Here is a 144,179-nt window from a genome sequence, read left to right on the forward strand (position 1 = left end):
TTGTGATTATTTAGAATATAGCGCTATATATTCATAATCGCGAATATTCAAGATTTTTTAACCAGCACACATGATCCTTCACTGCTTCTAGCTGGTGGGCCAATGAGAACGCTGCAATATCTTTGTCAGAGCTTAGCAACATCCCTAGCAACCAATAGGAAAGGTGCCTACTCCATCACTATATAAGAACCTCCCCAGCAGCCGTTTCCTACTGATTTTTGCAGTTGTGAGAGAGAGAGGAGTGTTGTGATTTGCTGTGTCAGACTCATTACATTAGATAGCTCATATATATTATATAATACAGATAGTTAGTTAGTGGGAGATGCTCAGTGTAGCTTAGTTAGTGAACAGTGAGTAGCTGATGCTGTCCCAGTGCAGGGTGTTAGGTACATTATAAAGATAGTTAGTTAGCTCAAATACATAATACAGATAGTCAGTGTAGCTGATGAAAAGTCTTTTCCTTGCTGTTTTACTGCCATTGTCTTAGTGTTTCGTGTGCTAGAGAGGGATCATCGTTGTTCGTCTTTGAATTTTTTTAAAATAAAACTATTATTTTGCTTGCTGTTTTAGTGTCACTGTCTTAGGGTTTAGCGTGCTAGGGAGGGATTAGCGTCAGCGTCGTTCGTCTTTGAAAAAAAAAAAAAAAAGTCTTTTGCTTGCTGTTTTAGTATCATTGTCTTAGTGATTTGTGTGCCACGGAGGGATTATTGTCAGAGTAGTTCGTCTTTGAAAACAACAAAACAAATAAATAAAATCTTTTGCTGTCTGGTTTTCTGTCATTGTGTTAGGGTTTCTTGTCTATTTTAGTGCATTTCCATTTTTGCCCCATTGTCCCAAACCAAATAAAGTTAGCCCAAATTCCCTCTTCATTTTCTTTATATATTTTTTGGCGTGTTTAAAAATATTGTGTGCCGATCATGAGTGGTCATGGTAGGGGAGTTGGTTCCAATTCAGGACCGCTGGGGGCGCTACTCTACCCATGGATGGGCGGGCGCAGCTTGCAGAGGCGTCCGCCTCATCAGAATTTTTTTTCTGGGCGTGGCAGACTCCCCATCTAGTCTCAGGATGCCGAGGCAGTAGTGTCTTTTGTGACACAAGCCAGTGGCACTGAGTCCTCTGCCCTAGCTCTGAGCAGCAGCAGTTCTCTGTCTCCTGAAGGACCAGCCCCCAGCACCCAAGACTCGTCCCTGCTGATGTTTAACAAGGACAGTGAGAGAGACATCTTGGGGGAGGTAATGCAGGAGAGTGAGCTGCAGCTAGGTCTGGATCCTCAGGACCTTTTGGAAGGGATGGAGGAGGAGAAGGAGGAGGGGTTATCACCCGTCAGTAACCCAGTGACATCCCTTAAAACTTGTGCGGGTGGTCTCAATCACAGAACCCCTGCACCTAGTCAGACCCAGGCGTCAGCTGGGGTACAGCAGAGCCAGGTCAGAGGCTCCACGTCTGCTGTTCCCTGAATAGGTTCAAGCCAGCACCTCCCCATCTGACAGGAGGTCGGAGCGTAAGGTGCCTGTTTGGGCTTACTTCACCCTGGCAGAAGACGATCAGACAATTGCCATTGTCAGCTGTTTCATGCCAGGGTAAGGAGACGGAGGTCTATTGCTTGGCTGGGTACCATACCCAGCACCTGAGAGTCAACCACTGGCAGGAGTGGGACCAGATGCAGGGTGGTCGCAGCAGCGCCAGCAGCTTTGCGCAGGGGACAGCAGCTCCTGCCACTGTCCTGAAGCCACCCACCCCCTTCCAACAATGCATTCCCACTCCCCCAATCCTTCTCCTAGAGTTACTGGTACCGGCAGCCAGACCTCTGCCTCCTCTGCACCCTCCTCTGTTGCCTGCACTGCCATCCGGCGCCAGCCGTCGGCCGCTGAGGCATTTGAACGCTCCAAGGCCTACGCACCGGGGAACTGACGGCGCTATATCAGCTTCACAGCCCATTGGGTGTCCCTCCAAGGCACCTGGGAGGGATCATCAAATGTGGTGGGGTGTCCAGGGGAGAACTGCTTCTCTCCCTCAAGCCACTATCTCCACCGCTGCTGAGCCACCCGGCAAGTGTCCCCGTAGCTACATAAGTGTGGGGCATATCCACTGCCAGGCTGTGCTCCGGCTTTTCAGCTTTTCAGCTTAGGGGAACGAAGACTCACTGGACTGGATGTTCTGGCCGCCCTCCAGGCTCAGGTCCACAAGTGGCTGACACCACAAAGGCTCCAGGCAGGTATGGTTGTCTGTGACAATGGCAGCAACCTCCTTGCAGCCCTCCATTCTGGCAGTCTAACACACGTGCCCTGCATGACACATGTCCTCAACCTTGTGGTACAGAAGTTCCTATACACATACCCAAGGTTGAGCAACATCGTGCAAAAGGTACGGAGGATTACCAGCCACTTACGACACTCCCCAACCGCCACCGCATTCCTGTCCAAACTGCAGCTGGACAACAGCCTGCCATCTCACAGGTTAATTGAGGACAGTGTGACGCGGTGGAACTCCACCCTCCCCCTGTTGGAGAGGTTGTGGGAGCAGCGACGAGTGGTGAAAGAGTATCTGCTGGACCGAGGCACTTCCAGGCCATCACACCCACTAACTCTACATCACCAATGCGGAGTGAGGTCATATACTCCAGGTCGGCCATGTGTTGGCCCCATTTGAGCAGGCAACCAAGATGGTCAGTGGGGAGCATGTCGACCTCAATGACGTGCTCGCCATAGTGTTCCTGCTGGACAGGACACTAGAACGCCTGCTTGATGCTGGAGGGAGTGCCTTGGTGGAGCAAGAAGAGGCAACACTGCTCCACCAAGACCAGGCCCAGGACGAGGAGGAGGAAGAATTTTTTGAGGAGGTTGTTGACGTCCAGGAGTCTGGGCCTGGTCAGGAGGGAGAGCCAGTCCGGGGTGGGGCGACTCCCAGAGGGAGCAGCAGCAGGAGGACCAAGACTTACTGGTCTCGGGTAGCCAAGAAGAGTCACAGCGGGCTGTCCTTTTCCCCATTGCTGCCCACATGCTGTGCTGCCTCTGGAGGGACCCCCGGCATGATTTTTGTTTTGCCACCCTTTTAGACCCTCGCTGCAAGGAAAAACTTGAGCAGTTTATCCCAGCCAGCCGGCCGGATGCCGTTATGCAAAACTTGCGGGCCTTTCAGCTCCGCTGGCTAGAGCAGCCCAACCCTCTGCTTCACGCTCCAATTTTCCCCGCTTATGTCATGCCAGGCTGGACACCTGCCATGCGCTCGCTCAGTATGCGATGGAGGTACTACTATCTGAGCAGACATTTAGCGCGGCAGGTGGGGTGGTCACCAACAAGCGGACCCGTCTGTCCACAGACTCCGTGGATAGACTGACATTTATCAAAATGAATAAGTCCTGGATTGGCGGCGACTTCTTGGCCCCACCGTCAGTTCAGGGCAGTGAATAGTCCCTTGTCAATCCCTCTTCTTGGCTCTCCCTCCAAAACATTGTTGTTTTTTAACTTCTGTAAATATTTCTGGATGAATTCATTAATTTTTTTTAGGGATTAATTTATTTATATATTTATTGATGACTTTATTTATATATTTCTGTATTGACAAATTTATTATGTATTTATTTGACAAACAATTGATTTATATATTTCACTATCAATGAATTTATTGGTCTATTTCTCTATCATTATTTATGTATTTATTTATTGATGAATTTATTTTTCTTATCAATCGATGAGTTTATTTATCAATTTTTTTAATTAATTTACTGAACCTCCTATTTATATATTCATTCAATTAACTTATTATTGAACTATAGTGTTCTTTGGACACTGCCCTCCATACATAAACCATACTGGAAAATAGACCATTCAGATACCAATTGTCACACAGCGCTCCATTTACCGCCCACACCGGTCTGCTCTCCGTTTCCATATCGGGCACATCTATTCTGGTTCCTCCATATGCTGATTCCTCCAAGCAAGAGGGCAGCAGGACTGGCGGGTTTTAGTAGCGGCTCTTATCCTCCTATTTTCTCTAAAGAGGCATAGATGATCAGTGCCACACACATGCTGGGCTGTGGCCATCGGCAGCACCCAGCCGTCCTCTGCCCATCTGAGCACAGAAGCCAGTGAGGAGCCAGCTTGCCTTGGCCGGGGTCTGGAAGTGTCCCCAGCTCTGCCGCCGGGAATAGGTCCCCTCCCCTCTGTGATGACTCAGTCACAGTCCCTGGCTGTTGGCGGGGTGCTCGGCGGCTGCCTCCAGTACGCAGCCTGGATCATCGATCGCAGTGCAGGTGTCACTACCAGAGCTTTGAGACGTTCTCACAGCTCTGTGTCTCCACCCCTGTGATGATGTCACTTAGAGTTTGGAGGTGTTCTCACTGTTCTGTCTCTCCGCCCCTGTGAGGAGGTCTTTACTCTCAGCTGTTCCTCCTGCGTTTGATTTCCCTGCCTTTAAATCACCCCTCCTCCTATTGCAGGGCGTGGATTATATTTCTCTTTTCAGTTGTAGCTCTGCCTTGAGTATCTTCACTTCTTAAGCTATTAGTTCTCTGGACCTGTGTTCTGTTGCTGCAAGCACTCCGGATATTGCCAGCGGCCCTTGGATCCGTCTTCTCTGCGGCTGCAGCTCCATCAGCTAAGTGTGCAGACATTGTTGTGTACCTGCTGATTTTCTGACTGGATTTTTTTTTTTGGAGGGGCCACGGTTCCCTCCATATTCTGAGCAGGGCATCGGTGGCCGTGCCCCTTCCACTATTGTAGGGGTTACAGGGCTCATCAGTCTTAGGCACGCGGGCATGCCTCGTTCCACCACATGGATCCGGGCATGTGCTTTAGCAGCATAGGGAGAGTGTTGAGGATCTGACAGGGGTCACCCTTTCTCTTCCCTAGTTTGGGTCCGGTCAGTAGCTCTTTTTACTGTGTATGCTCTTGTTACCCTTAAACAGCCGTGACAGCAGGCTGCTGAATAAGCCTTTAGCTGTGATGCTTGGCTACACATGGGGGGGGGGGGAGTGTCACACAGCCCGGTCCAGATATCACCAGGAAGGGGCTGACAGGCAACGGGGAGCACCTACACTGTCATCCAGCAGACAGGATTTTGTAGTCTGTTTTGAAGGCACCATGTGTTCTCGAGTTACATAGAACTGCAGGAAAACTTACCCCACAAAACAAATGCAGCTCTGCTTCATCTTTGTGGACTTGACATAGAAATTCATATCCTCTAGGTTCGTGAAAAACGTACAGTAATCTGATCCTATACAATGCAGATGTCTGGAGGGGGAGAACATTTCAGGGCTTCCAGGGAGAAATGGGGTGGATAGATCTACCCCATCTCTCCCTAAAAGCCCTGAAATGTTCTCAACCTCCATCTGCATTGTATAGGACCGGATTAATGTATGTTTTTCATGAACCTACAGGATATGATTTTCTATGTCAAGTCCACAAAGATGAAGCAGCGTTTACCTCCAGTTCTATCTAACTCGATACCACATGGTTGCTTCAGAACAGAATACACACTCTGCTCTGCTGGATGACAGCCCCTTCCTGGTGATGTCTGGCCGGGGGGGGGGGGGGGGGGTGTAGCCAAGAATCACAGCTAAAGGTTTATTCAGCAGCCTGACCTGCGATCGATGATCCTGGCTGCCCAGCCGGGGACCGTGACTGAGTCATCACCGAGGGGAGGGAAACTGATCACTTCAGCAGAGCCTGGGACACTTCCAGACCTGGGTCGAGGCTAGCTGGCTCTTCACTGGATTCTCTGCTCAGACAGGCAGAGGACAGCTGGGTGCTGCCGTTGGCTGGAGCCCAGCGTGTGTGCGGCGCTGATCATGTATGGGTGGGGTGAGCGGCGGTACCAATGCCTCACAGACAAAAGGAGGATGAGAGAGCCACTGCTAAACCCCACCAGTCTTGCTGACCTCTGGCTTGGAGCTGGAGGAATCAGCACACTGCGTGGCAGGCTGCATTACCGCAGTATTCTTCTCCAGACTCAATGTTCCGATATGGAAACTGAGAGCAGACCAGTGCAGGCGGCGTGTGGGGCTAATTTTGTACTAATTTATTGTGGGCTTTACAAACTTAAAATACCTTTTGAAAAAAAATTGTTATAGGAAACTATTGCATTTTGTATGCATGGGAGCACATTCCTGCTTTAGACAAAGAAACTGCTGCTGTCAGAGGTGTCTAAGTTTATTTTTGTTGTTGCCCAGTCTGGTGGGGGCCCATTCCTGGGAACACATTCCTGCTGCAAATAAAGAACCTTCTGCTGTCTGTTTCTGCTAAGTTAGGCTGAGCTATGTGTAGGCCTTATACTCCACCGTTACCTTTACCTGCTGCTGTCTGTCCTGATCATGATGAGTTATGTGTCGGGCTTATACTAGAGCATTACCATTACCTGCTGCTGCTGTCTGTCCTGATCCTGCTGAGTTTGGTTGAGCTATGTGTAGGCCTTATACTATAGCATTACCATTTATCTGCTGCTGTCTGTCCTGATCCTGCTGAGTTTAGTCGAGCTAGGTGTAGGCCTTATACTATAGCGTTAACAATTACCTGCTGCTGCTTTCTGTCCTGATGCTGCTGAGGACAACCAGAATGGACCACTTATTCGCCCTAGGACTTTGTCAACTTTGTCAAAAGTCTCTTAAACTGGTGTGCATGCTTCATTTTTGCGCATATGCTCTGTTCATCATATATTGTCAATATTTATATATATGTATATACTGTTTAAATAAAATACAATCATGCGGTATTGAGCTTTATTCACAAAAATAATGTTTTTTTTTAAACTTTATTTCATTGTAAATGTTATAATTTTGTTTTACTAAAGCTAGGTGGGGACCGCATGTGGGCTTCCCTTGTCAAAAGGTCTTGTGCAGTTAACATTGTACAGGACTGACTTCAATGTTGACCTCTCTACATGGTTAGGTGTGACTGGCGTTATACTCATCCGTGTGGCAATCCAGTTTTGGGAATGGAGCTCTATTGACATATATATATATATATATATACAGTACAGACCAAAAGTTTGGACACACCTTCTCATTCAAAGAGTTTTCTTTGTTTTCATGACTATGAAAATTGTAGATTCACACTGAAGGCATCAAAACTATGAATTAACACATGTAGAAATATATACATAACAAAAAAGTGTGAAAATATGTCATATTCTAGGTTCTTCAAAGTAGCCTTTTGCTTTGATTACTGCTTTGCACACTCTTGGTATTCTCTTGAGGAGCTTCAAGAGGTAGTCACCTGAAATGGTTTTCACTTCACAGGTGTGCCCTGTCAGGTTCAATAAGTGGGATTTCTTGCCTTATAAATGGGGTTGGGACCATCAGTTGCGTTGAGGAGAAGGCAGGTGGATACACAGCTGATAGTCCTACTGAATAGACTGTTAGAATTTGTATTATGGCAAAAAAAAAATCAGCTAAGTAAAGAAAAACAAGTGGCCATCATTACTTTAAGAAATGAAGGTCAGTCAGTACGAAAAATTGGGAAAACTTTGAAAGTGTCCCCAAGTGCAGTCACAAAAACCATCAAGCGCTACAAAGAAACTGTCTCACATGCGGACCGCCCCAGGAAAGGAAGACCAAGAGTCACCTCTGCTGTGGAGGATAAGTTCATCCAATTCACCAGCCTCAGAAATAGCAGGTTAACAGCAGCTCAGATTAGAGACCAGGTCAATGCCACACAGAGTTCTAGCAGCAGACACATCTCTAGAACAACTGTTAAGAGGAGACTGTGTGAATCAGGCCTTCATGGTAGAATATCTGCTAGGAAACCACTGCTAAGGACAGGCAACAAGCAGAAGAGACTTGTTTGGGCTAAAGAACACAAGGAATGGACATTAGACCAGTGGAAATCTGTGCTTTGGTCTGATGAGTCCAAATTTGAGATCTTTGGTTCCAACCACCGTGTCTTTGTGCGACGTGAAAATTGAAGGCATACTGAACCAGCATGGCTACCACAGCATCTTGCAGCGGCATGCTATTCCATCTGGTTTGCGTTTAGTTGGATCATCATTTATTTTGCAACAGGACAATGACCCCAAACACACCTCCAGGCTGTGTAAGGGCTATTTGACCATTAAGGAGAGTGATGGGGTGCTGCGCCAGATGACCTGGCCTCCACAGTCACCGGACCTGAACCCAATCGAGATGGTTTGGGGTGAGCTGGACCGCAGAGTGATGGGAAAAGGGCCAACAAGTGCTAAGCATCTCTGGGAACTCCTTCAGGACTGTTGGAAGACCATTTCAGGGGACTACCTCTTGAAGCTCATCAAGAAAATGCAAGAGTGTGCAAAGCAGTAATCAAAGCAATAGGTGGCTACTTTGAAGAACCTATAATATGACATATTTTCAGTTGTTTCACACTTTTTTGTTATGTATATAATTACACATGTGTTATTTCCTAGTTTTGATGCCTTCAGTGGGAATCTACCATTTTTATAGTCATGAAAATAAAGAAAAGTCTTTGAATAAGAAGGTGTGTCCAAACTTTTGGTCTGTACTGTATATATATATATATATATATATATATATAAAATGAAAAAAGAAAAACCACAGGCGGCACCACCCTTCGTATATATGGGTGCAAAATCCAAGGACGGCAGCAGGTGCTTACCCAGTATTGTAGATACAAAAATTGGACTGCACTCCCAGCAATTCGTGAAGAAAATCTTTGTTTATTCACCCATCTATGGCAAAGCGACGTTTCGGCTCCAACTGAGCCTTTCTCAAGTGAGAAGCCTTTCTCAGTTGGAGCCGAAACGTCGCTTTGCCATAGATGGGTGAATAAACAAAGATTTTCTTCACGAATTGCTGGGAGTGCAGTCCAATTTTTGTATCTATCTATATATATATATATATATATATATATATATATGAGTTTCTGTCTGTCTGTCTGTCTGTCTAGACGTCTGTCTGGATGTTCTTTATGCGCGAACAAACGACTGGACCGATCTTTACCAAATTTGGCACACAGGAACATCAGGTGTCCAGGGAGGTTTAAGACTGGGTCTCAACTCTCTAGGATGTACCGTTCCTGAGATATTCGCTCTCTAGGACGTACTGTTCCTGAGATGTTCCCAAAAAATTACCCACATTAGCCAATACAAGCCTACAAGTCTTTCTCTTCAAATCCCAACTGCAATAAACATAGTTTTACTCCAGGTTTCAATAACAACCAAGCCATTTTTCTTTACTGCTTAAAGGGGCAGGGACTGTGGAGGTCACTGTTATTAAAGGGGCGGGCGCTATGAAGGTCCCTGTTAAAGGGGCCGGCACTGTAAAAGTCACTGTTAAAGGGGAGGTCACTGAAAGTCACTGTTAAAGGGTAGGTCACTGTAAAAGTCACTCTTAAAGGGGCGGTCACTGTAAAAGTCACTGTTAAAGGGGTGGTGACTGTGTAAGTCACTGTTAAAGGGGCGGCCACTGTGAAAGTCACTATTAAAGGGGTGGTCACTGCGAAAGTCACTGTTAAAGGGGCAGTCACTGTGAAAGTCACTGTTAAAGGGGTGGTCCCTGTGAAAGTCACTGTCAAAGGGGCGGTCAGTGTTAAAGGGGCGGTCACTGTGAAAGTCATTGTTAAAGGGGTGGCCACTGTGAAAGTCACTATTAAAGTGGCAGTCAATGTGAAAGTCACTGACAAAGGGGTGGTAACTGTTAAAGGCGCGGTCACTGTGAAAGTCACTGTTAAAGTGGCAGTCACTATGAAAGTCACTGTAAAAGGGGCGGTCACCGTTAAAGGGGTGGCCACTGTGAAAGTCACTGTTAAAGGGGCAGTCACTTTTAAAGTGAAATTCACTGTTAAGGGGCGGTCACTGTGAAAGTCACTGTTAAAGGGGCGGCCACTGTGAAAGTCACTGTTAAAGGAGCGGTCACTGTGAAAGTGACTGTCAAAAAGGCGGTCACTGTTAAAGTGGCAGTCACTGTGAAAGTCACTGTCAAAGGGGCGGTCGCTGTGAAAGTCACTGTTAAAGGGGCAGTCACTATGAAAGTCAGTGTTAAAGGGGCTGTCACCGTCAAAAAAGTGCCACTGTGAAAGTCACTGTTAAAGGGGCAGTCAATGTCAAATGGGTGGCCACTGTGAAAGTCACTGTTAAACGGGAAGTCACTGTTAAAGGGAAGGTCACTGTTAAAGGGGAGGTCACTGTGAAAGTCACTGTTAAAGGGAAGGTCACTGTGAAAGTCACTATAAAAGAGGCGGTCACTGTGAAAGTCACTGTTAAAGGGGAGGTCACTGTGAAGGTAACTGTTAAAGGGACGGGCTCTATGAAAGTCACTGTTAAAAGAGCGGTCACTGTGAAAGTCACTGTTAAAGGGGAGGTCACTGTGACAGTTACTGTTAAAGGGGCGGTCACTGTGAAAGTCACTGTTAAAGGGGTGGTCCCTGTGAAAGTCACTGTCAAAGGGGCGGTCAGTGTTAAAGGGGCGGTCACTGTGAAAGTCATTGTTAAAGGGGTGGCCACTGTGAAAGTCACTATTAAAGTGGCAGTCAATGTGAAAGTCACTGACAAAGGGGTGGTAACTGTTAAAGGCGCGGTCACTGTGAAAGTCACTGTTAAAGTGGCAGTCACTATGAAAGTCACTGTAAAAGGGGCGGTCACCGTTAAAGGGGTGGCCACTGTGAAAGTCACTGTTAAAGGGGCAGTCACTTTTAAAGTGAAAGTCACTGTTAAGGGGCGGTCACTGTGAAAGTCACTGTTAAAGGGGCAGTCACTGTGAAAGTCACTGTTAAAGGGGTGGTCCCTGTGAAAGTCACTGTCAAAGGGGCGGTCAGTGTTAAAGGGGCGGTCACTGTGAAAGTCATTGTTAAAGGGGTGGCCACTGTGAAAGTCACTATTAAAGTGGCAGTCAATGTGAAAGTCACTGACAAAGGGGTGGTAACTGTTAAAGGCGCGGTCACTGTGAAAGTCACTGTTAAAGTGGCAGTCACTATGAAAGTCACTGTAAAAGGGGCGGTCACCGTTAAAGGGGTGGCCACTGTGAAAGTCACTGTTAAAGGGGCAGTCACTTTTAAAGTGAAAGTCACTGTTAAGGGGCGGTCACTGTGAAAGTCACTGTTAAAGGGGCGGCCACTGTGAAAGTCACTGTTAAAGGGGCGGTCACTGTGAAAGTGACTGTCAAAAAGGCGGTCACTGTTAAAGTGGCAGTCACTGTGAAAGTCACTGTCAAAGGGGCGGTCGCTGTGAAAGTCACTGTTAAAGGGGCAGTCACTATGAAAGTCACTGTTAAAGGGGCTGTCACCGTCAAAAAAGTGCCACTGTGAAAGTCACTGTTAAAGGGGCAGTCAATGTCAAATGGGTGGCCACTGTGAAAGTCACTGTTAAACGGGAAGTCACTGTTAAAGGGAAGGTCACTGTTAAAGGGGAGGTCACTGTGAAAGTCACTGTTAAAGGGAAGGTCACTGTGAAAGTCACTATAAAAGAGGCGGTCACTGTGAAAGTCACTGTTAAAGGGGAGGTCACTGTGAAGGTAACTGTTAAAGGGGCGGGCACTATGAAAGTCACTGTTAAAGGAGCGGTCACTGTGAAAGTCACTGTTAAAGGGGAGGTCACTGCGACAGTTACTGTTAAAGGGGCGGTCATTGTTGAAGGGGCGGCCACTTTGCAAGTCACTGTTAAAGGAGCGGCCACTGTGAAAGTCACTGTTAAAGGGGCAGTCACTGTGAAAGTCACTGTTAAAGGGGCGGTCACTGTGAAAGTCACTGTTAAAGGGGTAATCACTGTTAAAGGGGAGGTCACTGTAAAAGGGGCAGTCACTGTAAAAGTCACTGTTAAAAGGGCGTTCACTGTGAAAGTCACTGCTAAAGGGGCGGCCACTGTTAAAGGGGGGCGGTCACTGTGAAAGTCACTGTTAAAGGGGTGGTCAATGCTAAAGGGGTGGTCACTGTTAAAGAGGCAGGCACTGTGGAGGTTACTGTTAATGGGGCAGGCACTGTTAAAGTGGTGGGCACTGTGAAGGTCATTGTTAAAGGGTTGGGCTCTGTGGAGGTCTCTGTTAAAGGGGCGGGCACTGTGGAAGTCACTGTTAAAGGGGCGGACACTGTGAACGTTACTGCTAAAGGGGCGGTCATTGATGAAGGTGTGGTCACTATGCAAGTTATTGTTAAAGGGGCGGCCACTGTGAAAGTCACTGTTAAATAGGCAGCCACTGTGAAATGGGCGGCCACTGTGAAAGTCACTGTTAAAGGGGCAGTCACTGTGAAAGTCACTGTTAAATGGGTAATCACTGTTAAAGGGGCGGTCACTGAAAAAGTCACTGTTAAAAGGGCGTTCACTGTGAAAGTCACTGCTAAAGGGGCGGCCACTGTTAAAGGGGGCGGTCACTGTGAAAGTCGCTGTTAAAATGGCAAGCAATGCTAAAGGGGTGGTCACTGTTAAAGAGGCGGGCACTGTGGAGGTCACTGTTAATGAGGCAGGCACTGTTAAAGTCGAGGGCACTGTTAAGGTCATTGTTAAAGGGTTAAGCACTGTGGAGGTCTCTGTTAAAGGGGCGGGCACTGTGGAAGTCACTGTTAAAGGGGCGGCGACTATGAAGGTCACTGTTAAAGGGGTGGTCAATGCTAAAGGGGTGGTTATTGTTAAATGGGTGGGCATTGTGGAGGTCACTGTTAAAGGGGCAGACCCTGTTAAAGTGGCGGGCACTGTGGAGGTCATTGTTAAAGGGGCGGCCATTGTGGAAATCAATGTTAAAGGGGCGGGCACTGTGGAGGTTATTGTTAAAAGGGCGAGTACTGTAGAGGTCACTGTTATGGAGGAAACTTTCGATATCTTTTTACAACACACGGAAACATAAAATGAAATAGATGAAATATACCCATGTGAAGCCGGGGTCTTCTGCTAGTATATATATATATATATATATATATATATATACAGTACAGACCAAAAGTTTGGACACACCTTCTCATTCAAAGAGTTTTCTTTATTTTCCTGACTATGAAAATTGTAGATTCACACTGAAAGCATCAAAACTATGAATTGACACATGTGGAATTATATACATAACAAAAAAGTGTGAAACAACTGAAAATATGTCATATTCTAGGTTCTTCAAAGTAGCCACCTTTTGCTTTGATTACTGCTTTGCACACTCTTGGCATTCTCTTGATGAGCTTCAAGAGGTAGACACCTGAAATGGTCTTTCAACAGTTTTGAAGGAGTTCCCAGAGATGCTTAGCACTTGTTGGCCCTTTTGCCTTCACACTGCGGTCCAGCTCACCCCAAACCATCTCGATTGGGTTCAGGTCCGGTGACTGTGGAGTCCAGGTCATCTGCCGCAGCACCCCATGAATCTCCTTCATGGTCAAATAGCCCTTACACAGCCTGGAGGTGTGCTTGGGGTCATTGTCCTGTTGAAAAATAAATGATGATCCAACTAAACGCAAACCGGATGAAATAGCATGCCGCTGCACGATGCTGTGGTAGCCATGCTGGTTCAGTATGCCTTTAATTTTGAATAAATCCCCAACAGTGTCACCAGCAAAGCACCCCCACACCATCACACCTCCTCCTCCATGCTTCACGGTGGGAACCAGGCATGTAGAGTCCATCTGTTCACCTTTTCTGCGTTGCACAAAGACACAGTGGTTGGAACGAAAGATCTCAAATTTGGACTCATCAGACCAAAGCACAGATTTCCACTGGTCTAATGTCCATTCCTTGTGTTCTTTAGCCCAAACAAGTCTCTTCTGCTTGTTGCCTGTCCTTAGCAGTGGTTTCCTAGCAGATATTCTACCATGAAGGCCTGATTCACACAGTCTCCTCTTAACAGTTGTTCTAGAGATGTGTCTGCTGCTAGAACTCTGTGTGGCATTGACCTGGTCTCTAATCTGAGCTGCTGTTAACCTGCTATTTCTGAGGCTGGTGACTCGGATGAACTTATCCTCCGCAGCAGAGGTGACTCTTGGTCTTCCTTTCCTGGGCCGGTCCGCATGTGAGCCAGTTTCTTTGTAGCACTTGATGGTTTTTGTGACTGCACTTGGGGACACTTTTAAAGTTTTCCCAATTTTTCGTACTGACTGACCTTCATTTCTTAAAGTAATGATGGCCACTCGTTTTTCTTTACTTAGCTGCTTTTTTCTTGCCATAATACAAATTCTAACTGTCTATTCAGTAGGACTATCAGCTGTGTATCCACCTGCCTTCTCCACAACGCAACTGATGGTCCCAACCCCATTTATAAGGCAAGAAATCCCACTTATTAAACCTTACAGGGCACACCTGTGAAGTGAAATCCATGTCAGGTAACTACCTCTTGAAGCTCATCAAGAGAATACCAAGAGTGTGCAAAGCAGTAATAAAAGCAAAAGGTGGCTACTTTGAAGAACCTAGAATATGACATATTTTCAGTTGTTTTACACTTTTTTGTTATGTATGTATATAATTCCACATGTGTTAATTCATAGTTTTGATGCCTTCAGTGTGAATCTACAGTCGTGGCCAAAAGTTTTGAGAATTACATAAATATTGGAAATTGGAAAAGTTGCTGCTTAAGTTTTTATAATAGCAATTTGCATATACTCCCGAATGTTATGAAGAGTGATCAGATGGATTGCATAGTCCTTAGTTGCCATGAAAATGAACTTAATCCCCAAAAAAACTTTCCACTGTATTTCATTGCTGTCATTAAAGGACCTGCTGAGATCATTTCAGTAATCGTCTTGTTAACTCAGGTGAGAATGTTGACGAGCACAAGGCTGGAGATCATTATGTCAGGCTGATTGTGTTAAAATGGCAGACTTGACCTGTTAAAAGGAGGGTGATGCTTGAAATCATTGTTCTTCCATTGTTAACCATGGTGACCTGCAAAGAAACACGTGCAGCCATCATTGCGTTGCATAAAAATGGCTTCACAGGCAAGATTATTGTGGCTACTAAGATTGCACCTCAATCAACAATTTATAGGATCATTAAGAACTTCAAGGAAAGAGGTTCATATCTTGTTAAGAAGGCTTCAGGGCGTCCTAGAAAGTCCAGCAAGCGCCAGGATAGTCTCCTAAAGAGGATTCAGCTGCGGGATCGGAGTGCCACCAGTGCAGAGCTTGCTCAGGAATGGCAGCAGGCATGTGTGAGCGCATCTGCACATACAGTGAGGCGAAGACTTTTGGAAGAGCCTGGTGTCAAGAAGGGCAGAAAAAAAGCCTCTACTCTCCAAAAAAAACATCAGGGCAGGGGCATCAGGAAAAAGGCTTGTCCTGAGAAGAAAAGGTGAGCGCTACCATCAGTCCTGTGTCATGCCAACAGTAAAGCATCCTGAGACCATTCATGTGTGGGGTTGCTTCTCATCCAAGGGAGTGGGCTCACTCACAATTTTGCCCAAAAACACAGCCATGAATAAAGAATGGTACCAAAACACCCTCCAACAGCAACTTCTTCCAACAATCCAACAACAGTTTGATGAAGAACAATGCATTTTCCAGCACGATGGAGGCAAAAGGAAAAAGTGATAACTAAGTGGCTCAGGGACCAAAACGTTAACATTTTGAGTCCATGGCCTGGAAACTCCCCAGATCTTAATCTCATTGAGAACTTGTCGTCAATCCTCAAGAGGCGGGTGGACAAACAAAAACCCACTAATTCTGACAAACTCCAAAAAGTGATTATGAAAGAATGGGTTGCTATCAGTCAGGAAATTGGCCCAGAAGTTGATTGAGAGCATGCTCAGTCGAATTGCTGAGGTCCTGAAAAAGAAGGGCCAACACTGCAAATACTGACTCTTTGCATAAATGTCATGAAATTGTCGGTAAAAGCCTTTGAAACGTATGAAGTGTGTGTAATTATATTTCACTACATCACAGAAACAACTGAAACAAAGATCTAAAAGCAGTTTAGCAGCAAACTTTGTGAAAACTAATATTTGTGTCATTCTCAAAACTTTTGGCCACGACTGTACAATTTTCATAGTCATGAAAATAAAGAAAACGAGAAGGTGTGTCCAAACTTTTGGTCTGTACTGTATATATATATATATATATATATATATATACACATTTATATATTTTGCTAATTATTGACAACTATGTAATGATGATTTGCACATGGTATTTTTATATAATCACAGCTTTTCACTTTGCAATATAATCTGTGGAATATATAATGTACTTGAAGCCATGTCACCATTTTGGGAGTTATTCTACTCATTTCTAGTGTTGAGCGCGAATATTCGAATTGCGAATTTTTTTCTCAAATATCGCGATTTTGAGATTTTGCGAATATTTAGAATATAGTGCTATATATTCGCGAAATCGAATATTCTTTTATTTATTTTTTATGCTCCAGTCAGTGCATGTTGCCGCTTCTGCCGACTTCCGTGCTCATGGAGCGTCCCCATCACCATGGGAACGTCTCCATATACTAGAATGTACTGTCGGATTTGAGAATTACGTTGAAATCGCAATTTGATTATTTCAAGTTATAATAATCGAATTGCGATTTAAACTTAACACTGCTATATTCCATATTCGTTAATTCTAGCCTAATATGGAATATAGCAGTGCTAAGTTGAAATCGCAATTCGATTATTTTAACTTGAAATAATCGAATTGCGATTTCAACGTAATTCTCAAATCCGACAGTAGTATATGGAGACGTTCCCATGGTGATGGGGACGCTCCACGAGCATGGACTATAGCATTACTAAGTTGAAATCGCCATGCGATTACTTCGAGTTATATTAATCGCATTGCGATTTCAACTTGGACCTGGTTTACTATAGTTGGCTTCAATGGCTTGGTAGAATTAGCGAATACGACGAATGTATTCGTCATATTCCACAAAACTAATATACGAATGTATTTGTCTTATTCCACAAAACGAAGATATTCTCCATCTTCGTTTTAGCTACCTATTCATCAACTTCGCGAATTCTAGCAATCTTATAGGAAAGTTGACTATAGAGACAGCTAAGTTTAATTCGCTATGCGATTATATTACTTAGCTTTTTTTTTATAAATAGAATAATTATAATAGTTATCAGGTATTATAATTATTCTATTTATTTTTAAAAAAAGCTAAGTAATATAATCGCATAGCGAATTAAACTTAGCTGTCTCTATAGTCAACTTTCCTATAAGATTGCTAGAATTCGCGAAGTTGATGAATAGGTAGCTAAAACGAAGATGGAGAATATCTTCGTTTTGTGGAATAAGACAAATACATTCGTATATTAGTTTTGTGGAATATGACGAATACATTCGTCGTATTCGCTAATTCTACCAAGCCATTGAAGCCAACTATAGTAAACCAGGTCCAAGTTGAAATCGCAATGCGATTAATATAACTCGAAGTAATCGCATGGCGATTTCAACTTAGTAATGCTATAGTCCATGCTCGTGGAGCGTCCCCATCACCATGGGAACGTCTCCATATACTACTGTCGGATTTGAGAATTACGTTGAAATCGCAATTCGATTATTTCAAGTTAAAATAATCGAATTGCGATTTCAACTTAGCACTGCTATATTCCATATTAGGCTAGAATTAACGAATATGGAATATAGCAGCAACCATAGTAAAACAGGTCCAAGTTGAAATCGCAATTCGATTAATTCAAGTTATAATATTCGAATTGTGATTTCAACTTTTTACGTATATTCTTAATATTGCTATAACTTCGTCTTTTAGAATATTCGTAATATTGCTCTAACTTCGTCTTTTAGAATATGACGAAGTTTCGTAAAATACACATATAGACTGTAATTTAGCTAATATACTGCTATAATAATTTTTTTAACAGTGTACATATTTTACAAAACTTAAGTTCAGAAGAGGCAAAAATAATTAGAGAAAAAGAAATGATTATAGTACTATATTAGCTAAATTACAATCTATATGTGTATTTTACGAAATTTCGTAATATTGCTCTAACTTCGTCTTTTAGAATATTCGTCATATTCTAAAAGACGAAGTTAGAGCAATATTACGAAATTTCGTAAAATACCGTTGCCTTATACTATTAAAAGAAAAAATCGCAATACGCGATTAATTAAATCGTATATTATTCGCGATAATTGGAAAAATACGAATATTCGATTTCGACGAATATAACACGAATATTCAATCGAATATTCGCAAAATATCGCAAAATCTAATATGGCACCTCCCGCTCATCACTACTCATTTCTAGTGATGAGCGGCAGGGGTCATATTCGAATTTGCGATATTTAACCAATATTTTGTAGATTATTTGTTGAATATTTTCGAATTTGAATATTCGTTAGGAATAGTATTGAATTGATTGCAAATTTTCGTAATGAGAATCGATGAGATCGTGAAAACTCAGATCTCATGGTATATTTTAATCCACAGGCGTTCCCATGGTGACGGAGACGCTTGTCGGGGAGGAGTATGCCAAAGTGGAACAACTGTACAGATAAAAAAGAAAAAAGACGAATATTCTAGAAAACAAATATATTTGCTTTTTAGAATATTCATAATATTCAAAAACAAGAATCTATAGCAATATAGCGAATATTCAAAAAAAATATAGAGCATATTTAGCTAATATAGTGCTATAATGTTCTTTGCCTAATATTTGTAACTTTTTTTTATCTGAAGTTCAGATTGGAAAAAAATTACAACTATTAAAAAAAAGATTATAGCACTATATTAGCTAAAATGTTCTACATTAGTTTTTTTCAAATACTCGCTATATTGTTATATATTATTGTTTTAGAATATTACGAATATTCGAAAAAACAAATATATAGCACTATATCGAATTTAATAGTTTTTTCGAATATTCGTCTTTTTTTTCTTTAAATCTGTACAGTTGTTCCACTTTGGCATACACCTCCCCGACAAGAATCCCCGTCACCATGGGGGTTAGAATATACCATCGGATTTGAGTTTTCATGATCTCATTGATCGTCATTACGAAAATTCTTATTACGAAAATTCTCATTACTAAAATTCTCATTACGAAAATTCGCAATCAATACTACTCCTATAGTCAAAGATATTGCAGCCTTCTCATTTGCCTACAAGCTAGAAGCAGGGAGGGATTTGTACTGATTTAAAAAAAATCTTGAATATTCAAAATTACGAATATATATCACTATATTCTAAATATTTGCGAATTCTAGTAATGCGGATATTCGCGATAAAAATTTGCAATTCCAATATTCGTGATCAACACTACTCATTTCCATGGTTGCTATCATGTGACCGCATAGACATGATGCGTTTGTGGTACAGCTTCCATTCAATTTCAGGTGAAAAACACGTGATCATTTATCATGTGAATGCCCTGTCTATGGAGACTCTCGGCCTGTGTGTGTTCCTCCTTCGATGCGATCACGTAATTGCATCACGTTTCTTTATGTAATGTGGAAGCTATGCACTGATATGTGCAGTTAACAAAATGGGACGCTTTATCTGATCCATGCTGATTAGTTCTTGGCCCCCTCCATTATGTTTTTAATCGGTACATCTGATTTTTTAATGACACAATTGGTTTAAGACTATTTTTTTTTTTAAATCTGTCACTATGATGAATTAAGCACATATTATGAATCCACATAGTTTTATTGAAGTTATTAATCTATTCACAGTATGGATATATATATATATATATATATATATATATTTTTTTATTTTTTTTTTGTATATTTTTAGACACAATACTAATAAGGCACATTTATTGTGATGCACTTATTAATAATTTTATTTGAATAATCATCTGATTTTGTATTTAGATTTGTACTTGGAACCATTCACTTTTGTCAGTGCTTGAGAAAGGTCACATTGTGTGGACCGAAACGTTGCTTTTTGTTGAATAAACGCACATTTTCTGGAGTAAGTGGCATGGCATTCGTTGATATATATATATATGTTATAGTAAGGTAAACAGAAAAGTGTATGGTAAAGTCCTGGAAAGGGTCTATATCCCACCTAGCTTCCTCAACTGGGTGAGGTAAATAAAATCCAGAAGGTTAAAATGGTCTCAGCAATGTGTAGGTTGCTGAAACAGTTTTGTTTAGTTTATGGGCTGGATTTTATTGGACTGGGAAAAGGTAGGCTTGGTACAGTGACCTCCCCAGTACACGCCATTCCGGGGCAGGTTTTCCCCTAGCCTGAGGGATCCCCAGCTGAAGCCAGCTGGGGTCGTTAAGGGGAAATAAAACACAGTCCAGGCTGTCAGTCTGGGGATAGTGATGCCTGGGAAAAGTCTAGGAAACTGGCTGCCCTGTGGGCTAGAGAAGCCGATTTCTCTGTGTGACCTGTGTTCAGTAGGCAAACTAGGATCTTCACTGTATTAGCCAGAGCCCAGACGGTCAGGTGTTTATTTTGGTTTGGTTTATGTTTTTTAATTGGTGCTGGACCTTCACCTTACCCAGTGAGCTATAACTGGGGTTTGCCTGTATTACCGGAGTTTAACCCCTTTAACCCCGGGCCTGTTTTCACCTTCCTGCCCAGGCCATTTTTTGCAAATCTGACTAGTGTCACTTTATGTGGTAATAACTTTAAAAAGCTTTTACTTATGCAGGCCATTCTGAGATTGTTTTCTCATCACATATCGTAGTTCATGACTGTGGTAAAAAAAAACAAATTTTAAAAAATTTGGAAAAATTAGCAAATTTCCAAATTTCAATTTCTCTACTTTTATAATAGATAGTAATACCTCCAAATATAGTAATTACTTTACATTCCACATATGTCTACTTCATGTTTGGATCATTTTGAAAATTACATTTTATTTTTTGGGGAAGTTAGAAGTAATAAAGTTCGGGTTCGTACCGCACTTTATGATTTTTGGAACCCGAACCCGGACATTTCAGTAAAAGTTTGGGTTTGGGGTTCGGTGATTTCTCTGCGCTTTTTAAAAGGGTGCAGAGCAGCCAGTCAACAAGCGTTTAACTCTGTGCCCTTAGAAGCCATCACAGCCATGCCTACTAATGGCATGGCTGTGAATGGCCAGTGTAGCATGTGACCCAGCCTCTATATAAGCTGGAGTCACGTAGCGCTGCACGTCACTCTGCTGTGCTTAGTGTAGGGAGAGGATGCTGCTGCTGATTTCAGGGAGAGAATAGGAGAGAATCTTTGCTCAAAACGTGTATCTAACTCAGGGCACATTTTTTTTATCCTGCACTGAGCCCAGTGATGGAAAAAAATTCCAGTTAGGTGGGCGGCGGCGGCGGACATTTTATGCAAGCTCAGTGCACCAGCTTTTGGGACATTAAAATCCAAGCTTTAAAAACAGCACAAATAATCTTTTTTTTTTTTTTCATCACCATTTTTTTCTGGTGCGTTTGCAGGCTTAGTCAGTGTGCAATTGAAGCTAGAAATACAGCCATAATTTTCTGGGTTTTTAAAAACACACTTTTTTGCCCCAAAAAATTATTTTCCAGATCTGCAAGTGTTAAATTCAAGTTTAATATATACAGCCTTCATATTCTGTTAAAAAGAAAAAAATACTTTTTGGCAATATACAACATCTGGATTAGTCAGTGTGCAATTTAAGCTAGAAATACATTTTCTGGGTTTTTAAAAACACACTTTTTTGCCAAAAGACACTATTTTCCTGATCTGCAAGTGTTAAATTCAAGTTTAATATAAACAGATTTCATATTCTGTTACAAAAAAAAACACTTTTTTGGCAATATACAACATCTGGATTAGTCAGTGTGCAATTTAAGCTAGAAATACAGCCATCATTTTCTTGATTTTTAAAAACACACTTTTTTGCCAGATTCCACTATTTTTCTGGCCTTGCAGCATCAGCACGTGTGAAATTCCAGGGTTATATACTGCTGTCAAATTCAGTTAGTAAACAAAGGCCCATTTGGGCAAAAAAAAATTAGTTGGCAGCCTTTGCTGCATATGTCATTGTGAGATACACCCTTTATATATTTGGGTTATATTCAGATATTTGAAATGTCGCCATTTTGTGCACAAATCTTTAATTGAGGACTAGTCTGGTTCAGGGCATGTGAGATACACCCTTTAAATACAGGGCTTCTATTCATGAATTTGAAATATATCCATTTTGGGCAAACAAATTTAATTGAGGCATAGTGTGGGTCAGGCCATGTGAGATACACCCTGCATATATTCTTCTGCAGGCCAGAACAAGTACAGGCGATAGTAGATTGGGTTGCTGACAGTGGATCCAGTTCCTTTACATTGTCTCCCACCCAGTCTCCTGCTGAAAGACCACAGTTGGCACCTGCAGCCGATGTCCATCAGTCTTTCACCTCAGCCCCTTGCAAATCAACCAAGCAGTCTGAGCCCCAAGTCATGCAGCAGTCTCTTCTGCTTTTTGATGACTCTGTTAGCAGGGTTTCCCAGGGCCATCCACATAGCCCTGCTCCAAAAGTGGAAGAGATTGAGTGCACCAATGCCCAACCACTTATCTTTCAAGGTAAGTACATGGGAGGACCATCGCAGCATATCTCGGATGATGACGAAACACAGGTGCCAACTGCTGGGGCTTTCGAAAGTGTGCAGACCGACAAGGAAGGCAGGGGTGAAGACTGGGTGGAAGATGATGTGGAGGACGATGAGGACCTCAACCCCACATGGAATCAAGGTCATGCGAGTGACCGATGTAGTTCGGAGGAGGAGGCGGTGGTCGCACAGAGCCACCAGCACAGCAGAAGAGGGAGCAGGGTGCAAAAGCGGAGCGGCTGGTCTCTAGACAGTTTGCCTGCTACTTCCCATCGCAGCAAGGGACCGAGCCCACCAAAGCCAGCTCCAAGGAGTTCCCTGACGTGGCAGTTCTTCAAACAATGTGCTGACGACAAGACACGAGTGGTTTGCACGCTGTGCAATCAGAGCCTGAAGTGAGGCATAAACGTTCTCAACCTATCACGATCGGCGTGACTATCACATACGTGACACAGAGGGAGGGAAAGAGGAAGGCCCTGCCCAAGTGAGAGGGAAGGTGGTGACCCCTGACTCACCTTGCGGCTGGCACCTGGCTGCCCTGACGTCCCTAGACGGGTTCCTCACCCATACGCCGATCACGTGCCTAAAACCCTGGCTTTCCCTAAGATGAGCCCTAGATAGTGAACAGGGCGGTGGGAACACTAGTCCGCACCACTAGCTCTAAAGGAAAACACCAAGGGGAGGACAGACAATACAGACTCAACATATAATCCCAGGTGGGCGACAACAGGAGACAACAAAAAGCCCAACAGGGATCCGGAGGGTAGCACTCTGGAACAACAACCAGGATTCACAGCTCCAGTGGGTCAGTATAGAAGTCCAGGCAGGAAGCTCTATAACTGGCAACTAGAGAAGTGTGAGAGGAGAATATAAGGAGGTTGGGAGTGGCAGACAAGAAACAGCTGAGGAGGAGAAGCTACGGATCCCTGAGTGAGACAAAAAGGATAGCAAGGCAAACACAGAAAACAATCACTAAGAAACAACGTGATCTCTAGACATAGAGCGCGCAGCCACCCGCTGCGACTTCCTGACCCCGGGTATAACGGAGTCAGACGTGGCTCTTGACACCCTCGTGACAGTACCCCCCCTTTCACGAGGGGCCTCCGGACACTCAGGACCAGGTCTCTCAGGATGAGAGGCATGGAAAGCCTGAATTAACCTGTTGGCGTTTACCTCTGACGCTGGAACCCACATTCTTTCCTCGGGACCGTAACCCCTCCAATGCACCAGATACTGAAGAGAGCGGCGGACCCGACGAGAATCAACAATTCTGGATATTTGAAACTCTAGATTACCATCCACAATAACAGGAGGAGGTGGCAGCGGTGATGGTTCTAGAGGTGGAACATACTTCTTGAGTAACGACTTATGGAAGACGTTATGGATCTTAAAAGTCTGAGGTAGCTTCAGGCGAAAAGCCACAGGGTTAATGACGGCTACTATTTTATAAGGACCAATGAACCTAGGGCCCAGTTTCCAAGAGGGAACCTTCAACTTAATATTCCTAGTAGACAACCACACATAGTCATTCACTCCTAGGTCCGGACCTGGCGACCGTTTCTTATCGGCCATGCATTTATATTTACCACTCATATTTTTCAAGTTAGCTTGCACCTTCTGCCATACCGATGAAAGAGATGAAGAAAACCGTTCCTCTTCGGGAACCCCAGAAGACCCCCCCTCTTTGAAAGTACAAAATTGGGGATGAAAACCGTATGCACCAAGAAATGGTGACTTGCCAGTGGATTCCTGACAACGATTATTTATGGCAAACTCGGCTAACGGTAAATATGATGACCACACCTCTTGGTTTTCAGACACAAAACACCTTAAATATGTTTCTAGGTTTTGGTTGGTACGCTCAGTCTGTCCATTCGACTGAGGATGGAAAGCTGAGGAAAAGGACAAGTGTACCCCCAAACGGGAACAAAAAGTTTCCAAAACTTAGAAATAAACTGGGTTCCCCGATCCAAAACCACATCGGAAGGGACCCCGTGAAGCTTCACGATTTCACTGATAAACACCTGAGCAAGAGTCTTAGCATTAGGAAGTGCGGGTAGTGCAATAAAGTGTACCATTTTGCTAAACCTGTCTACTACTACCAAGATAACTGTTTTACCCGCAGACAACGGTAAGTCAGTGATGAAATCCATTGACAGATGTGTCCATGGCCTATTGGGGATGAAAAGTGGCAATAAAGACCCTGCTGGACGTGTATGAGAGACTTTCACGCGTGCACAAGTAGAACAAGTAGACACGAAATCCATTACATCCTGACGCAACCTTGGCCACCAAAAACGACGAGACAATAGCTCCAAGGTTGCTTTACTACCCGGGTGCCCAGCAAGTGCCGAATTATGATGTTCCTTTAATAATTCAAGACGCAGGTTTAACGGTACAAACAATTTCTCTGAGGGGCAAGAGGCTGGGGCGTCCCCCTGGGCCTCTAACACCTTTCCCTCTAGAACAGAGTGTACAGCAGAGACAACCACTCCTCTTTGTAAAATAGGTACCGGATCACTAACATTACCCCCTCCAGGGAAACTACGAGATAATGCGTCTGCCTTGGTATTTTTTGCCCCAGGACGATAGGTGATTACAAAGTTAAATCTGGTAAAGAATAGCGACCACCTAGCTTGTCTAGGGGTGAGACGCTTAGCCGATTCTAGGTACAGAAGGTTTTTGTGATCCGTAATCACCGTGACGGGGTGGATTGCTCCCTCTAAGAAGTGACGCCACTCTTCAAACGCCAGTTTAATCGCAAACAGTTCCCTATTTCCAATATCATAGTTCTTTTCTGCTGTAGATAACTTTTTGGAAAAGAAAGCGCAAGGACGCCATTTGCCAGGAGACGGACCCTGAGACAATACAGCCCCCACTCCCACCTCTGACGCATCTACTTCAACAATAAAAGGCTGGGAGACATCAGGTTGAATTAGAACAGGTGCCGAGGTAAATCTCTCTTTTAGAGAGGAAAATGCAATTTTAGCGGCGTCAGACCATTTAGAAAAACCAGTCCCCTTCCTAGTCATGTCAGTAAGGGGTTTAACGATCACTGAATAATTTTTAATGAACTTTCTATAGAAATTTGCGAAACCCAAAAACCGTTGTAGAGCTTTAAGGTTCTCAGGAAGATCCCAATCTAAAATTGCCTGGACCTTCCTAGGATCCATACGGAAACCTGAAGCAGATAATAGATATCCCAGGAACTGTATTTCCTGAACGGCGAAGACACATTTTTCAATTTTCGCATATAATGTATTCGTCCGTAGGACCTGCAGTACTTGCCTGACATGTACTTCATGTGTTTTCAGATCAGCCGAATAAATTAAGATATCATCTAGGTATATGACTACAAACCTGCCGATGAGATGACTAAAAATATCATTAACGAAATGTTGGAAGACAGCAGGGGCATTGGTCAGACCGAAAGGCATGACTAAATTTTCATAATGCCCCTCAGGGGTGTTAAAAGCTGTCTTCCACTCATCCCCTTCCTTGATACGAATCAGATTGTAGGCCCCCCTAAGATCAAGTTTGGAGAACCACCTAGCACCCGCAATCTGATTAAAAAGGTCAGGAATGAGAGGAAGAGGGTATGGGTCTCGGATGGTTATCCGGTTTAGCTCACGGAAATCTAGGCAAGGACGCAGGCCCCCATCTTTCTTTTTAACAAAGAAAAACCCTGGTGAAGAAGAGGGTCTGATGTGTCCCTTAGCCAGACTCTCGGAGATATAATCTTTCATGGCTTGTCCCTCGGGACCCGAAAGATTATAACAACCCTTTTCAGAAAAAACGTCCTCAAAGTCCGAAATAAATGTAGGTAGGGAAGCTATGGAGGCGATTAAGCAATTGTTATTTAAGCAATTCTCTCTGCAATGCTCACTCCACTCCAATATCTCCCTGGCCTGCCAATCCACCACTGGATTGTGCGCTACCAACCAGGGAAGACCCAATACCACAGGAGAGGGAAGGCCCTCCAGAACGTAACATGAAAGACACTCATTATGGTGGTCCCCTACCCGAAGGTGTAAGTTATGGACAATGTGAGTGAGGTTTCTCTGAGACAGAGGAGCAGAATCAATAGCGAATATGGGAATAGGTCTCTGCAGCGTACAGAGAGACAAACCCATAGTGCGGGCAAAATGGGCATCTATCAAATTTACCCCTGCTCCACTGTCTAGAAAAAAAGAAATAGACTCCGTCTTAACACCAAAAACAATAACCGCTGGCAACACAAATTGAGATGTTCGTATGGAGGAAACGTATACCCCCCGGCTGACATCCTCCGCACAGCCTGGGGTTAGTAGTTTTCCGACGGTCTTTTGTTTTTGAGAAAGGAGGGACAGACATTAATGAAATGACCCCTCCCCCCACAGAAAAAACAAGCCCCCCACCTACGGCGAACCTCAGGAGGACGGACCTGACGAGAAGTTCCTCCTAGCTGCATAGGCTCATCTAAGTCAGTACAGACTAACTGCTGCTTGGGAGAGGTTACCAATTGCTCAGGAATTTTCGATCTCTCCCTAAGACGTCTATCTATTCTGATAGAGAGGGACATAACAGCATCAAGGGAAAGGGGGGTCTCATACAGCGCCAGCGCATCCTTAACCCTTTCAGATAACCCAGAGCAGAACTGACTCCTGAGAGCCGGGTCGTTCCACTGAGTATCCGTAGCCCACCTACGGAACTCTGAGCAATATTCCTCTGCTGGCCGATCTCCCTGTAGGAGTCTCCGTAACTTCGACTCAGCCAGGGCGACTCGGTCAGGGTCATCATATATGAGACCCAAAGCCCCAAAAAATCCCTCCACTGACCGGAGAGCCTGGGAACCAGGGGGTAACGAGAACGCCCATGATTGCGGGTCCCCCTGAAGCAGGGAAATAACAATCCCCACCCGCTGTTCTTCATTACCTGAGGAGTAAGGGTGCAGCTTAAAATATAATTTGCAGGCCTCACGGAACGTCACAAATTTGTCCCTTCCCCCAGAAAATCTGTCAGGAAGAACAACCTTGGGTTCTGTACCAACCTGGTTACCCATAGCAACCGCTGGGCTTGCGGTCTGCTGCATTTGCTGCTGTTGTTGGAGGACAGACGCCTTCAATCCTGCCACCTCCAAAGACAGGCCTTGAAGCTGTTTTGCCAAAGCAGCAATAGGATCCATATTGGATTCTAAGTAGAGAGAAATTTTTTATTTTTTATTTTTTTCTCCCAAAAAATAAGGGCCAGTTATAATATCCCGATCGGCATGACTATCACATACGTGACACAGAGGGAGGGAAAGAGGAAGGCCCTGCCCAAGTGAGAGGGAAGGTGGTGACCCCTGACTCACCTTGCGGCTGGCACCTGGCTGCCCTGACGTCCCTAGACGGGTTCCTCACCCGTACGCCGATCACGTGCCTAAAACCCTGGCTTTCCCTAAGATGAGCCCTAGATAGTGAACAGGGCGGTGGGAACACTAGTCCGCACCACTAGCTCTAAAGGAAAACACCAAGGGGAGGACAGACAATACAGACTCAACATATAATCCCAGGTGGGCGACAACAGGAGACAACAAAAAGCCCAACAGGGATCCGGAGGGTAGCACTCTGGAACAACAACCAGGATTCACAGCTCCAGTGGGTCAGTATAGAAGTCCAGGCAGGAAGCTCTATAACTGGCAGCTAGAGAAGTGTGAGAGGAGAATATAAGGAGGTTGGGAGTGGCAGACAAGAAACAGCTGAGGAGGAGAAGCTACGGATCCCTGAGTGAGACAAAAAGGATAGCAAGGCAAACACAGAAAACAATCACTAAGAAACAACGTGATCTCTAGACATAGAGCGCGCAGCCACCCGCTGCGACTTCCTGACCCCGGGTATAACGAGTCAGACGTGGCTCTTGACACCCTCGTGACACAACCTGAGCACAACCTGCATGACCAGGCATTTAAGAGTAAAGCACGAGCTGCAGTGGAGTAGACACCTCAAAAACCAAGAAAGGTCTCTGGATCCCCCTGCTTTCTCTTCTGCTGCAGTCCCAGCCTCTTCATCCACCTCTGGAGTGACAGTGCCACCTGCCACCCTGCAAAAAGAGGCTCTGCCAGCAACACCAACACCTGGGTCATCTCCACAATGTCCCACGGAAGCGTTCAGCTCTCCATCTCCCAAATGCTGAAGAGGAAGAGGAAGTACCCCACTACCCACCCATGATCCCTAACCCTGAATGCCAGCATTTCTAAATTACTGGCCTTTGAAATGCTGTCATTCCGTCTGGTGGAGATTGATAGTTTTAATGGCCTTATGGCAGTAGCTGTCCCACAGTACGTCGTGTCCAGCCACCACTACTATTCCAGGCGAGCTATCCCTTCCCTGCACAACCAAGTAGGGGACAAAATCAAGTGTGCACTGTGCAACACCATCTTTGGCAAGGTGCACCTCATTACGGATACATGGACCAGCAAGCACGGTCAGGGACGTTATATCTCCATAACAGCACACTGGGTAAATGCAGTGGCGGCTGGGCCTGAGGCGGATAGCAGTTTGGCGCATGTCCTTCCACCACCAAGGATTGCAGGGCACTTCAGTTTGCCTCCTGGTGTTTCCTCCTCCTACTCCGCTTCCTCATCCTCTACCGGCTCTTCATCCGGTCAGCGTAACACCTTCACTACCAACTTCAGCACAGCCAGGGGTAAACAACAGTAGGCTGTTTTAAAACTTATCTGTTTGGGGGACTATTGGGGGACAAGTGGCTCCGAGGGTGAGTTCCTGCACCCACAAATGCTAGGTACACAATTGTCCAGCCAGGGCACAGTTCTGGAGGATGACAAGGTGGAGGATGAGGAGGAGGAGATGGAGGAGGAGGAACCATGTTCACAGCAGGGTGGCACCCAGACCAGCTTATGTCATGGCCATGACTGGTGCTTGGCTGGGGGGATACAGAGGACACAGACGATACACTTCCCACAGAGGACAGCTTTTTGTTGCCTCTGGGCAGCCTGGCACACATGAGCGATTACATGCTGCAGTGTCTCCGCAACGACCGCCGAGTTGCCCACATTTTAACTTGTGCTGATTACTGGGTGGCCACGCTGCTGTATCCACGTTACAATGACAACGTACCGTGCTTAATTCCCTCACAGGAGCGTGATTGTAAGATACGCGAGTACAAGTGCACGCTTGTAGACACGCTGCTGGTGGTATTCCCACCTGACAGCGGGGGTACAGTGGAAGCACAAGGCCAAGGCAGAGGAGAAGGAAGAGGTCACTAACGTAGCTGGGGCACTAGCATGGCCGAAATGTGGAAAAGCTTTGTCAGCACGCCACAACAACCAGCACCACCAGCTGATATGGAATATCTTAGCAGGAGGCAGCATTTCGCCAACATGGTGGAGCAGTATGTGTGCACACGCCTACACGTACTGAATGACGGGTCTGCCCCCTTCAACTTCTGAGTCTCCAAATTGGGCACATGGCCTGAACTTGCCCTTTACGCCTTGGAGGTGCTGACCTGCCCTGCAGCCAGTGTATTATCTGAACGTGTGTTTAGCACGGCAGGGGGCGTCATCACAACCAATCACAGCCGCCTGTCCACAACCAATGTGTACAAGCTCACGTTCATTAAAATAAACCAGGCATGGATCCCTCAGGACTTGTCCGTACCTTGTGCAGAATAGACATGTATACCAGCACTAACCAGCCATTGTTATACTGCAGCGCTATTGCTCATGCTTGTATTTTGGATATTTCACACTCTTTTAGAGTATTTTCTAATTTATTTATTTTTAAATTAAAACCAAATACCAGTGTAGGCTACCTCCTCCTCTACCGCCGCTTCCACCTACACTCTCATATCCACCGCCTCCTCAACCTCCTACTCCATATGGACCTCGTCCTCCTAGATCAAGATTAATTTATTTTATTTTTTTATGTATTTTATGTTATTTAAAGTCATTTCCCTATTCACATTTGTTTGCAGAGCACTTGCCATGCTCTTAACCACATTTTGATGCCATTTGCAGCCCTCAAGCCCTTTCCATGACATTTTTACAGCTATTTTAGTGCTCAAAAGTTCGGGTCCCCATTGACTTCAATGGGGTTCGGGGTCAAGTTCGAACTCAAACTTTTTTCCAAATTTCGGCTGAACCCGTTGAACTCGAACTTCCAGGTGTCCGCTCAACTTCTAAGCCGTTAGAAGGCTTAGAAGTTTGGAAGCAAATCTTGAAATTTCCAAAACCCACTTTTTAAGGACCAGTTCAGGTCTGAAGTCACTTTGTGAGGCTTACAAATAGAAACCAGCCAAAAATGACCCCACTTTACAAACTACACCCTTCAAGGTATACAAAACTGATTTTACAAACTTTGTTAACCCTTTAGGTGTTCCACAAGAATTAATGGAAAATGGAGATGAAATTTCAGAATTTTATTTATTTGCAATATTTTTCATTTAAATCCATTTTTTTTCCAGTAGCAAAGCAAGGGTTAACAGCCAAATAAAACAATATTTATTACCCTTATTCTGCGGTTTACAGAAACGCCCCACATGTGATCGTATACTGATGTATGGGCACACAGCAGGGCGCAGTAGGAAAGGAACGCCATATGGTTTTTGTAAGGCAGATTTAGCTGCACTGGTTTTTAGATGCCATGTCCCATTTGAAGCCCCCCTGATGCACCCCTACAGTAGAAACTCAAAAAAGTTAACACATTTTGGAAACTACGGGATAAGGTGCCAGTTTTATTGGTACTATTTTGGGGTACTTATGATTTTTAATTGCTCTATATTACGTTTTTTGTGAGGCAAGGTAACAAAAAAATGGACGTTTTGGCACCGTTTTTAATTTTTTTATTTTATTTTTTGCTTTAACATTTGTCTTTATTTTGATTTTTATAAAAACATTTACATTTATACCAAAAACACTTCAATTCAACAATATAATAAATATTATAATGACCTTTTTCTCTTTCCTTTTCCCTTCCCTTCTATTTTATCCCAAATACCCACCCACCACCCTTAGGGAGAGGGACGAGGAGAAAAAAAAAACACACATGTCCAGCCCTAATATAACCATTTTTTCCATATTTCATCAAGTTTCTCTGATTTTTTGATATAGCACTTAGTCACCCATTCCATTTTAATCAAATTGACGACGGCTTCTCGCCACTGTACCACGGTCGGAGGATCTTCCTTTCCATTTCCTGAGTATAAGGAGCCTAGCTTGAAAAAGTACTTTTCTCAAGACCAATTGTGTCTTTCTCTTTAACTTCAGATGTTCAATTGCCCCTAATATACAGACTACTGGATCTTCAGATATTTGAACCTTCAAAAGTACTAATACTGTCTCTGCTATTTATGTCCAATATCTAAACAGTCTGGGGCATCTCCAAAAACAGTGCATTAAATCAGCTTTCTCTCCCCTGCAATTTTTTCTATTTTTAGCAACATTCATCTGACAGATTAGATCATGCTCTATTTTTCTAGATCAGGTTGTTATGGACGCAATTATATCAAATATGTCTACTTTCTATGATGTTTGTTTCAGTTTTACATAATAAATCATTTTTGAAAACAAAAATTAGGTTTTTGTATCTCCATTTTCTGAACGCCCTATTTTATTTTATTTTTCTGCCAATCGTCTTGTGCAGGGGCTCGTTTTTTGCAGGAAGAGTTAACGTTTTTATTGGTACCAATTACGGGTACATATGATTTTTTTGATCATTTATTATTACACTTTATGGGGCAAGGTAACCAAAAAATTGGTTGTTTTGTTGCAGTTTTTATTTATTTATTTGTACAACATTTACCTGAGGGATTAGAGCAGATCATTACAGACGTGGCAATACTTAATATGTTTACTTTTTCTTATTTATTTAAGTTTTACACTATAATAGCATTTTTGAAACTGAAATAATGATATTTTAGTGTATCTATAATCTAAAAGCCATAACTTTTTTATTTTTGGACCGATTCTCTTAGGTAGGGTCTAATTTTTTGTGGGATGAGGTGATGGTCTGATTGATACTATTTGGGGTGAATGCGCATTTTTGTTATAGAGCTGGTTGTTACGGACGTGGCAATACCTTATATATATATATTTTTATTTTATGTATTTCACTTTAACACAATAATAGCAGTTTTTAAATTTAAAAAAAATATATTTTAGTGTCTCCATGTTCTGAGAGCTATATTTTTTTTTACTTTTTGGGCGATTGTCTTAGGTAGGGGCTCATTTTTTGCAGGATGAGGTGACAGTTTTATTGATACCATTTTGTGGGAGATACGCTTTTTTCAAACTTTTTTTTAAGGTTATCAGACAGGGTGGATAATGTGATATATTTATAGATTCGGTCATTACGGACGTGGCGATACCTAATATGTGTGTTTTTTTCAGTTTTTTATTATAAAATAAGGGGAAAGGGGTGTTTTTTTTTTCTTTTTTACTTTGTGAATTTTATTACTTTATTCATTTTATTTAAAACTTTTTTTAAACTTTTTTATTTACTTTATTTCTGATGTTCACTTTTGGGGGTCTGATACCCTCTGCAATAATGCATTGCTTGTTAGTGTATGACACTGAGTCATACACTAACAGGTTGCCTAGGAGACCCAGCCTGAGGCTGGATCTCCTCGGCACCCATAGAAGGCAGTTCCCAATGCCATGCAAGAAATTGGGCAGCCTCTGCACTGCATCGGGCTGCCTTGTCATGCATCGGGTCCCCACCACAGCAGCTCGGGGACTTGATGCAATCACTCACGCGACACAAACCCCTTCTATGTCATGGTCAGTGCAGACCACGGCATAGAAGGGGCTACCAGGGACAGCAGGGGACCGCGCAATCACCATGACATGCTGTTACGTCAAATTTCGGGAACACAGTGGTTCTCATGACGTAGTAGTACGTCATAGGTCAGGAAGGGGTTAATGGGAAAAATAAAGAATCATTTGGACTTTGACCCTGTGGTCTGCAAGAGAATCTGCCACCGCCACCCTGCTTGAGAGGGCAATCCCTTGCAATTGGTGGAGGATGCGTGCAATAGCAAGTTGCTAAGGGCAACGGTGTGAAAGTTGGTGATTTAATGTCCTGGGTGAAAGCTGCTGCAGCGTTAGGAGGGCGGTGCAGCGGGCCTTGCAAAAACAGACACCCGATGATGATATCGAGGCCTACCTGACTGTATTTGAGAGAGTGGCTGAGGGAGAAAGGCTGCCAGTAGCAGAGTGGGCAGAGGTCTTTGCGCCCTTTTTGTCCGGCGAACCACAAAAGGCCTACTATGACCTCAGGGAGCAAGATGTCCAGGACTATGTCAAATAAAAAATGGAGATCCTGGCTCGTTTGGGCATTACACCGGCTGTTCATGCGCGGAGGGCCCACATGTGGATCTACACCATGAACAAGCCAGCCCGATCCCAGATGTTTGATCTCTTCCATCTTGTACAGAAGTGGATGGAACCTGAGTCTTCTACACCAGACCAGATCGTGGAGAAAGTAGAGGTGGATCACTACTTCAGAGCCCTCCCTGTACAGTTGCAACGGTGGGTCGAACATGGAGACCCCAAAACTGTGGATCAGCTCGTAAACCTGGTTGAAAGGTGCCTGGCGACTGAGGACTACCTCCATGATGTCACTGCCGCACCAACCCCTCCCTGGAGTACCTGATCTGCGTCATCTGTGGGTAAGAGAACTCCGGCTGTTATGGGTGTATGGAAGGGTTCAAGAGGGAGTAAGGCTCTAGAGGTTAGGTGTGGGCATAAGTCTGAGTCTCCCGGGCAGTTTGTACCACAAAAGACAACTTTTCCCATTTTTTTATACAAAGTTGGCATTTGATCAAGATATTTTTCTCACCCAGCATGGGTATATGTAAAATGACACCCCAAAACACATCCCCTAGCTTCTCCTGAGTACGGCGATACCACACGTGTGACACTTTTTTGCAGCCTAGATGCGCAAAGGTGCCCAAATTCCTTTTAGGAGGGCATTTTTAGACATTTGGATCCCAGACTTCTTCTCACGCTTTAGGGCCCCTAAAAAGCCAGGGCAGTATAAATACCCCACATGTGACCCCACTTTGGAAAGAAGACACCCCAAGGTATTCAATGAGGGGCCTGGCGAGTTCATAGAATTTTTTATTTTTTTTTGCATAAGTTAGCGGAAATTTATTTATTTTTTGTTTTTTTTCTCACAAAGTCTCACTTTCCGCTAACTTAGGACAGAAATTTCAATCTTTCATGGACTCAATATGCCCCTCACGGAATATTTTGGGGTGTCTTCTTTCCGAAATGGGGTCACATGTGGGGTATTTATACTGCCCTGGCTTTTTAGGGGCCCTAAAGCGTGAGAAGAAGTCTGGAATATAAATGTCTAAAAAATTTTACTCATTCAGATTCCGTGAGGGGTATGGTGAGTTCATGTGAGATTTTATTTTTTGACACAAGTTAGTGGAATATGAGACTTTGTAAGAAAAAACAAACAAAAAAATATATATATATTTCCGCTAACTTGGGCCAAAAAAATGTCTGAATGGAGCCTTACAGGGGGGGGGGGGGGGGGTGATCAATGACAGGGGGGTGATCACCCATATAGACTCCCTGATCACCCCCTGTCATTGATCACCCCCCTGGTAAGGCTCCATTCAGACATCCGTATGATTTTTACGGATCCACGGATACATGGATCGGATCTGCAAAAGACATACGGACGTCTGAATGGAGCCTTACAGGGGGGTGATCAATGACAGGGGGTGATCAGGGACTGTATATGGGTGATCACCCCCCTGTCATTGATCACCCCCCTGTAAGGCTCCATTCAGACGTCCATATGATTTTTACGGATCCATGGATACATGGATCGGATCCGCAAAACACATGCGGACGTCTGAATGGAGCCTTACAGGGGGGTGATCAATGACAGGGGGTGATCAGGGAGTGTATATGGGTGATCACCCCTCTGTCATTGATCACCCCCCTGTAAGGCTCCATTCAGACGTCCGCATGTGTTTTGCGGATCCGATCCATGTATCCATGGATCCGTAAAAATCATACGGACGTCTGAATGGAGCCTTACAGGGGGGTGATCAATGACAGGGGGTGATCAGGGAGTGTATATGGGTGATCACCCCCCTGTCATTGATCACCCCCCTGTAAGGCTCCATTCAGACGTCCGTATGATTTTTACGGATCCATGGATACATGGATCGGATCCGCAAAACACATGCGGACGTCTGAATGGAGCCTTACAGGGGGGTGATCAATAACAGGGGGGTGATCAATAACAGGGGGGTGATCAATGACAGGGGGTGATCAGGGAGTGTATATGGGTGATCACCCCTCTGTCATTGATCACCCCCCTGTAAGGCTCCATTCAGACGTCCGCATGTGTTTTGCGGATCCGATCCATGTATCCGTGGATCCGTAAAAATCATACGGAAGTCTAAATGGAGCCTTACAGGGGGGTGATCAATGACAGGGGGGTGATCAATGACAGTGAAGTGATCATGAAGTCTATATGCGTGATCACCCCCTTGTCATTGATCACCCCCCTGTAAGGCTCCATTCAGACGTCCGCATGTGTTTTGCGGATCCAATCCATGTATCCGTGGATCCGTAAAAATCATACGGATGTCTGAATGGAGCCTTACAGGGGGGTGATCAATGACAGGGGGGTGATCAATGACAGGGGGGTGATCAGGGAGTCTGTATGGGGTGATCAGGGGTGATCAGTGGTTCATAAAGGGTTAATAAGTGACAGGGGGGGTGTAGTGTAGTGTAGTGGTGTTTGGTGCTACTTTACTGAGCTGCCTGAGTCCTCTGGTGGTCGATCCAAACAAAAGGGACCACCATAGGACCAGGTAGCAGGTATATTAGACGCTGTTATTAAAACAGCGTCTAATATACCTGTTAGGGGTTAAAAAAAATCACATCTCCAGCCTGCCAGCGAGCGATCGCCGCTGGCAGGCTGGAGATCCACTCGCTTACCTTCCATTCCTGTGAGCGCGCGCGCGTTCACAGGAAATCTCGGCTCTCGCGGGAGGACGCGTATATGCGTCCACCCAGAAGAGCAGGGCCGCCGCCAGGACGCAATCCTGCGTACGGCGGTCCTGAGGCGGTAAAAGAGCATCTGCAAAGAGCTCAGGAGACTTAAAGCAGAATCTATACAGGTCTGCCAAGGTAAAGGACTTTAATTCCGGGAACAGGGTGCTGATTTTAGTTCCCACTGTAGAAAGTACGTTTCTGGCAAAGTGGCAGGGTCCCTACAAGATTGTGGAAAAAGTGGGCGAGGTGAACTACAAGGTGCACCAACCAGGAAGGAGAAGACCTTTCCAGATTTACCATGTAAATCTGTTCAAGCCATGGAAAGATCGGGAGTCATTGTTGGCCACACAGACCATGATTAAGGAGGTGTCTCCCCTAATTCCCCCGGTAAAAATTAGTGAGGCACTGCCAGTACCCCAGAAACAAGAAGTAAAGGAGTTTCTACAGAAAAATATAGGAAGACTTTCTGACCTACCAGGCCGTACCCACCTGATAAAACATTACGTGAGAACTTGGCCCCACAGTCTCACAGTAAGGTGAATCTAAAGCCCTACGGGATACCAGACGCACACCAAAAAGAGGTATCCTCTGAGATCAGGCGCATGCTTGAGTTAGGGGTCATTGAGGAATCTACCAGTGAGTGGTCAGGAATCTACCAGTGAGTGGTCAAGCCCTATAGTCTTAATCCTGAAGCCCAATGGGACTTGGAGATTTTGTGATGATTTCCGGAAGCTAAGTGTTGTGTCAAAATTTAATGGGTACCCCATTCTCAGAGTAGATTAACTAATTGAGAGGCTTGGGAAAGCGAGGTACATCACGAACCTTGAGCTAACAAAAGGGTATTAGCAGATACCATTATCAGATGATGCAAAAGAAAAGAGGGAATTCTCCACTCCAGAGGGGCTGTTCCATTACACAGTGATGCCGTTCGGGTTATATGGAGCCCCGCTACATTTCAGAGGTTGATGGACCTAATCTTGAGGCCACATAGCGACTATGCTGCTGCTTACCTTGATGACATGGTCATTTTTTCATGTGATTGGAGAAGTCAACTCTGGAAGGCACAGGCCGTGATAGACCCCATTAGTGATGCTGGCCTAACCATAAACCCTGAGAAATGTGCAGTGGGTTGAAAGGAAGCAAAACACCTGGGCTACATTGTTGGTGTATGGGCTGGTTAAACCCCAGATCAATAAAGTAGAGGCAATACAAAACTGGCCTAGGTCCTTAACAAAAAAAAACAAGTCAGGGCATAACAGGGTACTACCGCCGATTTATAACGAATTTTGCCTCAATGGCAGCACCATTGACTGAGTTAATGAAAGGCCCTAAGTCAGTAATGAAGTGGACCTCAGAGGCAGAAAAGGCCTTTCAAAGCCTAAAGTCCATTCTGTCAACAGCCAGTGCTCATTTCTCCGGATTTCGGAAAGAGTTTCTGGTCCAGACTGATGTTTTTTAGACAGGATTGGGAGCGGTCCTGTCACAAGTGATAAATGGGGAGGAGCACTAAGCAGGAAGTTGATCCCGGTAGAAAAAAATTATGCCATAGTGGAACGAGAATGTCTAGCCATTAAGTGGGCTCTGGAGTCACTTAAATATTACCTGCTAGGTAGAAAATTTCTGTTGGTAACAGATCACCAACATGAACACATGCACGTCTGGGCTATGGCTAATACAGTGAAGATCCTAGCTCACCTATTGAACACAGGTCACACAGAGAAATCGGCTTCTCTAGCCCACAGGGCAGCCAGTTTCCTAGACTTTTCCCAGGCATCACTCTCCCCAGACTGACAGCCTGGACTGTGTTTTATTTCCCCTTAACAATCCCAGCTGGCTTCAGCTGGGGATCCCTCAGGCTAGGGGAAAATGTTCCCAGGAATGGGGTGGACTTGGGATATCCCTCTACCAAGCCTACCTTCTCCCAGTCCAATAAAATCCAGCCCATACAATTAACAAAACTTCCTCAGCAACCTACACACCTACAATTTGAATTTCAGACCTCTCCATGATTTCTAAGTGGAATAACGCAGGGTGTTCAAATACTTCTGTTCCTCACTGTATATATATATATATATATATATATATATATATATATATACACACACATTTGTACAAATTTATTGTGGGCTTTACGATATAAAAAAAAAACATTTGAATTAAAAAAGTGTTTTGTATGCATGGAAGCACATTCCTGCTGTAAGCGAAGAACCTGGTGCTTTTAGAGTTGGATACGTTTATTTTAGGTGTTGCCCCGGTCTGGCAGTGGACAGTTCCTGGAAACACATTCCTGCTGCAAACAAAGAACTGGTTGCTATCTGTTCCTGCTAAGTTTTGTCGAGTTATTTGTAGGCCTTATACTCAACCGTTATCTTTACCTGCTGCTGCTGTCTGTCCTGATCTTGCTTACTTATGTGTAGGCCTTATAATCCACCGTTACCATTTACCTTCTGCTATTGTACTGATCCTGCTGAGTTATGTGTAGGCCTTATACTCCACCATTACCATTACCATTACCTACTGCTGCTGTCTATTCTGATCCTGATGAGTTTGCCCTGGACTAAAGGGGCCTTACTGTACCATTACCGGTTAAAGTTACACAAAAACATAACAATATTTAAAAAAACAAAAGCACTCGTTATAAGTAAAGTTGAGCGGACACCTGGATGTTCGGTTTCGGCCGAAACCCGAACTTGACCCCGAACCCCATTGAAGTCAATCGGGACCCAAAATTTTGAGCACTAAAATGGCTGTAAAAATGTCATGGAAAAAGCTAGAGGGCTGAAAATGCCAGCAAAATGTGATTAAGAGCTTGGCAAGTGCTCTTCAAAAAAATGTGGATAGGTAAATGAATTTAAATAACATAAAATATGTAAAAATTAAAAATAATAATCTTGATCTAGGAGGACGAGGTCCATAAGGAGTAGGAGGTTGAGGAGGCGGTGGATGTGGTGGTGTAGGTGGAAGCGGTGGTTGAGTAGGAGGAGGTAGCCTACACTGCTTTTTGGTTTTAAATTTATTTTTATTTTTTTAAATTAGGGTATACCCCAAAACATTGGGAAATATAACCTGTGATAACACCATCCAGTCGTGCGAAACACACGTTTAGACAATACACTGGCTGCAGGGCAGGCCAGCACCTCCAAGGCATAAGGTGATAGCTCAGACCATGTGCCCAATTTGGAGACCCAGAAGTTGCAAGGGGCAGACCCATCAGTCAGTTCATGTAGATGTGCAAACATACTGCCCCACCATGTCGCACGTCCCCGTGATGTTCACAATCCAATTGGATATTTGCTCTATCAACTTTCGATGTTCTTTTCTGCGCCTCCCATGTTGATCACGGTTAGCGGCGAATCAGAGTTCCACACCGGAGAGGGAGCGTGAGAAAGAGAGACCATATCCAAAGGAGATCAATGGAAAAAATTTAATTGTGATCGAGTGGAAGTGTTGGAGAAGCTATTAAAACGGAAGAATTGAAGGAACGGAGGGGGCGCGCGGCATTAACCCACTCCCGACTCGGGGAGGTAGTGACGATAAATAACTATACAGGACTCTTAAGATGCCCTGTTATTGGAATGATTAATAAAAAAATTAAGGAAATGTCACTAGGATATTTTGGATTTGGAAACGTTAGCCAGGAGAGGCCCTGCTGCCGCTTTGTTGACTCTAGATAACTTCTGCCTGATCGCACATCCCTGTCACGTCCATGATCCATTTGGATATCTTCTCTATCCACTTTCAATGTTCTTTTCTGAGCCTACCATGTTGATCACGGTTATCGGCGAATCAGGGTTCCACGTCAGAGAGGAAGCCTGAGAAAGGGAGACCTCATCCAAGGGAGGTCGATGGCTGCAATGGGAGAAACCAGCTGAAACTCCACTATCGCCTGCTGCTGCTCGCACAGTCTGGCCAGCATGTGCAAGGTGGAGTTCCACCTTGTGGGCACATTGCATATGAGGTGGTAAGTGGGAAGGCCGAAGTTACGCTGCAGCGCTGACAGGCGAGCAGCAGCAGGGTGAGAACGCTGAAAGCGCGCACAGACGGCCCGCACTTTATGCAGCAGCTCTGACATATCGGGGTAATTTGTAAGGAATCTCTGCACCACCAAATTCAGCAAATGCGCCAGGCAAGGGATGTGCATCAAACAGGCTAGTCCCATAGCTGCTACGAGATTTCGCCTATTATCGCACACCACCAGGCCGGGCTTGAGGCTAATTGGCACCAACCACTCATCGGTTTGTTGTTCAAGGCCCGTCCACAGCTCCTGCGCGGTGTGGGGTTTGTCCCCCAAACAGATACGTTTTAAAACTGATTGCTGTCTTTTACCCCTGGCTGTGCTGAAGTTGGTGGTGAAGGTGTTACACTGACCGGATGAGGAGCCGGTAGAGGATGAGGAAGCGGAGTAGGAGGAGGAAGCAACAGGAGGCAAACTGAAGCGCCCTGCAATCCTCGGTGGTGGAAGGACATGCGTCAAACTGCTATCCGCCTCAGGCCCAGCCGCCACTGCATTTACCCAGTGTGCTGTTATGGAGATACAACGTCCCTGACCGTGCTTACTGGTCCACGTATCCGTAGTGAGGTGCACCTTGCCACAGATGGTGTTGCGCAGTGCACATCTGATTTTATCTCCCACTTGGTAGTGCAGGGAAGGGATGGCACACCTGGAAAAAAAGTGGTGGCTGGGCACAACGTTCTGTGGGACAGCCACCTCCATAAGGCTTTTAAAACTCTCCGTCTCCACCAGACGTAATGACAGCATTTCAAAGGCCAGTAATTTTGAAATGCTGGCATTTGAGGGCCAGGGATCACGTGTGGGTAGGGGGGTACTTCCTCTTCCGCTTCAACGTTTGGGAGATAGAGAGCTGAACGCTTCCGTGAGACATTGTGGAGATTCTTGATGACTCAGATGGTGGTGTTGCTGGCAGTTCCTCTGTTTGTGGGGTGGCAAGTGGCACTATCACTCCAGAGGTGGATGAAGAGACTGAGACTGCAGCAGAAGAGGAAGCAGGAAGAGCCAGAGATCTTTGTTGGTTTTTGAGGTGTCTACTCCACTGAAGCTCGTGCTTTGCACTTAGATGCCTGGTCATGCAGGTTGTGCTCAGGTTGATGTCTCGCTTCAGGCTCTGATTGCACAGTGTGCAAACCACTCGTGTCTTGTCGTCAGCACATTGTCTGAAGAGCTGCCATGCCAGGGAACTTCTTGGAGCTAGCTTTGGTGTGCTCGGTCCCTTGCTGCGGTGGGCAGTAGCTGGCGTACTGTCTAGGGGATGGCCGCTTCGCTTTTTCATTCTGCTCCTTCTTCTGCTATGCTGGTGGCTCTGTGTGACCACCGCCTCTTCCTCTGAGCTACACAGGTCACTCGCATGACCTTGATTCCCTGTTGAGGACCTCATCGTCCTCCACATCATCTTCCACCCAGTTTTCACCCTTGCCCTCCTTGTCGGTCTGCACACTTTCGAAAGCCCCAGCAGTTAGCACCTGGGTTTCATCATCATCCGAGACGTGCTGCGATATTCCTCCCATGTACTCATTTTGAAACATAAGTGGTTGGGCCTTGGTGCACTCAATCTCTTCCACTTCTGGGGCAGGGCTAGGGAAACTGTGCTAACAGAGTCATCAAAAAGCAGAAGAGACTGCTGTATGACTTGGGGCTCAGACTTGGCTTATTTGCAAGGAGGCGAGGTGAAAGACTGATGGAGATCGGCTGCAGGTGCCAACTCTAATCTTTCAGCAGGAGACTGGGTGGGAGACAATGTGAAGGAACTGGAGGCACTGTCAGCAACCCAATCTACTATCGCCTGTACTTGTTCTGGCCTCACCATTCATAGTGCCGCATTAGACCCGACCAAATACCGCTGAAGGTTCTGTCGCTGACTCGGACCTGAGGAAGGTGTTTCACTTGTGGGTGTAGCTGGCAAAGATCAACCACGTCCTCTCCCTGCAACAGGACCTCCACCAGCAGCACCACGACCAGAGACACGTCCCTTATTTGAGCCTCTCCTCATATTTCTCAAATTTAGGATCTTGACCAAAATGGGTGTTTTTTTTAATAACAGAATAGAACAACAGTATTTAATGTGTGTATCTCACAATGACAGCTGTAGCAAAGGCTGCAAAATTAAGGACTTTGCCCTAAATGAGTGTTTTTTAATAGCAGAATAGAACAACAGTATCTAAAGGGTGTATCTCACAATGACATATGCAGCAAATGCTGCAAATTCAATATTCTGCTCAAAATGGGTGTTTTTTAACCAGAATAGCGCAACAGTATCTAAAGAGTTTATCTCACAATGATAGATGCAGACAAGGCCACAAATTAAGTATTTTGCCCTAAATGGGTGTTTCTTAAAACTCAGAAAATTATAGCTGTATATAGCTTAACTTGCACACTGACTAATGCGGCAAAGGCCCCAGATACAGGGTATTGCCAACAATTTGTCATTTTTCAAAGCCAGAAAATTATTGAAGAATTGCAAGCTTGTTTTTAACAATCACAGATGCAGCAAAGGCTGCAATATTAAGTATTTTGCCCAAAATGTTTTTTTTTTTTTTTTAATAACAGAATATGACAGCAGTATATAACGCTTGAATTTCACACGTACAGATGCAGCAAGGGCTGTACAATTTAGTATTTTGCCCAAAAAGGGTGTTTTTTAAAACTCAGAAAATTATAGCTCTATTTCTAGCTTAAATTGCACACTGACTAATGCGGCAGAGGCACCAGATGGAGGGTATTGCCAAAAATGGGTGTTTTTTAAAACCCAGAAAATTATAGAAATATTTCAAGCTTCTTTTAACAATAACAGATGTAGCAAAGACTGCGATATTAAGTACTTTGACCAAAATGGGTGTTTTTTTTCTTTCTAAGAATATGATAGCAGTATATAACGTTTGAATGTCACACATACAGATGCAGCAAGGGCTGTAAAATGTAGTATTTTGCCCAAAAAAGGTGTTTTTTAAAACTCAGAAAATTATAGCTGTATTTCTAGTTTAAATTGCAAACTGACTAATGCTGCAAAGGCACCAGATGTAGGATATTGCCTAAAATTTGTGTTTTTTAATATTGCAGTATTTCAAGCTTGGATTTCAATGTCACAAAAGCACCTATGCAGTGTTACACTGAGCTTGCATAAAATGGCCGCCGCCACCCACCTAGCTAACAGACCAATAAAAGTTATTTTCCTCTGTCACTGGGCCCAGGGCAGGGTAAAAAGATTGTGCACTGCACCCACACAACTAAATCTATGTAGATCACTGAGTTCAATTACAGTTTTGTTTAATGTTTCTTTCCTATTCTCTCCATCACAGCAGCAGCATCCTATCCCTACACTAAGCACAGCAGAGTGATGTGTAGCGCTAGGTAACTCCAGCTTATATAGGGGCTGTGTCACATGCTGCACTGGTAAATCACAGCCACGATTTTTGATTTGCTGCTCTGCAGCCTTTCAAAAAGCGCCAATAAATCAGCGAACACCGAACTCAAACCTGAACTTTTATTTAAATGTTCGGGTTCGGGTCTGGGGTTCAAAAATCCTAAAGTTCGGTACAAACCCGAACTTTACAGTTCGGGTTCACTCAACCCTAGCTATAACTGAAAAAACTACTTATTTACAATTTTGCCAAACTAAAATGGCTCTAAGGCAAGTGTTTGAGTTGATTATGCAGGTCAAACAACTCCTGCATCTCATAATGGTGCTGCTCCTCCAACTGCTGCACCTTTTGAATAAAAGTTAGCCACTGCTGCCGTATTTTCTGCTGCAGCTCCCGCATTTTCTCTGCTGCTGCTGTTCTCAGAACTCCTTCATGGCTTTCTGGTGCTCCTGCTGCAGCTGGTTTATTTTACACTTTAATTTAATGAGTACTGTTAGGATAAAAAAAATTGAACATTACTTACAATTCAGATGAGTAGCCAATTAGTGGATTGTGTGGAGTATTTTTTTTTTAACCACTGACGATTTACATCTCAATACGTTAGTTAATGATATTTATGATGATTATATAGTTGGTCAGTTAGTGATAGTTCAGTAGCGTATAATGTTATTTAGTTGGTTAGTTAGTGATAGTTCCGTAGAGTATAATGTTATTTAGTTGGTTAGTTACTGATAGTTCTGTAGAGTATAATGTTATTTAAAAAGAAGGTATAGGTGTGCTAAAACCCTGTGACACCAAGCATGGGCCACGCCGAGAACCACAGCGTTGCTTAAAATAGAAAGAGAAAAAGGTCCAGCTTGGTTAAAAGTGTTATCTTTATTTTTCAGTGCAAATAAAAGCCAGTTACAGTCCAGTCTACTCGTTTCGGATCAAAGACAGTAGCGATCCTTACTCATGACAATGTATAATGTTATTTAGTTGGTTAGTTAGTGATAGTTCCATAGAGTATAATGTTATTTAGTTGGTAAGTTAATGGTTTTTATGTAGATTACAGAGTTAGTGTCCAGTGTTCTTGTTTTCTATTATGGTAGTGTGTGTTGTTCCCTCATTGCTGACCCTTTGAATGTTTATGTACATGGTATAGATACATAATTATATTGCTATGTGCACATATTTACCCTCCTGGCGGGGGCTGGTAACATCCTCCTCCTCATGAGCTGGGGTGGTGGAATCCAGCTGCTGGGAGGGTACGGCCTTTTTCAGCCTCTGCCTCCACCACTTCGACAACATCAGGTGGGGGTGGCTCATTCACAAGCTGGGAGGGTCCGGCCTCCTCTCCCTCCTCCTCCTCCTTTGCAGAGACCTCCACAACCTCAAGATCCTGGGTTGAAGTGGTGAAAATGGCCTTGTCCCAACTTTTTGGGGATTTGTTGACACCATGAATTTCTGATTCAACATGTTTTTCCCTTAAAATGGTACATTTTCTCAGTTTAAACTTTTGTTCCGTGATTTATGTTCTATTCTGAATAAAATATTAGAATTTGGCACATCCACATCATTGCATTCAGTTTTTATTCACGATTTGTATAGAGTCCCAACTTTTTGGGAATCCGGTTTGTATTTTGTGTGTGTGTGAAACGTACAAAATCAGCTGGTTACATCATAAATCTCTACCTCGCTGTGTGTATAAATGTATATATACACTCACAGTGAGGTAGAGATGTATGATGTAAATGGCTAATTTGCTACGTGTCACACCAGGTACTAAGTAATCATTTGTAAAGGGATGAAATACTTATTTGCATAACTGTGTATATATACATTACAGAGTGTTGGCAAGAGATACAAAAGTAATGTAAGCATTGTACCTGGTCACATTCTGTCACAGATCTCCCTGATCCGCTCTGAGTTCCTCCTTTACAGATCAGACCATTTCTTTAATAAGGCCATCTTACCATGCCTGCCATTGTACTTCCTCCATAGCTCAAAACGGATATCCCTCACAATCCTCTGTTTCTCAGACTGGACCCGGATACTGTCATAGCCCCGCTCCAACATGCGCTGCTGGATAAAGATGCAAGCATATAATCCCAATTATTTTTATTTTTTTAATACAAGTATTGAAAATAATGTCCTCAACAAAACAGCAAAAAGTATTTAAGCCTTTGAAGGGGAAATATTAGATTTACTGTTACCATTATAAGATCGGATTGTATTGCGATTGTATGTGTGTGGGGTTTGAGCAATCAGATATTAGATATTGGCCAGCTGAGCAGTGAAGTGAAGATACGTGGTGCACCCTGGGTAACTCTAAATGAACCAGCAAATACTGGCGGTCATACAAATATAGCTTCTCCTGAGTCCTGAACAACAGGATACAAACTCTAATCTATAAATTGTGTGTGTGTGTGTGGGGGGGGGGGGGGGGTATATAGTGTGTGGCATGAAAATGGATGTGCAATGTGCATGTGAGAGATATTTCTCTGCTGTCCATACATACATGCTACAGATATAGTCCTGTGATGTCACTCACAACAATACTTAGTGCCACAATCAGTAATATCTACTGAGACCTGATAAAATGCGAAGTTGTTGTATTGCAAAAAACATTTGCATCATTAGCGATGATTTTCACAATTGCAAATATTTTAAAACACTGTATCCCATATAAAGCGATTGTTCTGAAATGTATGTAAAAATGTAATCAAATACACTACAGTGATCAGGAGTTCTTCCTCACTGTCGCGAAAATTGCTGCCAACCATGCTGCACACGCGCAATACGCAAATATTACATTGCTGACTTTCGCAATGAAGAAAATAATGAATGGATATTGTGAATTCTTGAATTCGTGAATATATTACCAATAATCGTCAAAATATTTGTGAAATATCGCAAATTCGAATATAGCCCTTGCCGCTCATCACTACTTGTTAGTGCCTGCAATTTTTGTTTTCCTGGTTCCAGATTGTTTTGTGTACTCAGAACGGTACTGCATTTCTGATGTACCCTCCAGTTTATTGACCTTGACTTATTTCAGGATTTATACATTGTCTTACCCATTAATTCCAAAACTATAAGTATGATTCTACTGATTTTCCTGGCTTTGACTTTTCAGTTTGCTTCTAGAATAACCCCTGGTCTTTTGGTTTGGCTTCTAATGACTCTCTTGGCTTAGACTATGGATTATTTTACTCTCCTGCTACTCCTCGGCATCTGATAGGTCTGCTACCTGTGAGACTGAAACAGTGTACTTCTATCATAACTCAGACATTTAACCTGGGTCCCTAGCAGCCAAGTCTACGCAGTCTTGTAGTCGACCCTGAACACCATAGGGTAGCCTTGGATCTATGTATCACACTGATGAATGAAGATAGGTATCAGATTTAGAATTTTCTGGTGTAGTTCCGCATGGTAACACTGTATTCTTACAGTGATGACTATAGCACCTATTCCTGGTGTGATTTGGCTTTAACAAATTGAGATTTTACACATTTGCTGTACTTTCTTTGCATTTATTGTTTTGGAATCTACTCTACATAAAATATATTTGGGGAAAAGGTCAGAATTGTAAAATACACAGTAGTTATTCTGCATTGTTGACCTGAAATTTATTGCATGTGTAATTGAATCCTCATAAAGTATCAGCAGTCTATTATTAGCTCTTAAAATCAATTTTATTATGTACAAAAAACAATTGTGCTATCAGTTGTCTGCTTCTCTTCCAGCTTGCTATTGTGTTTTAGAGCACTATTGTTTTGATATATTGTTATCCTTCAGTGATACCTTGTACATTTCATTGTCCATTCCAAAACTATAAGTAGGCTACTAATGGAGCAACAATCCCTCCTCCCATACCAGCTGTTACAGACAAACATAGCTTTTTAGTTTTATGTTATTATATTTAAACTGTCAAAATGGCAAGTAGTTCTGAATTTCTACCATCCCATGTATTGTGGAAAATTCAGTAGGGTAATATAAAACAAATGCAATCTGTATGGACACAGACTGAGGTTTCTGCTCTAGGGGAAAAAGACTAAGAGGATTAAATGATCATGCAAACTAATGGTAACTGTGTGTTCAAAAGCCAACTGGCTTGTCATTCTTCGACTAAATAGAATAGGTTCTGCATGAGAAACATCAAACCAACAGGCTGGAACTGCAAGAAGCTAAAGTACTTGAGAAGAATGCCAGTCTCACAAAATACTTTGTTCAGAGACTGTACCAGTATTGCATGAAGTTTATGTAATCTCTGAATGAATATGATTTACAATTTGTAATTGATTACTGGACTGTAAATGCTATGACAAAAGGCAAGATTCTGAAGCAACACTTCACTCAAATTAATATGGAGCATACATTCATTACCAAAAATTGTCATTTTTTTTTTAAAAAGAGAGCAGCATGATTGCACTAAACTGAAGATTAAAAAGGAAAAATAGTGTCATCCTTCTTCTGACTGCCTTTGACACAATTTTACTGTATTATGTACAGTGCCTTGGAAAAGTATTCATACCACTTGAAGTTTTCCCAATTTTTTATGTTACACCCACAAATCCAAAGTCAGAATTGTAACAAGTCAGAAAATTTTCCTGCGCATAAGTATGCCTAAATCAATTAAGCACTTGGAAAGCATCGAATAATTTTGAACAGAACGAGTTTTACTCCAACAATTATCTGATCCAAATCAAAGTTTGCATAGTAAACAGTGTATGAAAATGTAATGGAATAACTAAATTTCAAAAAGTCTAATTTTTCAGTTTAAAAGTCTTACTTCAGCAAGGCCCAGTACCGTTAAGTGCTTCAGACATCTGCTTTTGCTTTTGTAAATGGTCATATTTTCCTGTTGCAAAAACCAGCAGTAGTCCCCCATCATGCTGGGATTCCAGCGGCCTTGATACCTGTTCTCCATTGTAGAAATTTTAGAATTATCTTTATGGAACCGCTCTCCATGTTAGTCACTTACGTGTCCCAAATTGGGTGCAAAAAAGTCAAGATGTGAATGTAAGAAATGCAATTACAATGACATTCGGCAGCCAAGTTGTTCATATGCTGCAAGCATATTGTCTACTAATTCAGCATAGTTTGCAGCTCCTCTGTTCCCAAGGAAGTTCTGCACTACTAGCACAAATGCATCCCAAGTTGCAAGATGCAGTGTATTTGCTACATATGTAGCAGAAATTTTCTGGATCGTTAACACATTTGCATTTATCTATCTAAAGTTTCAAAACTGATCACTTTATCAAAATCTGTCCAGCTTCCCTTATATACTTACTGCTGACATCAGCCTGAGTGCGTCCGAACAGGTCTAGACATGTCCATTGGAATATCTCCAATATAATGCATTAATATAACTGAATAGGCTTTGCATATATAAAACTTAACCCTTTAACCATCTCCCAACCGCCTAACGCAGGGATGCGTCCTACGGGAGGCCGGATTATTCCTCCTTGACTCATCGGCGTGTCATCTCGCGCAGCTAAGAAGTTGATCTACAGCCTGCTAGCAGCGATCATTCGCTGGCAGGCTGTAGATGCGATTTTATTAACCCCAAAAAGGTATATTAGACACTGTTTTGTTAACAGCGTCTAATATACCTGCTACCTGGTCCTCTGGTGGTCCCTTTTGCTTGGATCGACCACCAGAGGACACAGGCAGCTCTGTAAGTAGCACCAATCACCACACTACACTACACCCCCCTGTCACTTATTAACCCTTTATTAACCACTGATCATCCCATATAGACTCCCTGATCACCCCCTGTCATTGATCACCCTCCTGTAAGGCTCCATTCCGACGTCCGTATGTGTTTTGCGGATCCGCGGATCCGCAAAACACGGACACCAGCAATGTGCTTTCCGCATTTTGCGGATCCGCACATTGCCAGAACTATATAGAAAATGCCTTTTCTTGTCCGCAATTGCGGACAAGAATAGGACATGTTCTATAGGCTCTACAAAAAACGCAGTGTTCGCCTGATCTTGTGCACACACTTGCGTTCAGTCCGCCCCACCGCAGTGACAGATTATTATTTTTTTTCTTACAAAGTCTCATATTCCGCTGACTTGTGCCAAAGAATACAATCTTACATGAACTCCATACCCCTCACGGAATCCAAATGCGTAAAAAATGCCCTGCGAAATCCTAAAGATACTCATTGGAATTTGGGCCCCTTTGTGCACCTAGGCTGCAAAAAAGTGTCACACATGTGGTATCGCCGTACTCAGGAAAAGTAGGGCAATGTGTTTTGGGGTGTATTTTTACATATACCCATGCTAAGTGAGAGAAATATCTCTGTAAAATGACAACTTTGTATAAAAAAATGGGAAAAGTTGTCTTTTACAGAGATATTTATCTCACCCAGCATGGATATATGTAAAAATACATTGCAAAACACATTGCCCTACTTCTTCTGAGTACGACGATACCACATGTGTGACACTTTTTTTGCAGCCTAGGTGCGCAAAGGGGCCCAAATTCCAATGAGTACTTTTAGGATTTCACAGGGCATTTTTTACACATTTGGATTCCAAACTACTTCTCACGCTTTAGGGCCCCTAAAATGCAAGGGCAATATAAATACCCCACATGTGACCCCATTTTGGAAAGAAGCCACCCCAAGGTATTCCGTGAGGGGTATGGTGAGTTCATGTAAAATTTTATTTTTTGTCACAAGTTAGTGGAATGAGACTTTGTAAGAAAGAAAAAAAAAACATTTTCCGCTAACTTGTGACAAAAAATAAAAACTTCCATGAACTCACTATGCCCATCAGCGAATACCTTAGCGTGTCTACTTTCCAATATTAAAACACAAGAAAAAGTATATAAGTGTGGTATAGTTGTAACAGTACTTAGCTGGAGAATGAAGATAACAGGACAATTTTACTGCATAGTGTACACTGTAAACAAAAGAAATAAAAATCTTTATCAGAATTGCGTTTTTTCCAATTTTACCCCATTTGGAATTTTTCCCCCGCTTCCTACTACATGCTATGCAACTGTAAATTAAGTCCTCATAAGGCTATGTGGATGGAAAAATAAAAAAGTTAGTATTATGGGAAGGCGGGGAGTGAAAAACAAAAACACAAAAATGGAAAATCCCAGGGTCCTCAAGGGGTTAAAATCTAGATGTGTCAGGCAAATTCTGAGTTCATATTTGGAATCAGGGCGCTCATTTTAGTACAAATCTAGTTTTTCTCTCAGTAGCAAAATCATTGTAGCGTGGTGTAATTGCAGCAAAAGGTAGTCCCTTAAAGTATTGACTTAATTGTAAACCAAGTTTCATTTTATTTTCACTTTACACATACTATATTTGCTACTTTGTGTTGGTCTATCACATAAAATCGCAATCAAATATATTTAAGTTTGTGGCTGTAACGTGAAAAAATTTGGAAAAGTTCAAGGGGCATAAATACTTTTTCAAGGCACTGTAGCTGGAATCCAATATATACAATCATAGACTGAGGGCAAGATTTTAAAATCTGAAGAGAAATGTAAAGGCTTCTAAGTATTTTCTATGATCCATATGCAAAGCATGCATGTTCACCATTATGCCTCAACATATTTCATCTACTCAGTATACAATACAACAGTAATGGCACCAGTCAATTTTACCACAGTTTTTGCTGCATTTTTGTGTGTGTGTTTTTTTGCTACAAAAAAATAAAAAATATATTTTCTTGTAATTTTTACCAAAGCATGTGAGAGAAAATTTTGTTTGTGAACATATCCTAAGAATGAGAGAAGAGGCTGGATACCATAAAGTTCAAGTTTCAACTCTTTTATTGCCAGGAAACCTACAGGCTGTACTTGCTCAGAATGTTACCATATTCTTTACCCATCCATAACGAGCTGTCATTTTTTTAGGTGCCCTTTTTGCTAATCACGTAATTAAACATTTAACTTATATTAAATTTTATTATGGGTTAAATGTGGAAAAAAGTCTGTTGCACAGGATGATTGCTATAAATAATATGGTAGCTGTTTTGTACAGTATGCCACAATTCTGGAGATAAATAATATTTCTACGTTATTTACTGTTGTGTGATGCTAATTTCATAAAGTTTATAAAAATAATTTATTGTACGGGTAAGTGTATTTAGAAGTTTTCCTTTTTTTTTTTTTTTACTTTCTCGACATATAATAGAGACAATATTTAATAGAACACACTGCAGCTTGTAGCTTACTTTCAAGCACTATTCAAGCACAAGTCACTGTGGGTATTTATTTGCCAGCAACAGTAACATGCATGTAGTTGGCAATTTAAACTTCCAATTCAGTAGTGATTGGAAGCAGGAAGTGATTTTAAATTAGGGACCCATACGAGAGAGGTCAACTTGAAGTGGTGAGTGGGCTTAGGCATTTTGATTTAAAACTATTGATTTAAAAATTAAGTACCTTATGTACTGTTTTTATAAATTATGCAATCCATTTTTTTTTTTTTTTCAGAATATATATTTTTTATATTTAAATCTCGGCTCAACACGGCCCATTCAGCTATTATCATTGATTAACAGCATTCTGCGTGTGTGTGCGTGTGTGTGTTTATAACTCCCCCCACCAGCTAGTTACACAGACACTCCCCTGTCACTGCCCATAACAACATACTGCTAGTTTATAGCTCTCCCCACCCAGATAGTTAGATAGATACTCTCCTATCACTGCCCCTAACAACACCAAGCTAGGTTATAGCTCCTACCACCCAGCTAGTTACATAGACACTCCCCTATCACTGCCTCTGTTGCTGCTTTGACATGTCCATGGACTTAACTGCACAGGAAATAAGAGAGAGCTACATGGACATGATCATGCAACCACAGCCCAGAATGGGCAGATGCAAAACAGTATAATACATTACAAAACTCATAAATGAAAGTCATAAATGATGATTTTAAAGGAAGTTGATGCAAACCAGAAAACTCCTTTTAGGTTTATCCATTCAAACATTCATCCATCACTAAGTTGTAAGAACATACAACATATACCACAAACTAAACAAAAATCACAGAAAAAAATATAACATATGATACAACATATACTGTACATAATTGGGGTGCCATCTCTATAGTAACTACAACAGGTGTCAAGGTAAAATCATACCTGGACAGAGACAGAAAAATATATGCCCCCCCTCCCCCCCCATTTTATTGCAACATAAGAGAGTGTACATGCTTCTGTTAGATATACAGTTTATTTAATTAAAATTTTAATATAAAGCTTGCAGCATAGAGGTGTTTTGGTATCTTAGAGACATCACCTTTTAGAAAGCATTAGAACCCACCATCTGCAGAAATGATAATGAGCCACTAATAAAGATTTAAGGTTAAAGCCAGTCTATAGTAACATCATTGCGATAGGTTTAAATGACCATTTACTGTATAGTAATAGTAACATATCATCAATATCAGTTCATTGTGCATTGGCACGTACAGTAGAGAGCAGGCATGATACCGAGAGAGGGACTGTGTGCAATGGGAGTAAATTATTTTGGCATATAATAAAGTAAACTTATTCTTTCATTTAAAGGACAAATCCCCAAATACCTTGAAATCTAACAATGGATGCCAATTAGGGAGGTTGTACTTAGGACAGTTTTAATCACCCATGGAGCATTGTGATTTGACCTCACTATTACAAAGTAGTGGGGCTGGTGATTCCCAGATCTGACAGTTATAACGGAGAGCCCTGAACCTCAAAAGGAACCTCACAACTGTCAGGATAAAATCAAGGTATGGGAATACCTGAGGCCTTTCAATAATATTTTTCCGTTCATTTTGACTACACATAGGCAATTAATACATTGTAATAGTAATAATAAAAGCATTAATAGTAAAAAAAAAAAAATCCTTGTCATTTTGCTTAAAAATCCACAAGACACATAAGAAGATAGATTTCAGGGAATATTTTTCGTTTTTAAATGTTTATACATTTTACCTGAGATTTACCATTTCCTTCAGATGTAGGCAACAAAGTATAGTTGTTTTACTAGCCCGGATATTTTAAAGTCACTCAACAATTATTACACATATTTAAAGATGTGGTTTATGATAAAATACTTTAAAATTATCATTATCAATATAATGATAATTTTAAAGTATTTTATCATAAACCACGTCTTTAAATATATGTAATAATTGTTGAGTGACTTGAAAACATCTAAGAATATTATGCATTCCATGTCCATATTAAAAATAACAATGAGCTAACAATAGAGCTGCCAGTCTCTGCAGTACATGTGCTAAGTGACAAATATACGTAGATAAGTCTTTACGACTTCTTAGGTAAAAACAAATATAAATATTTATAAAATAAACAGTAAGAATTCTCGTTGGATTAATTAGATGCCCAACATTTTTAACAAATACATAGTTGCCATGTTTCATAATATTTCATTGCTAAGAAAAATTGGGCTGTTTATTTTATATCGTTACACAGTGTTTGATATTAGGCAGCGTATAATCATCCTTTAGGATATACATTGTATAAGGAAGTGTTAATTAGACTAGTTTATATGAAGAGAAAGACATATTTGATAATGTTACTGGAGTAGATAATTATACTTTTTGGTGACTAAGAATTGAAAATTTAGAAATGTATTTCCCTTAAAGCAACATATAAATTATAAATGTTAACACTATAACAAATATTTGGACCTAAAAAAATTGGACAATGTAAGCAAGAAAATTTGAAAATATATGTGTGCATTTAAAATACATCTAATCAAATCTAGGGTGTTAATTAAATGCTCTAATTATGTAGGGAAATAAAATTACAAAAGGATAACTAAGGGCTAGGGATGAGCGAACTCGAACTGTATAGTTCGGGTTCGTACGGAATTTTGGGGTGTCCGTGACACGGACCCGAACCCGGACATTTTCGTAAAAGTCCGGGTTCGGGTTCGGTGTTCGTCGCTTTCTTCGCGCTTTTGTGACGCTTTCTTGGCGCTTTTTGAAAGGCTGCAAAGCAGCCAATCAACAAGCGTCATACTACTTGCCCCAAGAGGCCATCACAGCCATGCCTACTATTGGCATGGCTGTGATTGGCCAGAGCACCATGTGACCCAGCCTCTATTTAAGCTGGAGTCACATAGCGCCGCCCGTCACTCTGCTCTGATTAGCGTAGGGAGAGGTTGCGGCTGCGACAGTAGGGCGAGATTAGGCAGATTAACTCCTCCAAAGGACTTGATTAACTGATCGATCTGCAGCTGTGGATCATTGAGCTGCTGATCCTCAATTGCTCACTGTTTTTAGGCTGCCCAGACCGTTTGTCAGTCACATTTTTCTGGGGTGATCGGCGGCCATTTTGTGTCTTGTGGTGCGCCAGCACAAGCTGCGACCAAGTGCATTTAACCCTCAATGGTGTGGTTGTTTTTTGGCTAAAGCCTACATCAGGGTGAAGCTGTCACACCAAGTGCATTTAACCAGCAATAGTCTGTTCATTTTTTGGCCATATACAAAATCAGGGGCAAGCTGCGCCTGTCACCAAGTGCATTTAACCCTCAATGGTGTGGTTGTTTTTTGGCTAAAGCCTACATCAGGGTGAAGCTGTCACACCAAGTGCATTTAACCAGCAATAGTCTGTTCATTTTTTGGCCATATACTAAATCAGGGGCAAGCTGCGCCTGTCACCAAGTGCATTTAACCCTCAATGGTGTGGTTGTTTTTTGGCTAAAGCCTACATCAGGGTGAAGCTGTCACACCAAGTGCATTTAACCAGCAATAGTCTGTTTATTTTTTGGCCATATCCCAGTCTAATTCTGTCACTAAATCCATACCGGTCTCCCAGCGCCTAAATACTAGGCCTCAAATTTATATCCCGCTAAATCTGTCCTTAGTGCTGTAGCTGGGCGAGTTATTTAGTGTCCGTTCAAGCACATTTCTTGTTCTGGGTTGAAATACAATTCCCAATTTAGCAATTTCATAATTTAGTGGTTTCTGCTATATCAGAGCTATTTGAAATCTATCCCTAAAAGGGTATATAATATTCAAGGTGCACATTGGGTCATTCAGAATAACTTCACACACACCCGCTACTGTGTATTTCCAAGTCTAATTCTGGCACTAAACCCATACCTGTCACCCAGCGCCTAAATACTAGGCCTCAAATTTATATCCCGCTAAATCTGTCCCTAGTGCTGTAGCTGGGCGAGTTATTTAGTGTCCGTTCAAGCACATTTCTTGTTCTGGGTTGAAATACAATTCCCAATTTAGCAATTTCATAATTTAGTGGTTTCTGCTATATCAGAGCTATTTGAAATCTATCCCTAAAAGGGTATATAATATTCAAGGTGCACATTGGGTCATTCAGAATAACTTCACACACACCCGCTACTGTGTATTTCCAAGTCTAATTCTGGCACTAAACCCATACCTGTCACCCAGCGCCTAAATACTAGGCCTCAAATTTATATCCCGCTAAATCTGTCCTTAGTGCTGTAGCTGGGCGAGTTATTTAGTGTCCGTTCAAGCACATTTCTTGTTCTGGGTTGAAATACAATTCCCAATTTAGCAATTTCATAATTTAGTGGTTTCTGCTATATCAGAGCTATTTGAAATCTATCCCTAAAAGGGTATATAATATTCAAGGTGCACATTGGGTCATTCAGAATAACTTCACACACACCCGCTACTGTGTATTTCCAAGTCTAATTCTGGCACTAAACCCATACCTGTCACCCAGCGCCTAAATACTAGGCCTCAAATTTATATCCCGCTAAATCTGTCCTTAGTGCTGTAGCTGGGCGAGTTATTTAGTGTCCGTTCAAGCACATTTCTTGTTCTGGGTTGAAATACAATTCCCAATTTAGCAATTTCATAATTTAGTGGTTTCTGCTATATCAGAGCTATTTGAAATCTATCCCTAAAAGGGTATATAATATTCAAGGTGCACATTGGGTCATTCAGAATAACTTCACACACACCCGCTACTGTGTATTTCCAAGTCTAATTCTGGCACTAAACCCATACCTGTCACCCAGCGCCTAAATACTAGGCCTCAAATTTATATCCCGCTAAATCTGTCCTTAGTGCTGTAGCTGGGCGAGTTATTTAGTGTCCGTTCAAGCACATTTCTTGTTCTGGGTTGAAATACAATTCCCAATTTAGCAATTTCATAATTTAGTGGTTTCTGCTATATCAGAGCTATTTGAAATCTATCCCTAAAAGGGTATATAATATTCAAGGTGCACATTGGGTCATTCAGAATAACTTCACACACACCCGCTACTGTGTATTTCCAAGTCTAATTCTGGCACTAAACCCATACCTGTCACCCAGCGCCTAAATACTAGGCCTCAAATTTATATCCCGCTAAATCTGTCCCTAGTGCTGTAGCTGGGCGAGTTATTTAGTGTCCGTTCAAGCACATTTCTTGTTCTGGGTTGAAATACAATTCCCAATTTAGCAATTTCATAATTTAGTGGTTTCTGCTATATCAGAGCTATTTGAAATCTATCCCTAAAAGGGTATATAATATTCAAGGTGCACATTGGGTCATTCAGAATAACTTCACACACACCCGCTACTGTGTATTTCCAAGTCTAATTCTGGCACTAAACCCATACCTGTCACCCAGCGCCTAAATACTAGGCCTCAAATTTATATCCCGCTAAATCTGTCCCTAGTGCTGTAGCTGGGCGAGTTATTTAGTGTCCGTTCAAGCACATTTCTTGTTCTGGGTTGAAATACAATTCCCAATTTAGCAATTTCATAATTTAGTGGTTTCTGCTATATCAGAGCTATTTGAAATCTATCCCTAAAAGGGTATATAATATTCAAGGTGCACATTGGGTCATTCAGAATAACTTCACACACACCCGCTACTGTGTATTTCCAAGTCTAATTCTGGCACTAAACCCATACCTGTCACCCAGCGCCTAAATACTAGGCCTCAAATTTATATCCCGCTAAATCTGTCCTTAGTGCTGTAGCTGGGCGAGTTATTTAGTGTCCGTTCAAGCACATTTCTTGTTCTGGGTTGAAATACAATTCCCAATTTAGCAATTTCATAATTTAGTGGTTTCTGCTATATCAGAGCTATTTGAAATCTATCCCTAAAAGGGTATATAATATTCAAGGTGCACATTGGGTCATTCAGAATAACTTCACACACACCCGCTACTGTGTATTTCCAAGTCTAATTCTGGCACTAAACCCATACCTGTCACCCAGCGCCTAAATACTAGGCCTCAAATTTATATCCCGCTAAATCTGTCCCTAGTGCTGTAGCTGGGCGAGTTATTTAGTGTCCGTTCAAGCACATTTCTTGTTCTGGGTTGAAATACAATTCCCAATTTAGCAATTTCATAATTTAGTGGTTTCTGCTATATCAGAGCTATTTGAAATCTATCCCTAAAAGGGTATATAATATTCAAGGTGCACATTGGGTCATTCAGAATAACTTCACACACACCCGCTACTGTGTATTTCCAAGTCTAATTCTGGCACTAAACCCATACCTGTCACCCAGCGCCTAAATACTAGGCCTCAAATTTATATCCCGCTAAATCTGTCCCTAGTGCTGTAGCTGGGCGAGTTATTTAGTGTCCGTTCAAGCACATTTCTTGTTCTGGGTTGAAATACAATTCCCAATTTAGCAATTTCATAATTTAGTGGTTTCTGCTATATCAGAGCTATTTGAAATCTATCCCTAAAAGGGTATATAATATTCAAGGTGCACATTGGGTCATTCAGAATAACTTCACACACACCCGCTACTGTGTATTTCCAAGTCTAATTCTGGCACTAAACCCATACCTGTCACCCAGCGCCTAAATACTAGGCCTCAAATTTATATCCCGCTAAATCTGTCCTTAGTGCTGTAGCTGGGCGAGTTATTTAGTGTCCGTTCAAGCACATTTCTTGTTCTGGGTTGAAATACAATTCCCAATTTAGCAATTTCATAATTTAGTGGTTTCTGCTATATCAGAGCTATTTGAAATCTATCCCTAAAAGGGTATATAATATTCAAGGTGCACATTGGGTCATTCAGAATAACTTCACACACACCCGCTACTGTGTATTTCCAAGTCTAATTCTGGCACTAAACCCATACCTGTCACCCAGCGCCTAAATACTAGGCCTCAAATTTATATCCCGCTAAATCTGTCCCTAGTGCTGTAGCTGGGCGAGTTATTTAGTGTCCGTTCAAGCACATTTCTTGTTCTGGGTTGAAATACAATTCCCAATTTAGCAATTTCATAATTTAGTGGTTTCTGCTATATCAGAGCTATTTGAAATCTATCCCTAAAAGGGTATATAATATTCAAGGTGCACATAGGGTCATTCAGAATAACTTCACACACCCGCTACTGTGCATTTCCAAATCTAATTCTGTCACTAAACCCATACCTGTCACCCAGCGCCTAAATACTAGGCCTCAAATTTATATCCCGCTAAATCTCTCGTTACCGCTGTCCTGTTGTGGCTGGGAAAGTTATTTAGTGTCCGTCAAAGCACATTTTTTGTTCTGGGTTGAAATACAATTCCCAATTTAGCAATTTCATAATTTAGTCGTTTCTGCTATATCAGAGCTATTTGAAATCTATCCCTAAAAGGGTAGATCATATTGAAGGTGCACATAGGGTCATTCAGAATAACTTCACACACACGCTTCTGTGCATTTCCAAGTCTAATTCTGTCACTAAATCCATACCGGTCACCCAGCGCCTAAATACTAGGCCTCAAATTTATATCCCGCTGAATTTGAATACAATACATTGGGCCAAATAATATATTTGTTGTTGTGGTGAACCATAACAATGAGAAAAACATCTAGTAAGGGACGCGGACGTGGACATGGTCGTGGTGGTGTTAGTGGACCCTCTGGTGCTGGGAGAGGACGTGGCCGTTCTGCCACATCCACACGTCCTAGTGTACCAACTACCTCAGGTCCCAGTAGCCGCCAGAATTTACAGCGATATATGGTGGGGCCCAATGCCGTTCTAAGGATGGTAAGGCCTGAGCAGGTACAGGCATTAGTCAATTGGGTGGCCGACAGTGGATCCAGCACGTTCACATTATCTCCCACCCAGTCTTCTGCAGAAAGCGCACAGATGGCGCCTGAAAACCAACCCCATCAGTCTGTCACATCACCCCCATGCATACCAGGGAAACTGTCTCAGCCTCAAGTTATGCAGCAGTCTCTTATGCTGTTTGAAGACTCCGCTGGCAGGGTTTCCCAAGGGCATCCACCTAGCCCTTCCCCAGCGGTGAAAGACATAGAATGCACTGACGCACAACCACTTATGTTTCCTGATGATGAGGACATGGGAATACCACCTCAGCATGTCTCTGATGATGACGAAACACAGGTGCCAACTGCTGCGTCTTTCTGCAGTGTGCAGACTGAACAGGAGGTCAGGGATCAAGACTGGGTGGAAGACGATGCAGGGGACGATGAGGTCCTAGACCCCACATGGAATGAAGGTCGTGCCACTGACTTTCACAGTTCGGAGGAAGAGGCAGTGGTGAGACCGAGCCAACAGCGTAGCAAAAGAGGGAGCAGTGGGCAAAAGCAGAACACCCGCCGCCAAGAGACTCCGCCTGCTACTGACCGCCGCCATCTGGGACCGAGCACCCCAAAGGCAGCTTCAAGGAGTTCCCTGGCATGGCACTTCTTCAAACAATGTGCTGACGACAAGACCCGAGTGGTTTGCACGCTGTGCCATCAGAGCCTGAAGCGAGGCATTAACGTTCTGAACCTGAGCACAACCTGCATGACCAGGCACCTGCATGCAAAGCATGAACTGCAGTGGAGTAAACACCTTAAAACCAAGGAAGTCACTCAGGCTCCCCCTGCTACCTCTTCTGCTGCTGCCGCCTCGGCCTATTCTGCTGCTGCCGCCTCGGCCTCTTCCTCCGCCTCTGGAGGAACGTTGGCACCTGCCGCCCAGCAAACAGGGGATGTACCACCAACACCACCACCACCACCTCCGTCACCAAGCGTCTCAACCATGTCACACGCCAGCGTTCAGCTCTCCATCTCACAAACATTTGATAGAAAGTGTAAATTCCCACCTAGCCACCCTCGATCCCTGGCCCTGAATGCCAGCATTTCTAAACTACTGGCCTATGAAATGCTGTCATTTAGGCTGGTGGACACAGACAGCTTCAAACAGCTCATGTCGCTTGCTGTCCCACAGTATGTTGTTCCCAGCCGGCACTACTTCTCCAAGAGAGCCGTGCCTTCCCTGCACAACCAAGTATCCGATAAAATCAAGTGTGCACTGCGCAACGCCATCTGTGGCAAGGTCCACCTAACCACAGATACGTGGACCAGTAAGCACGGCCAGGGACGCTATATCTCCCTAACTGCACACTGGGTAAATGTAGTGGCAGCTGGGCCCCAGGCGGAGAGCTGTTTGGCGCACGTCCTTCCGCCGCCAAGGATCGCAGGGCAACATTCTTTGCCTCCTGTTGCCACCTCCTCCTTCTCGGCTTCCTCCTCCTCTTCTTCCACCTGCTCATCCAGTCAGCCACACACCTTCACCACCAACTTCAGCACAGCCCGGGGTAAACGTCAGCAGGCCATTCTGAAACTCATATGTTTGGGGGACAGGCCCCACACCGCACAGGAGTTGTGGCGGGGTATAGAACAACAGACCGACGAGTGGTTGCTGCCGGTGAGCCTCAAGCCCGGCCTGGTGGTGTGTGATAATGGGCGAAATCTCGTTGCAGCTCTGGGACTAGCCAATTTGACGCACATCCCTTGCTTGGCGCATGTGCTGAATTTGGTGGTGCAGAAGTTCATTCACAACTACCCCGACATGTCAGAGCTGCTGCATAAAGTGCGGGCCGTCTGTTCGCGCTTCCGGCGTTCACATCCTGCTGCTGCTCGCCTGTCTGCGCTACAGCGTAACTTCGGCCTTCCCGCTCACCGCCTCATATGCGACGTGCCCACCAGGTGGAACTCCACCTTGCACATGCTGGACAGACTGTGCGAGCAGCAGCAGGCCATAGTGGAGTTTCAGCTGCAGCACGCACGGGTCAGTCGCACTACAGAACAGCACCACTTCACCACCAATGACTGGGCCTCCATGCGAGACCTGTGTGCCCTGTTGCGCTGTTTCGAGTACTCCACCAACATGGCCAGTGGCGATGACACCGTTATCAGCGTTACAATACCACTTCTATGTCTCCTTGAGAAAACACTTAGGGCGATGATGGAAGAGGAGGTGGCCCAGGAGGAGGAGGAGGAGGAGGAAGAGGGGTCATTTTTAGCACTTTCAGGCCAGTCTCTTCGAAGTGACTCAGAGGGAGGTTTTTGGCAACAGCAGAGGCCAGGTACAAATGTGGCCAGCCAGGGCCCACTACTGGAGGACGAGGAGGACGAGGATGAGGAGGAGGTGGAGGAGGATGAGGATGAAGCATGGTCACAGCGGGGTGGCACCCAATGCAGCTCGGGTCCATCACTGGTGCGTGGCTGGGGGGAAAGGCAGGACGATGACGATACGCCTCCCACAGAGGACAGCTTGTCCTTACCCCTGGGCAGCCTGGCACACATGAGCGACTACATGCTGCAGTGCCTGCGCAACGACAGCAGAGTTGCCCACATTTTAACCTGTGCGGACTACTGGGTTGCCACCCTGCTGGATCCACGCTACAAAGACAATGTGCCCACCTTACTTCCTGCACTGGAGCGTGATAGGAAGATGCGCGAGTACAAGCGCACGTTGGTAGACGCGCTACTGAGAGCATTCCCAAATGTCACAGGGGAACAAGTGGAAGCCCAAGGCCAAGGCAGAGGAGGAGCAAGAGGTCGCCAAGGCAGCTGTGTCACGGCCAGCTCCTCTGAGGGCAGGGTTAGCATGGCAGAGATGTGGAAAACTTTTGTCAACACGCCACAGCTAACTGCACCACCACCTGATACGCAACGTGTTAGCAGGAGGCAACATTTCACTAACATGGTGGAACAGTACGTGTGCACACCCCTCCACGTACTGACTGATGGTTCGGCCCCATTCAACTTCTGGGTCTCTAAATTGTCCACGTGGCCAGAGCTAGCCTTTTATGCCTTGGAGGTGCTGGCCTGCCCGGCAGCCAGCGTTTTGTCTGAACGTGTATTCAGCACGGCAGGGGGCGTCATTACAGACAAACGCAGCCGCCTGTCTACAGCCAATGTGGACAAGCTGACGTTCATAAAAATGAACCAGGCATGGATCCCACAGGACCTGTCCGTCCCTTGTCCAGATTAGACATTAACTACCTCCCCATAACCATATATTATTGGACTCCAGGGCACTTCCTCATTCAATCCTATTTTTATTTTCATTTTACCATTATATTGCGAGGCTACCCAAAGTTGAATGAACCTCTCCTCTGCCTGTGTGCTAGGCCTAAATATATGCCAATGGACTGTTGCAGTGGTGGGTGACGTGAAGCCTCATTCTCTGCTATGACATGCAGACTAATTCTCTGCTGACATGAAGACAGATTCTCTGTTACGGGACCTCCCTCCTCTGCCTGGGTGCTGGGCCTAAATATATGCCAATGGACTGTTGCAGTGGTGGCTGACGTGAAGCCTCATTCTCTGCTATGACATGCAGACTAATTCTCTGCTGACATGAAGACAGATTCTCTGTTACGGGACCTCCCTCCTCTGCCTGGGTGCTGGGCCTAAATATATGCCAATGGACTGTTGCAGTGGTGGGTGACGTGAAGCCTCATTCTCTGCTATGACATGCAGACTGATTCTCTGCTGACATGAAGCCAGATTGTCTGTTACGGGACCTCCCTCCTCTGCCTGGGTGCTGGGCCTAAATATATGCCAATGGACTGTTGCAGTGGTGGCTGACGTGAAGCCTCATTCTCTGCTATGACATGCAGACTAATTCTCTGCTGACATGAAGCCAGATTGTCTGTTACGGGACCTCTCTCCTCTGCCTGTGTGTGTGCTGGGCCTAAATATATGCCAATGGACTGTTGCAGTGGTGGCTGACGTGAAGCCTCATTCTCTGCTATGACATGCAGACTAATTCTCTGCTGACATGAAGACAGATTCTCTGTTACGGGACCTCCCTCCTCTGCCTGGGTGCTGGGCCTAAATATATGCCAATGGACTGTTGCAGTGGTGGCTGACGTGAAGCCTCATTCTCTGCTATGACATGCAGACTAATTCTCTGCTGACATGAAGACAGATTCTCTGTTACGGGACCTCCCTCCTCTGCCTGGGTGCTGGGCCTAAATATATGCCAATGGACTGTTGCAGTGGTGGGTGACGTGAAGCCTCATTCTCTGCTATGACATGCAGACTGATTCTCTGCTGACATGAAGCCAGATTGTCTGTTACGGGACCTCCCTCCTCTGCCTGGGTGCTGGGCCTAAATATATGCCAATGGACTGTTGCAGTGGTGGCTGACGTGAAGCCTCATTCTCTGCTATGACATGCAGACTAATTCTCTGCTGACATGAAGCCAGATTGTCTGTTACGGGACCTCTCTCCTCTGCCTGTGTGTGTGCTGGGCCTAAATATATGCCAATGGACTGTTGCAGTGGTGGCTGACGTGAAGCCTCATTCTCTGCTATGACATGCAGACTAATTCTCTGCTGACATGAAGACAGATTCTCTGTTACGGGACCTCTCTCCTCTGCCTGTGTGTGTGCTGGGCCTAAATATATGCCAATGGACTGTTGCAGTGGTGGCTGACGTGAAGCCTCATTCTCTGCTATGACATGCAGACTAATTCTCTGCTGACATGAAGCCAGATTGTCTGTTACGGGAACTCTCTCCTCTGCCTGTGTGTGTGCTGGGCCTAAATATATGCCAATGGACTGTTGCAGTGGTGGCTGACGTGAAGCCTCATTCTCTGCTATGACATGCAGACTAATTCTCTGCTGACATGAAGACAGATTCTCTGTTACGGGACCTCCCTCCTCTGCCTGGGTGCTGGGCCTAAATATATGCCAATGGACTGTTGCAGTGGTGGCTGACGTGAAGCCTCATTCTCTGCTATGACATGCAGACTAATTCTCTGCTGACATGAAGACAGATTCTCTGTTACGGGACCTCCCTCCTCTGCCTGGGTGCTGGGCCTAAATATATGCCAATGGACTGTTGCAGTGGTGGGTGACGTGAAGCCTCATTCTCTGCTATGACATGCAGACTGATTCTCTGCTGACATGAAGCCAGATTGTCTGTTACGGGACCTCCCTCCTCTGCCTGGGTGCTGGGCCTAAATATATGCCAATGGACTGTTGCAGTGGTGGCTGACGTGAAGCCTCATTCTCTGCTATGACATGCAGACTGATTCTCTGCTGACATGAAGCCAGATTGTCTGTTACGGGACCTCTCTCCTCTGCCTGTGTGCTAGGCCTAAATATATGCCAATGGACTGTTGCAGTGGTGGCTGACGTGAAGCCTCATTCTCTGCTATGACATGCAGACTGATTCTCTGCTGACATGAAGCCAGATCGTCTGTTACGGGACCTCTCTGCTCTGCCTGTGTGCTAGGCCTAAATATATGCCAATGGACTGTTGCAGTGGTGGGTGACGTGAAGCCTCATTCTCTGCTATGACATGCAGACTGATTCTCTGCTGTCATGAAGCCAGATTGTCTGTTACGGGACCTCTCTGCTCTGCCTGTGTGCTAGGCCTAAATATATGCCAATGGACTGTTGCAGTGGTGGGTGACGTGAAGCCTCATTCTCTGCTATGACATGCAGACTGATTCTCTGCTGACATGAAGCCAGATTGTCTGTTACGGGACCTCTCTCCTCTGCCTGTGTGCTAGGCCTAAATATATGCCAATGGACTGTTGCAGTGGTGGCTGACGTGAAGCCTCATTCTCTGCTATGACATGCAGACTAATTCTCTGCTGACATGAAGCCAGATTGTCTGTTACGGGACCTCTCTCCTCTGCCTGGGTGCTGGGCCTAAATTTATGACAATGGACTGTTGCAGTGGTGGCTGACGTGAAGCCTGATTCTCTGCTATGACATGCAGACTGATTCTCTGCTGACATGAAGCCAGATCCTCTGTTACGGGACCTCTCTCCTCTGCCTGTGTGTGTGCTGGGCCTAAATATATGCCAATGGACTGTTGCAGTGGTGGCTGACGTGAAGCCTCATTCTCTGCTATGACATGCAGACTGATTCTCTGCTGACATGAAGCCAGATTCTCTGTTACGGGACCTCTCTCCTCTGCCTGTGTGTGTGCTGGGCCTAAATATATGCCAATGGACTGTTGCAGTGGTGGCTGACGTGAAGCCTCATTCTCTGCTATGACATGCAGACTAATTCTCTGCTGACATGAAGACAGATTCTCTGTTACGGGACCTCCCTCCTCTGCCTGGGTGCTGGGCCTAAATATATGCCAATGGACTGTTGCAGTGGTGGCTGACGTGAAGCCTCATTCTCTGCTATGACATGCAGACTAATTCTCTGCTGACATGAAGACAGATTCTCTGTTACGGGACCTCTCTCCTCTGCCTGGGTGCCGGGGCCTAAATATCTGAGAATGGACTGTTCCAGTGGTGGGTGACGGGAAGCCAGATTCTCTGCTATGGAACCTCTCTCCAATTGATTTTGGTTAATTTTTATTTATTTAATTTTTATTTTAATTCATTTCCCTATCCACATTTGTTTGCAGGGGATTTACCTACATGTTGCTGCCTTTTGCAGCCCTCTAGCTCTTTCCTGGGCTGTTTTACAGCCTTTTTAGTGCCGAAAAGTTCGGGTCCCCATTGACTTCAATGGGGTTCGGGTTCGGGACGAAGTTCGGATCGGGTTCGGATCCCGAACCCGAACATTTCCGGGATGTTCGGCCGAACTTCTCGAACCCGAACATCCAGGTGTTCGCTCAACTCTACTAAGGGCAATATACACAGAATGTTGAGGAATACTAAGATTTTAAATGAACCTTCAAATTGATCCTTGCTGCTGAGGATGGGTAAAATTAAGTGGAGCATCTTCCTAGATTTTGTACTTGTGTAAGAGGGGGACCCGAGTGAGTCAGTTAAGATATCGTGAACCACACAAGAATGAATGCACGGACAGTGAGCTGTGTGAACCAAAATACCTTTACTGACTCTAGAGAAGAAAACTATATACAATATAATGTACACCGTGATCTCAAGATTGTCCACAGTGGGACCCCAGCTGGGAATTCCCTAATTTAGGTACTGTACTTTTAAGGATGCATGTTTTGCCTAAATGCTGCTAAATACGGCAGGATCTCCTAACCAAACACAAAGAATCGGAACCATTAGGAATTAACACCAAATTTGAGGTCTGTGTACCTGGGATCCTGGCTCACAGAGGCCAAACACAGAAAAAATCCCACATTATCCCTCCCAGATACTGGTAATGCCCACCAACCCACCTCAGCTAGACTCTCTTGAACTCTCACGTGGCTACATATAACTCCAGATCCGGGATATGGATCCAATTGCTGTCACAATAAAGCTTTAACTGCTGCAGCAGCACCAAAACTTGTCCTCGCCCTGATTGCAGGGAGGGACCTGAGCTCAGGATTTAAGTCCCATTAAAAAGTGCACACTAACTGAGTGGAAAATAGTTCAGGCTGAGATCTCCAGTCAGACCTGAATGGCAGCTTATTTTTCTTGATGATTGAGCGAACGCTGGCCTCAGGGCAGGTAGGTCTCTGATCTCCTCAGCTCCTGATTATCAACGAAGACTACAGATCCTCATTATCATGCAGCATATCTTCAAAAATCAACCCTTGCTCACTGTGGATGAAGCCTTGGATCTCTGGCCGATCACAGGACACCTCAGGTAAACAACTTAGCAGAGATGTCTCATCCGTTGTTCTCCAACTGCTAACTTTCTGTCCTCCTGCCACTTCCACTCCCCAGCCCCTCTAGCTTTTCCCAGGAAGTTAAGACATAGCAACAAGATAGCAAAATACATAAAAAACATAAGAAGCTACTTTTAACAGTCCATTTCAATAAGAAAACAAATCCTGTGCAGCTATAAGATTAATATTTAACATTATATAGCATTCAGACATCATTGTCCCTATTCCATTCTAAGGCACCAATCTTCTTTATCTGCACATGGAAACAAATATTTTCTTAAAGGGGTTGTTTAATCATGGACAATGGAGGCATATCTCTAGGATATGCCCCCATTGTCTTATATGTGCAAGTCCTACTGCTGGGACCAGCATCTATATAGAGAACAGAGACCTGCAAGGTGGTGGCTGGAGGACTTCGGTACGGCCAAAACCAAGCTGGCTCCGCATAGAAGTGAATGTGAGCGCACCGCGCATGGACGTCCCCCGCCCCTATTCATTTCTAAGGGGCCGACGGAAATAGCCAAGCCAGCAATCGGCTATTTTCGCTGGCCCCATAGAAAATGAATGGAGGGCAGCTGCGCAGTGCACCCTCCTTCACTTGCGGGGCTCCGTCCTCGATATAGGTTTGGGTCCCAGCGGTAGGACTTGCACCTATAAGACAATGGGGGCATATCCCAGCGATATTCCCCCATTGTCCATGATGAGACAACCCCTTTAATTTTGTGTAACATTTTCTGTTCCAAAATATTTCCTTTTTTCTAAAAGTAAGTCACACCTGATATATGTTTATACAAGATAATCAAAGATGAGCGAATCGAAGCTGATGAAGTGGAATTTGTTCCGAATTGCAATGAAAGCTGAATTTCCTTGCGCTTTGTGGTAACAAATCAAATTTTTTCCTAAAATGTCTGCTTTACATGTGAGGACATTGAGAAAGGATCTCTGGGAAGACGGGATCACCCATAATGCCATGCATGCAGCCAATCATCAGCCAGCCAGCCCTGTGTTGTTACAGCCCTATAAATATAACAGCCATCTTAGATTTTGCCATTTACCAGTGTACTTAGTGCAGGGAGAGATGTCTGCAGGCGCTAGGGAAAGTGATAGGAAAGACTTGATTGTGGTGAAAAAATTATTTATAAGTGCAGGGAAAGAATAGGGAGGAATCGTTCCACAGCATTTGTGTAGAACATGGTTCAGTAGGGGAGGTCACAGAATGGGTTATGGGAACAATCCTATTACACCTTGGTGCACTGACTGGGGATCCAAATTTCCATTATACAGCTCTTTCATTCCAGAAAACCGTTCTTGTTATTGGGGTGCAAGTGATGTTTGATACAGCCATTGACAGGGTTTATTACAAGGAAATATTTTTACAGTATGTCTTATTTGCCCTTGTGCTGTACAGTTAAATGTTAAGCCCTTTTTGCCGTGTATTAGTGGCAAAAGAAAAATATATTTGCCATCCAACGTTGCACTTATCTGTTGAAAATCCTTTTGTGTAGTGTAAAAGTAGAAAAAAAAATTGTGCCTAATTGCCGTTCAGCGGTGCAGTGATATATTCTACAGTAGGGATGAGCGAACTCGAACTGTATAGTTCGGGTTCGTAGCGAATTTTGGGGTGTCCGTGACACGGACCCGAACCCGGACATTTTCGTAAAAGTCCGGGTTCGGGTTCGGTGTTCGTCGCTTTCTTGGCGCTTTTGTGACGCTTTCTTGGCGCTTTTTGAAAGGCTGCAAAGCAGCCAATCAACAAGCGTCATACTACTTGCCCCAAGAGGCCATCACAGCCATGCCTACTATTGGCATGGCTGTGATTGGCCAGAGCACCATGTGACCCAGCCTCTATTTAAGCTGGAGTCACATAGCGCCGCCCGTCACTCTGCTCTGATTAGCGTAGGGAGAGGTTGCGGCTGCGACAGTAGGGCGAGATTAGGCAGATTAACTCCTCCAAAGGACTTGATTAACTGATCGATCTGCAGCTGTGGATCATTGAGCTGCTGATCCTCAATTGCTCACTGTTTTTAGGCTGCCCAGACCGTTTGTCAGTCACATTTTTCTGGGGTGATCGGCGGCCATTTTGTGTCTTGTGGTGCGCCAGCACAAGCTGCGACCAAGTGCATTTAACCCTCAATGGTGTGGTTGTTTTTTGGCTAAAGCCTACATCAGGGTGAAGCTGTCACACCAAGTGCATTTAACCAGCAATAGTCTGTTCATTTTTTGGCCATATACAAAATCAGGGGCAAGCTGCGCCTGTCACCAAGTGCATTTAACCCTCAATGGTGTGGTTGTTTTTTGGCTAAAGCCTACATCAGGGTGAAGCTGTCACACCAAGTGCATTTAACCAGCAATAGTCTGTTCATTTTTTGGCCATATACAAAATCAGGGGCAAGCTGCGCCTGTCACCAAGTGCATTTAACCCTCAATGGTGTGGTTGTTTTTTGGCTAAAGCCTACATCAGGGTGAAGCTGTCACACCAAGTGCATTTAACCAGCAATAGTCTGTTCATTTTTTGGCCATATACAAAATCAGGGGCAAGCTGCGCCTGTCACCAAGTGCATTTAACCCTCAATGGTGTGGTTGTTTTTTGGCTAAAGCCTACATCAGGGTGAAGCTGTCACACCAAGTGCATTTAACCAGCAATAGTCTGTTCATTTTTTGGCCATATACAAAATCAGGGGCAAGCTGCGCCTGTCACCAAGTGCATTTAACCCTCAATGGTGTGGTTGTTTTCTGGCTAAAGCCTACATCAGGGTGAAGCTGTCACACCAAGTGCATTTAACCAGCAATAGTCTGTTTATTTTTTGGCCATATACTACATCAGGGGCAAGCTGCGCCCGTCACCAAGTGCATTTAACCCTCAGTAGTGTGGTTGGTCAAGCTGTGACACCAAGTGCATTTAACCAGCAATAGTCTGTTCATTTTTTGGCCATATACTACATCAGGGGCAAGCTGCGCCCGTCACCAAGTGCATTTAACCAGCAATAGTGTGGTTATTTTTTGGCCATATCCCAGTCTAATTCTGTCACTAAATCCATACCGGTCACCCAGCGCCTAAATACTAGGCCTCAAATTTATATCCCGCTAAATCTCTCGTTACCGCTGTCCTGTTGTAGCTGGGAAAGTTATTTAGTGTCCGTCAAAGCACATTTTTTGTTCTGGGTTGAAGTACAATTCCCAATTTAGCAATTTCATAATTTAGTGGTTTCTGCTATATCAGAGCTATTTGAAATCTATCCCTAAAAGGGTATATAATATTCAAGGTGCACATTGGGTCATTCAGAATAACTTCACACACACCCGCTACTGTGTATTTTCAAGTCTAATTCTGTCACTAAACCCATACCTGTCACCCAGCGCCTAAATACTAGGCCTCAAATTTATATCCTGCTAAATCTCTCGTTACCGCTGTCCTGTTGTAGCTGGGAAAGTTATTTAGTGTCCGTCAAAGCACATTTTTTGTTCTGGGTTGAAGTACAATTCCCAATTTAGCAATTTCATAATTTAGTGGTTTCTGCTATATCAGAGCTATTTGAAATCTATCCCTAAAAGGGTATATAATATTCAAGGTGCACATTGGGTCATTCAGAATAACTTCACACACACCCGCTACTGTGTATTTCCAAGTCTAATTCTGTCACTAAACCCATACCTGTCACCCAGCGCCTAAATACTAGGCCTCAAATTTATATCCTGCTAAATCTCTCGTTACCGCTGTCCTGTTGTAGCTGGGAAAGTTATTTAGTGTCCGTCAAAGCACATTTTTTGTTCTGGGTTGAAGTACAATTCCCAATTTAGCAATTTCATAATTTAGTGGTTTCTGCTATATCAGAGCTATTTGAAATCTATCCCTAAAAGGGTATATAATATTCAAGGTGCACATTGGGTCATTCAGAATAACTTCACACACACCCGCTACTGTGTATTTCCAAGTCTAATTCTGTCACTAAACCCATACCTGTCACCCAGCGCCTAAATACTAGGCCTCAAATTTATATCCTGCTAAATCTCTCGTTACCGCTGTCCTGTTGTAGCTGGGAAAGTTATTTAGTGTCCGTCAAAGCACATTTTTTGTTCTGGGTTGAAATACAATTCCCAATTTAGCAATTTCATAATTTAGTGGTTTCTGCTATATCAGAGCTATTTGAAATCTATCCCTAAAAGGGTATATAATATTCAAGGTGCACATTGGGTCATTCAGAATAACTTCACACACACCCGCTACTGTGTATTTCCAAGTCTAATTCTGTCACTAAACCCATACCTGTCACCCAGCGCCTAAATACTAGGCCTCAAATTTATATCCTGCTAAATCTCTCGTTACCGCTGTCCTGTTGTAGCTGGGAAAGTTATTTAGTGTCCGTCAAAGCACATTTTTTGTTCTGGGTTGAAGTACAATTCCCAATTTAGCAATTTCATAATTTAGTGGTTTCTGCTATATCAGAGCTATTTGAAATCTATCCCTAAAAGGGTATATAATATTCAAGGTGCACATTGGGTCATTCAGAATAACTTCACACACACCCGCTACTGTGTATTTTCAAGTCTAATTCTGTCACTAAACCCATACCTGTCACCCAGCGCCTAAATACTAGGCCTCAAATTTATATCCTGCTAAATCTCTCGTTACCGCTGTCCTGTTGTAGCTGGGAAAGTTATTTAGTGTCCGTCAAAGCACATTTTTTGTTCTGGGTTGAAGTACAATTCCCAATTTAGCAATTTCATAATTTAGTGGTTTCTGCTATATCAGAGCTATTTGAAATCTATCCCTAAAAGGGTATATAATATTCAAGGTGCACATTGGGTCATTCAGAATAACTTCACACACACCCGCTACTGTGTATTTCCAAGTCTAATTCTGTCACTAAACCCATACCTGTCACCCAGCGCCTAAATACTAGGCCTCAAATTTATATCCTGCTAAATCTCTCGTTACCGCTGTCCTGTTGTAGCTGGGAAAGTTATTTAGTGTCCGTCAAAGCACATTTTTTGTTCTGGGTTGAAGTACAATTCCCAATTTAGCAATTTCATAATTTAGTGGTTTCTGCTATATCAGAGCTATTTGAAATCTATCCCTAAAAGGGTATATAATATTCAAGGTGCACATTGGGTCATTCAGAATAACTTCACACACACCCGCTACTGTGTATTTCCAAGTCTAATTCTGTCACTAAACCCATACCTGTCACCCAGCGCCTAAATACTAGGCCTCAAATTTATATCCTGCTAAATCTCTCGTTACCGCTGTCCTGTTGTAGCTGGGAAAGTTATTTAGTGTCCGTCAAAGCACATTTTTTGTTCTGGGTTGAAATACAATTCCCAATTTAGCAATTTCATAATTTAGTGGTTTCTGCTATATCAGAGCTATTTGAAATCTATCCCTAAAAGGGTATATAATATTCAAGGTGCACATTGGGTCATTCAGAATAACTTCACACACACCCGCTACTGTGTATTTCCAAGTCTAATTCTGTCACTAAACCCATACCTGTCACCCAGCGCCTAAATACTAGGCCTCAAATTTATATCCTGCTAAATCTCTCGTTACCGCTGTCCTGTTGTAGCTGGGAAAGTTATTTAGTGTCCGTCAAAGCACATTTTTTGTTCTGGGTTGAAATACAATTCCCAATTTAGCAATTTCATAATTTAGTGGTTTCTGCTATATCAGAGCTATTTGAAATCTATCCCTAAAAGGGTATATAATATTCAAGGTGCACATTGGGTCATTCAGAATAACTTCACACACACCCGCTACTGTGTATTTCCAAGTCTAATTCTGTCACTAAACCCATACCTGTCACCCAGCGCCTAAATACTAGGCCTCAAATTTATATCCTGCTAAATCTCTCGTTACCGCTGTCCTGTTGTAGCTGGGAAAGTTATTTAGTGTCCGTCAAAGCACATTTTTTGTTCTGGGTTGAAATACAATTCCCAATTTAGCAATTTCATAATTTAGTGGTTTCTGCTATATCAGAGCTATTTGAAATCTATCCCTAAAAGGGTAGATCATATTGAAGGTGCACATAGGGTCATTCAGAATAACTTCACACACACCCGCTACTGTGTATTTCCAAGTCTAATTCTGTCACTAAACCCATACCTGTCACCCAGCGCCTAAATACTAGGCCTCAAATTTATATCCCGCTAAATCTCTCGTTACCGCTGTCCTGTTGTAGCTGGGAAAGTTATTTAGTGTCCGTCAAAGCACATTTTTTGTTCTGGGTTGAAGTACAATTCCCAATTTAGCAATTTCATAATTTAGTGGTTTCTGCTATATCAGAGCTATTTGAAATCTATCCCTAAAAGGGTATATAATATTCAAGGTGCACATTGGGTCATTCAGAATAACTTCACACACACCCGCTACTGTGTATTTCCAAGTCTAATTCTGTCACTAAACCCATACCTGTCACCCAGCGCCTAAATACTAGGCCTCAAATTTATATCCTGCTAAATCTCTCGTTACCGCTGTCCTGTTGTAGCTGGGAAAGTTATTTAGTGTCCGTCAAAGCACATTTTTTGTTCTGGGTTGAAGTACAATTCCCAATTTAGCAATTTCATAATTTAGTGGTTTCTGCTATATCAGAGCTATTTGAAATCTATCCCTAAAAGGGTATATAATATTCAAGGTGCACATTGGGTCATTCAGAATAACTTCACACACACCCGCTACTGTGTATTTCCAAGTCTAATTCTGTCACTAAACCCATACCTGTCACCCAGCGCCTAAATACTAGGCCTCAAATTTATATCCTGCTAAATCTCTCGTTACCGCTGTCCTGTTGTAGCTGGGAAAGTTATTTAGTGTCCGTCAAAGCACATTTTTTGTTCTGGGTTGAAATACAATTCCCAATTTAGCAATTTCATAATTTAGTGGTTTCTGCTATATCAGAGCTATTTGAAATCTATCCCTAAAAGGGTAGATCATATTGAAGGTGCACATAGGGTCATTCAGAATAACTTCACACACACCCGCTACTGTGTATTTCCAAGTCTAATTCTGTCACTAAACCCATACCTGTCACCCAGCGCCTAAATACTAGGCCTCAAATTTATATCCCGCTAAATCTCTCGTTACCGCTGTCCTGTTGTAGCTGGGAAAGTTATTTAGTGTCCGTCAAAGCACATTTTTTGTTCTGGGTTGAAGTACAATTCCCAATTTAGCAATTTCATAATTTAGTGGTTTCTGCTATATCAGAGCTATTTGAAATCTATCCCTAAAAGGGTATATAATATTCAAGGTGCACATTGGGTCATTCAGAATAACTTCACACACACCCGCTACTGTGTATTTCCAAGTCTAATTCTGTCACTAAACCCATACCTGTCACCCAGCGCCTAAATACTAGGCCTCAAATTTATATCCTGCTAAATCTCTCGTTACCGCTGTCCTGTTGTAGCTGGGAAAGTTATTTAGTGTCCGTCAAAGCACATTTTTTGTTCTGGGTTGAAGTACAATTCCTAATTTAGCAATTTCATAATTTAGTGGTTTCTGCTATATCAGAGCTATTTGAAATCTATCCCTAAAAGGGTATATAATATTCAAGGTGCACATTGGGTCATTCAGAATAACTTCACACACACCCGCTACTGTGTATTTCCAAGTCTAATTCTGTCACTAAACCCATACCTGTCACCCAGCGCCTAAATACTAGGCCTCAAATTTATATCCTGCTAAATCTCTCGTTACCGCTGTCCTGTTGTTGCTGGGCAAGATATTTAGTGTCCGTCAAAGCACATTTTTTGTTCTGGGTTGAAATACAATTCCCAATTTAGCAATTTCATAATTTAGTGGTTCCTGCTATATCAGAGCTATTTGAAATCTATCCCAAAAAGGGTATATAATATTCAAGGTGCACATAGGGTCATTCAGAATAACTTCACACACACGCTTCTGTGCATTTCCAAGTCTAATTCTGTCACTAAATCCATACCGGTCACCCAGCGCCTAAATACTAGGCCTCAAATTTATATCCCGCTGAATTTGAATACAATACATTGGGCCAAATAATATATTTGTGGTTGTGGTGAACCATAACAATGAGAAAAACATCTAGTAAGGGACGCGGACGTGGACATGGTCGTGGTGGTGTTAGTGGACCCTCTGGTGCTGGGAGAGGACGTGGCCGTTCTGCCACATCCACACGTCCTAGTGTACCAACTACCTCAGGTCCCAGTAGCCGCCAGAATTTACAGCGATATATGGTGGGGCCCAATGCCGTTCTAAGGATGGTAAGGCCTGAGCAGGTACAGGCATTAGTCAATTGGGTGGCCGACAGTGGATCCAGCACGTTCACATTATCTCCCACCCAGTCTTCTGCAGAAAGCGCACAGATGGCGCCTGAAAACCAACCCCATCAGTCTGTCACATCACCCCCATGCATACCAGGGAAACTGTCTCAGCCTCAAGTTATGCAGCAGTCTCTTATGCTGTTTGAAGACTCCGCTGGCAGGGTTTCCCAAGGGCATCCACCTAGCCCTTCCCCAGCGGTGAAAGACATAGAATGCACTGACGCACAACCACTTATGTTTCCTGATGATGAGGACATGGGAATACCACCTCAGCATGTCTCTGATGATGACGAAACACAGGTGCCAACTGCTGCGTCTTTCTGCAGTGTGCAGACTGAACAGGAGGTCAGGGATCAAGACTGGGTGGAAGACGATGCAGGGGACGATGAGGTCCTAGACCCCACATGGAATGAAGGTCGTGCCACTGACTTTCACAGTTCGGAGGAAGAGGCAGTGGTGAGACCGAGCCAACAGCGTAGCAAAAGAGGGAGCAGTGGGCAAAAGCAGAACACCCGCCGCCAAGAGACTCCGCCTGCTACTGACCGCCGCCATCTGGGACCGAGCACCCCAAAGGCAGCTTCAAGGAGTTCCCTGGCATGGCACTTCTTCAAACAATGTGCTGACGACAAGACCCGAGTGGTTTGCACGCTGTGCCATCAGAGCCTGAAGCGAGGCATTAACGTTCTGAACCTGAGCACAACCTGCATGACCAGGCACCTGCATGCAAAGCATGAACTGCAGTGGAGTAAACACCTTAAAACCAAGGAAGTCACTCAGGCTCCCCCTGCTACCTCTTCTGCTGCTGCCGCCTCGGCCTATTCTGCTGCTGCCGCCTCGGCCTCTTCCTCCGCCTCTGGAGGAACGTTGGCACCTGCCGCCCAGCAAACAGGGGATGTACCACCAACACCACCACCACCACCTCCGTCACCAAGCGTCTCAACCATGTCACACGCCAGCGTTCAGCTCTCCATCTCACAAACATTTGATAGAAAGCGTAAATTCCCACCTAGCCACCCTCGATCCCTGGCCCTGAATGCCAGCATTTCTAAACTACTGGCCTATGAAATGCTGTCATTTAGGCTGGTGGACACAGACAGCTTCAAACAGCTCATGTCGCTTGCTGTCCCACAGTATGTTGTTCCCAGCCGGCACTACTTCTCCAAGAGAGCCGTGCCTTCCCTGCACAACCAAGTATCCGATAAAATCAAGTGTGCACTGCGCAACGCCATCTGTAGCAAGGTCCACCTAACCACAGATACGTGGACCAGTAAGCACGGCCAGGGACGCTATATCTCCCTAACTGCACACTGGGTAAATGTAGTGGCAGCTGGGCCCCAGGCGGAGAGCTGTTTGGCGCACGTCCTTCCGCCGCCAAGGATCGCAGGGCAACATTCTTTGCCTCCTGTTGCCACCTCCTCCTTCTCGGCTTCCTCCTCCTCTTCTTCCACCTGCTCATCCAGTCAGCCACACACCTTCACCACCAACTTCAGCACAGCCCGGGGTAAACGTCAGCAGGCCATTCTGAAACTCATATGTTTGGGGGACAGGCCCCACACCGCACAGGAGTTGTGGCGGGGTATTGAACAACAGACCGACGAGTGGTTGCTGCCGGTGAGCCTCAAGCCCGGCCTGGTGGTGTGTGATAATGGGCGAAATCTCGTTGCAGCTCTGGGACTAGCCAATTTGACGCACATCCCTTGCTTGGCGCATGTGCTGAATTTGGTGGTGCAGAAGTTCATTCACAACTACCCCGACATGTCAGAGCTGCTGCATAAAGTGCGGGCCGTCTGTTCGCGCTTCCGGCGTTCACATCCTGCCGCTGCTCGCCTGTCTGCGCTACAGCGTAACTTCGGCCTTCCCGCTCACCGCCTCATATGCGACGTGCCCACCAGGTGGAACTCCACCTTGCACATGCTGGACAGACTGTGCGAGCAGCAGCAGGCCATAGTGGAGTTTCAGCTGCAGCACGCACGGGTCAGTCGCACTACAGAACAGCACCACTTCACCACCAATGACTGGGCCTCCATGCGAGACCTGTGTGCCCTGTTGCGCTGTTTCGAGTACTCCACCAACATGGCCAGTGGCGATGACACCGTTATCAGCGTTACAATACCACTTCTATGTCTCCTTGAGAAAACACTTAGGGCGATGATGGAAGAGGAGGTGGCCCAGGAGGAGGAGGAGGAGGAGGAGGAAGAGGGGTCATTTTTAGCACTTTCAGGCCAGTCTCTTCGAAGTGACTCAGAGGGAGGTTTTTGGCAACAGCAGAGGCCAGGTACAAATGTGGCCAGCCAGGGCCCACTACTGGAGGACGAGGAGGACGAGGATGAGGAGGAGGTGGAGGAGGATGAGGATGAAGCATGGTCACAGCGGGGTGGCACCCAACGCAGCTCGGGTCCATCACTGGTGCGTGGCTGGGGGGAAAGGCAGGACGATGACGATACGCCTCCCACAGAGGACAGCTTGTCCTTACCCCTGGGCAGCCTGGCACACATGAGCGACTACATGCTGCAGTGCCTGCGCAACGACAGCAGAGTTGCCCACATTTTAACCTGTGCGGACTACTGGGTTGCCACCCTGCTGGATCCACGCTACAAAGACAATGTGCCCACCTTACTTCCTGCACTGGAGCGTGATAGGAAGATGCGCGAGTACAAGCGCACGTTGGTAGACGCGCTACTGAGAGCATTCCCAAATGTCACAGGGGAACAAGTGGAAGCCCAAGGCCAAGGCAGAGGAGGAGCAAGAGGTCGCCAAGGCAGCTGTGTCACGGCCAGCTCCTCTGAGGGCAGGGTTAGCATGGCAGAGATGTGGAAAACTTTTGTCAACACGCCACAGCTAACTGCACCACCACCTGATACGCAACGTGTTAGCAGGAGGCAACATTTCACTAACATGGTGGAACAGTACGTGTGCACACCCCTCCACGTACTGACTGATGGTTCGGCCCCATTCAACTTCTGGGTCTCTAAATTGTCCACGTGGCCAGAGCTAGCCTTTTATGCCTTGGAGGTGCTGGCCTGCCCGGCAGCCAGCGTTTTGTCTGAACGTGTATTCAGCACGGCAGGGGGCGTCATTACAGACAAACGCAGCCGCCTGTCTACAGCCAATGTGGACAAGCTGACGTTCATAAAAATGAACCAGGCATGGATCCCACAGGACCTGTCCGTCCCTTGTCCAGATTAGACATTAACTACCTCCCCATAACCATATATTATTGGACTCCAGGGCACTTCCTCATTCAATCCTATTTTTATTTTCATTTTACCATTATATTGCAAGGCTACCCAAAGTTGAATGAACCTCTCCTCTACCTGTGTGCTAGGCCTAAATATATGCCAATGGATTGTTGCAGTGGTGGCTGACGTGAAGCCTCATTCTCTGCTATGACATGCAGACTGATTCTCTGGTGACATGAAGCCAGATTGTCTGTTACGGGACCTCTCTCCTCTGCCTGGGTGCTGGGCCTGAATTTATGACAATGGACTGTTGCAGTGGTGGCTGACGTGAAGCCTGATTCTCTGCTATGACATGCAGACTGATTCTCTGCTGACATGAAGCCAGATCCTCTGTTACGGGACCTCTCTCCTCTGCCTGGGTGCTGGGCCTAAATTTATGAAAATGGACTGTTGCAGTGGTGGGTGACGTGAAGCCTCATTCTCTGCTATGACATGCAGACTGATTCTCTGCTGACATGAAGCCAGATTGTCTGTTACGGGACCTCTCTCCTCTGCCTGGGTGCTGGGCCTAAATATCTGACAATGGACTGTTGCATTGGTGGCTGACGTGAAGCCTGATTCTCTGCTATGATATGAAGACTGATTCTCTGCTGACATGAAGCCAGATTGTCTGTTACGGGACCTCTCTCCTCTGCCTGTGTGCTAGGCCTAAATATATGCCAATGGATTGTTGCAGTGGTGGCTGACGTGAAGCCTGATTCTCTGCTATGACATGCAGACTGATTCTCTGGTGACATGAAGCCAGATCCTCTGTTACGGGACCTCTCTCCTCTGCCTGGGTGCTGGGCCTAAATTTATGAAAATGGACTGTTGCAGTGGTGGGTGACGTGAAGCCTGATTCTCTGCTATGACATGCAGACTGATTCTCTGGTGACATGAAGCCAGATCCTCTGTTACGGGACCTCTCTCCTCTGCCTGGGTGCTGGGCCTAAATTTATGAAAATGGACTGTTGCAGTGGTGGGTGACGTGAAGCCTCATTCTCTGCTATGACATGCAGACTGATTCTCTGCTGACATGAAGCCAGATCGTCTGTTACGGGACCTCTCTCCTCTGCCTGGGTGCTGGGCCTAAATTTATGAAAATGGACTCTTACAGTGGTGGGTGACGTGAAGCCTGATTCTCTGCTATGACATGAAGACTGATTCTCTGCTGACATGAAGCCAGATCCTCTGTTACGGGACCTCTCTCCTCTGCCTGGGTGCTGGGCCTAAATATCTGACAATGGACTGTTGCATTGGTGGCTGACGTGAAGCCTGATTCTCTGCTATGATATGAAGACTGATTCTCTGCTGACATGAAGCCAGATTGTCTGTTACGGGACCTCTCTCCTCTGCCTGGGTGCTGGGCCTGAATTTATGACAATGGACTGTTGCAGTGGTGGCTGACGTGAAGCCTGATTCTCTGCTATGATATGAAGACTGATTCTCTGCTGACATGAAGCCAGATTGTCTGTTACGGGACCTCTCTCCTCTGCCTGGGTGCCGGGGCCTAAATATCTGAGAATGGACTGTTCCAGTGGTGGGTAACGGGAAGCCAGATTCTCTGCTATGATATGAAGACTGATTCTCTGCTGACATGAAGCCAGATTGTCTGTTACGGGACCTCTCTCCTCTGCCTGGGTGCTGGGCCTAAATTTATGAAAATGGACTCTTACAGTGGTGGGTGACGTGAAGCCTGATTCTCTGCTATGACATGAAGACTGATTCTCTGCTGACATGAAGCCAGATTGTCTGTTACGGGACCTCTCTCCTCTGCCTGGGTGCCGGGGCCTAAATATCTGAGAATGGACTGTTCCAGTGGTGGGTGACGGGAAGCCAGATTCTCTGCTATGGAACCTCTCTCCAATTGATTTTGGTTAATTTTTATTTATTTAATTTTTATTTTAATTAATTTCCCTATCCACATTTGTTTGCAGGGGATTTACCTACATGTTGCTGCCTTTTGCAGCCCTCTAGCCCTTTCCTGGGCTGTTTTACAGCCGTTTTAGTGCCGAAAAGTTCGGGTCCCCATTGACTTCAATGGGGTTCGGGTTCGGGACGAAGTTCGGATCGGGTTCGGATCCCGAACCCGAACATTTCCGGGATGTTCGGCCGAACTTCTCGAACCCGAACATCCAGGTGTTCGCTCAACTCTATTCTACAGCCCTGTTTGCCGTGTATTAGTGGCAAAATAAAAATATATTTGCTGCCCGGCATTGCAGTTATCTGTTGAAAAGCATGTTGTGTATTGTAAAGTAGAAAAAAATTGGGGCCTAATTGTCGATCAGCGATGCAGTTATATGTGGTGAAGCCCTTTTTGCGGTATGGACTTTGTTTTATGCAAAACAGACTTTTTTGGGAAAATTGATGGGTTATGGTAGACTTTGTTCTGTATGAAATGAATTTCATTATCCTTTCATTGGTGAGATTTTTATTTCAAACATGTTATTTTCAGGAAAATCGATGGGTTATGATAGACCTCCTTTTGCTGTATGGACCAAATTACATAGTGGTAACAAATTTTATGTAAAACATGCTTTTTTAAAAAATTGATGGGTGATTGTAGATCTCCTTTTGCTGTATGGACCGAATTACGTAGTTGTGGGTCCAGCAGTAAACATAATGAAGATGCTGATGACAACACACCAGCAGACTTTGCCTTTACCATCTATTCACAATTAAGCAGCTTTAGTAAGTTGAAAACATTCATGTGTTTTTATCTGCTCCGTTTGCATTCGATCTCCACAGCACACAAGACATGACAGAAGAGCCACTGCTTTGGTGTCCAAGTCCAATTTCTTAAGATCAGAAGTTCCATCAGAATTGTGCGTAACATTCTTGCTCCCTGTGCAAAGCCATAACACAAGGACTCTGTTCAGCGTTGCACTTATATGTTGAAAAGCCTTGTGTAGTGTAAAAGTTGAATAAGGGCCTTCTTGCCATTCAGAGGTGTAGTTATATGTGGTAAAGCAATTTTTGCTGTGAAATTTTTAATGTGACACAAGCTTTTTTTCGGGAAAATGTATGGGTTATTGCATACCTCCTTTTGTGGTATGGACCGAATTACTTAGTAGTGAAATTCTTTATGTGATACTGGCTTTTGTTCAGAAAACGTATGGGTGAATGTACACCTCCTTTTGCAGTATGGACTGAATTACTTAGTGGTGAAATTCTTTATGTGACACAGGCTTTTTTTGGGAAAATTTATGGGTGATGTACACATCCGTTAACGGTATGGGTTGAATTATGTAGTGATGAAATTTGTTATGTGAAACTGTATTTTTTGGGGAAAATGTATGGGTGACTGTACACCTCCTTTTGCTGTATGGGCAGAATTACACAGTGGTAAAAAATTTTTATTTCAAAGCAAACTCCGCTGCTCTTTCCCTCTTGTGAAGTCAATGTCTCCAACTATGCTCCTTGCGTGATTTACACCAAATACATTTTTATGTAGAGATCCAAGAATTATGTTGGAAGTATGTAATGTATGCAAGCCATGTGTGACCCCTCTCATTGCTCTCACGATGTTCTGCACCTCGTTTGCCTGGACGAACAGAGTCACACAGGGGAGGAACTGGTCTGTGTACTTCAGCAACAAATCGAATCCAATCGTACCTTTCTCCGTGACAACTCAAAATCGGAACCTTGGTGACCGGCAACGGGAAGAACATGGTGTCAGCGCTGCATCAAGGAGGGATGAGCCATGCGCCCTGCTTAGCACACGTGTTCAATCTGGTTGTCAAGCGGTTCTTGGTCTTCCACCCATCTGCAAGACATCCTTAAAATGGCCAGTAAACTTTGCATGCACTTCGAGATTTTGTGAATATTTAGAATATCGTTCTATATATTAGTGAAATCGAATATTCTTTTTTTTTTTACTGCTCCAGTCAGTGCCCGTTGCCGCTTCTGCCGACTTCCGTGCTCATGGAGCGTCCCCATCACCATGGGAACGTCTCCATATACTAGAATGTACTGTCGGATTTGAGAATTACATTGAAATCGCAATTTGATGAATTCAAGTTATAATAATCGAATTGCAATTTCAACTTAACACTGCTATATTCCGTATTCGTTCATTCTAGCCTAATATGAATTAATCGGATTGAGATTACAAATTATCACTGCTATAGTGATAATTTGTAATCTCAATCCGATTAATTCAAGTTTTAATAATCGAATTGTGATTTCAACTTAGCACTGCTATATTCCATATTAGGCTAGAATTAACGAATATGGAATATAGCAGTGTTAAGTTGAAATCGCAATTCGATTATTATAACTTGAAATGATCGAATTGCGATTTCAACTTTTACGTATATTCTTAACATTGCTCTAACTTCGTCTTTTAGAATATTCGTAATATTCGAAAAGACGAAGTTAGAGCAATATTACAAAATTTCGTAAAATATTCTATATGTGTATTTTACGAAATTTCATAATATTGCTCTAACTTCGTCTTTTAGAATATTCCTAATATTCTAAAAGACGAAGTTAGAGCAATATTAAGAATATACGTAAAAAGTTGAAATCGCAATTTGATTATTTAAAGTTATAATAATCAAATTGTGATTTCAACTTTTTACGTATATTCTTAATGCTCTAACTTTGTCTTTTAGAATATTCGTAATATTCTAAAAGACGAAGTTAGAGCAATAAAACTAATATTCTAAAAGACGAAGTTAGAGCAATATTGAGAATATTCATAAAATACACATATAGATTGTAATTTAGCTAATATACTAATATAGTAATTTTTTTTATAGTGTACATATTTTACAAAACTTAAGTTCATAAGAGACAACAAAAATTTGAGAGAAAAAAGGATTATAGCACTATATTAGCTAAATTATAATCTATATGTGTATTTTACGAAAATTCGTAATATTGCTCTAACTTCGTCTTTTAGAATATTACGAATATTCTAAAAGACGAAGTTAGAGCAATATTAAGAATATTCGTAAAATACACATATAGCCTAGCCATAGTCAATTAGTCATAGGAACGTTGCCTAAGAAAAAGAAAAAATCGCAATACGCGATTAATTAAATCGCATATTAATCGTGATAATTGGAATAATTACGAATATTCAATTTCGACGAATATAACACGAGCATTCAATGGATTATTCACAAAATATCGCAAAATCGAATATGGCACCTCCCGCTCATCACTATTCCTGAGCCCATTCTGTGATTTCCTTTACAGTAGCATTCCTGTTTGTGGTGCAGTGTCGTTTAAGGGCCCGGAGATCACGGGCATCCAGTATGGTTTTACGGCCTTGACCCTTACGCACAGAGATTGTTCCAGATTCTCTGAATCTTCGGATGATGTTATGCACAGTTGATGATGATAGATGCAAAGTCTTTGCAATTTTTCGCTGGGTAACACCTTTCTGATATTGCTCCACTATCTTTCTGCGCAACATTGTGGGAATTGGTGATCCTCTACCCATCTTGGCTTCTGAGAGACACTGCCACTCTGAGAAGCTCTTTTTATACCCAATCATGTTGCCAATTGACCTAATTAGTGTTAATTGGTCTTCCAGCTCTTCGTTATGCTCAAATTTACTTTTTCCAGCCTCTTATTGCTACTTGTCCCAACTTTTTGGGGATTTGTTGACACTGTGAAAATTTGAATCAACGTATTTTTCCTTTAAAATGATACATTTACTTGGATTAAATGTTTGATCTGTCATCTACGTTCTATTACAAATAAAATATTGACATTTGCCATCTCCACATCATTGCATTCAGTTTTTATTCACAATTTGTTTAGTGTCCCAACTTTTTGGGAATCCGGTTTGTAGTTCAGTTTGTCCTCCCTCTTAGCGGGTGTAAAAAAAATTCCTCATTTTGGACCGGTAGCGAGGGTCCAACAAGGTGGAGAGCCAGAAGTCATCCCTCTGCCGAATTGTGACAATTCATCTGTCACTACACAAGCAAGTGAGCATGCATCAGGCCATTTGTGCAACTGACTCGGATGGACTCCCTGCCTCCATTCCCACTGCATACTACAAAGGTGTGTCTGGATACTCTGTCTGGTCTTCCTCATCGCCCTGTAGCTCCTCTGGCTGATCCTGTTCCTCCTATCCTGTCACCTGTGTAGAAAAACCACCCATTTTCATGTGGCCGCAAATTATCTTGTTTATCCCGTAGTCCAGGCGACTGACAAATAAAAAGGCCTCCTCAAAGGGCACGATCAAGCAGCAGGTGTCACGCATGAGCTGCCACTGGCTAACATCTGTATCATCAAGAAATTGTTTTTGGCCCTTCTCTGTTCGTATAGTCGGTCCAACATATGGAGAGTGGAATTCCAATGGGTGGAAATGTTGCATATCAATCTATTTTAGGGGATACCGTTCTGCTGCTGCAGTTTAAGGAGGGTGTGTTATGCGGTGCATGAGTGGCTGAAGTACATGTAATGTTTCCTGGCCATTTTTAGGATGTCTTGCAGATGAATGGAAGACTTCAGGAACCGGTTGACAACCAGATTGAACACATGTGCCATGCAGGGCGCATGGCTCAGCTCTCTTTGACATAGTGCTGACACCATATTCTTCCCGTTGTCAGTCACTATGGTTCAGATTTTGAGTTGTCGTGGAGAAAGCCAGGATTCAATTTCTTGATGAAGGACACAGAGAAGTTCCTCCCCTGTGTGACTCCATTCGCAAATGAGGTGCAGAACCACGTGACACTGCCATGCCCTGTACATGTGTTGGAGGAGCACTGTGAATTGTGGAGGCTGAGGACACAGTGGGGGATGAGGAGACAGAGGCGGACATTTTGCATTCCCAACGGCGTTACAACGTGGAGGCAAAAGTGGTGTCATCTGGCCAAATTGCTGGTGTGGCTGTGCATGAACCACACTCACCCAGTGGGCCATAAAGGACATGCATTGTCCCTGACCATAGTTACAGCTCCACATGTCGGTGCTGCCGTGCACTTTGGCAAACACCGACATGCTCAAGGACTGGCCCAACTTCTCTTCTATATGTGTGTTCAGGGCAAAGAAATGATGGCTTGGGACTTTTCACCTCAGCTTGGCACAAGCCATCAGTTCTCTGAAAGGTGCAGAGTTTACCACTTAGAAAAGAAGGGGTTGCAGCACCAGCAACTAGGCCAGGAGCACATTCAACTTCTATGCCGTTGGATGAGTGTGCGCATGCTGTTGTCTCTTGGCAATCGCTTCGGTTATCAATTACTGATTATACAAATGGCCATGTTCACCTCCTCTGGCGGCTTAACAAAAAAATTGCCACACCGCAGTGTAGGTGATTTTACCCCAACACTGCGCACTGACTGACTTCTTCCGCCGTTGCTTCTGTGAACCCCTGCACCACTACTTTCTTGGAAGGTAGGCTTCTGCAAAGCAGGTGGTCTACCCCAGGCATGTTTGGCTCTCAACCTTACACTGCTGCCACCTGCTGACCCCCAGCCATGCTAGCGACTTGCTGGCTCCGCCGCTGCCTTACGTGCAAGCTGCCACCCTCTTCTCCCGATGATGATGAAGCCCCTATTTCACCTGGCTCCCAAGTGCAATCAGCTACATCATCACCATCATCGAGTACTATCTGCACATCACTGATGTCCTCCTCAATGGTCTCTGGGTCAGGAGTCTGACTGCTCGCAACACCAGCTCTCACTCCACTCTCCTCATCACTACTTGCCTGCCTACGGAAGGAAGCGGATGTCTCCTCCACATCTTGGCTGGCCAATGGCTGCTCACTGTGTCCTCTAGTAGCTCGCCCTCGCTGTATAGTGGAGCTGAGCCCACAGCATATAATGTCTGGCTGAGGGAACAGAAAAGGACAGAGGCAGTTGAGGAAAGGTGAAGGCTCAGGGCCTGCTCCCAGGTCAAGTCAACTAAGGGTTGTGTCTGACAAACCCACCGACTCTTGGCTGTGGGTGTCTGATGTCACTTGGAACAAATTGGCTGAACGAGTCAACCATTCAAGAACAGTTGGGTTGCTGGTCAAGACACGACTACTAGATAACACCGGGAGCTTACTCTACTGCGACCTGTGTCTGCGCCAGAAACATTTAGGCCTCTGCCACTCCCCTTTGCAGGGCCTGGCACTTCTCTGTCTGACATACTGTTAGATCAAATAAATAAATAATAAGGAAATTAAAATACTCCAAAAAAGTCTGTAATTTTCTCACTTCACCACACAACAGCTAATAAGCCCCTTTTCCCCCCCCCCCACTAATACACGCCAAAGATAGCTTTAGAACTTATAACTGCACAGATAGGCAAATAGGCCTTTACTTTCCCCCCCTTCTACATGCCACAAAAGGCTTTAGAACATATAACTGCACTGCAGAAAAGCAAATAATATGTTTTTTTGCCACTAATACACGCCAAAAAGGGCTTTAGAACATATAACTGCACAGCTGAACGGAAAATTGGCCCTTACTTTTTTCTACTTATACATGCCAAAGAAGGCTTTAGAACATATAACTGCACCACTAAACGACAAATAGGCCCTTACTTTTTCCACTTATACACGCCACAAAAGGCTTTAGAACATATAACTGCACCGCTGAATGGCAAATATATATATTTTTGCCACTAATACATGCCAAAAAGGGCTGTAATTTTCTCACTTCACCACACAACGGCAAATATAGTTTTTTGTGCCACTAATTGCCACGGCCTATGGCTGACATGGTGGCCATACATGCTGTTGCCTGCGGCAACATGGTTTTGTGGTTACATTTGGGGCAGTGTCATGGCCTATGTTGTTTGGTGCTGTGACACGTTTGTCACTCATGCAGTTGCCTGTGGCCATGTGTTGTTTATGCATGTGTGAGCGATTTGCCTTTTAGTTGTTTCCCTTCCCTGTCTGGTGTGCATGGGGTTAAAGGGCTTTTGTCACCCCCCATTTAGCAATTTTCAGTATCGGACATTATCTATTTGCTAATGTCAGATGAGTCCATATATAACTGTTACCTGTCTCTGTGCTGTAATTTCAGTAAAAATCGTACTTTTATAATATGCAAATTACTTCACTACCTACCAGCAAGTTGGGCAGTTACTTGCTGGTAGCTGCCGCATCCTAGAACTATAAACACGCCCCCTCCTCCACTTGATCGACAGGGCCAGCGAGCACTCTCCTCTCGCTGGCCTTCTCTGCCCATAAAATCCCGCGCCTGCGCCGTACAGGTCCTCATTCGGCGCAGGCTCTCTGAGAGAAGGACGCTCACTTGCTCGCTCCTACCTCAGTGCGCCTGTGCCGATGACGTCAGCCTATACCCAGAAAAGAAGCAATGACCTGTTGATCAAGTGGAGGAGGTGGCGTGTTTTTTTTAGTCCTAGGATGTGGCGGCTACCAGCAAGTAACCGCCCAACTTGCTGGTAGTGAAGTAATTTGCATATTATAAAAGTACAATTTTTACTAAAATTACAGCACAGAGACAGGTAACAGTGATATATATGGACTCATCTGACACTAGCAAATAGCTAATGTCCGATACTGAAAATTGCTAAAAGGGGCTGGTTGGTTTTAATTCACTGGCTGGTTTGGAGCAAAGTGTTGAGTTGGGTGTGGTCTCAGGTGTCTTTATAGCCTTTGGCTTGGAGACTGATATCAGTTGGTTTGTCTGCCTTGCATGTGAGATGCTTGCTCTGTGCAAGCATCGATGTTCTCTGCAATGTCATCTGCAATGTCATATGGTGTGTTTCCTCCTTGTCTTCCTTCCCCTCCTGGTGTGTAGTTTATGGTGTGGGTTTGAGTTGGAGGTTTGTTATACGTCTGTGTGTTTGTTTCTTGTAGGTGTGTACTGGCCTTCATGGACGTTTGACGTTTTCTCCTTTTGTGTGTGTGTCCTCCAGAAAGGGGTTGGTTCCCTGGAGGGGGAACTACTCTACAAGAAAGTGTGCTGTCCTGCCTGGAGCTTCCGTGCATCTGGTGTTCGCATGGAGGTCCGTTTAGATGTTGGTGCTGTCTTTCCATCTCTGCTGTGGCAGGTAAGTGTTGGTTGTTTGTAATGTTATGTTGTTACACTGTGTAATTACCTGCCATGCAGTTGCTGCATTCTGTCTTTCTCCCTGTCAGCTACTGGGCCTCTGGAGATGCCTGTCATCCATGGTGATGGATGAACAGAAGGTCTCTGCCCTGTCACGATGTTGAGGGTGATGTAGGGATTCCTAGACTTCTAGGTTTGTGTGTATGAGCCCCCTTACCATTGAAGGTGGGTCATACAGCCAGGAGACTAGGGCTATTTGACGGAAGCTTTAGGAGGTGACCAGCTCCCTTTTCCCTGCCTATGGCATAGCAATTGGCGACATTGTACTGTTGGGAGTTTCCCCTACTTCCTACCGTGACACTAATGCACACCAAAAAGGACTTTAGAACATATAACTGCAGTACTGAACAGTAAATAATATATATTTTTTGCCACTAATACATGCCAAAAAGGGCTGTAATTTTCTCACTTCACCACACAATGGCAAATAAGCTCTTTTTTCCCCCCAATAATACAAGCCAAAAAACAACTGCACAAGGGAAAATAAGACATAGAACTATTTCCTTGTAATAAACCCTGTTAATGGCTGTATCAAACAGCACTTGCACTCCAATAACAAGAACGTTTTGCTGGAATTACAGAGCTGTATAATGGAAATTTGGATCTGCAGTCAGGGCAGTACGGTGTAATAGGATTGTTCCTATTACCAAGGCTGTAAACTCCCCTACTGAACCTTTTTCTGCTTCAATACCATGGAATGATTCGTCCCTATCCCTTCACTGAACTTATATTCAACAAGATAAAAGTTTTACAGTATTTTCTACCACTGTCCCTAGCGCTTACTGACTAAGTACACTACCTGCACTAAGTACACTGGAAAATGGCTAAATCCAACATGGCGGAGCTATTTAAAGGGCTGTGACATCACAGGGCTTGCTGGCTGCTAATTGGCTGCATGCATGTCCTAACATGTGCAGCAGCCATTATTAGGAAGATATGCAATTCGTTACCACGAGGCATGAGGAAATTAGGATTCAGTGTGAATAGAATTTTTCCTGAAATTCAAAAGGAATTCCACTTCGATTTGCTAATCTCTAATAATATTATATACTTTTATTTTTTGTGCCATTCAATGTGCTGTTTCTCGATAGTGTTTAACCCCTGAAAGGCCAAGCCAATGTTAAAGGCAATGGTTTTGTTTTACCATCCCTTCCTTCAAAGTGCCATACCTGTTTGTAAAAAAAAAAAATATATTAAATGTGTCCTGTCTTTAATTTATTAATTCAACAATAAAAATCTGTATTGTGCTAATTGTTAAATCTTAATAGTGAGAAGGACTTGAAGGTCATTGTCATTATTGTAGAGAAGAAGTGAGGTGTGGGTAAAATAAACTTATGCTGTACAATACTTAGGTGTGAAGATTCCAGAATACACAGACAAAGGTTGATATTTGTGGTGATCACAATGATTCACATTTTTGGTTTCCTCATCTTGTGGTCTCTAAAATATCCTCATCTCTTCCATACCCTGTAAATTAATTTTATAAACAATAAGCCTGATACTTTGTTGCTTTTATCAGTAAAACAATAAAAATTGAATTATTCTGCACTAATGTAAAATGTGCAAGAATTATTACTAACATATTATTTACAATGTGGTAGTCCCTCTTTGGATAAAAGAGTCAAATAAGTGAGAATATTACTGGTTATTAAATAATGTGGCAATTACTTTACATTACATTCTTTCCTATGGGTAATTGTGGTTTTGAATGGACATTTCATTAAGTGCGTCTTACTTGTTAAAAGCTGCTTTTTCCATATGCCGTCAGCAGAACGTGCATGTCTCAGGTCATGGACTAGACAAGATTTGAATTAAATTTTTCTGAACTATTCGAGGAATGTCCTAGATTTTCTCTCATTTAATGACAAAGATCAGTTATAAACAACCATACTGATGAAATGGATAGACATCATGTAATGATCACAAATTATTTTAAAAAATTCTTAGAGAATGTCAAACATTATTAAATGACAGAATCAAGCCCTAATGTATTGTTGCCTTGATCAGTTTGACCCAGGTGCATACTGTATACTTGGTTAATATTACCCATATTCGGCAGCTTCTTTCAGCTGTGTAGACTAGGAAAGAGAAAGGAGAAAGTAGGAGATTTCATGTCAATCAGTATCTTCTGTACTCTCTTCTGAGAGTGACAACTCTAAAAACAAATCACACAGATAACGCACTGACTGTATCACCTTTGTCTCTACATGTTCTCTGGAAGAGGGGTTGGATATTTTTTTATTTTTCTATTTTTTTATCTTCTATAAATACACCACAATAGCAAGTCAAAAGATACCTGTATAGTAAAAGATACCAAATCAAATCATACAATTACTTTAAGGGTTATCTCACTTCAGCAAATGTCATTTATAATGTAGATAAAGTTATTAGAAGGCACTTATTAATATATTGTGATTGTCCATCTTGCCTCCTCTTGCTGGCTTGATTAATTTTTTCCATTGCATGATACACTGCTCATATTCAGGGGTTACGACCATGCTGCAATCCAGCAGCGGTGGTCATGCTTGAACACTATAATTAAAAGCACTGGCCTCTCTAGTGGCTTGGACCGTAGGAGCGTGTATAAAGATGCATGCGCAGCAGCTCCTGTCCTGGCCACCTCGTATCTGTGCTGCGGCGGTGGCTGGAAATGATGCTGAATAGTTTTAACGCTGGTGGGAATCTAGGTGCACATCTTAAGAAATAAATCATGGGCATGCTCTTGCCAATGCATCAGTTCCTCCAGCCAGAAAATATGTTTACATTTTTTATTCATTCCTGTACTAATTGGAGGAAGACCTGGGAGATATCTAGTTTAAGCAGAAATTCTGGATCTATGTACCATCTAGAGAGAAGCTTGTAATGATTCTCCTGTATTTTAAGCATCCATAGGAATGAGATTATATAAAGTGCTTGCACTCCTCTGAAAAAATGCAGCTTTAGCTTCACCTACCATGTACTCCAAAAAATTTTGAGATCCAGATGAATCACTCAAAATCAGATGTGTGCATAGGGTAGGCAACCTGTGCTTTGTTGTCCTTTGCATAAGGGCTCATGCACACGACCGTATTTTGTGGAACAGAACAGCTGGCCCTGAATAGAACAGTCCTATTGTTGTCCGTAATGCCGTCAATAATAGGACATGTTCTATTTTTTGGGCGGAACAGAAAACGGATATACTGAAACGGAATGCACACAGAGTACATTCAGTTTTTTTTGCAGACCCATTAAAATGAATGGCTCCGCATACGGTCCACAAAAAAAATGGAATGGACAAGGAAAGAAAATACATTTGTGTGCCTGAGCCCTAAGTATCAGCTTCTCAAACCATAAAAGTGTCAGGAAACCTGTGCCAAGATCTCATATTTGTTGCTGTTTTAGGAAATTTAAAATGGTTGTCTCACTTCACCAATTTGCATTTATCATGCAGACAAAGTTAAGAGAAGGCACTTACTAATGTATTTTAATTGTCCATGTTGCCTCCTTTGCTGGCTCTATTAATTTTTCCACCGAAAAACCTCTTTAAGTGTAAGAACAGCAAAAGAGAGTGAATCATTTTAAATGGCTTAATGTATGCTATAGTTTTTTGAGCAAGATGATTTCAGAAGTCAGTTCTAGAAGAGTCAACTGATGTTACTAAATTCAGTAAAAGAGGCGGCTGGTGTCAATGGAGAATGACTGGGAAAAAACATATTTGTAAGATCCGTTCACATACATGTATGTCCATGAGCAATTATTTTATTTTTAATAAACAAAATTCAGGAAAATGTGTAAAATGTATTAAAGAAAATTATCCTCACAGCAAGAAGTATATCTATTGCATAACAAAAGCAAATTCTGTGCGCTGTTTGACATATGCAGTAAATCAGAGGAAATGGATGAAATAGTGTCAGTAGATTAAAACAGTGTCCAGGAGTATTGACAATTGGTTGCTAAAATTTAAGTGTAACGATTAAAATTGTTGTTAATGGTTGAGATTGGAATAATAAGTTCTCTAGTTTTTAATGCACCATTTTGAGTAAATGTAATGATTGATGGATTAAAGCAAGATGTTTAGCTAAAACTCCCTTTGTTTACATCAGTAAAAAGGTATATTAGTGGTCACTGAGGGTTTAAAATAGATTATTTATGTGTATAATAGTAGATTACCATATTATTGAGTTATCTCCCTTTAAAAACAAAATTGGTAATCTATTATGTTCCATCTGACTGGACTGCCAGACAAGCTCACTTTCTATGATGAATATTAGTGATGAGCGAGCATGCTCGGCCGAAAACCTGTTTAGCTCGAGCATCGTTATGCTCGGCTGAATAATTCAGGTGCTCGAATACAATGGATGTCAATGGGAGACAACCAGGCACCCCCTGCTCGGAAGACAAGAGAGTGTCTGGGTCGTAAATAAAGGAGAAATGATGGAAACCCCATCCAAATGGTTTGACAACAGCATTAGGAAGATAGCTGGATTCATCTTAGACTCCTATTATGTACAACATACAATAGACAACCACACAAAGGCTATATGCCAAAAGCCAGTATGTACAAGTATCCATCTATCCATGAGACAGATAACAGCCAGCATAGCTTACAAGGGCAGCCTTGTGCACTATGAGATATTCAAAACCAGCTCTCATTTGACTGAGAACCAGTAAACCTCAAAGTTATTTTGCATTTGTTGGATGGCTTGGGTGGACCTGCACACCTAGATCAGTATCATTAGGATGACAAAATATTTTTCAATTGTCCTAACATAATACTAAATATCTGAAAAAAAAAAACAGATTTTATAGAATCTGGATTTTAGGTGAGAGAGGGAGAGAGAAAAAACAGATTTTATAGAATCTGGATTTTAGGTGAGAGAGGGAAACTGAAAAATGTCATTCCTAGCTTTTTCGATTCAGATCTGAATCAACTCGGATAGTCAATCTTAGTGTTGAGAGAATCAAAGTGATACAAATTGACTTCGATCTCAATTTCAGAAGAAATTAGATTTGGCATGAAGCCAAATTTCCTTGCACTTTGTGATAATGAATAATTTTTCCTGAAATAACGGTAAAAAAAATACAAACATACGTATCCATTTGCTTGCGGAGAGGCTGTTGCGTCCTTTTTTATTGAAGAAACCGCACATCTTTATTGAAGAAATCTCATGTGCAGTGACATGTGGCATCACCATGTCAGCGCACTGACCGGGTGCAGTGACTTTATCAGCAAGATTTTGCATGGTTCCTTCAAGATGGTCGCAACGGCCTCTCCATAAGCAAATGGATGAGGTGAGTATATATATATTTTTTCACTTAATAACCAATTAAAGAACTCAATGTTAATGTCAGATACCGCGATCAGTGATGAAAGCGGCATCTGAGGGGTTTAATGATGGAGGGTGGTACAATGGATTGCAATTTGTGACATAGTAATTTATAACTAATCAAATTCCGCTGTGAAATTTAGCTAAGCAGCCAAATTGAATTTTTGATAACTGCACTCATCTCTAGTCAATTTGGTCGATTGGACACAAATCAAATTTACTGAAGCTCTCACATCTCTAGTTACTAGTGGAAAATGCGGTAGCCCAGAGCCAGCAGTAATTTTCATTCTCTCAACAGGTAATATTTTTAATGCTAAACTTAATATGATATTTCGCATCAATAGCAACAATAGCATATCATTACAAATATTTGAACTACAGTAGTTTAAACCCTTTCTGAAGCTTGATTTTTGTAGCTCAAGTTGAACTTTCTAACAACACCATTTAATATTTCATGAAGTATAAAATGAAAGCTTTAAAAAAATATATAAATGGGGTGGAATTGGAAATAACAACGTTTTATGGGTTTTGTGTTTACCGTTTTTGCTTTTTGGTACTAGTGATGAGCGAGCATGCTCGGCCAATAAACGTGCAGGTAAGTACTGCCATCACTGTAATGCCAGTAGCCACATTGGCTACTGGCATTACAGTGATTGGCTGGCCAGAATGCGTCATCGGGTGCTATATAACACCCGATGACGTGGGTTCGGCTCATTGGGAGTCAGGGAGAGCTGCACTTAGCAAGGGACAGATCGTACTTTATTCAAGTGAATAACATTTCAAAGACACAAAAGTCCTTTTAAGGACTATTGTGTGTGGTTGGCAGCAATTTATTTTTAGCAAAGTAGAGATGTCCCGAACTATTTGCCGGCGAACAGTTCCCGGCGAATATCGCATGTTCGCGTTCGCCGCGGCGGGCGAACATAGGCGATGTTCGGTCCGTCTCCTATACGTCATCATTGAGCAAACTTTGACCCTGTACCTCACAGTCAGCAGACACATTCCAGCCAATCAGCATACCCTCCCTCCCAGACCATCCCACCGCCTATCAAAAAGCAAGGACAGCATCCATTTTAGATTAATTCTGAAGCTGCAGTGTCACAAAGTTGTAATCACAATGCGATTAATACAGGTTATATTAATCGCATTGCGATTACAACTTAGAGCTGGGTTTCTAATGGTTATATTGATAGAATATAATGAAGATTGAGAATATAGTGCTATATTCGTTGTCAATTCTAGCAATGCAACCATTAGGAACTCAGATGTAAGTTGTAATCGCAATGCAAATAATGCAGGTTATATTAATCGCATTGCGAATGCAAGCTAAGTTCCTAATTGTTGTATTGCTAGAATTGACGAATATAACGAATATAGCACTATATTCTCAATCTTCGTTATATTCTAGCAATACAACCATTAGGAACCCAGCAGCTCTAAGTTGAATTTGCGATGCGATTAATGTAACCTCCATTAATCGCATTGTGATTACAACTTTCTCAAATCCGACAGTACATTCTAGCATGGAGCCATGAGCACGGAAGTCGGCAGAAGCTCTAAGTTGAAATCGCAATGCGATTTATAGAACTTGAATTAATGGCATTGCGATTTCAACTTAGAACTTCTGCCGACTTCCGTGCTCATGGAGCGTCCCCATCACCATGGGAACGACTCCATGCTAGAATGTACTGTCGGATTTGAGAAAGTTGAAATCGCAATGCGATTAATTCAAGTTCTATAAATCGCATCGCGATTTCAACTTACCACACTCTGCGTCAACTACTTAATTTTCCATGTGAGTTTTGCCATGGATCCCCCTCCGGCATGCCACAGTCCAGGTGTTAGTCCCCTTGAAACAACTTTTCCATCACTATTGTGGCCACAAAGAGTCCCTGTGGGTTACATACTTTGCAAAATAGCGATTTTTTTTCTATTTAGAGGGTGTCTGCAGTGACTTGTGACATCTTTGCAATACCTTCTGTGTGTCAGGGCAGAGATAGGAAGAATATTAGTGAAAACAATATTTTTTTCCCAAATTCTATCCCCATTTTTTGCTTCCATCCGTGTCATCCGTGAGTTTTCATATCTGTGCTGCAATACCTTGTGTGGTTGTCAGGGCCAGATATAGGGAAAAGATTATAATACAGAAAACACTATTTTTTTCCCATAATCTATCTATAATTTTGCTGTCAACTGTGCAATCCGTGAATTGTGTGATCTGCGCTTCAATACATTGTGTGGTGTCAGGCCCAGATACAGTGAAAAATATTAAAATAAATATAAACTACATCAGAAAACAGTGTTTGTAACGCAGATTCCAATAATCTGGGCCTAAAATAGTGTCCATATTCTGTGTGTTTCTGTGACATATACTCTCCTGCATCAGAAAACTGTTTCTTTAGGGCAAATTCCAAACAAAAATCTGGCCCTACTCTAGTGTCCATATTCTGTGTGTTTCTGTGACATATACTGTCCTGCATCAGAAAACAGTGTCTGTACCGCAGATTCCAATAATCTGGGCCTAAATTTGTGTCCATATTCTGTGTGTTTCTGTGACAAACTGTCCCGAATCAGAAAACAGTTTCTTTAGGGAAAATTCCAAAAATCTGGGCCTAATCTAGTGTCCATATTCTGTGTGTTTCTGTGACATATACTGTCGAGAATCAGAAAACTGATTTTTTATGACAAATTCCAAAAAAGTGTCCATATTCTGTGTGTTTCTGTGACATATGCTGTCCTGCCTCGGAAAACTGTTTCTTTAGGGCAAATTCCCAAAATCTGGGCCTAATCTAGTGTCAATTTTCTGTGTGTTTCTGTGACATATACTGTCCTGCATCAAAAAAACTGTTTCTTTAGGACAAATTCCAAAAATCTTAATATCATTAAAACCTGTGCTGTACCAAAATGAGCCAGGGCGTGAAGACTAGAGACCCGACCACCTCCAGCATGATCCGCCTGGCACATGGCAACCAAGCACCATAACAAGTGGACTGAATGCCTGGGTCCACAATCTGGGTGTCACCGCCACTTCTGTGAGAAGGTCTGACAGACGTCCTTTTCTACCTCTTGCATGATGTTCTTTGTTTTGGTTTCACATTCTCATCTCATTTCCTTCTCCCAGGTGTCACCTATTTAGACTAATCCTATTTCCTTTATATTCCCTCCCATACTGCCTAACTTTGCAGTTTATACTACTTCCTGGATTGAAGTGTTCACTGCTGGAGACTTCTGCTGCTTGTTGAGATAAGTCCTTTCATGTATTGTGTTTCCTTGCTGGCTTGATTCTAGGTGACCCTGCCTCCCTCCGTATGAAGTGCAGGGAGCCGGTGGTCGTGTCCTCTCACTATTATAGGGTTTTCAGGTGTTACACAGTCTAGGTATGTGGGCATGCAATCGTCTACCTCTGAGACCCTTGTATGTGCTTAGCAGTCAGGGTGAGCTCTTAGGGTTTTATAGGGGTCACCTATATGCTCCTTAGTTTGGGATCAAGCCAGTCGGCCGTTTATTCATAACTTCCAGCTATCTGCAACATCATCCGTGACACTGGGTCTGCAGGTCACACCACTGCCTCCTCTTACCCTGTGTTACGCACTGCTGGCCATTCCCCTGTCGAAGGCGCAGGCCCGGATGCCCCTTGCCCTGCACCTGGACCTTTGCATGAACAATCAGCAACAACATCCACTTCCCTGTCCCAGGGCAGCATCCAAATGTCCATAACACAGTCATTTGAATGCAAGTGCAAATACCCAGCCACCCACCCACAGGCCATAGCACTAAATGCGCAACTTTCAAAATTACTGGCCCTTGAAATGTTGCCATTTAGGCTTGTGGACACTGAGGCCTTCCGCAGTCTGATGTCGGCGGCCGTCCCTCGGTACTCAGTCCCCAGCCACCACTATTTTTCCTGGCGTGCCGTGCCCGCCTTACACCAGCATGTGTCTCAGAAAATCACCCGCGCCCTGACCAATGCAGTTACTGGGAAGTTCCACTTAACTATGGACACGTGGATAAGTGCTGGTGGCCAGGGATGCTTCATTTCCCTGACTGCACACTGCGTGAATGTTGTGGAGGCCGGGAGTGAGTCGTACCCTGGGATGGCAGAGGTGCTACCCACGCCCAAGATTGCAGGCCCTACGTCCATCAGGGTCTCCGCCAGAAGCTATATTACTGGCTCCAACCCCCTCTTCTCCTCATGCGCTGCCTCCTCCCTTACTTCCACCTCCAGCATCAGTCAGCCATCAGTCGCTAGCTGGAAGAAGAAGAGCACACTGCCGCAGAGCTGTGGCAGGGTAAAAGGGACCAGACTGAGCTGTGGCTCTGGCCACTTAACCTACAACCAGGCATGGTTGTCTCTGACAATGGGCATAACTTGGTGGCAGCTTTGGAGCCCGGCAACCTGACACACATTTCATGCCTAGCCCATGTCTTAAACTTAGTAGTTAAGCAGTTTATCAAAATCAACCCCAATTTGCCAGAGTTTCTAGTGAAGGTGCGCCGCATGTGTGCCCATTTCCGCAAGTCGCCCACAGCTTCATTCGGTCTATAAATTGATTTTTTTATTTTGCTTTGTGCTTAAAACCTTAATTAGATTGTGAGCCTGGTGATCACTTTAAGCCGTTTTAAGCTGCATCAGCGGCATGGTGAGTCCACTAAAAGACTAAGGCCACAGATTGATTCTATCTGCATCTTTCTAAGCAATCTGTGGAGCTGTATTATGGTTACCTGCATACTAATGCAGACCAGGGCTGTAGCTATATGGGAAGCAGGGGAAGCTGCAGCTTTGGGGCGTTGACCCAGAAGGGGCCCATCCAAGAGAAGGAGGACTAAAGGATTTGGTCAGGAACCCCCTCAACAGTATTACACAATGAAATTAGATACAGTGAAGAGTATAGACAGTGTATAAAATGGATGGAACAGCAGCCGGTCCTGGTCTGAGAGAACGATCTTTACTAGCCACAGGAATGGGGGCGGCATGAAAGGAAGGGGTCGCTAAAAAATTACTGTTGGATGCAGCCCCATTCAAAAATTTGTTGTGGGGCCCAGTCAATTCTAGCTACACCACTGATGCAGCCCACAAAAGCAAGTCAAGTTTATTGATTCCAAAACCTTAATTAATCTGTGGACCTTGTGATCAGTTTAAGGCCTTTTAAGCTGCATCATCAGCAGCATGGTGATAAAAATGAGTGACAAGGTGACATAGTGAGGAAATGGCAGAATGAGGAGGCCACATAGTGGCACAATGACTGAGTCTGGATAAAAGACTAAGGCCACAGATTGTTTCCATCTGCATCTTTCTAAGCAATCTGTGGAGCTGTATCACCATCACCTGCAGATTAATGCAGCTATCAAATTCAAGTTGGGTTTGTCGATTTCACCTCAGCTCACCAGCAGGTCTGCACCTAAAATCTTTTACAGGCTCAGCTCTCATGCAGGCCCACAACTCATGCTGCTTTGCTTTGTAGTAGTAGCCGTAGCCGTTTATCAGGATCCCTCTCCGAAATCGAACTATGATTCCCCGTTATCTAGAGTCACCAATGTGACAGCAGGCCCTCGTCCCTAAGGTTTTAGATGGTCAGATCAGCAGGCCCTTGCTCCAAATGTTTTTGAGGGTCACCAGCAGCCCATTAATCTAAATTTTCCAAGGGTGTGTATGATGCCCTCATTTATGTTTAACAAAGGGTGTATTGTAGTGCCGATTCCCTGCAATTTTTGGCAGCCCTTTAACTTAATGCATAGGCTTTATGAGTATAGTCCCACTACCTGAACAATTGTACAACAATGTGAAAGAGACCCTCGATTATGTGATATACAGGTTGTATCGGAGTATCTCTTCCTTGTCATTTTTGGCAGCACTTACACTTATATACAAGTTAATATATAGGAAAGAAAGTTTCCTAAATTTTTTTCCTCTAAAATCGATTTTATCTTCAGTTTTGTGCGTATTATTGTCAGTCTGTAAAAGTGGCGTACTACTCGGACAACATCATTCCCAGCAGCGACCTGGTAGTCTAAGATGCATCCAGACATCTTTCCCATGGTGTTCCCGATCCATTTCAGTGGTGTTTTTGTCACTTTCTGACCTTTTCCTATGGACCAGGCACCCTCCCCTCTTCAGAGCAGGGGGTGCCTGGTTATCTCCCATTGACTCCCATTATACTCAAGTGCTCAGCCAAGCACACGAATATAGCCCTAAACACCCGAATACCCGAATACTTTGGTGCTCGATCATCACTATTTGGTACAAATAAAGTTTTTTTTATTCTGTATGACAGTGAAATTAAAGCGATAATTTTATATATATATATATATATATATATATATATATATATGTATATATATATACACTCACCTAAAGAATTATTAGGAACACCATACTAATACGGTGTTGGACCCCCTTTTGCCTTCAGAACTGCCTTAATTCTACGTGGAATTGATTCAACAAGGTGTTGATAGCATTCTTTAGAAATGTTGGCCCATATTGATAGGATAGCATCTTGCAGTTGATGGAGATTTGAGGGATGCACATCCAGGGCACAAAGCTCCTGTTCCACCACATCCCAAAGATGCTCTATTGGGTTCCGATCTGGTGACTGTGGGGGCCATTTTAGTACAGTGAACTCATTGTCATGTTCAAGAAACCAAATTGAAATGATTCGAGCTTTGTGACATGGTGCATTATCCTGCTGGAAGTATCGATCAGAGGATGGGTACATGGTGGTCATGAAGGGATGGACATGGTCAGAAACAATGCTCAGTTAGCCCGTGGCATTTAAACGATGGCCAATTGGCACTAAGGGGCCTAAAGTGTGGCCAGAAAACATCCCCCACACCATTCTGACATTCAGTTTGGAGTTCAGGAGATTGTCACAACCCTACATGCATTGAAGCAACTGCCATGTGATTGGTTGACTAGATAATCGCATTAATGAGAAATAGAACAGGTGTTCCTAATAATTCTTAAGGTGAGTGTATATATATATATATATATATATATATATACATATATGTATATATAGATATAGATATAGATATATATATATATATATATATATATATATATACATATATATATATACAGTACAGACCAAAAGTTTGGACACACCTTCTCATTCAAAGAGTTTTCTTTATTTTCATGACTATGAAAATTGTAGATTCACACTGAAGGCATCAAAACTATGAATTAACACATGTGGAATTATATACATAACAAAAAAGTGTGAAACAACTGAAAATATGTCATATTCTAGGTTCTTCAAAGTAGCCACCTTTTGCTTTGATTACTGCTTTGCACACTCTTGGCATTCTCTTGATGAGCTTCAAGAGGTAGTCACCTGAAATGGTCTTCCAACAGTCTTGAAGGAGTTCCTAGAGATGCTTGGCACTTGTTGGCCCTTTTGCCTTCACTCTGCGGTCCAGCTCACCCCAAACCATCTCGATTGGGTTCAGGTCCGGTGACTGTGGAGGCCAGGTCATCTGGCGCAGCACCCCATCACTCTCCTTCATGGTCAAATAGCCCTCACACAGCCTGGAGGTGTGTTTGGGGTCATTGTCCTGTTGAAAAATAAATGATGGTCCAACTAAACGCAAACCGGATGGAATAGCATGCCGCTGCAAGATGCTGTGGTAGCCATGCTGGTTCAGTATGCCTTCAATTTTGAATAAATCCCCAACAGTGTCACCAGCAAAGCACCCCCACACCATCACACCTCCTCCATGCTTCACGATGGGAACCAGGCATGAGTCCATCCGTTCACCTTTTCTGCGTCGCACAAAGACACGGTGGTTGGAACCAAAGATCTCAAATTTGGACTCATCAGACCAAAGCACAGATTTCCACTGGTCTAATGTCCATTCCTTGTGTTCTTTAGCCCAAACAAGTCTCTTCTGCTTGTTGCCTGTCCTTAGCAGTGGTTTCCTAGCAGATATTCTACCATGAAGGCCTGCTTCACACAGTCTCCTCTTAACAGTTGTTCTAGAGATGTGTCTGCTGCTAGAACTCTGTGTGGCATTGACCTGGTCTCTAATCTGAGCTGCTGTTAACCTGCGATTTCTGAGGCTGGTGACTCGGATGAACTTATCCTCCGCAGCAGAGGTGACTCTTGGTCTTCCTTTCCTGGGGTGGTCCGCATGTGAGCCAGTTTCTTTGTAGCGCTTGATGGTTTTTGTGACTGCACTTGGGGACACTTTCAAAGTTTTCCCAATTTTTTGGACTGACTGACCTTCATTTCTTAAAGTAATGATGGCCACTCGTTTTTCTTTACTTAGCTGCTTTTTTCTTGCCATAATACAAATTCTAACAGTCTATTCAGTAGGACTATCAGCTGTGTATCCACCTGACTTCTCCACAACGCAACTGATGGTCCCAACCCCATTTATAAGGCAAGAAATCCCACTTATTAAACCTGACGGGGCACACCTGTGAAGTTAAAACCATTTCAGGCAACTACCTCTTGAAGCTCATCAAGAGAATGCCAAGAGTGTGCAAAGCAGTAATCAAAGCAAAAGGTGGCTACTTTGAAGAACCTAGAATATGACATATTTTCAGTTGTTTCACACTTTTTTGTTATGTATATAATTCCACATGTGTTAATTCATAGTTTTGATGCCTTCAATGGGAATCTACAATTTTCATAGTCATGAAAATAAAGAAAACTCTTTGAATGAGAAGGTGTGTCCAAAAAACTTAAACCCTTATTTTTTTTTTTATTTGCAACCCCGTATTCTGACACCTAAATTATTTTATATTTTCATCTGCGATGCTATAAAACATCTGCTTTTTGCAGGGAGATCTGTAGTTTTTATCTGCCATTTTGGAATAGATATGTCATTTATTTAATAATTTTCTTTTCTAATATTTACTGGGAGGAGAAGCAACCAAAAAGTAGCAATTTGGAAATTTTGATTTCATATTCACCATTTCATACATAATTCACCATAGAGGATTTATGTTTATTTTTGTTTGCAATATTGGGCTTAATAAGAATTTTACGGGGTTGTGCAGCGATTTATATTAATATCTGATTGGCGGGGTATGACATCCGGTATCCCCGCCTAGTAGCTGTTTGAAGAGGAAGCAGTGCTTGGCTCAGAAGTGCAGTATAATGAAAAGTACTCGCTCCATGTCCAATAACAGTTTTAATTTTTCATTTACATAGCTGTATGAGGCTTGTTGTAAGTGGGAGGAGTTATATTTTTAAAGCCACCATTTTGGATGGCCTCTCTATATAGTCTAACTTTATTTTTTGAGGTGACAGTGTGAAAACATTACAATTTCTCCACAGTTTTTAGGGTTTAATTTTCACACATTCACTACATGGTAAAAATGACATTTTAACTTTATTCTGCAATCAGAACAATTATTAGGATACCTACTTTATCTGGTACTTGTTATATTTTACAACTTTTAATAAAAAAATAAAAAAAAGATTGCTTTGTGTTGCCATATTCTGACACCCATAACATTTTTATTTTTCTACCAACAGAGTTTTGTGAGAGCTTATTTTTTTGTGAGGCGAGCTATAGATTGTATTGATACCATTTTGTGGCATATGTGACCTTTTGATAATTTTTCGGGGTTTGCAAGGTGATTACAAAATGGCAATTTTGGCATGGTTCAGGTTAAATAGTCAGATAATGTAATCAAGTTGTTATTGTTGTTGTGATACAAATCATGCTTATCTTAATAGTGGCTTGAACCTGGGGGCCTTCAAAAGCCCACTGGCTACAATGATAGCTATTCACCACCCTGCAAATGCATTCATGAATGCATTTACAGGGTACTAATCTCCCCCTAACCAGCCTCTTATTTGCTATTGACCATGGCATCTGAGTAGTTAAACTGTCGGGATCAGCATTGTCTAGCTCCTGAGCCCATTCCAATACCATGATGAACTATTAATGCACAGTGTTAACCCCTTCCCATCTGTCACCATGCATGTAAAAATAACTAAAAAATAAACATCATAGGCATTTCCGCATCCCAAAATACCACAACTATTAAAATATAAAGATATTTATCCTGTACAGTGAATGCCGTAACGGGGAAAAAAAACAAAAAACAAGATTGCTAATTTGCCATTTTTTCATCGCTTCACCTCCCCGAAAAATGCAATAAAAAGTTTTCAAAGATCATACACACTCCAAATAATACAGTTGTAGTAATAAAGTAGTATTAAAATAGTAATAAAAACTACAGATACACTTGCAAAAACTTAGTCCTCACACAGCTCTTTAGACGTAACTATAAAAAAGTTATAGTGGTCAGAATATGGAAATGAAAATAAAAATACTGTATTTTTCACCCTATAAGGAAAATAAAAATATTTTTCATTAGACCTCAGATCAGCCCACCAATTAGACCCTCAATGTTAATCAGACTTCACCTCAGAGCCCCAATCAGACTCCCAATGTTAATAAGACCCCCAATTAGATCTCAGCTCAGAACGCTAAGTCTGAGACCCCCAATAAGATCTCAGATTAGACCCTCAATGTTAATAAGACCTGAATCAGACTTCAGATCAGACCTCCATTGGTTATAAGAACCCCAATCAGACCTCAGATCAGACCCCCAATGTGAAAAAGATGCCCATTCAGACCTCATATCAAACCCCAATGGGAATGACCAGCAGTTAAACCTCAGATCAGAACCCCAATGTGAATAAGACCTCAGCTCAAACCCCCATGCTCAGAACAAACAAAGAAAATAAAATTTACTTATTGTACCTCTCCTGCTCCGGACGCTGCTCCTAACATCCTCCTAGTCGTCCTCATGCTGTGTGCATATCACAGCACAATGTGAGGAGCCTGCAGGAGAAGACCAGGAGGTGGTGATTACAGAGCCCAAGGAACACTGCATTTACCACTTTCCCGTCCTCCTGTACTAGTGGAAGCATTCATTACTATTTGCCCCATAAGATGCACTAACATTTTCCTCCAACTTTGGGGGTAAAAAACCTGCGTCTTATAGGGCAAAAAATATGGTAAGTTTTCTTTGTTTCGGTATTTTACATAAGAATACCTATATAAGTGAGGTATCATTGTAATTGTACTGATCCGGAGTTATGGGAAAGTTCTGGGAATGCAGGGAGTAGAAAATGGAAACGCAAAAATGGAAAATCATTGTGGATCAAAATGGTTCAACATCCACACTCATGCCACATAACAGAGATGAAAGACAATGACAAGATTCATTAAGAAATTTGTGCCGCGAGTGATGACATATAACAATATTTCTGTTGTTACACAGGGGCTTACACTTTCAGTTAATAACGCTGTGGTACCTCAGTGGTATCGCCACCGCTGCTATTCACAAGTGACAGGTATATTTTATATTTAGGTACTGCGCGATGCGCTCTGGGTCCACTTTCACTGTTTGTTAGTGCCCAAAAACACAGTATACAGTAGCTCTACAACTTCAGATTGGTAATTAGCTGATTCTGAATTCTTGTCTATTTAATGGTGTATCCTGTTCCTTCTTTTCTCTTGCTGTCACAACCAAAATGAAGGGAATATGGGAGGCTGGACCCTATTACTTTTAGTTCTACTGAGCTTGCCCCAGCCGGCGGCACAGCTCAGTTTGAAAAATCTGCTCTCTCGCGTTCGCACAGAGCGCTGTGTGACATCACAGTAGGAGCTACGGATAGCTAGGATATAACAATATCTGTGCTAAAGTTTTCTCATCACTTCTCATATTAGGAAAGTAACAACAAAAAAGGACATGGTCATCAATGAGATGTAACTTTAGTCACATTTATTAAGAAAAATGCCTGTATATACTGCTGAACAAATTTTGGCACAGATGCAGATTTGATGTTCCATCAGTCCTAAACTCTCAAAATTTTGTCTTTATATATATTTGCCACAAATCAATTGAACTAAGATATGCCAGTCTTAAAAGGGTTTTCCAGGATTATCCTCAAGCACCACTGAGAAGCTATTCAGTAGTAGCTTTGGTGCCAGAAATAAGTATTCTAAATACACAGCTCTGTCCATTGAGTATTAAATTAAACTGAATTCTACTAAACTGATCCCATTCACTTCAATAGAAGCAGTGCGGAAATAACCAGCTCTGTCTTGTACATAATGGATAGAGCAGTATAGCTTTTTCACCAACTTGTGGCATTGGGACGTCTACAGAACAGTTGATCATAGTGATTGTAGGGTGTAAGACCTCCGCTAATCAAAAATTAAATGGGTTTTTAAAGATTCTGATGCTGATGACCTATCCTAAGGATAGGTCATCAATATCGATTCAGTGGGAGTCCAACACCTGAGAGCCATGCCAATGAGCTGTTTGAGGAGGCTGCAGCGATCCAGTGATGGCTGCGGCCTCCTAGCAGCACAGTGTTGCCGATTGTATGTTGGTTGTGCTAGGTATTGCAGCTTAGCACATTCACTTTAATGTGACTGAACTGTGCCTACGCCATACAACAAGTGAATGTGACATCCTAGGCCAATGAATAGGCCTTGGTGCTCATCAGAGGCTGACAGGAGTTGGACAATCTGTCCATGTAAAGGTACTGCTGATTACTCAATGAACACGAAAAACACTTGTTAATTGGGTGAAACTGTCATTAGTGCAGGCACTTTAATTATTGTTTCGGGGCAGCAGATTGTGCTGTCTAAACAGTAATCTGCTGCGCCGAAACAATGCAGCTATATGAGACCGAACAATTGCAATAGCATGTAAATGCAGAGCTTTACCTCTACTTAACAAGCAGCTGACTGTCGAGAAGGATGCTCATCTGTGCGTGTGCATGCACCTTTAGACTTTAAGACAACATAAATCAGTCCTCTTATCTCTATACAAACAGTAATTACACTGTATTATATTGATGTTTTTCATGAAAGGCATAAGACATGTTTTGTCTTCATACACTGTTTCTTTTATTGGAAAATACTTTGCTGAATATACTGGAACATTTTCTAAGAAATATTAATATTTTGGTACATTGCAAATTGTTCACTGTAAGGATTCTCATACAGGACATTCTAAACATGAAGCATTTAACTAAGTTATATATAAAACGCCCACTTTCTATCCAGAGCCAATGAACAAACCCCTTAACCCTCCTCTTATGTTAGGGTCAGAACCGACCCGTTTTCAGGTTTTGAATGTCTATAAGTATCACATAAATTTGTTTATTGCATCAAGATTTTTTTACTTTGTCAGGAACCTCTCTTTAAACAATGTAATAGAAAAATAATCCTTTTCACTAAATTATAAAATACTGTGGTTAAAATTAATACGTTTATGGTGTTAGGGTCAATTCTGACCCAGTTATAATATAGGATTATAGGACACTAATAAGTGCCAAAACTGAAATCATAAACACTCTCTCTGCTTAGTAACACTCACAGCCAATCCCCTCTCAACCCTGTGAGCTGTAGTTAGCGAGGGGCCCATCTCTTTGCCTGCTTGTCTGCTTCTCTAAATAAAGTGAAGAAACATAGGACCAATACATTTCAGAGTTGCTGACTTGCAGAGTAATCATCTCCAATATGCAGCATGCAAGAGTGAGAAGATTTACAGGAAGCCAAATACTGGATTATATCTTGGATGAAAATGAGGCTGAGGACACAGAGCAGCATAGCGATATGGATGAGCAGGTTTCTGAGGCAGAAGATGAAGTAGAGTATCAACCAGAATACATAGACACATCTGATGAGTCTGATGAGGAGGCCACCAGTGCTGGACCTGCTGCTGTTCCTGCTGAAACATTCAAATCCAAAAGTGGTAAGATCTGTTGGAGTTCAGAACCTCCTGACTTACATGGCAGGGCAGCTGCTGCAGATGTAATCAAAATGACCCCTGGGATCACAAGGTTTGCTGTGACGAGAGTAAGTGACATCAAAACATGTTTTGAACTGTTCATGCCATTGTCACAAAAAAAGTGATCATTGCAATGACAAACCTTGAAGGAAAAAAAAGACCATGGCAACATGTGGAATGACATAAATGAGGAATGCCTAGATGCTTATATTGGTGTTCTTCTTCTCGCTGGAGGCCACTGATAGTCTTTGGGACAAGTCAAGAGGCAGATATATCTTCCCAGCAACAATGTCACTTCACACCTTTCGAATGATATCAAGAGTTTTCAGATTTGACAACAGAGATACTAGAGCAAAATCTGACAAGCTTGCTCCCATAAGGGATGTCTGGGAGGAATGGGTTCAGCTCCTTCCACTAATGTTTAACCCTGGGCCTCAGGTAACAGTAGATGAACGTTTGATCCCTTTCCGTGGAAATTGCCCCTTCCGGCAGTATATGCCCAGTAAGCCAGGCAAATACGGCATAAAAATCTGGGCAGCCTGTGATGCAAAAACAAGCTATGCATGGAACCTACAGATTTACACCGGCAAACTCGAAAGTGGCATCCCTGAGAAAAAACAAGGACAACGTGTAGTCCTTGATTTGACTACTGGACTGCGGGGTCACAATATCACGTCTTGACAATTTTTTTTACCAGCTATGACCTTGGACAAGAACTTCTCAGGAGGAAACTCACCATGGTAGGCACAATAAAAATAAATAAACCTGAGCTGCACACTGAAATTTTGCAGGTGAAGGACAGAGCTTCACTTTCTTCAAAATGTGCTTTTACAGACACCACCACTGTTGTTTCATATTGTCCACAAAAAAAAAAAAGTGATACTTATGTCCACTTTTCACAAAGATGCAGCTATGTCATCAAGAAGTGACAAAAAGCCCACAATTATCCTGGATTACAATAAAAACAAAGGAGGAGTGGACAACCTGGACAAGCTGACTGCTACCTATACTTGTCAGCGAATGACCAGGAGATGGCCGATGGCTGTGTTTTCTAACATCCTAGATGTGTCTGCATACAATGCATTTGTGTTATGGACCCACATCCACCCAGGTTGGAACACACAAAAAAATAACAAGCGGAGAATATTTCTCAAGGAGCTAGGAAGTTCCCTTGTCAAGGCACACATTGAGCAAAGGAAACGGGTGTCTCGAGATCCAATCGCTGCAGCCGTGATCAGACAGATGCAGAGTTCATCAAGCACTCCATCCACACCATCAACAACACAAAGAGAATCAGTGCCAGCATCCTCATCATCATCTAGCCTTGCCTCAACATCAACCAGCACAGCCTCAACTCCAGTGATGCCATCTGATTCTAAAAGAAAGAGGTGTCAGGTCTGCCCCAGCAATAAGGACAGAAAGACACACACATTATGCTTCCACTGTAAAAAATATATCTGCAAAGAACATGCTAAAAGTGTCAGCTTTTGCCACACATGCATCTAAAAACACCCACACAAACACATGCAAGTTCCTGCACAAAGATGCTTTGAAAGTAGTACTTGATTTCTATTGGTTTGCCTTGCTTGATTGTGTGTTGTTTGTTTGACCTTGCAAGTCTACATTTTGTATTATTACTTGCTTTTCATTGTTTATGAACGTTTTATGTTAAAAAAAAAAGACTTTTGGCTATTTTTTTGAAGTAAATATATATGGGTCAAAATTGACCCTAACACCATCAATGTTATTATAGTTAATGTTATTAAAATAAAATAAAAAATATTTTAAAAAAAAGTTAAGAGATGTGTTCAAATACTCCTCAGCAACATTCTGGTGACATAACAACCTTTTATTTACTTATAATATTCTATTGAGGTTTATTTTACCATTTTTTTAATTTGAAAATGAGAGGTATGCTATCAAAAGAAAGGTCTAAGGGGTCACACCAAAAATATTAAAACCAATCTTTTCAAGGATAAAGAAGCCTAACAAGGTAACCAAGAGGTAAGAAACAAATTGGATGATAAATAATTGTTCAGAGAGTATTTTATGGCTGATTTAAGACATGGGTCAAAACCGACCCGTTAACATCATGGATAGTAACAGAAAGCTAACATAAGAGGAGGGTTAACTTTTAACTTGGTTTTAGAATATTACCCTAGAGGAATATGATAATTATAAAAATAAAATATAGTGTTCTGACATTTAAGCATCAAATCTTAGATTCATCTATCTTTCAGAAGGGCTTAGAGGCACTCTTCCAAATAATGTTTCATTTACAAACAGCTAACTCAGCAACAAACTACAGTAGCATAACAAATTTAGCTGTTTGATAGAATACATAAACAATTGGACACAGTCTTGCATTCTAAGTCTTGTAGCTGTCAAGAGAGAAGAATAGTGGGATATTAAATAACAAAAACATGCAATTAAAATAAATGTACCATGCTAATAATATTAGTTTAATTACACATTGAATTAGGTTATGATGAATATAGTGCTGATTAGGTTAGCATGGCACAAGCTGTAGAATGCTATAACTTGCACTGTGCTTAGAAGTGCTGACATTGGAGTTCATAAAGGAAGCAAAGACTTTTCAAGCTGGAAATTGAACTTTGGATCAACAAGTATATTAAACTATTCCAAAAATGAGATTAAAGGAGCAAGGTTGTTTTTTTTTTTGTTTTTGTCTTTAGAAGCTGCTTTACGTTCTTGTAAAACGAATACTTAGACAAATGTGGGAAAAGTAAAAATTGTTTCCAAATTTGATTTAATTTTATTTAATGCTGACAATAATTTAACTTTCAAGACTCTCAAACACAGAAAAATGGCTAGATGCCTATCCAATAATAAATGGCATTGAAGACTATAAATAATCTACCATAATATATGTGATCAAGTATAGTTGAACTTGTGAACTCTTTTGACCACAGTCTCCCCATTAAAAAATATACTCTTATGAAGAGAAGCCATAACTTCTGGACATACAGGTACTATGCATTAAAATGATTTTTTTCTGTTTGTAAATGTCCCCTGCATAAAGTTTTTTTATACACTTTTATAGCTAGCACTTAAAACAAAGCAATAGGTGTTTTAATAGTGGCACATTGTGGTGTCCTGCTTTCTCTGCTGATGACCGGATGTAGCTTGGGGAAGCTAAGGACCACAAAACCGAGTCCTCCAAAGTGAAAATAGTTTTTTCACTTTTCACTAATACAGGGGAGTCCTGACTGGGAGACCTATTTTGTCCAATACTGTATATTAAAAGAGATTTTTTTTCCTGGTGTGGAAATTCATTTAATGACACCTATACCAAAACCATCATTACTGTTGCTTTAATGAATAGATACATAGAAGATATTTAAATAGCTTGTATCAATACAAAAATGTTTAATCCAGAAATATGCCTATTACTCTGCTAACCATCACCCTTTCTTTCTCAAAATGGGACTTGCTCCTGGGATCTCTGAGAGCCTGAGGGGAGAACCACTTGAGATAGCTGCCATTACATTTGCTTTGCATTGGTCCCAAGTAGCTTTTCACTAAAATGCAAGCCATTAATCAGAGATTAGAAAAGCTAGACAAGACTCCATTCTAAGACTAGTTTTAAATCTGTGTTTACCTGATGATAGTCAATGGGTGCTGGTGGTGAAAGGCACTGTCTGTCTATGCCAGATATGGTGAACTCCAGCAGGTTGTTCCTCTGCCAGAGTTCATATCCAGCTATGTTGAATACTGCCATTCACCGCCAGCACCCATTGACTATAATGAGATCCAGGCAGTTTCCGATGTGAGTGGCGAGTTTTGGCTGGAGAAAAAACTGTTATGCCTGATACGGTGAACTCAAGCAGGCTGCTCATCTGCCGAAACAGCCTGCTCAATCAGGGAAAAGCAGATATGAAAGTAGCCTAAGAATGGTTTGTTTAGTTTGAACAACTCCTATAAATTAGTCTTACAGAATAATGCCTTGCCAAATAATATCAATAACTTCAGTCTAATTACTTTCAATATCAGCCACCAGTTGACTCTTACACCAATAATTCTACACTGTAGAATATATTTTAGGAGGGCGAGGACAATAAAAATCTATCTGGCACCAAGTAAACAGATAAATAAATAAAAATATATCAAACCCCATATACAAGAACAAAATGTTTCCATCTCTAGTAGGTAGCTACAAATGTAATAATACAAGGTGCAAATGTTGTGACTATTTATAACACAGTTTTGTCCTTTAAAAGCTCAACAACAGGAGAGACCTTCCAAATGAATTGTGTTCTCAATTGCTTATCGTCTATTGTTATCTATTTATTGGAATGCACTTGAGGGTCACAATATGTAGAAAAAAACAACTATGACCCTGAGGCAACACATAAATAAGCATTGTTAAAATGTCTATATTAAGCACAGCATATCAAGATGCTGCAATTTATCATAATTGTGACTTTTCATACTTAGTTACTCTTATAAATCAAATTGCACCATCCATTCCTAATAGACATGAAAGCCTTAAGAGGCGAGAAATGTATTGGATATACAAATTAAATACATTAGATCCAATGAGTCTGAATCATTAGAAAACATATTTGAATAAATGTCCTATTTTTAGCATTAGCATTAGAGATGAGCGAATTTAAAGAAAATTTGATTTGCCAGTTCGCCAAATTTTTGGGGAAAAATTTGGTTCAATTCGAATAAATTTGCAGCAAATTACGTTAAAAACTGCTAGTTCCTGGCTGCTGAGAGTCTTTATAGTGGTGTAGAACACTGTGCATTGTAGTAACATGCATAGAGAGTCTGCTTTGGTAGTGAAATAATACTGTGAGTCAGTATGACATGCAGATGACAGGCGTTGCTCTTAGAATTACTGCACACTTGCCTTAATAGGGCAGACATGGGGCCAAAACTGACCAAATAACTCAAGTATGAACTCAGCCTTACAGGTCAATGTTAGCGCCAAGAAGAAGCGCACTCCTTTTACACCGTTGCCAGCTGATTCCACATAGATGTTTACATAACCTGTTCTATTAAATGTGAATTCAAGTAGAGCCCCCCCCCCCTGGACAGAGTGGAGAGGGTGTCAGCAGTAGGTTTGTGTTGACGTCACTGATAAATTTGCCCTTTCTCTGATCCGTCAAAACAATAACCCACAAAAAACAAATCCTGTCTGTTGAGCATACGCCTTCACTCGGTCAGCATTTGCTCAATAATACATCAGTATTGCTAATGCCAAAAAAAGTGGATGTGAAACAGAGATGACACGTGAATGGAATATTTGCATGTCTTCTGTGTTTCATACCCACTCCTGCTTTTGGCTACCAAATCATAAGCCAATTCTGATAGGACCATACAGGCCTACGCAGACAGGATTCGTTGTGTTTCTCATTTTTCCTTCTTTCTGACAGATCAGAAGAAAGGTCAAATAAATGATCATGTCAGCCAGGCCATAAGCCAAAATAGTGGACCAGTCATGAAGTGGGGAGGGGAGTAACAGCATGAGAAGTCCACAGAGTGCACCTATGATCTAGTGGTGAGATGGAAGCAGCATGAGAAGACCACAGAGTGGCACAATTACATGACAGAGTCTGGAGTTGGCAGCAGTATGAGGAGGCCACCGAGTGGCACAATGACCTAGTATTGAGGCTGCTGATGCAGCAGCACCATCATGAGAAGGCCACCGAGTGGCACAATAACAGAGTCTGGAGGTGGTGGCAGAAGCAGGAGGTTGTCATTGTTTTCATGTAATTTTTGTATATTTGTTGTTTTTCTAATATATATTTTCCTCACACTTTCAGACGCCACACGACCTCACACTAAGTCATTCAGTCCATACAGCAAAAGGAGATTTTCAGTCACCCATGATTTGTAGCCCCCCAAAAAAATTGAAAGACAAAATTTCACTTAATTCGGTTCATACAGGAAAAGGAGTTGCAGTCACCCATCAACAATACCGAAAAACACTTTGAAAGAGTGGCACAATGACCAAGTCTGGAGGTGGCAGAAGCATGAGTAGACCACAGAGTGGCACAACGACGGAGTCTCGAGGTGGTGGCAGCATCAGGAGGTTGTCATTGTTTTCATGTACTTTTAGTATATTTGTTGTTTCATAATATATATTTAACTCACACTTTCAGACATCACACGACTCTCACTCATTCAGTCCATACAGCAAAAGGAGTTTATCAGTTACCAATCAATATTACCAGAAAAAAATAAATAATTTGAAAGAAAAAAAAAATTGCTACTGCGTTATTTGGTTCATACAGCAAAAGAAGTTTTGCAGTCACCCATCAAAACACCTATTTTTGGCAATACTAAACATCTGGGGCCTATGCAGCATTTGTTAGTGTGAAATACAAGCTTGAAATACAGCAATAATATTCTGGGTTTTAAAAAAAACACCCATTTTTGGCAAAACCCTATATCAGGGGCCTTTTCAGCATTTGTTAGTGTGAAATACAAGTTTGAAATACTGCAAAAATATTCTGTTATTATTCTGTTATTAAAAAAAAACTACCATTTTGGCAATATCCTACATCAGGGGACTTTACAGCATTTGTCAATGTGAAATACAAGCTTGAAATACTGCAAAAATATTATGTTATCAAAAAAACTATTTTTGGCAATATTATACATCAGTGTGACAAAGCTTCAAAGCTTGAAATACTGCAAAAATATTATTTTATTAAAAAAAAAATTGGGACAATACCCTACATCAGGTGCCTATGTTGCATTTGTTAGTGTGAAATAGAAGCTTAAAATACTGCAATAATATTCTGTTATTAAAAAAAAACACCCATTTTGGACAAAATACTAAACTTGCGGCCTTTGCTGCATTTGTCAGTGTGAAATACAAGCGTTAGATACTGCTGTTATAGTCTGGGTTTTTTTTAAACACCCATTTTTGGCAATACCCTACATCTGAGGCCTATGCAGCATTTGTTAGTGTGAAATACAAACTTGAAATACTGCAATAATATTCTTTTTATTTATTTTTTAAACACCCATTTTTGGCAATACCTTACATCTGGGGCCTATGCTACATTTGTTGGTGTGAAATACAAGCCTGAAATACTGCAATAATATTCTGGATGGAAAAAAAAACACCCATTTTTGGTAATACCTTAAATCTGGGGCCTATGCTGCATGTATTAGTGTGAAATACAAGCTTAAAAACACCAATTTTTGGCAATACCCTACATATTGGGCCTTTGCTTCATTTTTCAATGTTTAATGCAAGTTGGAAATACTGCAATAATATTCTGTTATAAAAAAAACACCCATTTTGGGCAAAATACTAAATTTGTGGCGTTTGCTGCATTTGTCAGTGTGAAATACAAGCGTTAGATACTGCTGTTATATTCTGTTATTAAAAAAATACAAATTTTGGGCAAAATCACAAATTTTGGGCAAAATCCCAAATTTTGGGCCTTTGCTGCATCTGTCAGTGTCACATAAAAGCTTAAAATACTGCTATAATATTCTTGGTTTAAAAAAAACACCCTTATTTTTTAGCAATACCCAACATCAGGGACCTTTTTTAGCATTTGTCAGTGTGAAATACAAGCTTGAAATACTGCAATAATACTGTGTTTTACACACACATTTTTGGCAATACCCTACATCTTGAGCCTTTGCAGCATTTGTTAGTGTGAAATACAAGCTTGAAATGCTGAAATAATATTCTGTTATTAAAAAAACACCCATTTTGGTTAAAATACTAAATTTGCGGCGTTTGCTGCATCTTTCAGTGTGAAATCCAAGCGTTAGATAATGCTGTTATATTTTGTTATTTAAATAATACCTATTTTGCGCAAAATGGTCAATTTGCGGCCTTTGCTGCATCTGTCAGTGTGAAATACAAGCGTTAGATACTGCTGTTAAATTCTTTTTTTTTTTTTAAAGAGGACCTTTCACCTGTAAAAACAATGTGAACTAAGTATGCTGATATGGGTGTCTCCTTCTCCTAGGCTGCAGCGCTGGCCAATCGCAGCGCAGAGCTCACAGCTTGGGAGAAAAAAAAACTCCCAGGCTGTGAGCTGTGCGCTGCAATTGGCCAGCGCTGCAGCCTAGGAGAAGGAGACGCCCACAGGACAAGGGCAGACACCGCCTACTATAACTTACAGAGCAAAGATACTGGAGGGCATAACGGGAGAACGGAGCGGCGCCCGGGGATAATAGTAAGTGCAGTGAGATCCCCGGGCGCCGCTCTCCATGTCAGCATACTTAGTTCACATTGTTTTTACAGATGAAAGGTCCTCTTTAAACACCCATGTTTGGCAATACCCTACATCTGGGGTCTATGCAGCATTTGTTAGTGTGAAATACAAGCTTGAAATACTGCAAAAATAATCTGGGTTTTAAAAAATACCCATTTTTGGCAATACCCTACATCTTGAAATACTGCAAAAATATTCTGTTATTAAAAAACAACAATTTTTTAGCATATTCTACATCTGGAGCCTATGGAGCATTTGTTAGTGTGAATTACAACTTTACAAACTTGAAATACTGCAATAATATTCTGTGTTTTAAAAAAAAATACCCATTTTTGGCAATACCCTAAATCAGGGGCCTATGTTGCATAATGTTAATGGGAAATACAAGCTTGAAATACTGCAATAATATTCTGTTATTAAAAAAATACCAATTTTTTGCAATACCCTACATCAGGGGCCTTTTCAGCCTTTGTCATTGTGAAATACAATCTTGAAATACTGCAAAAATATTATTTTATTAAAAAAACACACATTTTTGTCAATACCCTACATCAGGGAACTATTTAGCATTTTTTGTGTGAAATACAAGCTTAAAATACTGGAAAAAAATTCTGTTATAAAAATTTTTTTTTTTTTTAGCAATAACCTACATCTGGGGTCTATGCAGCATTTGTTAGTGTGAAAAAAAAGCTTGTACTGCAATAATATTCTGTGTTTTGAAAAGACACAAATATTTGTCAATACCCTACATCAGGGGGCTACGTTGCATTTGTTAGTGTGAAATACAAGCTTGAAATACTGCAAAAATATTCTGTTATTAAAAAATCTACTATTTTTAGCAATAACCTACATCAGGGGCCTTTTCAGCCTTTGTCATTGTGAAATACAATCTTGTAATACTGCAAAAATATTATTTTATAAAAAAAACACAAATTTTTGTCAATACCCTACATCAGGGAACTATTTTGCATTTTTTTGTATGAAATACAAGCTTGAAATACTGCAAAAATATTCTGTTATTAAAAAAAAAACAATTTTTAGCAATAACCTACATCTGGGGCCTATGCAGCATTTGTTAGTGTGAAAAACAAGCTTGAAGTACTGCAATAATATTCTGTGTTTTGAAAAGACACCCATTTTTGGCAATACCCTACATAAGTGGCCTTTTCAGCATCTGTCAATGTGAAATACAAGCGTTAGATACTGCTGTTTTATTCTGTTATAAAAAAAACACAAATTTCTGGCAATACCCTACATCAGGGGCCTTTTTAGCATTTCTCAGTGTGAAATACAAGCTTGAAATACTGCAAAAATATTATTTTATTTAAAAAAAAAAAATATTTGTCAATACCCTACATCTGGGGACTACGTTGCATTTGTTAGTGTGAAATACAAGCTTGAAATACTGCAAAAAGATTCTGTTATTAATAAATCTACTATTTTTAGCAATAACCTACATCAGGGGCCTTTTCAGCCTTTGTCATTGTGAAATACAATCTTGAAATACTTCAAAAATATTATTTTATAAAAAAAACACACATTTTTGTCAATACCCTACATCAGGGAACTATTTTGCATTTTTTTGTGTGAAATACAAGCTTGAAATACTGCAAAAATATTCTGTTATTAAAAAAAAACTATTTTTAGCAATAACCTACATCTGGGGCCTATGCAGCATTTGTTAGTGTGAAAAACAAGCTTGAAGTACTGCAATAATATTCTGTGTTTTGAAAAGACACCCATTTTTGGCAATACCCTACATAAGTGGCCTTTTCAGCATCTGTCAGTGTGAAATACAAGCGTTAGATACTGCTGTTTTATTCTGTTATAAAAAAAAACACAAATTTCTGGCAATACCCTACATCAGGGGCCTTTTTAGCATTTCTCAGTGTGAAATACAAGCTTGAAATACTGCAAAAATATTATTATATTAAAAAAAAAACACAAATATTTGTCAATACCCTACATCTGGGGACTACGTTGCATTTGTTAGTGTAAAATACAAGCTTGAAATACTGCAAAAAGATTGTGTTATTAAAAAATCAACTATTTTTAGCAATAACCTACATCTGGGGCCTATGCAGCATTTGTTAGTGTGAAAAACAAGCTTGAAGTACTGCAATAATATTCTGTGCTTTGACAAGACACCCATTTTTGGCAATACCCTACATAAGTGGCCTTTTCAGCATCTGTCAGTGTGAAATACAAGCGTTAGATACTGCTGTTATATTCTGTTATTAAAAAAACACCCATTTTTGGCAATATCCTACATCAGAGGCCTATGCTGCATTTGTTAGTGTGAAATACAAGCTTGAAATACTGCAATAATATTCTGGGTTTAAAAAATAGTGTGTAGTACAGTGTGAAATACATGTGTTAGATACTGCTGTTATATTCTGTTATTTAAAATAAAACACCCATTTTGTGCAAGATTTGCGAAGAATGAGGGGAGTGTCAAATAAGGAACGTGGCCCCGGTCGTGGTGCTGCTGGTGGAGCTCCTGTTGCAGGGAGAGAATGTGGTCATTCTGTGCCTGCTACACAAGTTAAACACCTTTAGGCCTCATGCACACGACCGTTGTGTGCACCCGTGGCCGCTGTGCCGTCTTCCGTTTTTTTTTTTGCGGACCCATTGACTTTCAATGGGTCCGTGGAAAAATCGGAAAATGCACCGTTTTGCAGCCGAGACCGTGATCCGTGTATCCTGTCCGTCAAAAAAATATGACCTGTCCTATGGCATCCATCCGAAGATCCGTCTGCATAAAAGCCTTTTCAGATCTAAGTTTTCACTTCGTGAAAACTCATATCCGACAGTATATTCTAACACAGAGCCGTTCCCATGGTGATGGGGACGCTTCTAGTTAGAATACACTACAAACTGTGTACAAAACTGCCCCCTGCTGCCTGGCAGCACCCGATCTCTTACAGGGGGCCGTGATCAGCACAATTAACCCCTTCAGGTGCGGCACCTGAAGGGGTTAATTGTACTATCATATCCCCCTGTAAGAGATCAGGGCTGCCAGTCAGCAGGGGGAAGACCCCCCCCCAGTTTGAATATCATTGGTGGCCAGTGCGGGCCCCCCCCCTCTATTGTAATAATTCGTTGGTGGCACAGTGTGCGCCCCCCATCACCCCCCCTTCCTTCCTCTATTGTAATGATTTGTTGGTGGCACAGTGTGCGCCCCCCATCGGCCCCCCCTCCCTCTATAGCATTAACAACATTGGTGGCCAGTGTGCGGCCTCCCCCCCCCCGATCATTGGTGGCAGCGGAGTTCCGATCGGAGTCCCAGTTTAATCGCTGGGGCTCCGACCATGGCAACCAGGACGCTACTGAAGTCCTGGTTGCCATGGTTACTTAGCAATAGTACAATAGTAGAAGATTCATACTTACCTCCTGGCTGCTGCGATGTTCGTGTGCGGCCGGGAGCTCCACCTACTGGTAAGTGACAGCAATGCGCCGCACAGACCTGTCACTTACCAGTAGGAGGAGCTCCCGGCCGGACACAGACATCGCAGGTCCCAGGTAAGTATGAATCTTTTACTATTGTACTATTGCTAAGTAACCATGGCAACCAGGGCTGCAGTAGCATCCTGGTAGCCATGGTTACCGATCGGAGCCCCAGCGATTAAACTGGGACTCAGATCGAAACTCCGCTGCCACCAATGATCGGGGGGGGGGGGATGGGAGGCCGCACACTGGCCACCAATGTTGTTAATGCTATAGAGGGAGGGGGGCCGATGGGGGGCGCACACTGTGCCACCAATGAATTATTACAATAGAGGGAGGAAGGGGGACCCTGGGGGGCGCACACTGTGCCACCTACGAATTATTACAATAGAGGGAGGGAGGGGGGGCGATGGGGGGCGCACACTGTGCCACCAACCTATTATTACAATAGAGGGAGGGAGGAGGGGGGCCGCACTGGCCACCAATGATATTCAAACTGGGGAGGGGGTGGTCTGCCCCCTGCTGCCTGGCAGCCCTGATCGACTTTTTTTTCATGTCCGTGGATCCTCCAAAAATCAAGGAAGACCCACGGATGAAAAAACGGTCACGGATCACGGACCCCGTTTTTGCGGACCGTGAAAAAATACTGTCGCGTGCATGAGGCCTTATGTAAATCTTGTCTAAAGCCCACACTCCGTGAAGATATAAGTGAGGGACATGAACATGTGGAGTCACTGTGGGTAGAGATACATGGAGCTAAAAGCAACAATAAATTACTAATAGTAGTTTACTATAAACCACCTAATATACCAGAGTCCACAGAAAATCTACTACTAAACGAGATAGACAAGGCGGACAAATCATAATGAGGTGGTTATTATGGGGGACTTCAACTACCCAGATATAGACTGGGAAACTGAAACTTGTATATCTCATAAAGGAAACAGGTTATTGACAATAACCAAAGACAATTACCTCTACCAACTGGTTAAGGACCCGACTAGAGGGAAGGCCATACTGGACTTAGTATTAACCAGTAGGCCTGACAGAACAACAGATGTGCAGGTTGGGGGACACCTGGGAAATAGTGACCATAAAGTAATAACCTTCCAATTATCATTCAAAAGAGCGTTTCTACAGGGAGGAACAAAAATACCAAACTTCAAAAAAGCTAAAAAGAGAGGCCATAGGCCTAACTAACTGGCACAAAGTCCTCAAAAATAAAAATACAGCCACAAAATGGGATATCTTTAAAAGCCTCCTAAAATCTCATTATGAGAGGTACATTCCATATGGGAATAAAAGGTTAAGGAACAAAAAGAAAAAAATGTAGATAAATAGAACTGTAAGGAAAGCAATAAATGACAAAATGAAAGTATATAAATACCTAAAACAGGAGTGTAGCACGGAAACACTGAAAAACTATAAGGAAAAAACCAATAAAAGCGGCCAAACTAGAGACCGAGAGATTAATTGCCAAAGAGAGTAAAACTAACCCTAAAATGTTCTTCAATTATATAAATGTTAAATAGTATAAACCTGAAGGTGTCGGCCCTTTAAAGAGTAATGAGGGGGAAGTCGCAGAGAGCGACGAGGAGAAAGCAAATGTCACGGATGGTGTACAGGAAACAAGACAAAGCAACATGCATATATGACTCACTGGATCCAAAGCTAAGGAACCAAAAGGGAGACCCCTGCACAAGACCTTGCACTTTCCCTGGCAGCTCAGCCTATGCAAAGATCCCAAAGGTGGATGGTTGCATATCCACGTACCTCGACTATATAACCCCTGAACACCCTAGAATAGTGAGGGGACACGACCACCGGCTCCCTACACCAGACACGGAGGGAGTCAGGGTCACCTGGGATCCAGCAAACAGAAAATAACAGATAAATGTACAGCACTTAACTTTGTAGCAGACTGGGAAACAGGATCAGCATGCACACACACTCCAGGAAGAAGTATAAGCCGCCCAGTAAAGCATTATGGGGAGGAATTTTACAGGAAAGCAATCAGTCCAACTACATGACAGCTGAGAGAGGCTAACGAGATGAGGAACTGAATACAACAACAAAGAAAACTCAAGGAGGAGGTTCTGAAAGGCCTCTGTCAGAGCTTCTCAGCTGTCTGGTTGTGACAGCAAAGCTCTTAAATATTTTTTTCTCAATGTATTCACTGAGGAAAATAAACTGTCAGCTGACATGCAGAATGTAAAAATAAATTCCCCATTAAAAGTGTCCTGTCTGACCCAGGAAGAAGTACATCAGCGACTTAAAATATTAAAATAGACAAATCGCCAGGACCGGATGGCATACACCCCCGTATCCTAAGGGAATTAAGTAATGTCATAGCCAGACCCTTATTTCTGAGATTTGCACACTCTATACTGACAGGGAATGTCCCACAGGATTGGAGCATGGCAAATGTGGTGCCAATATTCAAAAAGGGTCCAAAAAGAGAGCCTAGAAAATATAGGCCGGTAAGTTTAAGATCTGTTGTGGGTAAACTGTTTGAAGGTTTTCTGAAAGATGCTATCTTAGAGCATCTCAACGGAAATAAGCAAATAACGCTATATCAGCATGGCTTCATGAGGGATCGGTCATGCCAAACTAATTTAATTAGTTTCTATGAGGGGGTAAGTTCTAGACTTGACAGCGGCGCATCAATGGATGTCATATATCTGGACTTCTCCAAAGCATTTGACACTGTACCACATAAAAGGTTAGTATATAAAATGAGAATGATGTAGGTAAGTAACTGGCTCCATGATAGAAAACAGAGGGTGGTTATTAACGGTACACACTCAGATTGGGTCACTGTCACTAGTGGGGTACCTAAGGGGTCAGTATTGGGCCCTAGTCTCTTCAATATATTTATTAATGATCTTGTAGAAGGCTTGCATAGTAAAGTATACATTTTACAGGCTATAGCTACTAGAGAGGGGTCGTTGATCCAGGGAGTTAGTCTGATTGCCTGATTGGAGTCGGGAAGGAATTTTTTATTCCCCTAAAGTGGGGAAAATTGGCTTCTACCTCACAGTTTTTTTTTTTTTGCCTTCCTCTGGATCAACTTGCGAACTGGATGGACAAATGTCTTTTTTCGGCCTTATGTACTATGTTATGTACTATGTTACCTTCCTCAGGTGCGAGTAGGCGACAGAACATTCAGCGTTATTTGGTCGGGCCTAATGCGGCTCTTCGAATAATGAGGCCAGAACAAGTACAGGCGATAGTACATTGGGTTGCTGACAATGCCTCCTGTTCCTTCACATTGTCTCCCACCCAGTCTACTCTAGAAAGATCAGAGTTGGCACCTGCAGACAATTTCCATCAGTCTTTCACCTCACCCCTTTGCAATTCAGACAAGCAGTCAGAGCCCCAAGTCATGCAGCAGTCTCTTATGCTTATTGATGACTCTGCTAGCAGGGTTTCCCAGGGCCATCCACATAGCCCTGCCCCAGAAGTGGAAGAGATTGACTGCACTGATGCCCAACCAATTATGTTTCAGGATGAGTACATGGGAGGACTACTGCAGCACGTCTCGGATGATGACGAAAAACAGGTTCCAACTGCTGTGGCTTTCAAAAGTGTGCAGACAGACAAGGAGGGCAGGGGTGAAGACTGGGTGGAAGATGATGTGGAGGACGATGAGGTCCTCAACCCCACATGTAATCAAGGTCATGCAAGTGACCTGTGTTGTTCGGAGGAAGATGTGGTGGTCTCACAGAGCCACCAGCACAGCAGAAGAGGGAGCAATGTGCAAAAGCAGAGCGGCCATCCCCTAGACAGTACTCCTGCAAATGCCCAACTCAGCAAGGGACCGAGCACACCAAAGCCAGCTCCAAGGAGTTCCGTGGCGTGGCAGTTCTTCAGACAATGTGCTGAAGACAAGACACATGTGGTTTGCACGCTGTACATTCAGAGCCTGAAGTGAGGAATAAACATTCTCAACCTGAGCACAACCTGCATGACCAGGCACCTAAGTGCAAAGCACGAGCTGCAGTGGAGTAGACACCTCAAAAACCAAGAAAGGTCTCTGGCTCCTTCTGCTTCCTCTTCTGCTGCAGTCTCGGCCTCCTCATCCACCTCTGGAGTGACAGTGGCACCTGCCACCCCGCAAACAGAGGATCTGCTGGAGAAGTGTACCCTAATTTAAACAAAAAAATAAAATAAAATAAATTTAAACCAAAAAACTACTGTTGGTGTTGGCTACCTCCTCCTCCTCTACCGCCGCTTCCACCTACACCGCCACATCCACCACCTCCTCAACCTCCTACTCCATATGGACCTCGTCCTCCTAGATCAAGATTATAATTTTTTATTTTTCTGTATTTTATGTTATTTTAAGTCATATCCCTATCCACATTTGTTTGCAGAGCACTTGCCATGCTCTTAACCACATTTCGATGCCATTTGCAGCCCTTTAGCCCTTTCTATGACATTTTTAGAGCCATTTTAGTACTCCAAAGTTTGGGTCCCCATTGACTTCAATGGGTTTCGGGTTTCGGGTCAAGTTCGGGTCCAGAACTCAAACTTTTTTGTGAAGATCGGCCGAACCCGTCGAACCCGAACATCGAGGTGTCCTCTCAAATCTAATGGAGATGTCAGCAGCATGAGGATACCACAGAGCGGCAAGGTGACATAGTGTGGAGATGGCAGCAGCATGAGTAGACCACAGTATGTCAAGGTAACATAGTGTGAAGATGGCAGCAGCAGCAGGATACCACAGAGTGTCAAGGTGACATAGTGTGGAGATGGTAGCAGCATGTGGAGACCACAGAGTGGCAAGGTGACATAATGTGGAGATGGCAGCAACATGAGGATACCACAGAGTGGCAAGGTGACATAATGTGGAGATTGCAGCTTCAGAAGTAGGATACCCCAGAGTGGCAAGTTGACATAGAGTGGAGATGGCAGCAGCATGAGAATGGCGAACATAAAATTTTCAGTTCGCGAACGGCGAACGCAAATTTCTGCAAATGTTTGCGAGTGGGCGAACCGAGCGAATCGCAATTGACTTCAATAGGCAGGCGAATTTTAAAACCCACAGGGACTCTTTCTAGCCACAGTAGTGATGGAAAAGTTGTTTCAAGGGGACTAACACCTGGACTGTGGCATGCCGGAGGGGGATCCATGGCAAAACTCCCATGGAAAATTACATAGTTGACGCAGAATTGGATTTTAATCCATAAAGGGCATAAATCATCTAACAATCCTAAATTTTTATGAACAACGTGGTTTAAAACATCTAGTGTGTGTATACGATCAGGTATGATGTTGTATCAATCAGGTTTTGTAAGGGTTACGCCCGCTTCACAGACATTGACAGACCAAACTCCCCTTTAAATGCACCGCAAACAGCCGCAAACAGTCCATTTGCCCAACCATAAACTTCCCATTTGCACAAGGTTGGATACCAAGCTAGCCATGTCCCGTTGATGTCATTGAAGGATTCTTTCTCCACCCAGCCACGTACAACACCAAGGGTCCCCGAAAGGTGAATTGAATTGATTTTTCGAACGGGGAGATGGTTAAAAAAACGCTGGCTCCCTCCCCTTTGTTTGAATCCACGCCACGGTCACTGCGTCTGCGCCGTGCAATTTACTGTCACACCCGATATGAGTGGTATTTTCTGCAGTACTATTCTCATCAGTTTAATCCCTGTTACGTGACGTCCCCAATCTGGAGTCCATTTATTAAATAGATTTTTCGAACGGATAGATGCTTAAAAAACGCTGGCTCCCTCCCCTTTGTTTGAATCCATGCCACGGTCACTGCGTCTGCGCCGTGCAATTAAATGTCACACCCGATATGAGTGGTATTTTCTGTAGTACTATTCTCATCAGTTTAATCCCTGTTACGTCCCATATCAGGGATTGCCTTTTGTGAAAAAAAATTTAGTCCGGGTACCTTCGACTGCCTTCACAGTGACAGACCAAACTCTGATACACCAAACTGAATTGATTTTAGGAATCGGGAGATGAAAAAAGCAGCTTGGTTGGTCCTCTTACTCCCAAGTTGGGGCACTGCGCGTGCACGGAGCAATGTTCTGTGACACCCTATATGAGTGGTGTCTTAACTAGTACTATTCCTATCAGTTTAATCCCTGTTACGTCCCCTATCCGGGGACGTGTGTTGAATTGATTAATCATTGTCGAATAAACGACATCCTGAAATAATTTTGTTCTGAGCTCTGTACTTGCTTTGTATTGGAATTGATGGGGATTTTTTAAATTGTCTGCATTATTTCTAATAAACTATTAAGAGACTTTATTATGATTTTTATTTTATTTTATGTATTAACCCTTTCAGGACCAAGCCATATTCACCTTAACCACTTCAGCCCCGCTAGGTGAAACCCCCTTCATGACCAGGCCACTTTTTACACTTCGGCACTACACTCCTTTCACCGTTTATCGCTCGGTCATGCAACTTACCACCCAAATGAATTTTACCTCCTTTTCTTCTCACTAATGGAGCTTTCATTTGGTGGTATTTTATTGCTGCTGACATTTTTACTTTTTTTGTTATTAATCAAAATATAACGATTTTTTTGCAAAAAAATGACATTTTTCACTTTCAGCTGTGAAATTTTGCAAAAAAAACGACATCCATATATAAATTTTTCGCTAAATTTATAGTTCTACATGTCTTTGATAAAAAAAAAATGTTTGGGCAAAAAAAAAATGGTTTGGGTAAAAGTTATAGCATTTACAAACTATGGTACAAAAATGTGAATTTCCGCTTTTTGAAACGGCTCTGATTTTCTGAGCACCTGTCATGTTTCCTGAGGTTCTACAATGCCCAGACAGTAGAAAACCCCCACAAATGACCCCATTTCGGAAAGTAGACACCCTAAGGTATTCGCTGATGGGCATAGTGAGTTCATAGAACTTTTTATTTTTTGTCACAAGTTAGCGGAAAATGATGATGATTTTTTATTTTATTTTTTTTTCTTACAAAGTCTCATTTTCCACTAACTTGCGACAAAAAATAAAAAATTCTAGGAACTCGCCATGCCCCTCACAGAATACCTTGGGGTGTCTTCTTTCCAAAATGGGGTCACTTGTGGGGTAGTTATACTGCCCTGGCAATTTAGGGGCCCAAATGTGTGAGAAGAACTTTGCAATCAAAATGTGTAAAAAATGACCGGTGAAATCCGAAAGGTGCACTTTGGAATATGCGCCCCTTTGCCCACCTTGGCAGCAAAAAAGTGTCACACATGTGGTATCGCCGTACTCAGGAGAAGTTGGGCAATGTGTTTTGGGGTGTCATTTTACATATACCCATGCTGGGTGAGAGAAATATCTTGGCAAAAGACAACTTTTCCCATTTTTTTATACAAAGTTGGCATTTGACCAAGATATTTTTCTCACCCAGCATGGGTATATGTAAAATGACACCCCAAAACACATTCCCCAACTTCTCTTGAGTACGGCGATACCAGATGTGTCACACTTTTTTGCTGCCAAGGTGGGCAAAGGGGCACATATTCCAAAGTGCACCTTTCGGATTTTGCAGGGCATTTTTTACACATTTTGATTGCAAGGTACTTCTCATACATTTGGGCCCCTAAATTGCCAGGGCAGTATAACTACGCCACAAGTGACCCCATTTTGGAAAGAAGACACCCCAAGGTATTCCGTGAGGGGCACGGCGAGTTCCTAGAATTTTTTATTTTTTGTCACAAGTTAGCGGAAAATGATGATTTTTTTTTTTTTCTCTTTTTTCCTTACAAAGTCTCATATTCCACTAACTTGCGACAAAAAATAAAAAATTCTAGGAACTCGCCATGCCCCTCACGGAATACCTTGGGGTGTCTTCTTTCCAAAATGGGGTCACTTGTGGCGTAGTTATACTGCCCTGGCAATTTAGGGGCCCATATGTGTGAGAAGTACTTTGCAATCAAAATCTGTAAAAAATGACCGGTGAAATACGAAAGGTGCACTTTGGAATATGCGCCCCTTTGCCCACCTTGGCATCAAAAAAGTGTCACACATCTGGTATCGCCGTACTCAGGAGAAGTTGGGGAATGTGTTTTGGGGTGTCATTTTACATATACCCATGCTGGGTGAGAGAAATATCTTGGCAAACGACAACTTTTCCCATTTTTTTATACAAAGTTGGCATTTGACCAAGATATTTTTCTCACCCAGCATGGGTATATGTAAAATGACACCCCAAAACACATTCCCCAACTTCTCCTGAGTACGGCGATACCAGATGTGTCACACTTTTTTGCTGCCAAGGTGGGCAAAGGGGCACATATTCCAAAGTGCACCTTTCGGATTTTGCAGGGCATTTTTTACACATTTTGATTGCAAGGTACTTCTCACACATTTGGGCCCCTAAATTGCCAGGGCAGTATAACTACGCCACAAGTGACCCCATTTTGGAAAGAAGACACCCCAAGGTATTCCGTGAGGGGCATGGCGAGTTCCTAGAATCTTTTATTTTTTGCCGCAAGTTAGTGGAATATGAGACTTTGTAAGGAAAAAAGAGAAAAAAAAAAAAATCATCATTTTCCGCTAACTTGTGACAAAAAATAAAAAATTCTAGGAACTCGCCGTGCCCCTCACGGAATACCTTGGGGTGTCTTCTTTCCAAAATGGGGTCACTTGTGGCGTAGTTATACTGCCCTGGCAATTTAGGGGCCCAAATGTGTGAGAAGTACCTTGCAATCAAAATGTGTAAAAAATGCCCTGCAAAATCCGAAAGGTGCACTTTGGAATATGTGCCCCTTTGCCCACCTTGGCAGCAAAAAAGTGTGACACATCTGGTATCGCCGTACTCAGGAGAAGTTGGGGAATGTGTTTTGGGGTGTCATTTTACATATACCCATGCTGGGTGAGAAAAATATCTTGGTCAAATGCCAACTTTGTATAAAAAAATGGGAAAAGTTGTCGTTTGCCAAGATATTTTTCTCACCCAGCATGGGTATATGTAAAATGACACCCCAAAACACATTCCCCAACTTCTCCTGAGTACGGCGATACCAGATGTGTCACACTTTTTTGCAGCCTAGATGCGCAAAGGGGCCCAAATTCGACATTTGGATCCCAGACTTCTTCTCACGCTTTAGGGCCCCTAAAAAGCCAGGGCAGTATAAATACCCCAAATGTGACCCCACTTTGGAAAGAAGACACCCCAAGGTATCCAATGAGGGGCCTGGCAAGTTCCTAGAATTTTTTTTTTGTTCGCATAAGTTAGCGGAAATTGATTTTTTTTTTGTTTTTTCTCACAAAGTCTCACTTTCCGCTAACTTAGGACAAAAATTTCAATCTTTCATGGACTCAATATGCCCCTCAGCAAATACCTTGGGGTGTCTTCTTTCCAAAATGGGGTCAGTTGTGGGTTGTTTGTACTGCCCTGGCATTTGAGGGTCTCCGCAATCATTACATGTATGGCCAGCATTAGGAGTTTCTGCTATTCTCCTTATATTGAGCATACAGGTAATGAGATTTTTTTTTCCGTTCAGCTTCTGGGCTGAAAGAAAAAAAATGAACGGCACAGATTTCTTCATTCGCATCGATCAATGTGGATGAAAAAATCTCTGCCAAAAAAAAAAAATGGAGGGGAAAGGCGTCTGCCAGGACATAGGAGCTCCGCCCTACATCCATACCCACTTAGCTCGTATGCCCTGGCAAACCAGATTTCTCCATTCGCATCAATCGATGTGGATGAATAAATCATTGCCGGGATTTTTTTTTTTATATATATATATATACAAAATGCTTGCCAAAGCATAGGAACGCCGCCTCCTCCTCAGCTCGTATGCTTCGGCAAACGTATCTGTCACTGCAGAGGAGAAAATCCCGTCTTGCAGCGCCGCATACACCGACTTGCGTGTAATCTGACAGCAGCGCAATGCTTCTGTCAGAATGCACATCGGTGCTGCAGCTAGTTCATCGGTTGGTCCACCTGGAAGGTAAAAAGACAAAAAAAAAAAAAAAGAAAAAACCAGGCCACAACGCAATAATTTTATTAACTTTGGAACAGAACATGTAACTTTAACTTTTGGAACTAAACATTAACCTGTTTGCTTACCTGTTTTTTTTTTTTTTTTTTTTTTTTTTTTTTACCTTTATAGAACAAACCTCTCCTCCCCCATGGGTCAATGTGCAAAGCGCAAATCGCCCAAAGATGTGGCGAAGTGCGTTATGCACTTTGTCCCATGTGAAAGGAGACGTTTGCAGCAGCTGTGTGAGTGAATGGGCCCTAATAGCCCTGTGTGCCTATCCTGGTGAGATGTGATCCCTATGCTAGGTGTACCTGTGTGTGGTACTTTCGGAAACAATCCCCTAAGCATAGGGCAGGGTGGTCAGGACAGTCAGGACAGAAATACCGGGTGTCACGCCTTATTCCACTCCTGCTACAGACACGACATCTTTTTCGGGGTGACGGTTGGGTTGAGGTACCAGCAACGACATTGGGGAAATGTCGCTCGTGTAGACGGCTAACTACACTGGTGGATGGGGCCACGGAACCTTCTGGATACAGGAGGTTCTCAATGATCTCTTCCTGAAATTTGAGGAAGGATCCAGTTCTCCCAGCCTTACTGTAGAGAACAAAACTATTATACAGCGCCAATTGAATCAAATATACAGACACCTTCTTATACCAGCGTCTGGTTCTGCGGGAAACTAAATACGGAGACAACATCTGGTCATTGAAGTCGACCCCTCCCATGTGGAGGTTATAGTCGTGGACTGAGAGGGGCTTTTCAATGACACGGGTTGCTCGCTCAATTTGTATTGTCGTGTCTGCGTGAATGGAGGAGAGCATGTAAACGTCACGCTTGTCTCTCCATTTCACCGCGAGCAGTTCTTCGTTACACAGTGCGGCCCTCTGCCCCCTTGCAAGACGGGTGCTAACGAGCCGTTGGGGGAAGCCCGCGCGACTAGTTCGCGCGGTACCACAGGCGCCAATCCGTTCTAGAAACAAATGCCTAAAGAGGGCCACACTTGTGTAAAAATTGTCCACATAAAGATGGTACCCCTTGCCGAATAAGGGTGACACCAAGTCCCAAACTATCTTCCCACTGCTCCCCAGGTAGTCAGGGCAACCGACCGGCTCCAGGGTCTGATCTTTTCCCTCATAGACACGAAATTTGTGGGTATAGCCTGTGGCCCTTTCACAGAGCTTATACAATTTGACCCCATACCGGGCGCGCTTGCTTGGGATGTATTGCTTGAAGCCAAGGCGCCCGGTAAAATGTATTAGGGACTCGTCTACGCAGATGTTTTGCTCAGGGGTATACAAATCTGCAAATTTCTGGTTGAAATGGTCTATGAGGGGCCGAATTTTGTGGAGCCGGTCAAAAGCAGGGTGGCCTCTGGGACGGGAGGCGGTGTTGTCACTAAAGTGCAAGAAACGCAGGATGGTCTCAAATCGTGTCCTGGACATTGCACCAGAGAACATGGGCATGTGATGAATTGGGTTCGTGGACCAATATGACCGCAATTCATGTTTTTTTGTCAGGCCCATGTTGAGGAGGAGGCCCAGAAAAGTTTTAAATTCGGAAACTTGGACTGGTTTCCACCGGAAAGGCTGGGCATAAAAGCTTCCCGGGTTAGCGGTTATAAATTGTGTGGCATACCGGTTTGTCTCTGCCACGACTATGTCTAAGAGCTCCGCAGTCAAGAACAGCTCAAAAAATCCCAGGGCCGAACCGATCTGAGCCGTCTCAACCCGAACTCCAGACTGGGCGGTGAAAGGGGGAACTACAGGTGCGGCTGAAGTTGGGGGCTGCCAATCAGGGTTTGCCAGCACCTCTGGGATTCTAGGGGCTCTACGGGCACGTCTTTGCGGTGGCTGCGACGGGGTCACTACTGCTCGTGCCACCGTACCAGCTTCAACTGCCCTTCTGGTGCTCGCTAATTCACCAGGTTGTACGGCAGTGCTGGTACTAGGTCCAGGATGGGCTGGTCTGCTGGTGTATGCCTCACCACGTAATCCGGCAGCACCAGCCCCACTCTGATGCTCTTGAAGCGGATCCTGCGCAACCTGCGGTCTAGCAACACGGGGCCGGGTACGCCTGGTTCTATCAGGGACCTCAGCCTCCTCGTCCGAACTTTGGGTCAGAGAGCCGCTGCTTTCTACAGGTTCGTATTCTGACCCGCTGGATTCATCAGATGAGGGTTCCCACTCCTCATCCGACTGGGTCAGAAGCCTGTAGGCCTCTTCAGAGGAATACCCCCTGTTTGACATGTGGGCAACTAAATTTAGGGGTATTCCCTGAGACTACCCAGGTAAAAAAAGCAAGCCTGTCTTACAAAGGGGAGGCTAGCGAAGTACCGGAGGCCGCTGCGGTTGATAAAAAATATCAAAAGTGATTTTTTTATCGCCGCAGTGCGTGTAAAGTGGATGTGCAGCGATCAAAAAAAAATTTTTTTTTGTCACTGCGGTGGGGCGGGTGTGGGCGAACGCACGTGTGGGCGACCGATCAGGCCTGATCGGGCAAACACTGCGTTTTGGGTGGAGGGCGAACCTAAAGTGACACTAATACAGTTATAGATCTGACCGTGATCAGTTTTGATCACTTCCAGATACTATAAAAGTACAAATGCTGATTAGCGATACGCTAATCAGCGAATAACGGACTGCGGTGCGGTGGGCTGGGCGCTAACTGATCCCTAACTACCTAACCAAGGGACCTAAACTATACCTAAAACCTAACGGTCAATACCAGTGAAAAAAAAAAAGTGACAGTTTGCACTGATCACTTTTTTTCCTTTCACTAGTGATTGACAGGGGCTAGAAGGGGTGATCAAAGGGTTAATAGGGGTTCAGGGGGGTGATCTGGGGCTAAGTATGTACTGTTGGTGTACTCACTGTGAAGCCTGCTCCTCTGCTGGATCCAACCGACGAAAAGAACCAGCAGAGGAGCAGGCAGCCATATAACAGATCATATTTACAAATATGATCTGCTATACGGCTCTGTGATTGGCTTTTTTGAAAATCAGCAACCTGCCAGCCAATGATCGCTGGCTGGCAGGTCCTGACGAAATACTCCTCTATGAAATGCCGGCCCGCGATGCGCATGTGCGGGCCGGCTGCGGCGAAATCTCGCGTCTCGCGAGATGACGCGCCGATGCGTCCAGGAGGAGAAAAGCAACCACCTTCCGGACGCTTCGGCGCGTTAGGCGGTCCGGAGGTGGTTAAGGACCAGGCTATTTTTTGCAAATCTGACCAGTGTCAGTTTATGTGTGAATAATTTTAAAACACTTTTACTTATCCAGGCCGTTCTGAGATTGTTCTTTCGTCCCATATTGTATTTCATGACACTGGTAAAATGAAGTTAAAAAAAAAAAAATTTTTTTGCGAAAAAAACTACCTAATTTACCCAAAATTTGGAAAAATTTGCTAATTTCAAAGTTTCAGTTTCTCTACTCCTGTAATACATAGTAATACCCCCCAAAATGTTGATGACTTTACATTGCCCATATGTCTACTTCATGTTTAAATTATTTTGGGAATTACATTTTATTTTTTGGGGACGTTACAAGGCTTAGAAGTTTAAAAGCATTTTTCAGAAAATTTCCAAAACCCATTTTTTAAGGACCAGTTCAGGTCTGAAGTCACTTTGTGAGGCTTACATAATTAAAACCACCCAGAAATGACCCCATTTTGGAAACTACACCCCTCAAGGTATTCAAAACTGATTTTACAAACTTTGTTAACCCTTTAGGTGTTCCACAAGAGTTATTGGCAAATGGAGATGAAATTTCAGAATTTCAATTTTTTTGCAAATTTTCCATTTTAATCCATTTTTTCCAGTAACAAAGCAAGGGTTAAGAGCCAAACAAAACTCATCATTTATGGCCCTGATTCTGTCGTTTACAGAAACACCCCATATGTGGTTGTAAACTGCTGTACGGGCACACGGCAGGGCGCAGAAATTAAAGGTGCGCCATATGGTTTCTGGAAGGCAGATTTTTCTGGACTGGTTTTTAGACACAATGTCCCATTTGAAGACCCCTGATGCACCCCTAGAGTAGAAACTCCATAAAAGTGACCCCATCTAAGAAACTACACCCCTCAAGGTATTCAAAACTGATTTTACAAACGTTGTTAACCCTTTAGGTGTTCCACAAGAGTTATTGGCAAATAGAGATAATTTCAGAATTTCAATTTTTTGGCAAATTTTCCATTTTACAATTTTTTTTCCAGCTACAAAGCAAAGGTTAACAGCCAAAAAAAACTCATTATTTATGGCCCTGATTCTGTAGTTTACAGAAGCACCCCATATGTGGTCGCAAACTGCTGTACGAGCACACGGCAGGGCGCAGAAGGAAAGGAATGCCATACGGTTTTTGGAAGGCAGATTTTGCTAGTCAGTTTTTTTGGACACCATGTCCCATTTGGAGGCCCCCTGATGCACCCCTAGGTTAGAAAAGAGTGACCCCATTTTGGAAACTACGGGATAAGGTGGCAGTTTTGTTGGTACTATTTTAGGGTACATATGATTTTTGGTTGCTCTATATTACACTTTTTGTGAGGCAAAGTAACAAAAAATAGAAATTCTGAAATGTCATCTCCATTTGCCACTAACTCTTGTGGAACACTTAAAGGGTTAACAAAGTTTGTAAAATCAGTTTTGAATACCTTGAGGGGTGTAGTTTCCAAAATGGGGTCGCTTTTTGGAGTTTATACTCTAGGGGTGCATCAGGGGGGCTTCAAATGGGACATGGTGTCAAAAATACCAATCCAGCAAAAACTGCCTTCCAAAAACCATATGGCATTCCTTTCCTTCTGCGCCCTGCCGTGTGGCCATACAGCAGTTTACAACCAAATATGGGGCATTTAGATAAACTACAGAATCAGGCCAATAAATATTGAGTTTTATTTGGCTGTTAACCCTTGTTTTGTTACGGGAATTTTTTTTTTATTATTTGCAATGTTCATCTGACAGGTATGATCATATGCTATTTTTATAGAGCAGGTTCCTACGGATGTGGCAATACCTAATATGTCTACCTTTTTTAATTTATCTAGGTTTTACACAATAATATCATTTTTGAAACAAAAAAAAATCATGTTTTAGTGTCTCCATAGTCTGAGAGCCATAGTTTTTTCAGTTTTTAGGCAATTGTCTCAGGTTGGGTATCATTTTTGCGGGATGAGATGACGGTTAGATTTGTACTATTTAGGGGTGCATATGACTTTTTGATCGCTTGCTGTTACACTTTTTGTGATGTAAGGTAACAAAAAATTGCTTTTTTGACACCGTTTTTATTTTTATTTTTTATTTTTTACAGTGTTCACCTGAGGGGTTAGGTCATGTAGTATTTTTATAGAGCAGGTTCTTACGGACGTGGCAATACCTAATATGTCTACCTTTTTTAATTTATCTAGGTTTTACACAATAATATCATTTTTGAAACAAAACAAATCATGTTTTAGTGTTTCCATAGTCTGAGAGCCATAGTTTTTTCAGTTTTTAGGCGATTGTCTCATGTAGGGGCTCATTTTTTGCGGGATGAGGTGACGGTTTGATTTGCACTGTTTTGGCGTACATGCAACTTTTTTTATCACTTTTATTACCTTTTTTGGGAAGTAAGGTGGGCAAAATTTCTATTTCCTCATAGTTTTTTATTTTATTTTTTTATGGTGTTCACCCTGCGGGGAAAGTAACATGATTGTTTTATAGATCAGGTCGTTACGGATGCGGCGATACCTGTAGTGTCATGTGTAGTGTATTTGATTTTATTTTTTTTATTCAGTGATAAAAAAAAAGTGAAAAAAGTTAAGATAAAAAAAAATGATCTTTACTTTTTTACTTTTTTTTCATTTTTTTGACCCAGACCCACTTGGTTCTTGAAGATCCAGTGGGTCTGATTTCTGTATAATACAGTACAGTACACTATACTATACAGTACTTACACTTTGTCTGAACAGATCTATGCCTTCAGCACAGATCTGTTCAGCACCATGGACAGCAGGATGCCTGAGAAGGCATCCTGTTGCCATGGGAACCTTCCCCGTCTGCCACAACTGCACAGACGGGGAAGGGTGAGGACTGGGGTGTTGGGGGGCTGTCTGGGGGCTCTCTCCCTCTCCCATCGGGGGGCTGCAAAGGCACAGCAGCCCCCGATGAGAGAGGGAGGGAGCTCCCTGACTGTTAACCTTTTCCGATACGGGGGGGTCACAGGACCCCCCTCGGCATTGACCCTGGGTGCCTGGCTGTGTGTAACAGCCGGCAATCAGCGCTGTTACTATGTCTGCTGACATGGTGACAGTTTAATGCCATGACGTGTATACTCATCATGGAGCACTAAGTAGCAGTGCTCCATGACGAGTATACTCGTCATAGGTCGGGAAGGGGTTAAAAACCCATACAACTTAAAAAAGAAATAATACAAAAATATATATGTTTTTTCTATGAAAAATTATCCAGCCAATCGCTTTTAGTTTGATCATAATGAAGCAACGGCCTTATCTGGGGTGTGGCAACATTGCCAACACACTCATAGAAGTGATGATTGCTTCATTGTGATACGCAAGCCCCTTGACCACAACAAGGTACCGATCATGAAGGGGAATTGACACAAGTATGTGCCTTTTTTTGTTTTGTTTTTGCAGCCACAGTGCAGCACCAGAGCCCAGAATTAGGCATGTACACATGCCTGAAAAATTAGGTATTGTTGCAGCCGCTGCTGTAGCAGCGGCCGAAAAAAATTATGTTTTCCATGCAGAAAGGTGACTAAAACATTGCGGCTTGAACCCAAGTTGGTGGCGGAGAATTCACGAAAGTCATCCGGTATGCAGACATTAAATACAGCAGTGTGGGGACCATTTTGAGGCCAAGGCATGTCATCAGGCCTTTTGTTAGTCAAACGTATCCCCCACTGTCAGTCCCTTCGGGATCCATGCCTCATTCATCTTAATAAAGGTGAGGTAATCAACACTTTTTTGACTGAGGTGACTTCTTTTGTCAGTGACAATGCCTCCTGCTGCACCGAAGGTCCTTTATCACAGGACACTGGAAGCGGGGCAGGCCAGAAGTTCTATCGCAAACTGAGATAGTTCAGGCCAAAGGTCAAGCCTGCACACCCAGTAGTCAAGGGGTTCATCGCTCCTCAGAGTGTCGATATCTGTAGTTAATGCGAGGTAGTCTGCTACCTGTCGGTCGAGTCGTTCTCTAAGGCTGGATCCCGAAGAGCTGTGGCGATGTGTAGGACTGAAAAAGCTCTGCATGACCTCCATCAACAACACATCTGTAAAGAGTCCTGTCCTTGCCACCGTGGTCGTGGTAGGAGGAGGATTACTTTCACCTCTTCCCCAGTTAGATTCCCGTTGTGCTGTGACATCCCCCTTATAAGCTGTGTAAAGCATATTTTCATGTTTGGTTTGGAACTGCTGCATCCTTTCTGACTTTCGGTAATTTGGTAACATTTCCGCCACTTTCTGCTTATACCGGGGGTCTAGTAGCGTGGCCACCCAGTGCAGGTTGTTCTCCTTCATCCTTTTTATGCAAGGGTCCCTCAACAGACATGACAGCATGAAAGACCCATTTGCACAAGGTTGGACGCCGAACTACTCATTTCCCGTTCCTCCTCCTCCTCACTGATGTAATTGACGGTTTGTTCTTATTAGCCTGCCTCTGATATAGGCTTTATGAGCATCCCAAAGGGTTTGGGGGGAGATTCCTGGTGTGTTATTGGTTGAAAAATATTCTGCAAGAATGGAGGATATTTGAGATTTATGCGAATAGAAGGATAAGTAAAAACCGCCACTCTACATCTAGCAGTGATACTGAAGGAGCAATGTACACAGGTATGGTAATAAAAATGCATATTTATTTTTGAGGATACAATCTAAAAATGAGGGATAAAGTGTAATAAAATTGTATCCTCAAAAATAAATATGCATTTTTATTACCATATCTGTGTACATTGCTCCTTCAGTATCACTGCTAGATGTAGAGTGCCGGTTTTTACTTATTCTTCTATTCACATATATCTCCTCTCTGATTGGGTGAATCTGTTTAAAACCAGAGCACCTATACATTGTACGAATCAGTTGAGCCACCAGTAACCTACTTCTTCTTTATATTTGAGATTTATGTTTGGCATTGCCCAACAGAGATTCATTGAATCTCCAGTTTGGGTTTCTATTGGATTTATTAGATGGGCGAATGTCACAATATATTGGGGAGTAGTCAGATAAGGTTAAATCACCTATTGAGGAAGATGGGCAGAGTTGTAAGTGTTCTTTTGATATTAGAATATAGTCTATCCTACTATAGGAATTGTTTGCTGGGGAGTAGAAAGTGTAATCAAGCACTTGAGGGTTGTGGCAGCGCCATATATCTAGGACACCTAGGTTGTGGAGTTTCGTATGTAGTGAGTTAAGAGATTTTGAGGAAATTGGGGATTTCTTTGAGGAGGTATCGAGCAATGGATTAAAGGCTAAATTGAAATCACCCGCCATAATCAGAATTCCTTCTCTGTGGGTTTCTACTAGTGAGAATAAAGTGGTGAGCCAGCTTATCTGATCTGTGTTAGGGGCATAAATATTCACAAATGTGAATAGGGTTCTTCCCACTAGACCCTTGAGGAGGAGGTATCTACCTTCCGGATCCTGAATGTGGGAGTTGTATTGGAATGATAGGTTTCTATGAAAACCTATACTAACTCCCCTCGAGGCGGCAGCCCCCGCTCCACAGTGGTACCAATTAGGAAATCTGGAGAAAGAGAGATTGGGATAATTGCCATGCTTAAAATGAGTTTCCTGTAGGAAAACAATTGAGCATTTCTCTTTGTTTAAAAGAGAAAGGATCTGGCATCACTTTGATGGGGATCTCAGTCCCTTGACATTATACGATACTAGTCTAAAGTCAGACATGTTTTAGAAAAATATGGGAGTGTAGGTAAGGCTATGAATAGTATGATCAAGTAAATGTCACCAACCGACCAGAGAAGAGGGAGGGCGCCACCTCGAAGTAAGAACGTTCGCAACCAACATCCTGGGGAGGAGTACATCCCTGTGTTCCTGCTTTGCATATGCCTAATATTGGACAGATTGAAGATTAGTAAGCTAAACAGAAGTATTTGTCATATAACTAGAAATATATAACATGTATTAAGCTGAGTAGCTTGGTAAGCTTGTGAATCCTCTCAAATAAAAGAAAAAAGTTAACAACATAAAAACAAAAATCAAAACAGCACCTGGATGGTGTTAAAATGTAAGAGCAACATTGCTCTAAAAGCATGGGGGGAATGGGGTTCTCTACCTTGAGAACAACCATGACGAACCCTCAATAGAACCTTAGGATTGGAGCCCAGCATATCCAAGGGCTATGAATACAAATTGAGCGTTAATTATCAGATGGTATATGGAGAAACAAACTAATATGGTGTTATATGACTACTAAACATCTGTAGTATTAGGACTTGGAAATCTCTGGGATGGAGCGGAAAACTTCATGGACATTTCACTGTGACAGATCCTGTGAAGAGTTAGTCCAGACCACCTTTTTATTCTTTAAGATTCCTGTAAATGGGGTAGTCTTCACTTGCGTGGAGTGTGGAAATGATCAGTCATCTGTGAGTGTCAGACGCTTGGAAGAGGAGGCTTGGCGGTTTCTTCTGGATCTTTGAGACTTTTGAGTGCGAGGATTCTCCCATGGCTCTTCTGAAGGCAGGTTTGGCAAGTCAGAGATATCCTGGAGTATTTCCCAGTTTTCAATGGGGAGCGGTGGGATCTGTAGGAGATCATAAGCTTTATTCAGGTCTCCATATGATTGGATGGAAATTCTGCGACCATTGTGAAAAAATGACAGTCCAAAAGGGAACAGCCATCTATAAATGACCTTTTGTTCCGTAACAAATCAGTGAGCGGTTTTAGAGATTTGCGCTTTTTTAGTGTAGATTGAGTTAGATCTTGATAGATAGATATTGGGTTATCATCCCATGACAACTGTAGAGTATTTCTTGCACAGTTGAGTATTGCCTCTTTAGCTGGAAAGTGTAAGAATTTACAAATTATATCTCTTGGCGGATCAGTTGGATGAGGTTTGGGGCGAAGTGTCCTGTGAGTGCGTTCAATTATGACTTTGTGTGTGGAGTCTGGGCTCAAAAGTTTCAGCCATATTTGCATCACAGTCTCAGGGATCTCCTCAGGGCCCACAGATTCCGGGACACCTCTAAAGCGCAGGTTATTACGCCTGCCCCTATTTTCTTCATCCTCTAACTGCATGTAGAGGGAATTTAGGTGCTTTTGATGTATGGACAAGTTAGAGGAGATTGCATTCTGGTGCGCAATGAAAACGGTATGTGCTTCCTCCAGCACCTCCACCCTTCTCCCTATATGTCTCATGTCTTCTTTAATAGAAGTAAGATCCGTCTTGAGAGGTCCCAGGGCTTCTGATAAAGCTTCCTTTAGGAAGAATCTTGATAGCGGCAGCGTGTCAGCCCCAGGAGATTCATCTCTCACCTTTTCAGCAGCAGTTCCTGCTTGCTGTTTGTTCCTCGGCGTGCGAGGTGCTTCAGGCGCCATCTTGGGATCTCTAGCCGCATATGTCTGAGCGGCTTTCTTTATAAACTTTTCCATGTCGCCAGCTTGAGACAGAGTTCTGGCCGATTCTTGGGTGTCAGCAGGTTTTGGGCCTCCGATTTTGACCATGGCAAGCTTGTTGTGCTAAAGATATGTGCTTTAGAGGGAATCGTCTACAGCATAGCTTCACATCACACATCCATTCAGCTCCGGTGCAGGCTTCGCCCCCCAAGCATATAACGTTTTAACGGGTCAGCTCATCTGCAGGCCCTTGCATATAATTTTTTAGAGGGTCAGCTCACCAGCAGGCCCTCACCTACATTCCTTTACAAGGTCAGCTCACCTGCAGGCCCACACCTAAAATATTTTACAGGGTCAGCTGACTTGCAGGCCCATGCATATAAAGTTTTAAAGGGTCAGCTCACCTGCAGCCCCTTGCATATAAATGTTTAGAGGGTCAGCTCACCAGCAAGCCCTCACCTACATTCTTTTACAGAGTCAGCTCACCTCCAGGCCCTCACCTATAATCTTTTAGAGGGTCATCTCACCAGCAGGCCCTCACCTACATTCTTTTACAAGGTCAGCTCACCTGCAGGCCCACACCTAAAATATTTTACAGGGTCAGCTGACTTGCAGGCCCATGCATATAAAGTTTTAAAGGGTCAGCTCACCTGCAGCCCTTGCATATAAATGTTTAGAGGGTCAGCTCACCAGCAAGCCCTCACCTACATTCTTTTACAGAGTCAGCTCACCTCCAGGCCCTCACCTATAATCTTTTAGAGGTTCATCTCACCAGCAGGCCCTCACCTACATTCTTTTACAAGGTCAGCTCACCTGCAGGCCCACACCTAAAATATTTTACAGGGTCAGCTGACTTGCAGGCCCATGCATATAAAGTTTTAAAGGGTCAGCTCACCTGCAGCCCCTTGCATATAAATGTTTAGAGGGTCAGCTCACCAGCAAGCCCTCACCTACATTCTTTTACAGAGTCAGCTCACCTCCAGGCCCTCACCTATAATCTTTTAGAGGGTCATCTCACCAGCAGGCCCTCACCTACATTCTTTTACGAGGTCAGCTCACCTGCAGGCCCACACCTAAAATATTTTACAGGGTCAGCTGACTTGCTGGCCCATGCATATAAAGTTTTAAAGGGTCAGCTTACCTGCAGCCCCTTGCATATAAATGTTTAGAGGGTCAGCTCACCAGCAAGCCCTCACCTACATTCTTTTACAGAGTCAGCTCACCTCCAGGCCCTCACCTATAATCTTTTAGAGGGTCATCTCACCAGCAGGCCCTCACCTACAATCTTTTATAGTGTAAGCTCACCTGCAGGCCCTCACCTAGTTATACCTAATAGGTAATTTGCCTTGCTTGGAAGTGGTAGCTGTAGCTGTTTCACAGGCTCCCTCTCTGAAATCAAACCCTGATTCCCCATTACCCATGGTCACCGTGGTTTGCTCTGAAAATAACATTGAAAGTTGATAGGGCAGACATCCCGGCAGCAGGCCCTCACCCATAATGTTTTAGATGGTCATATCAGCAGGCCCTTCCTCCAAATGTTTTTGAGGGTCACCAGCAGGCCATCAATCATAATTTTTAAAGAATGTGTATGATGCCCTCCTTTATGTTTAACAAAGTGTGTATTGTTGTGCCAGTTCCTTGTAATTTTTGGCAGCCCTTTCACTTATTGCATAGGCTTTATGAATGTAGGAGTCCAACTACCTGAACAATTGTACCACAATGTGAATGAGGCCCTCCTTTATGTGATATACAGGTTGTATCGGAGTGCCTCTTCCTTGTAATTTTTTGCAGCACATGCACTTTATATACAAGTTAATATATAGGAAATAATGTTTCCTAACAATTTTTCTGCTAAAATCGATTTTATCTTCAGTTTTGTGTGTACTATTGTCAGTCTGTAAAAGTGGCTTACTACTCGGACAACATCATTCCCAGCAGCGACCTGGGAGTCCAAGATGCATCCAGACATCCTCCTCATGCTGTTCCCGAACCATTTTGGTGGTGTTTCCATCAATATATGACCTTTTCCGATGAACCAGGCACCCTCCCCTCTTCAGAGCAGGGTTTGCCTGGTTTAATGCTCGGATTCTCCCATTGACTACCATTGCGCTCGGGTGCTCGGTAGAGCACCATAGCATCCCGATGTGTTCGGCCCAAGTACCCGAGCACTATGGTGCTCGATCGACACTAATAAAATGTTTATTATAATGTCACTTATTTGTGGCTCAGTCCCTGTTCCTGGTGACGCAACACAGACAATCTCTACAAACATTGACTGATGGTGGCAAGTTTTGCACTCCATATTCTCAGAGGTAAGTGGGAAATGGGCAGCCACTGTCTGATTTCTAACCATATTTTACTTATTATATTCAGGGTGGGATATTGCACAAGTGTTTTTTTATTAAGACTTCTAACTTTAATATCTTATTTTATTATAATTTTAAGTTCCTTATTTTTGCATTAATACTATAGTTTTATTTGCCATAATTCTCCCTTATTCTAAGTTTTTCAATTATTCAATTAACTTACTAAAAAATATAACCGAACATCCAGGACCAAGAGGCCACCCTTCCCCTCTGGGTTCTGTAAATATTTGTTTTCATCTGAAGTTGGCATCCATCCATGCCAAATTCTCTAAATAAGTTTTCAAAGAGTTTAAATATATTTAATGGAATCCACACCAGCGAGTTTAAATAAACATATAAACTCATAGCTAACAAGCACATGGTCTGGAACATTTACTGTTGCAAATATTCCAGACCATAGTGGTCTAAATTCTTTAAAAAATAAAACGTAAAACTTAAAAACAAACTGATTTAAATTATGTTGTAAACAATGTCCAGCTCACATGCTGTCTCTATCCCTTGTATCAACTTCCTGGATGCACAGAAACCTTGGTAAGACCGTGAAATAGTAGAAATGAAGCAATGGATCCAGCATCAAAGTTTAGAAAATATTGTGGGTTCCTTCATTTAGTATAGTACAAATCCATACAGTGACAGCATCACCTCAATTTTCCAAATGAACGTCTACGTGTTTCGAACAAACATGTTCTTAGTCGTGACTGATCAGATATCCAACTGGCCATGTTTATATAGGCTAGCCGCTACCTCTCCTCCCACCTCCAGGTGAGAGCTAGAAGGAGCTGATTGCAGCACGCCCAAAACACAGCCAATAGGAACAACAGAAATTAGCATTAGTGCAAGTTTAACATCTTTAAAACCAAATGAGTGCACATAAGATATATACTCTTCAGACTTCTATATGAAAAATAACAAAATGTGCCAGTCTCCGAAAAATTAAGTGATGAAAGAGACATTAATGAAAAACACACAAAAATATGCAAATTCTTGAAAAAAAACGCATGGTCTGAATAGTGATTCATAATGTTAAAAAGAGAAAAATGCAGATCAAGCATGGCGAAAGTATCCTCATAGCTGCTGATCTAGATGGAACAGCACAATGGAAATAAAGTATATGATATATATATATATATATATATATATATATATGAAAGAGCACACCAGGAATGGACCTAATACTAATAAAGATACATGAGTTCCTTTCTTAAGTTCAAACCATTCGGATGTCTTGTTTTTAATCGTAAAATCCAAAAGGCTTCCCTTTGCATTAGTCGCCTTTGGAAATCGCCCCCTCGAATAGAGGGAAAAACTTGCTTGATTCCAAAGGAAGAGAAAGTTCGTAATCTCCTACCATGCATCGAAACAAAGTGTCTGGCAGCATTCAAAATATTAACATAGGAAGAATTTGTGACATAATTCAAATGTTCGAGGATTCTATTCTTCTACATTCTTATGGAGTTTCCCACATAAAGGAGGTCACACTGAGTACATCTGATAACATAAATTACCCCAGTGGTATTGCAATTTATATAGGATTTAAT

This window comes from Bufo gargarizans, chromosome 2 (genome assembly GCF_014858855.1).
Source record: "Bufo gargarizans isolate SCDJY-AF-19 chromosome 2, ASM1485885v1, whole genome shotgun sequence".
Classification (NCBI taxonomy): Eukaryota; Metazoa; Chordata; class Amphibia; order Anura; family Bufonidae; genus Bufo; species Bufo gargarizans.